Source organism: Meriones unguiculatus (assembly GCF_030254825.1).
Source record: "Meriones unguiculatus strain TT.TT164.6M chromosome Y unlocalized genomic scaffold, Bangor_MerUng_6.1 ChrY_unordered_Scaffold_25, whole genome shotgun sequence".
In the NCBI taxonomy this organism is placed as follows: Eukaryota; Metazoa; Chordata; class Mammalia; order Rodentia; family Muridae; genus Meriones; species Meriones unguiculatus.
Genome location: NW_026843710.1, coordinates 17172794 through 17316972, shown reverse-complemented (window position 1 = coordinate 17316972; position 144179 = coordinate 17172794). Strand labels below are relative to the sequence as shown.

Genomic DNA, 144179 nt, shown 5'->3' with positions numbered 1-144179 from the left:
AAATGCTATTACAACATCATTGTGCTATGATCTCACAATGGAATTTTGACTTCACAGTGGCATTATGACCTCAAAATACTATTATATCATCATAATGCCTTTATGACATCCCAATGATATCATGATATCACAAAGGTTCTATGACAAAATGGTATGATGATATAATAATTTTGTCATGATATAACAATGGTATTATGACATCCCAAAGCTATATGATATCACAATGCTATTGTATTTTCACAATGAATATGACATTGTATGATGTTATAATATCACAATGGTATTAAGGCTTTACAACGGTATGTTGTAGGTGATGATTATTGTAGGTGATGATTATTGTAGGTGATGCTTAATATTTACTATTTTTTATTATGCTTGCTGTTAATCCTAAACAGCCTATAACCAATTCACCACATAGAGACTGGGTTTATTTTCTTAACTTAGAACATATTGCTTGTGAACAGTTACTTCATCCTAAACCTCCTTGCCCTCATTGTTTCCTAACATTTAGATTTTACCCATTATACTTGCTTTCTGTGAAATCTTAGGTCTGGTTCATTCTCTCCATGCTTTTCTAAGATCTCTTCTCTGGCTCTTTTCTCCAAGCTCTGCTTCCTCATGCTCTCTCCTCCCACTCATTTCCTGAACTCTGGCTCTTCCCACTAATTTTGTGTCCTCTGCCTCTTCCCATTGTTCAACATTTTGGCTAGTTGCTTTATTTGGCTTGTTTACATAATGTTGAGACAGGATGTTTAGAATAAGTATCACAATGCAATATCTGATTGAAACCAGAGAGTGGGAGGTTGAAATAAGCATTTAAATGACCACGGGTAAGGTGTATACACTTTAAACAAACATCATATCAACAATGATATGACAACATAACTATGCTATGATGACATCACAAAGCAATTATGGGCTCACAATGGGGTTATGACCTCAATATGCTATTATGACATCTCAATTGTATCATGACATCACAATTGTGTCATGACATCTTCAGTGCTATTATGACATCACAATTTCATTATGACCTCAAAATGCTATTATGACATCACATTGCTCATATGGCATTACTCATATTATGACATACCAATACTATAATGACATCACAATGATATAATGACATCACAAAAGTATTATTTCACAATGGTATTATGACATTCCAATGCTCATGTGACATCTCAATGCAATTATGACATCACAATGATATAATGACATGAAAATGGTATGACATCTGAAAGGAATTTTTTCACAGTGCTATCATGAGATCACAATGGTATTATGATGTCATAATGCTATGATGGCATCACAATGTCATTAGAACATGACAATGCTGCAATGATATCACAATAGTATGACATTGAAATGCTATTACAACATGATTGTGGTATGACATCACAATGGAATTATGACCTCAAAATGCTATTATGACATCGCAATAGTATTATAACATCACAATGGTAGGATGTTTTCACAATGGTATGACATTCAATTGGTATAAAGATTTTACAATGCTATTATAACAGCACAATGCTATTATGACATCACAATGGTATTTTGACATCACAACGGTATGACATATCAACAGTATCATGACAACACAATGATATGACATCACAATACTTTTATGACATCTCAAATATATTATGATAATATAATTTTATAATGATATCACAATTTTTCAATCCATCTCAATGGTGTTATGTCATCTGAATGGTGTCATGGCAACACAGTGCTATTATGACTTCACAATGCTATTGTGATAGTATGATATTGCACATTACAATGTAATTATGATGTCACAATGATATCCTGAAATCACATGAGTATTATAATGGTATTATGACATCACAATTCTGTTTGACATTAAAATGATATTATAATATCACAGTGGTATAATGACATCAAAATGCTACAATAACATCACATACGTATGTCATCTAAATGCTATTATATCATCAAAATGGTTTTATGACATCATAATGATAGAACATCCCAATGTTATTGTAACATCACAATGGTATTATGACTTCACAATTGTACTATGACATCACAGTGTTATAATTACATTGCAATGATATAAGATCACAATGCTATTAAGATATAACAAAGCTACTATGATATCACAATGCTATTATGATATCACAATGCTATTACAATATGATTGTGGTATGACATCACAATGGAATTTTGATATATCAATGACATTATGACCTGAAAATGCTATTATGACATCAAAATAGTATTTGACATCAGAATGATATTAAGACATCACAATGCTAGGTAGTATGACTTCATAATGGAATGAGTTCACAATGGTATTAGGACATCACAATGCTATTAAAACATCATAATGTTATGACATCACAATGTTATTATGATGCCACAATGGTATTATGACTTAAAAATGTATTAAAATATAACATCTAAATGCTATTATGATGTCACAATGATACAACATCACAATAGTATTACGACATCACATTGTTATTATGACTTCACAATGCTATTACGATATCTCAATGATGTTATGACTTCCCAATGTTATTATGACATTACAATTCCTGTTTCCAAGAGTCTTTGTTCAGGGAAAGTATCACATATTTCATATAAGTGGTCATTAATAAAGTCATTAATAAAGTGGTCATTAATAAAGAATTTTATATTATTACATATTCCATTATTAGTTGTTAAATGCACAGATATGCCCTCAGTCAGTGAATTATTTACTGGAAAAATGTTCCCTGACCAAGGCAACACTTTGTTTAAAATGAGATTAATTGGGACCTTGATTATATTTTTACAGAGACTAGCCAGGATGTCACATCAGCAAGCAGTCATCTTGTTGTCCTTTAGCAGAACGGAGACCTCATATTGAACCATATGCAGAAAGCAGAGAGAAGGGACTGAGAGAGATAGAGAGAAAGTGAGCTAGAGAGACAGATTCAGAAATAGAGAGACCAAGACCAACAGAAACAATGATATAAAGTGACAGAGATCAAGAGACAGAGACTCCATTTTTTTTTTACTTTCATTGTCATATCAACCTCAACACACACCCTCCCATAATATAACTCCAATAGGAATTATATTATCTGACCTTGCCAACCTCCTAACCCTTCCCAGACTTTTCCTCACCGGGGATTCCACATGTAAATAGATGAGCTTCAAGGGTACATTACAATTCAAATCACTAGGAAGTGGAAGAAGATAGAGGTACTTCTAGGCTAAAAGAACATAGTTATCCTGATCATTTGGAATTCAATATAATGTTTAAAGTCCCAGCAACTTCTAAGGTATAAAGAACAGGACTGACAATATCCTTTGAGATAAAATGTGGAGTATTTCCTTAATGGAGTATTATTCAGCTAAAAAAATAAATAAATAAATAAAAACATCATGTCATTTCAAGGAAAATGGATGAAAACAGGAAAAATCATCCTGGATGATGTAATTAAATGCAGAAAGACAATATGGTATGTATTCACTTATTAGGAGGTCGCCTAATAATGGGGGATAAAGTTCCAATAAGCCATTTATTGTGAACAACCAGTCTTCCCCTAGGGTGGTTAGGTGGCAGTTAATTGAGTTGTTGGCCCAAGGCATCCTACTGTGAACAAACCAGTCTTAATTGAGGGGAATTGGTGGCAGTTAATTGAGTTGTGGGGCCAGGGCATCGTATGGAAAAATTCAAGCAAACTAGTCTGTTGCTAAGTCATGCTGCTCTCTGCCCTCAACTAATAAATCAGTGACATGTTTTTGTACCCACAGAGATGCCTACCTCTGCATCAATTGGTATTGCATACAGAGACCCACAATCTTATATTATGCAGACAGAGACCACCCCTATCTAGGTAATTAGAGAAAGGCATAGGGGTAGAAGAAGGATGGTGGGTGATCCTAGATGGAGAAGACTGAGGGGGCAGCAGATAGTATACAAAGTGAACAAATCATAATAAATAAATACATAAGAAAAACTGTTATCAAGGGGATGAAGTGTAGAGTTCTTCAGGACTGATGGCTTTTTTTGAGGGGGGGGTATTGCCAGGGTTTGGAAATGATGAACTCAGTTTTCTTTAAGGGACTTGGCACTGAGACTCTGATTAAATTCCTCACTGACAACTGAGTAGGACACAACCTGCTTGAGAGAAAGGCTGAGCAGCCCTACATTCCTAAATCTGGGCAGCTGGTAGCACACAACCCAGAGATAACAGTTCCTGTACATTCTAAGACTCTTAGTTCAGGAATAATGTCACATATTTCTTTCAAAAGGGCATTAATAAAAGCACCTGGTATGACAGCAGAATGGAATTTTGACATCACAATGGTAGTATGACATCACAATGCCATTATGACATTACAATGGGGTTATGGCATCAATATGCTATTATGACATCACATTAACATTATGCAATCACAATGCTATCATGACATCACATTATTGTTATCATATCACAATTGTATTATGACATCTCAACTTTATTATGACATTACTGAGGTGTGACATCACAATGGAATTTTGACTTCACAGTGGCATTATGACCTCAAAATACTATTATATCATCACAATGCTTTTATGACATCCCAATGATATCATGATATCACAATGGTATTATGACATCACAATGCTATGTGACATCCTTATAGTATGTCATAATCCATGTTATAATGACATAACAATGTTGTCATGATATCCCAATGGTATTATGTCATCCTGTTGTAAGTGGTGATTAATATTTACAAATAATTATCTTTCAGTAATGCTTGCTGTTCATCTTAAACAGCTGAATACCCAATATACCACACAGAGACTAGGTTTATTTAGTTAAACTAGAACACATTGCTAGGCAATAGTTTCTCCATCCTAAACCTCCAAGCAGTCATAGTCTCATAACATTTTGATTTCCCACAATATACTTGCTTTTAGTAATATCTCCAGTCCAGTCCATCTCTCCACATAGTTCCAAGATCTGTCCTCCAGCTCTGCTCTCCAAGGTCTCCTCTCACCCTTTCTGCTCACACTCATTTCCTTTCCTGTAGCTCCTCCCCTCTTTCCTGTCCTCTGGCTCTTCCCAACTCAATATTGTATATAGTTGTTTTATTTTGGCCTGTTTACAGAAGAGTTGAGACAGTATGCTTAGAATGAGTATCAAAATGCAATATCCCAGTTGAAACCAGAGAGTGGAGGGAGGGGAGGGAAATCAGCTTTTGAATGTACAAGGATAGGTGTATACATTTTAAAAAAGATACTAACAACATACCAATGCTATTATAATATCACAATGCTATTATGACATCACAATGCTATTATAATGATATGACATTGCAATGATATGACATTGCAATGGTTTTATGACATCATAAGGTTATAATGGCTTCACAATGTTATGTTGCAGGTAATGCTTAATATTTACTATTGGTTTATCTTTTATTAATGCTTGCTGTTATTCCTAAACAGTGTAAAAACAATTTACCACACAGAGACTGGGTTTATTTAGTTAATTTAGAACACAATGCTGGTCAATAGTTACTCCCTCCTAAAACTTCAAGCCCAAATAGTCTCCTAACATTTAGATTTTACCCGTTATACTTGCTTTTTGTGAAGTCTTATGTCTGGTTCATTCTCTCCATGCTGTTCCAACCTCTCTCCTCCCTCTCTGCTCTCCAAGCTCTGCTCCCTCAACCTCTTTCCTTCCATTCATTTCATGCACTCTGGCTCTACCTATCACTCAACATTGTGGCTTTATTCTGGCCTGTTTACACCAAGTTGACACAAGATATAATAAATATCACAATGCAATATCTGAATCTAAAAGAGAAAGTAAGGGGTAGAAATCAAAACAACAATGGTATGATAACATCACAATGCTATGATGACATTACAAATCTATTATGACATCACAATGGGATTATGACCTCACATTGATATTATAACTTCAAAATGTTATTATAATATCACAATGGTATTAATAATTCACACTGATTTTATGACATAACAATGTTATTTTGAGATCACAATGCTCTTATGACATCCCATTGAGATTATGACATCACAGTACTACTATAACATCTCAACGATACTATATCACAACATTTTTATGACATCTCAATGCTATAATGTCATCAGAATTGTGTCATGACATCAAAGTGCTATTATGATATCACTATGGTATTATGACATAATAATGGTGTCATTGTTATAGGAAATTATTAATATTTAATATTGATTTATCTTCTGGTAACACTGCTGTTAATCCTCAGCAGCTGTATAACCAAATCACCACACAGAGACTGGGTTTTTAATTAACCTAGAACACAATGCCGGGCAATATTTACTCCCTCCCAAACCTCCAAGCCCTCAGTTTCCTAACATTTAGATTTCCAACATTATACTTGCTTTTTGTGAAATTTTTGGTCTGATTCATGCTCCACGTCCTCCAAGATCTCTCCTCCAGCTCTGTTCTCCTAGCTCTCCTCTCACCCCTGCTCCTCCCCTCTTTCCTGTCCTCTGGCTACTCCCTGAACAACACTGTGTCCAGTTGCTTTATTTTGTCCTGTTTACACAAGAGTTGAGACAGGATGCTTAGAATGAGTATCACAATGCAATATCCCAATTGAAACTAGAGAGTTTGGAGTAGGGTGGAGGAGAAATCAGAAATCAGTATTTGAATGAACAAGGGTAAGGTGTATGCATAAAAAAGAAAAACAAACATTATACCAACATTTCCCCCTTTAAGTCCAATAACAGGCTCCTTTTCTTTCAATACAATAATTATTAAGAAATTATGAAAACTGTTAGGTGTAATCTATTTGTGCAATGTCCAGCCCATGTGTATTTAGCACATGGAGAGGGTATCTTAGGAGAAAGTATCTGATTATCCTATCTATCTTGACAAATTTAAAGTTCTACACCTAAATTAACTTTTATCCTTATTGGTATTACCTACATGAAAAGATTTTTTTTAACTTCTAAACAGCTTAAACTTAAATGTGGTACTGTAACTATTTGGTCTTCAACCCCATCAGAGACTTGAGAAGGAATAAAATTAGTTATGAGAGTAAATAGGAAGTACATGTTAGCAGCTTCCAAAAAATAAAAACTTGAAAGAGACAGTTTGCTGCTGAACAGTCACCCATAACTCTCTATAATGTTGGAGCATCATCTTCAGCCTTCTGGCTCAGAATATTTTGACAGACATATACATGAAGCAGGAATTATTTGGGACTTGCTTACCCTGTCTTGGCAGAGTTCAGCAGTTGACCTGTCCTGCATTTAGGCTTGCCCATTTTAGGCAGAATTTGTCTATTGTAAAGCGAGGGTATTTTCTTTACCCAAGTGGCTTGTTTGCCACATTTGAAGACATCTCCATATGGAGGTTTTTGATGCTCATTATCTTCTTTCAGGTAGGTGGGGTGCTGCCAGGAAAGGACCTGTCTCATTGTCAAAGAATCTTTGAAATAATAAGAACATTTTAAATGCCATATTCCATAGATCTCCAAAGTTTTTGAAGACTACCTATCTTTATGTAATCACTTTGTATACAAAATCATATCTATCTGTTAAACCTATGATGTATACTCCTATGATAAATTAGACTAGTGTCTGACATGACTATGAGTTGAATAACTAGCAATTAACTTGCATACATAATATCTTAACCACTTTTTAATAGTACTTTAAAATATTGGAAGTAACCTTAACTTTCTATCAATATACTAAAGCTTATATCAATGTATTAAAAATACTAATTTTTGCATCAATATGCAAAATTCTATAGCAGAGATAAAATTAACATTATTTGGGAATAACAAATAAATCCTTAAATGAAGTAGATTCAATGATCTACTTTTTTCTATTTCTATAAAATATCCCTGTATATTCCTTGTTTTACTTTGAATAAGACCATTAATGATAAACATCTCCCAATGACAATAAAATTTTGTAGCCTTAGGAAACAACCAAAAACTTACCCAACCCCTTTAAAGGAAATTGGACACTGTTCTCATGAGTTTCTTTTATCTGACATTGTGGACATGTAGAAATCCTGTAGGGGGCCCAAATAAAATGGTTAATTAAGCAAGCAATAACATTTGTGGTCCAATAACATTTGAATGTTGAGAAATTTCAGGCTTAATAAAAGTCCTTTTTGGAACAGGCAAAAGTGCTCGACCAGTTAAAATTAGTAGCTTTCTTCAAAGTTCTTTTGGGAGCAGGCTTTGATGAGAAAACAGCAATTGAGGCAGTTGAGGAAGGAACAAGCAGAAAGCTGGAACATGCAAGATGCTGGAACAGATGTGTCAATTTCTCAGCATGCTGAAGAATGAATCTATTAGCTTTGATCCAGCATCTCTGCCATGTAGTTCTTTTGTTCTGCAAACATATAACTTCTCACAAGCATTATGGGGTTCTAAAATTATAAATGTATGAGATGTGCAGGATGAAACTCAGCTATAAGCCAATTTAATCTACATCAATTAAAAGGTTAGCATAATACATGTTGAAGATATTATAGCCAAGGATTTATTGGCCAAGTATTGACATTTTGGCTGGAGACATATTTTTATGTCTCAGTCAGTTTTAGAGTTGTTCCCATGTAAAGGGATTAGCAATATAAGATACCATCTTCAAAACAGGGTTAGATAGATTAAAATATCTTTTTTGGGCTTTTGTGTGCCTGTTGTATTAGGCCAAGTTGCTACCTATTTTCCTAGAGATGCCTCCCATTAGAGAGACAAGCTGGTTGCCTTGAGCAACAAAAAATGCACTTTTTAAGTAAACTTTACATAAACTCCTTTTTAATTTAGAATATAAGCATACTGTATGTATCTTGTACCTGTTCTGAGGTTTAGTCCTAGATTTTTATATATGTTGTAGCTATTTGTCTTATCCCTTTGTTTATATAGAATGGGTAGTTATGCCTTTATAGCCAAACTTTTTTTAAGCTCCCTCTTATTTTTAGCATCCCTAGGCATCTTTTACCTGTGCTTTATATTGATAAGCATACCCTAGGCATCTTGTACCTGAGTTTTACATTGTTTGTGGCTATTCTTTTTGGCTTGCCCCTTATTTACAAAGACTGGACAGTTATGCCTTTATAGCCAAACTTTATTAAAACTCCCTCTTACCTCCAGCACTTAAGCATACCCTAGGCATCTTAAACCTGGGCTTTACTTTGATAGTGGCTATTTTTTGGCTTGCCCCTTATTTATACAGACTGGACAGTTATGCCTTTATAGCCAAACTTTATATAAACTCTCTTAACATTAGCATATAAACTGTCCTACCCTTAGCATTAAGTATATCCTAGGCATCTTGTACCTGGACTTTACACTGATAGTGGCTATTTTTTGGCTTGCCCCTTTTTTATGCAGACTGGACAGTTATGCCTTTATAGCCGAACTTTATATAAACTCTCTTAGCATTAACATATAAACTCTCTTACCCTTAGCGTTAAGTATATCCTAGGCATTTTGTACCTGGACTCTACATTGATAGTAGCTATTCTTTGGCTTGCCCTCTTTTTTATATGGGATGGACAGGTTTGTGTTTTAAACATATTATTATAAATTTTTGAGTTTTTAGGACTAAACTATGTTAGCATGTACTTTGCCATCTTTAAGCCTCTTGTGTATTTTTTTACATTAAGCATGACTAACAGTTTTCCCACGTGAAAATGTCTCACGTTTAAAAGGATAAGGCAGTTTTCAGAGCAGTGTGACATTATCTCTCTTTATATAAACCTAAAAATGATGTGAAGCCCATCTTTAGATCAGTAAGAACATAACATCTATTATTAAGAAAAAAAAATCATGGTAACCATAAGGAAAATTTTGTCATTTTTAATCTTAGACTATCCCTGTAAAAAACAGCAGGAGTTGCCATCCTGGCTTTTATTTTGTAAATAAGCTTGATCCAGAACTCAGAGATCTGCCTGTTTCTTTTTACTTTGTGTTGGGAAGAAAGGCATGTGCCTTCACCAACTTGTTCAGATGTATATAGTTTCAAATCAGTATATTTGTAACTGAAAGCCTGTAAATGAAAATCAAACAAAGAGACAAGAAATTTTTAAGTTTGAAATCAGTTGTGCCAATTTACAAATAAAGTCCAGTTGGTTATTTTAGTTTATGATTCAATAAACTGGTGTACCCTTACCAGAAAGATCCGACAAATACCTTGCATCCAGAGGGCTTTGAATTTTAGCCATTATTAACCTAACTATTTTTTTGAGTACAATTGTCTGTAACTTAGTATCCCAATCCTTGGCTTTTTCCCCATTTTCTCCATGAACTTTCTTGGAGAAGGCATGGAGAAAAACCAACACCATTAAACATATTGCAACCCAGATCCATGAATATAACAGCCAAAATGAAGCAATAGAGATTAAAACACCCTCTGCCATGGCAATTTTTTATTTTACATGCAGTTTAGGCCAAACTTTGTCTAGAGGTTTGTTTGCCTCCAATTCCTTTTTTGCCTGCCATGGCTGTGGAGCTGAGCCAGATGAGCCAGCCACAGTATAAAAAAGCCATAACTGCAACAGCAGCCAGTTTTGTTATGGAAGTCTCATTTTTGCCCACAGGAGGCTGTCTTTTGCTCCTGGGCTGGTTTAAGAGCCTCTCTTAAAGAGACAGTAACTGACCTGGGAGTTTTTTTAATTTTAAGTTTAATTTTATCACTGGGAGCTTATTCCCCCCACCAAATTATGATAAAGTATGATTTAAAAAGTGTGGATTCTTGGATTATTTGAGCGCCATTTGTTGTAGGAAATTAATATTTACTATTTACTATTGATTTATCTTTTGGTAACACTGCTGTTAATCCTCAGCAGCTGTATAACCAAATCACCACACAGAGACTGGGTTTTTAATTAACCTAGAACACAATGCCGGGCAATATTTACTCCCTCCTAAACCTCCAAGCCCTCAGTTTCCTAACATTTAGATTTCCAACATTATACTTGCTTTTTGTGAAATTTTAGGTCTGATTCATGCTCCACGTCCTCCAAGATCTCTCCTCCAGCTCTGTTCTCCTAGCTCTCCTCTCACCCCTTCTCCTCCCACTCATCTCCTGCCTTCTGGCTCCTCCCTGTTCAACATTGTGTCCAGTTGTTTGATTTTGTCCTGTTTACACAAGAGTTGAGACAGGATGCTTATAGTGAGTATAACAATACAATATCCCAATTGAAACTAGAGAGTTGGGAGTAGGATGGGGGAGAAAATCAGTATTTGAATGATTAAGGGTAAGGTGTATACATTAAAAAAGACATTATACCAACATGTCATGATAGTCCAATGCTATTATGACATTACAATTCTGATATGACTTCACAATGTCATCTGATATAATAGTGAAATTTGACATCACAGTTTTATTATGACCTCAAAATAAAACTATGATATAACAATACTTTTATGACATCACAATTATATTATGATATCACATTTGTATTAGGACATGAAAATGCTATTATGATTGAAAAATGGTATTATGTCTTCCTAATGGTATTACGACATGTTTGGGGTATGACATCACAATAGATATCAAAATGCTTTTATGAATTCACAGCGATATGATGTCACAATGATATTAGGACATCACAATGCTATGATGACATCACAAAGCCAACATAACATTAAAATTCATCATGACATCTAATGCTATTATGACATATCAATATTATTATGATTTCACAATGCTATTATGACATCATAATGGAATTATGGCATCAGAATGGACATCATAATATTATGATGACATCATAATGTTATTATGACAAAACAATGGCATTATGACATCTCAATTCTATTATGACATCAAAATTCATCATGACATCCCAATGCTATTATGATCTTACAATGCTATTAAAACATGATGATGTTATGATAGATTACAATGTTATTAGAAAATTACAATGGAATTTTGATATCACAGTGGTAATATGACATTACAATGGTATGAAATCTCAATGCTATCGTGACATCACAATGCTATTATAACCTAAAAATGGTATTACAAGACTATTACAATATCACATTTTTTATGAATTCACAATGCTATTATGACCTCACAATGTTCTGATGACATCAATAAGCTATTACGATATCACAATGGTATTATGACAACCAAATTCATCATGACATCTCAAAGCTCTTATAACATCACAATGCTACTATGACATCACAATAGTTTTAGGATATTGCAATTCTATGATGACTTCAAAATGGTTTTATGACATCACAATAGTATTAGGATGTCAAACTTCTATGATTACTTCAAAAATGTCATGACATCCCACTGGTATTATGACATCCCAATTCAATTATAACATCCAATGCTATCATGATATCCAATGCTATTATGACACCCCAATGCTATGATGACATCCCAATGCTATATTGACATCAAAATGCTATTATGGTATCTCAATGGTGATATGACTTCACAATACTATTATGACATAACAATGCTATTATGACATCACAATACTATTAAGATATAACAATGTTCTTATAACAAAATTATGTTATAACATCACAATGGAATTAGGACATCTCAATGCTATTATGATATCACATTTCTATTATGACATGATTGTGGTATGACATCCCAAGAAATTTTGATATCAAAATGCTATTATGACATCACAATACTATTATGAAATCATAATTTTATGATGACACTACAATGCTATGATGACATCACAATTCCATGATGATATAACTTTGGCATTATTACATCAAAATTCATTATAACATTCCATTGCTATTATAAAAGAACAATGCTATTAAGACATGATTGTGGTACGATATCAGAATGGAATTTTGATATCATAATGGTATTATGGTATCACAAACATGCTATGACTTCACAATACTATTATGACATAACAATGGTATTCTGACATCACAATGGTTTTAGGACTTCACATAGTATTATGACATCATAATGCTATTATGAAATCACAATGGTATAACAACATGACTGTGGTATGACATCACAATAGAATTTTGACATCAAAAACATATTATGACTTCACAATGGTATGACTTCACAATGATATTAGGACATCCCAATGCTATGATGACATCACAAAAGTATTATGACATCATAATGGCCTCATTACATCAAAATTCATCATGACATCCAAATGCTATTCTCACATCACAATCCTATTATGACATGATTCTGGTATGAAATCACAATGGCATTTTGACATCAAAAATGCTACTGTGTCTTCACAATGCTATAATGATATCACAATAGTAGTATGACATCACAATGCACTGATGATATCACAATGCAATTATTCTATCACCATAGCTTTATGACATCAAAATTCATCATGAAATCATAATGCAATTCTGAAGTCAAAATGCTATCATGACATGATTGTGTTATGACATCACAAAGGAAATTTAACAAACACAATATTATGATGTCACAATGCTCTTATGATATCATAGTGCTATGTCATCACAATTAGACATCACAATGTTTTTATAACATCACAATTCTATTATTTCATCACATAGCTATTATGACCTCAAAATGTTATTATGTCATCCAATGATATGACATCGCTGGGTTAGTATGCCATCACAATGCTATTATGGCTTCACAATGCTAAAATATCTCCGTGTTATGACATTACAAAGATATGAAATCAAAATGCTATTACAACATCACAAAGGTATTATGACATCATAATACAATTATGATATCAATATTATGACATCCCAATGGCATTATGATTTGACAATATTATTAAGATACCACAATACTATTATGAATTCACCATGGCATTTCAACACAATTGTGTTATGACATCACAATGGAATTTTTAAATTAAAAAAACCTATTATGCAAATTTCATGATTTCCTTATTTTTCACTGCAGAGTAATATTTTTCACTCCATTGTGTAGATGTACCACAATTTCTGCATACATTCTTCAGTTAAGGCACATGTGGATTGTTTCCAGCTTCTGGCTATTACAGATAAAGCTGCTACAGAAATGGTTGAACAAATGTCCTTATTGTGTACTTGAGCCTCTTTTGAATATATGCCTATGAGTGGTATGGCTGGATATTGAGGAAGTGCTATTCCTAGTTGTCTGACTGTTGCGAGCCGCATGGTCGTCTCGCCAGCAAGAACGCACATGAACAACAGGATCCTTCTGCAGCAAGCTTTATTGCAGTCAAATGATGAAAGGAGGAAGACCCCGAGTCCCCGAAGTGGCGCTGTTTATATAAGCCCTGCTCGCACCAAAGTGTTGTGAGATGACCTATCATCCCCTGATTGGCTGCTCACCCATCACCCCATAAGACGCCCCGGGCTGGGCTCATGATGACGGTTGCCCAACGGTCATAATGGTCATGCGCTCTAGGACTTGTTTACCAGTTTAGAAGGGCGGAAGCCAGCACCATGGCAACCAAACCCTGGCTCTCCACATCTCCCCCTTTTTTATTTTGTTTGAACAGTAAGCTTCCTACTGTCAATACAGCATTATGCCAGAAAGCCAATGTCTGAGCCTGGTGGAAGGCAATGCTTCAGCCGTTGCCTGTCATTGGAGCAACCTCCTCACTGTGAGGCTGTCCTGTCTTAGGTCAGTGAAGACTTATTTGCACTCTTCCGTCACTGACTTTCCAGATCGTTTGGCAAGAGAAAAATTGTGATTTACACCCATCCCCATGCAATGGGAAACAAATCCCCAGGGAGTGCAAGGGCTGTAAATCCAGATTGTGGCATGTGCTTGCAAAGACAGAGGCAACCTTGTCAAACATTAATTTTTCAGCATGGATAACCAAATATTAGGGGAGGTGCCTTGCTCCAGAGCAGCTAGCGCCTGTACGATCACCACCTTGTCACGTTTTTGTTGGGTTTTGAGTTTGCAGAACAACCAGAGGACAAATATTAAACCACAGCACAGGGTAGCGCCAAACATCCCAATGCCCACCTTTTCCTTAAAATAAGAAAAGGCGGAAGAAGCCCAAGATAATAAGCCATCTGTGAGCGATAAATCCACTCGAGTAGAAAGGTTGCCACTGCTGCCCTTAGCTCTTCCTTTCTGCAAATCCTTCTGACCAATTTCCTCCAAGATATAGGGACAATTTCCTGGACAAATTAGCGGCTCGGGTAAGATTTTCATATTGTACACTGGTAATAAAGAGTGCTCCTATTTTTCTTTCACATCCTAATTGAGCCAATTGAGATAAAATATCTATTCTTTCATCCACAAGATCCAGATGCTGGTTAAGAACCATCAATCCGCCTTTAAATTGTGCACTAGCAGATGCATGAAGATTTATGGCTTCAGCCACACTTGCCGACAATTGATTTACTGTTGTGCTTGTTTGGACTGAATTTGCCATTGCCAAGCTGACTGCAGTCAGCGATGGCAGTAACAACGGCTGTGGTGATGCCAAAATCTTTCTTCTGTCTAAACAGGGAGAGGGTGGATGGAGTCTCCACAGGGATTGGGATCCACTGCGGGACTCTAACAACCAGGGCACGAGTGTAAGGCCTGGCATTCAAACATTGCGACATCCAGCATGTCTCATTGGTACAATTTCTAAAAGAATTATTGAACAAAACAAGTAAAAAAGGGGAATAAACACAGACAGGACTAGGCAGAAAAACTATCTGATTTGTATTGGACGAGAAAAATTTAGGAAAAACCAATGAATTATGTCTGACCGGCATAAGCTTTGGGAATGCAGACAAAATGGCCAAACATTGTACCCCCACAATACTAGGAACCCAATTTAGAAGGATCCAAGCAAGAAGTGGAATTAGTTGCAGGTATATTCATTGAAAGATCACCTTCAGCTGCCACGAGATTTTGTGTGAGGCGCTCCGGTACCCAGAATGGATTGTTTTCTTCCTGTGGGAAAACACAGACAGCTCCCTGGATCTTATTAAGATAGGATCCGGGCCTTACCATTGACCAGTCAAGACATCCTTCCATTTGACCATTTCCTTAGGCCTATCAGGCTCTAAGCAGTGGCGAAGAACTGCCGAGTGGCCCTGTCCAAATTTAAAAAATTGAGAGTAAAGAGTACCAAGGAAACAGTCACTCGTGGCACTGAGGGCAGAGCCTCCTCGAGTCCCCCTTTTTGTTTTATTAAGTAGGATTTTAGAGTGCAATGAGCACATTCAATAATACCCTGTCCCTGAGGTTTATATGGGAGACCCGTTAGGTGGGTCACTCCCATTTGATGACAAAACTGTCCAAATTTCTGAGAAGTATAGGCTGGCCCATTGTCAGTTTTTAGACTTTTGGGCTTTCCCCAGGCACTCCATGTCTCCAGGCAATGTTGAATTACATGGGTTGCCTTTTCTCCAGTCAGGGGAGAAGCAAACATAACTTCAGAGCAAGTATCAATGGACACATGTAAATATTGAAGTTTACCAAAAAATGAAATGTAACATCCATCTGCCACACTTGTAGTGGACGGATTCCTCTGGGATTAATTCCAACATGAGGCATAGGTAAGAACTGACAACAATTTTGACATTGGGTTACAATATCTCTAGCTTCATTTCTAGTTATGTCAAATCGATGATGCAGTGTTTCAGCTGTCACATGAAATTTCTTATGACACTCTTTAGCCAAATCCAAATTTGAGAAGAGGGCAAATGCAATCATCTTTGTGGCTCGATCTGCCAGGTCATTTCCATGGGACATGGGTCCCGGTAGACCTGAGTGAGCCTTAATATGTGTAATAAAAACAGGGGATTTTCTGATAATTAAGGCAAACTGATTTTTTTTGAAAAATTTTTGCACGCTTGCTAGATGCCTTGATCAATACAGCAGCCTCTAAAATTTTGGTTGCATTTACCACATAACTAGAATCAGAAACAATATTTAAAGACCTGGAAATTTTGTCAAAACTTCTAACACTACTAAACATTCCACAATTTGAGGCAAAGTCTCATGATATTGCTTAGAAACAACTTTATTATTAACCACATAAGCTCCTACTCCTGTTTTTGACCCATCTGTATAAACTACCAGTCCATCCCGAAGTTATTTCTGGGACGTTACATGCGGGAAGACTACCTCTTGAGTTAAAGCAAATTGCAAAACAGGGTGTTGAGGGTAATGATTATCAATCAAGCCACTAAAGGAGGTAACTAGCACTGCCCAAGTATCAGAGGTAGCAGTCAATACCTGAACCTCATGAGCTGTATAAGGCACTATTAAGAACTTTGGCTCCTTCCCAAAGTGTGTAATGGTGGCTTTTAACCCTCGTAGTGCAAGTTGAGCAACTGCATCTGGATACCATTTAATAATTTTTGCAGGAGAAGCATTAGGATGAACCCACAATAAGGGTCCATCTTGCCATAATACAGCAGTTGGTAAATGTTTAGTTTTAATAACACACAGGTCAAAGGTCTTAGTTTTATCTACACGTTTTAATTGGGCATCTTGTAAAGCGTTTTCTACCACTCGCAGGGCGCGGCTTGCAGCCGGTGTTAAGGCTCTGGTTGAAGAAATATGAACATCCCCTTCCTAAATATCAAATAGGGGTTTTAATTCAGCAGAAGGAATCTTTAAAAATGGCCTAAGCCAATTTATATCACCTAATAATTTTTGAAAATCATTTAAGGTATGCAAATGGTCCCTGTGAATTTCTATTTTTTGAGGAACTATTTTGTCGGGGTAAATGACCGTTCCCAAAAAGGAACCTACCTCAGAAATCTGGACCTTTTCAGTGGCAATATGCAATCCCCATTGCTGCAGGGTTTTTTGCAACAAAGGATATGCATCTTGCAAAATGGCTAACTCCTCATGGTACAAGAGAATATCATCCATATAATGAATCAGCAACAAAGAAGGAAATTGCTGTCTAACTGGTTCAAGAGCCATCTGTACATACAATTGACACATGGTAGGGCTATTAGCCATGCCTTGAGGTAAAACTCTCCATTGATATCTTTTGTCTGGCTCATGATGATTAACAGCAGATAGGGTAATGGCAAATCTCTGTCTGTCTCGTGGACACAGAGTAACGGAGAAGAAGCAATCCTTGATATCTATAATTATGACTCTCCATTGTTTAGGCAAAGCAGAAAGTAAAGGTAGGCCTCGCTGAACAGAGCCAAAGAGCCGCATCTGTTCATTAATGGCCCTTAAATCATGAAGAAGTCTCCATTTTCCAGACTTCTTTTTAATAACAAAAATAGGTGTGTTCCAGGGGGAAGTAGATGGTTCCAAATGACCAAGCTGTACCTGTTCTTTAACCAGCCTTGTAGCAGCTTCCAGCTTTTCAGAGCAAAGGGGCCATTGAGGAACCCATACGGCCTCCTCTGTGAGCCAAGATATGGGCATGGAACCCTCAATGGCAGGTAATGAAAACCCAAGCCTTGTTTCCCTGTATTACTTTCCTGTGAAATCGGGTGTAATCTCACTTGTTCCTGTTTACCAAGGCCTTTTCCTTCCTTATAACCCATCCTTTTCATTATATCAACTGCTTGTTGCGAATACTCATTGGTCAATGCTAATCTTAAATCCTGCAAAATATCTCTTCCCCAGAGATTGACAGGGAGAGGAAGAACATATGGTATGAAGCTTCCTGTTTGACCTTCTGATGCCTGCCACATCAAAGAATGTGAACTAATCGCAGGGCTGGCCTTATATCCCAACCCTTGTAAGGAATGGGATGATTGTGTAACAGGCCACGCCTTAGGCCACCAAGTGGAAGAGATAATGGTTTTATCAGCCCCTGTGTCCAAAATACCAGTAAAACTTTTCCCTTCTATCGGTAATTGTAGAGTAGGTCTAGTTTTAAGATCAACTACCAAATGAGCAAAATCTGTTCCTGTGAAACCAAGCCCTCTTGCACCCCTCGATGTTTCGGTAAATGGAAAGCAGTCATGAAGTCTTGGGAGGAGGACCAATTGAGCAATCCTATCTCCAGGAGAAATAGAAAATACGCCTTGAGGGCAGAAACAAAGCACCTCGAGCTGTCCCGTAAAATCTTGATCTAATACTCCAGGATGGACCATAAGTCCTTTTAGAGTGAGAGAGGAGTGACCCAAAATAAGACCTACACTTCCTTCAGGCAGGGGGCCTTCAAACTTCACTGGGACAGGTTGCATCCCCATGTGTGGCATTAATAAGAATTGGGAGGTGGAACGGAGGTCCAACCCTGCTGATCCTCTTGTTGTTCTACAGCTGGATAAACCCTCCTGTTGTCTGCCTGTGTCCCATATCTTTTGGGGCCCTGAGATCTGGGGCCCTGAAGTCCGTTTTTTGGAACATTTTTATCTCTCTCCTCAGAGGGGGTGTCGTGCTGTATAAGTTCTCCCTGAATATCTCTGACTGAGCGGCATTCATTAGCCAAGTGATTGCCTTTTCTACACTTAGGGCAAAGTCCAGGAACCTTCTTTTGTGCAGACATATGACAGTCTCTTTTTAAATGACCCATTTTGCCACAATTAAAACAAACTTTATTGTTTCCAGAACTTGGGTGGTTATTGTTTTGCAATATGGCTGCCGCCAGGCTGGCATTGGTAAGCAGGCCTCCGAGTCCTCGGCAAACTTTTATCCAATCTGTCAATCCTTTGCTCTTTCTGGGGGTAATGACTGCCTTGCATTCTGGTGAAGCATTCTCATACACCAGTTGCTCTATCATTGGTCGGACCCTTTCTGGGTCTCCAAATATTCTGCCTGCTGCATCTGTCATTCTGGCCACAAATTCTGGGAATGACTCCTGTGGACCCTGGATAATTTTTGTTAAATGGCCCTCGGTCCCGCCCTTCTTTGAAAGGGCCTTCCGTGCTTTAATTGCAGCAGCAGATATTTGGCTATACGCTCCCCAATCATAATCTGTCTGTTGCTGAACATGTGGACCTTGTCCTGTTAGTAGCTCAAATGTCCAGTGTCGTTGATTGTCTTCTGCATTGGCATTAGCCCTAGCTTGGGATTGACAGGCATCATGCCATAAGGCTTTCCATTCTAAATACACTCCCATATTAGGGAGGGCAGCTTTCACTACAGTCTGCCAATCATTTGGGGTCATTGCTGTAGAGCCTAGCCTTTCAAGCTGCATAATTGTAAAATTAGCATCCACCCCGTACTTATTAACTGACTCTGCCAGTTCCTTGACTAGAGGGTAATCTACAGGCATGTGGACATGGCCTCCCTCCACATCTTCAAATACTGGAAAAGTCTGAAAAATTTTGTGTCTATCTTTTGTTGAAAAGAAGGAATTAGGACAGTGCCTCCCAGGTGTAGGGTGGAGGAGCACTAGAGACAACGGGAGCGGCCGACTGAGAAAGTGCGCCCTTCCTGTTCCTCATACTACTTTGCTTCCGATACAACAGTAATGGCTGCTCATCTGGGTGGTATAGTTCTTCCTCATAGTGAGCTGCTTCTTCCTCTGACCCCTCGGAGGGACTTAACTCCTTCGACTCAGAATTGCCAATTTCTAAAGCCTCTAGTTTTTTGTCGGATAGAGAGGCTCCTTTTTAGATTTTTTCTTCTCCTTATTGTGTTTCTCTCCCAGGGCGTTCTTTCCCTTATCTCTCGGTCCTGTGGCTTTAACATCTGCAGAAGGGCCTTTTTTCTTAGAGACGTCTTTATTTCTATCTTTTGGGGCCCCTAATCTTTTGTCACGTTCTGTTTCTTGACATGCTGTCTTGTATCTCCTCTAACACTTCCTTAGTGCCTACTCTTAGCTTTCCGTTAATCTCTTTCCTTTCGAGGTCACCCTTAAGCTTGTACAAAACCAAAAGAAAGAGGACGAGGGCAACGGTCACAACAGAGAAAGCAATAAAGGCTTCTGCTAGCTGAAGTGAAAGATGATATAAATCAAGACCAAACATGCCTCTCAGAACTTACCTCTCTGCTGCAGTTCTGAATCCTCCCCATGAACGAGGGGTCTCCTCGGTACCGGCGATGGCAGGTTCCCGGGTTTCAGCACCAAATGTTGCATGCCGCGTGGTCGTCTTGCCAGCAAGAATGCAAGCGAACAACAGGATCCTTCTGCAGCAAGCTTTATTGCAGTCAAAAGATGAAAGGAGGAAGATCCCGAGTCCCTGAAGTGGCGCTGTTTATATAAGTCCTGCTCCCACCAAAGTGGTGTGAGATGACCTATCATCCCCTGATTGGCTGCTCACCATCACCCCATATGACACCCTGGGCTGGGCTCGTGATGACGGTTGCCCAACGGTCATAATGGTCATAACGGTCATGTGCTCTAGGACTTGTTTACCAGTTTAGAAGGGCAGAAGCCAGCACCATGGCAACCAAACCCCGGCTCTCCACATCTGACAAAGCACCAGATTGATTTCCACAGTAATTGTACAAGTTTACATGCACACCAGCAGTGGAGGAGGGTTCTCCTTTCTCCACAACCTCTCCAACCATGTGTTGTCACATGGTGGGAACTGGAAAGGATCATCTTGAGTGAGATGTTCCAGAAACAGAAAGATACACACAGTATATACACTCTCATAAAGACATATAACATAAGATAAACCTACTAAACCTGTACGTCTAAAGAAACTAATCAAGAGAGAGAAACCTGACTAACATGTTCAATCCCCATCTCGAAAGGCAAAGAGGATGGACATCAGAAGAAGAAGAAAACAGGCAACAACCTAGGAACCTGCCACAGAAGGCCTCTGCATGGCTTTACCCTGCAGACTATCAAAGCAGACACTGAGACTTATGGCCAACTGTTGGGCAGAGTGCATGGAATCTTATGTAAGAAGTGGGAAATAGTGAGATCTGGAAAGGACAGCTACTCCACAAGGAGAGCAACAGAACCAGAAAAATTAAACACAAGAATCTTTCCAGAGACTCATATACCAACCAAGTCTCAGCCATGAAGATAACCTAGATTCCCTGCACTGATGTAGTCCATGGCAGTTTACTGTCTAAGTGGGTTACATAGTAATGGGAAGAAGGACTGCCTCTGACATAATCTGATTGGCCTGCTCTTTAATCACCTCCCCATGAGGGGAGAGCAGCCTTATCAGGCTGCAGAAGATGACAATGCAGCCACTCCTGATGTGATCTGATAGACTAAGATCAGAAGGAAGGAGGATCTTCCCTATCAGTGGACTTGGGGAGGGGCATTCATAAAGGGAAAGAAAGGGTAGGATCAGGAGGAAAGGAGGGAGGAGGGGCTTATGGAGGGATACAAAGTGAATATAGTGTAATAAATAAAAGCTATTATGAGTTTACAACAGTGAGACTTCACAATGATATTAGGACAGCCAATGCTATGATGCTATCACAATACTATTATGAAATGACAATGGCATCATGAAAACAAAATTCATCATTGTATCCCAATGATATTATCATATCAAAATGGTTAGGTGCTGATTGGCTGATAAGGAGAATGATGTCAAGAAACAGGTGAAAGCCAGTAAGAATTTCTGGAGCTAGTTATTAAAAGGGCCAAGTGTACAGCCTACTTGAGAGAAAGGCTGAGCAACCCTACATGCCTCAATCTGGGCAGCTGAAAGCATACAACTCAGAGATGACAGTTTCTGTGTCCAAGACCCTTAGTTAAGTTAATCTGTCACATATTTTTTCAAGTGGTCATTATTAAAGTCCTGTGTTCTTGACATGTGACTTTCACATTATCACAGATTACAATTTTATTTATTAAATGCACAGATATGTCCTCAGTCAGTGAATTACTTACGGGAAAAACGCTCCTTGACCATGACAACTTTTTGAACAAAAAACATTTAATTGGGACCTTGCTTATATTTTTATAGAGACTATCCATGGCTTCCCATCTGCAAGCAGAGAACTTGTTATAATTTTTCAGCAGAACTGAAAGCTTTTCATCCTGAACCACAAGTGGAAGGCAGAGAGAGGGAGACACAGAGAGATAGGGAGAGAAAGAGCCAGAGAGAAAGAATCAGAAATACAGAGACCGAGACCGAGACCTACAGAAACAAAGACATAAAGTGACAGAGACAAGGAGAAATAAACATATTCTGTCTGGTCACTTTAATTGGCATATCAACCACAAAACACACTCTCCTACAATGTACCTACAATAGGGATTATATTATCTAATAATGCAATACCTCCTAACACTTCCCAGATATTTCCTTACTGGGAACTCAATATGTAAATAGATGTGTGTCTTTCTGCTTCTGGGATAGCTCATTTCCAGTCCCCACCATTGACTTGCAAAATGTCATGATTTCCTTGTTTTTTTATTGCTGAGTGATATTCCATTGTGTAGATGTACCACAATTTCTGTATCCATTTTTAATTTGGGGGCATCTGGGTTGTTTCTAGGTTCTGGCTGTAACAAATAATGCCGTTACCGACATCGTTGGGCAAATCATCTTATTGTGTACTTCATCTGCTTTAGGATATATGTCCAGGAGTGGTATGGCTGGATCTTGAGGAATCTCAAGGAATCTAATTGTCTGATATATTGCCAGATTGAATTCCAGAGTGGTTCTACAAGATTACATTCCCACTAGCAGGAGAGGAAGGTTCGCCTTTCTCCACAACCTCTACAGCATTTGTGGTCACTTGGGTTTTTGATCTTGGCAATTCTGATGGGTGTAAGGTGAAATCTCAGGGTTGTTTTGATTTGCATTTCCCTGAGGACTAATGAGGTTGAGCATTTCTTTAAGTGTTTCTCTGCCATTCCGTATTCCTCTATGGAGAATTCTCTGATTATCTCTGTTACCCATTTCTTAATTGGATTACTTGATTTGTTGCTTTTCAATTTCTTTACTTCTTTATATACACTGGATATTAGCCCTCTGTCACAGAGAGGCTTCGTGAAGATTCTTTCCCTATCTGTAGGGATTCATTTGTCTTCATGATAGTGTCCTTTGCTTTACAGAAGCTTTTCAGTTCCATGAGTTCCCATTTACTGATTTTTACTCTTAGAGCCTTTTCTGTTGGTGTTCTGTTAAGGAAGCTGTCTCCTGTGTCAATAAGTTCAAGTCTCTTCCCCACTTTTTCTTCTTTTTTAAAAGTTTTATTAATTACACTTTATTCACTTTGTATCCCCTCATAAGCCCCTCCATCCTCCCCTCCCAATCCTACCCTTCCTCCTCCTTCTTCACACATGCCCCTCCCTAAGTCCACTGATTGGGGAGATCCTCCTCTCTTTTCTTTTGATCTTATTCTATCAGATCTCATCAGGAGTGGTTGCATTGTCATCTTCTGCAGCCTGATAAGGCTGCTCTCCCCTCATGGGGAGGTGTTCCATGTGAAGGTTAATCAGATTATGTCAGAGGCAGTCCTTCTTCCCATTACTATGTAAACCACTTGGACACTAAACTGCCATGGACTACAACTGTGCAGGGGTTCTAGGTTATCTCCATACATGGTACTTTGTTGGAATATAAGTCTCTAGAAAGACCCCTGTGTTCAAATTTTCTGGTTCTGCTGCTCTCCTGTGGGGTACCTGTTCTTTCAATATCTTAATATTTCCCACATCTTACATAAGATTCCATGCACACTGCCCAACAGTTGGCCATAAGTCTCAGTGTCCGCTTTGATAGTCTGAAGGGTAAAGCCATGCAGAGGCCCTCTGTGGCCAGTTCCTAGGTTGTTTCCTGTTTTCTTCTTCTTCTGATGTCCATCCTCTTTGCCTGTCAGGGTGGGGATTGATCATTTTAGTCAGTGTCCTCTCTCTTGATTAGTTTCTCTAGATATAGAGATTTTACTAGGTTCATCCTGTTATGTGTATTTATGAGTGAGTATATACTGTGTGTATCTTGCTGTTTCTGGGACATCTCACTCAGTATGATCGTTTCCAGGTCCCACCATTTCCCTACAAATTTCATGATTTTCTTATTTTTCATTGCAGAGTAATACTCCATTGTGTAGATGTACCACAATTTCTGCATCCATTCTTCAGTTGAGGGACATCTAGGCTATTTCCAGCTTCTGGCTATTACAAATAAAGCTGCTACAAACATGGTTGAGCAAATGTCCTTATTGTGTACTTGTTTAAAGTAATGGAGAGATCAGTGATACAAGGCACATATCTAAACATGGTAAAGGCATTATACATCAAGCCTATAGCCCACATAAAATTAAACAGAGAGAAAGTTAAATCAATTCCACTGAAATCAGGGACAAGTTAAGGCTGCCCATTCCCTCTATCTCTCTTCAACATAGTTCTTGAAGTCCATGCTAGATAAATAAGACAATTGTCAGAGATCAAGAGGATAGAAATCTGAAAGGAAGATGTCAAAATATCAGTATTTGCAGATGATATGATAGAATACTTGAGTGACTCCAAAAATTCTACCACGGAAGTCCTATAGCTGAAGAAGCCCTACACCTTCAGCAAAGTGGCTGGATAGAAAATTAACTCAAAACATCAGTAGCTCTCCTGTATACAAAAGATAAAAGGGCTGAGAAAGAAATTATGGGAAAAAAAGAATTTTTTTAAAAGAAGGCCATACTCTTAAACCGTTATAACCAGACAATTCCTCACTGTGGACTTGACATGTGAATAGATGGGCTTCAATAATATATTGCAATTCAAATCACCAGGAAGTAGAAGATGGAGGGAATTCTATGCTACAAGAATATTGTTATTCTGAAAGTTTGTTTATTTTATAACCACAAACCAAGGCTCCAGAACAAGGTAGTTTAAATTGTTTTCTCACATCACAGGTTAATCTGTGACCTTGTTTTGAATATGCACTACAAATTTTAAGCAATTAAATTTCTAAGAAAGATTGGAATACCCATATCTTCTCAGATTGAAGATTATTTAAGTCATTTTATCCAGATCTGTTCTGTGAAAAGCAGAAATGTATCTGTCATTGCTTTCATGAAGGTTTATATTTAGGATAACTGTATCTGTACAAATGACAGAAAGCCACACAGTGAAATAGTCCCACTTTCTGCCAAATGCATCTTTCCAAGCACTTTGAGTAGACAGCTAGGATATTCTATTTACACATCTGGTCCACTTGCTTGAAAGCCTTGGTATTCTTTTCTAATGAATTGTAACTTGACAGGAAGATAGAATCTGACCTCATTCTGGGGACAACAAAATAGTTGTGCTGACATCTCTGGTTCTGTGTATAATTGTGAGGACTAAGGGAAAATAGCAAAATAAATTGTTTCCCAAAAGAACAATATAAAGTGCATATCAAAAAGATCACTTGCTGCATACCAGTTCAATCAAATTCCAAGCAAGACTGAACTAAAAATTGCTCATTTGCATTCCCTTGTATCATCATGTTTTATTTTAACTACTTGCACAGATTAATTAGTAGTGTTGATGAGAGCCGTGTGACTAGACTGATCCTTGCATTTTCCCATAGATGAATGGTTCTCTTTCTGTGAGGTTTTTACTCCTTTTGTTTTAGGTGGGAACATGTAAGCCTTTCACAGAATTCACATATCATTTGTCTTGCAAATCAGATATTTACATTATGATTCATAACACTAGCAAAGCTACAGTTTTAAAGTACCAAACATGTTTTATTTTGGGTTATGGACACCATAAAGTAAGGAAATCTTTTGAAGTTTCACAGCATTAGGGAGGTTGAGAACACTACTCTAGACTGTGAGTACAATAGGACTGATCATGAAATTAGGGAAAGAAAAGAAATCATAGGATGTGGCCAGTGGTAGCTCAGTAGACAAGTAGTTTTCCAAAGTAAGGGGAACAAGGACTATTTCTAACAGGATCTCAAAGGAAGGCTCTTTGACCTCCCTTCCCCCCCAGGGGAGGAGCAGTCCTGTTAGGCCACAGAGGAGGACTTTGCAGCCAGCCCTGAAGATACCTGATAAAACAGGGTCAAATGAAAGGAGAGGAGGTCCTCCCCTATCAGTGGACTTGGAAAGGGGCAGGGAGGAGACCAGGAAGCGAGTGTGGGGTTGGGGAGGGAATGAGGGAGCGGGATACAGCTGGGACACAGAGTTAACAAAATGTAACTAAAAAGAAAAAGAAAAATTAAAAAAAAAAGAAATTATATTATTTAACAATGCCTTAACTACTAACACTTCCCAGACATTTCTTAACTGGGGACTCCACATGTAAATAGATGGGCTTCAAGGGGACATTCCAATTCCAACAACCAGTAAGTGAAAGAAAATAGAGGTATTTCTAGGCTAAAAGAACATAGTTATCCTGAAAGTTTGTCATTCAATACAATGATTAAAGGCCCAACAACTTCCAAAGACTAAAGAACAGGACAGATAATCTCCTTTGAAGAAAATGTGGAATATTTCCATAATGGAGTATTACTCAGCTAAGAAAATGACATCATGCTATTTTCGGGTAAATGGATGGAACCAAGAAAAAACATCCTGGGAGAAGTAACTAAAATGCAGACAGAAAATATGGTATGTATTCACTTATTAGGAGCACCATTAGCCAAATAGTTTATTGCCCCTCAGTTCACTTTTACCCTCAACAATCTTTCTCTGTTTCAGTCAGACCAGTCCCAAGAATTGTCTGGTATTCTTCCCTTTTCCCTGCTCTTAAAGACTCAAAGCCCAGGGAACCCTATACCCTGACAGATTATTATATTAATAAGAATGTGAAAGTACATTTAGTGAGGTTGTGAGTAACCGCTCAGTTCAAAGTCACTGAGTCAAAAATCTCAGTTCTGAGATTTTCAGATCCAAGACAACAGTAGGGGACCATATTGGCATTGTGTACAGCTCTTTAATCCTACATCACATTGAAGCTTCCCTATGTAGGAAGCTGTCCAATTAAACATTAAAATTTCATTTCCTACCTGACATTCTCACAGAGGTAAACAGGAGTAAAGGTGTGAGATCTGGATAAAAGAATGAGATAAAGTCTTGCTGGTTTTCCCAAGAAAAAGTCACATATGCACAGGATCAGAGATACAGGACACTGAGTAATGTTTATTTTTTTAGTATCCATGGAAACCAAGATTCTCTCAGGTGCAGACTGGCTGAGAGGGAGAATGATGTCATGAAACAGGTGAAAGCCAGTAAGAATTTCAGGAACCAGTTATTAAAAGGGACAAGTGGTAGCCTGCTGAAGCAAAAGGGTGGACAGGTCAACAGGCCTTAATCTGTGCATCTAAAGCACTCAACCCAGAGATGACAGTTCCTGTGTCCAAGACTCTTAGTTCAGGAAAAAATGTCATTAATAAAGTCATGTGTCCTGGACATGTCTATCTTTGTGACTTAGGTTTGTTTCTTATATGCAAAAGATTGGTGGGTGTTGTTTACACTTTCATTCTGTTAGTCTGTGTCTTTTATTGGAGAATTGTTTCCATTGATGTTGAGAGACATTAATGACCAGTGGCTGTTAGATTCTTTGATTTTGATGTTGGCTGTGGTAGTAAATTTGTGTGTTTGTTTGCTTTTTGTTTTACTGTAGTGAGGTTAATTATGTCCTGTGTTTTCTTGAAAGTAGCTAGTTTTCTTGGGTTTTATTTTTCCTTCTAGTTTCTTCTGTAAAGCTAGATTTGTGTTTAGGTATTGTTGAAATTTGTTTTTGTCAGTGAATATCTTGCTTTCTCTCTCTAAGAGGACTGAGAGTTGTGCTGAGCATAGTAGCTTGGGATGACATTTGTGTTAGGGCCTGCATGACATTCATTCAGGCTTTCATAGTCTCTATTGAGAAGTCAGGTGTGATTCTGAGGGGTTTGCCATTATATGTTACTTGGCCTTTTTCCCTTGCAGCTTTTAGTATTTTTTCTTTGTTCTATATACTTACTGTTTTGATTATTATGTGGTGGGAAGATTTTCTTTTCTTGACTAATATATTGGGTGTTATGTAGACCTCTTGTTTTCTTATTGGCCTCTCCTTTAAATTGGGGAATTTTTCTTCAATGATTTTTTTTTATATATACTGAGCCTTGGAGGAGGGAATCTTCTTTTTCCTCTATTCCTATTATTCTTAGGTTTTGTCTTTTTACGTTGTCTTGAATATCTTGGATGGTATATGTCAGGCATTTTTTTAGATATAACATTTTCTTTGAGAGATGCATTGATTTCTTCCACTGTATCTTCCACACCTGATATTCTTTCTTCCATTTTTTGTAATATGTTGGTTATGTAGTTCCTGTTTTCTTCCCTAAGTTCTTTGTCTCCACAATTTCCTCTATTTGCATTTTCTTTAATTTCTCAAAAAATATGGAATTCTACGTGAATTTGAGTGTCATTCTTGCTCAGGGGCCATGCTAATCTTATCTGTATCATTCCAAATTTTGTATATGTGCTGTTGAAGTGAGAACCACATATTTCTTTCAAGTAGTCATTATTAAAGTCATGTGTCCTTGACTTGTGAGTTTTACATTATTACAGTTTCCATTAGTATTTGTCAAATGCACAGATATGCCCTCCGTAAGTGAATTATTTTCTGTGAAAATGCTCCTTGACCAAGCAAATCATTGAACAAAAAGGGATTAATTGGGACCTTGCTTATATCAGCAAAACTGAGAGATTTTCATACTGAAGTACAAGTGGCAGGCAGATTGAGGGAGATTAAAGGAGACACACAAAGAGAGAAAACTAGAGAGACATATTCAGAAATAGACTTAGAACAAGAGAAACAAAGATATAAAGTGACAGAGATGGATAGACAGCAATTCTATTCTGCCTGGTCACTTTCATTGGCATATAACCTCAAAGCACACTCTCCTATAATATATATACAAATGGAATTATATTTATTATAATATTTTTATTTTAATTTTTATTAATTACACTTTCTTCATTTTGTATTCACCCATGACCCCCATCCCCTCCCAATTCCATCTTCACTCCTCCTTTTCTGCACATGCCCCTATCCAAGTCCAGCAATAGGGGAGGTCTTCCTCTCCTTCCCTCTGATCCTAGTTTATCAGATCTCATTAAGTGTGGCTGCATTGTCTTGCTCTGTGGCCTATTAATAATTCTTCCCCATCAGGGTGATGTGATCAAAGAGTAGGCCAATCAGTTCATGTCAGAGGTAATCTCTCTTCCCATTACTATGGACTGCCATGGGCTACATCTGTGCAGGGGTTCTAGGTTATCTCTATTCGTGGTACTTGGTGAGAGTATGAGTCTCATAAAGACCCCTGTGTTCAGATTTTATGATTCTGTTGCTCTTCTTGAGGAGCTGCTGTACTCTCCAGATCTTACTATTTCCTACTTATTACATAAGATTCCATGCACTCTGCCCAACAGTTGGCCTTAAGTCTCAGGAGCTTCTTTGATAGTCTCCAGGGCAGAGCCTTTCAAAACCATTCTGTGGCAGTCTCCAAACTTGTTCCCTGTTTTCTCCTTCTTCTGATGTCCATCCTCTTTACCTTTTGGGATGTGGACTGAGCATTTTAGCTCCCTCTTCATTACTTTCTTCAGGTATATAGATTTTAGTAGGTTTATCCTATATAATTATATGTCTATATGTGTGAGCATATACCATGTGTGTTTTTCTGCTTCTGGGATAGGTCACTCAGCATGATCCTTTTCAGTTCCCACCATTTATCTGAAATTTTCATGATTTCCTTTTTTTTTTTATTGCTTAGCAATATTCCATTGTGTAGATGTACCATAATTTCTATATCCATTTTTCAGTTGGGGCATCTGGGTTCTTTCCAGATTCTGACTACTACAAATAAAGCTACTAAAAACATGGCTGAGCAAATGTCCTTATTGTGTACTTGAGCTTCTTTCAGATATATGCCTAGTAGTAGTATATCTGGATCTTTAGAATGCGATATTCCTAGTTGTCTGAGAAAGCGCCAGAGTGATTTTCAGAGTGGTTCTACAAGATTGCATTGCCACCAGCAGGGGAGAAGTGTTCCCCTTTTTCAACAATCTCTCCAGCATGTATTGTCACTTGAGTTTTTGGTCTTGGCCATTCTGATGTGTGTAAGGTAAAATCTCAGGTTCGTTTTGATTTGCACTTCCCTGATTGTTAATCATATTGAGCATTTCTTTAAGAGTTTCTCCCTCATTTTATATTCCTATATCGAGAATTTTCTGGTTAGCCCTGTTCCCCTTTTTTTAAAGACATAACTTGATTTGTTGCTTTTCAACTTCTTTAGTTCTTCCTATATAATGGATATTAGCCCTCTTTCACATAGAGGTTTGGTAAAGAGTCTTTCATAATTTGTAGGCATTCATTTTGCTTTGATAGAATATCCTTTCCTCAACAGAAGCTTTTCAGTTTCATGAGGTCCCATTTACTGACTTTTGCTCTTAGAGCCTATGCTGTTGGTGTTCTGTTCAGGAAGTAGTCTCCTGTGCCAGAGTTCAAGACTCTTCCCCACTTTTTATTCTGACTGATTTAATGTCTCTGGTTTTGTGTTGAGTTCTTTGATCCACTTGTGCAGGGTGATCAGTATGAGTCTATTTGCTTTTTTTTTACACATAGACATCCTGTTAGACTAGCACAATTTTTTGAAGATGCTATCATTTTTTTCCATTGTAAGGTTTTGGAATCTTTGACAAAGATCAGGTGTCCAAACATGTGTAGGTTTATTTCTGGGTCTTCTATTTGGATCCATTGATCCACCATTCTGTATCTATGCAAGTTCCATGCAATTTTTATTACTATTGCTCTATAATACACCTTGAGATCAGGGATGGAACGACCTCTGGAAGATCTTCCGTTTTAGAGGATTGTTTTAGCAATTCTGGGCCTCTTGTTTTTTCATATGAGGTTGAAAATTTTTCTTTCTAAGTCTGTAATAATTGTGTTGGTATTATAATAATTGTTGGGAATTGCATTGAATCTCTAGATTGCTTATGGTAAGATTTTTACAATGTTAAGCCTGCCAAGGCATGAAAATGGGAGATCTTTCCAACTTCTGATATCATCTTCCAATTATTTCTTCAGAGACTTGAAATTTTTTTATACAAGTCTTTGACTTGCTTGGTTAGGGTGACATCATGGTACATTATCTCTGTGACCGAATACAAGAACATAACAAAGATATCATTCACTATGACCTAGTAGGATTCTTCCCAGGTATTTGGTAGTGGCTCAATATTAAAAAAATCTATTAATGTGATACACCATGTTAACAAACTGCAAGAAAAAAATGATAATCATTAAATACTGAAAAAGCACTTGCCAAAATCCAACCTCCATTCATGTTTAAAGTAATGGTGAGATCAGGGATACAAAGCACATATCTAAATATCGTAAAGGTAATATAAAACAAGCATATAGCCATCATCCAACTCAAGTGAGAGAAAGTTAAAGCTATCCCACTGTAATCAGGAACAAGGCAAGGTTGCCCACTCTTTCCGTATCTCTTCAACATAGGACTGGAAATTCTGGCTAGATCAATAAGACAATTGAATGAGATCAAGGGGATAGAAATGCGAAATGAAGAAGTCAGAGTATCACTATTTGCAGATGATATGACAGTATACCTCAGTGACCCCCAAAATATTACCAGGGAACACCTACAGCTGATAAATACCTTTGGCAAAGTGCCTGGATACAAAATTAATTCAAAAAATCAGTAGCCCTGCTGTATACAAAACACAAAAGGGCTGAAAAAATTAGGGAAACAAAATAAATTCTATTATCTGACAAGGATATACCTCCTAACCATTCCCAAACATTTCCTCACTGGAGACTAAACATAAATATATGAGCTCCAAGGTGATTTGCAATTCAAATTACCAAGAAGTGAAAGAAGATGGATGGACTTCTAGGCTAAAAGAACATATTTTTTCTGATAATTTATCATTCAATACAATGATTAAAGTCCAAACAAATTCAAAAGACTAAAGAACAAGACTGACCATCTCCTTTGGGGAAAATGTGGAATATTCCAGTAACGGAGTATTATTCAGCTAAGAAAATATCCATCATGATGTTTTCAGGCAAATTGTTGGAACTAGGAAAATCATACTTTGTGAATTTACTAATGTGCAACAAGACAAATATTGTTTGTATTCACTTATTAGGAGATCTCCTAATAGTGGGGAAAAATTTCAAAAGACCATCTATCGTGAACAAATCAGGCATCCACTAGGGAGATTGGGTGTCATTTAACTGAGTTGTTGGGCCAGGGCCTCCTACAGAAATTTTCAAGCAAACCACCCTATTGTTATTGAAATATGTTGCTCTCTACCCTCAACTGATAGATCAGTGCCATGTCCTTGTATCCAAAGAGATGTTTTCTTCTGTATCAAATGGGATTTCATACAGAAACCCTCAGTACTAAAATATACAGATAGAGACCTTAAAACACCCAGCTCTAACTGGGATTTACCAAAGCAATTTTCCCTCCCCTCAGAGCTCTGGGAAGCCTGCAGGAGAGAAGGAAGAAAGAGTATCCTAAGTAGAGGGAATTGAAGACCCAAGGAAAACAATGCCCTGAGAATCAGGCCACAGAGGAAGATGATGCAGCTAGCCTTGATGAGACCTGATAAACTAGGGTCAGATAGAATGGGAGGAGGACCTCCGAATTAGGGAAGTAATAAAAAGGCATAAGGGTAGAAGAAGGAGGGTGATTGGGACTGAGACTCTGATCATGAGCCAGTGATTAGTTGAACAACATGTACTTCAATTGATGTATTTTAAAGAAAAAAAAATTAGAAGGGTACATGGTAAGAATTTTTACCTGAGAGCAATGGAAAATGAGTGTAATGTATATTATATGAAATTCCCACATAACCAATAAAAATAATTTATTGATTCACTTTTCCAATGACTTTTTAACATAGAAAAAAGATTCTGCTAATGGAGGGCTGAGTTTGATTTTGTTATGCATGCTTTCCAGGAACTCATGATGTAGCAGAGAATCCTAGCCTTTAACTAGTGCTTACCCAACTACCTCAGACCCTATGAGCTCAGGTGGCATCTCTGAACAAGCAGTCCTAGCACGAACACTATATTTAGAAGGTTTGTCTGGAGGACCACAGCAGAAAACACAGCTGCTCTTGTGTCCTAGGCTTATAACATGGACCCATTTCACTGTCCTGATGGCCCAGTTTTACATGTAAACACCAGGACCAGGAGGATTCCTCACTGATCAGTCAGTAGGACATTGCTGAAAATCCAGCTAGGTCAGCCAAGGCAATCCTGCTTATAGAAGTTTGGCAACGTTAGTGTGGAACAGAATTAGCTGTCAAATAGTTTATTGCCCCTAATTTCTCCTTTTACAATCATAGATTTTCTTTTTCAGGCAAACCAATCCCAGGTATTGTCTGGTTTCTGAAGGGGTCTGATAATGGCATTTCTATATCCTGGCCTTGCCAGATGCAGCTCTTGTCTAAGTTCTATTTCTCAGAGACTTTTATTAATGGTCTCTGCAAACAGGTTGTTCTGAGTCTGAGAAGTAGATAGCAAGCTCCTGAAACCTCGGTAACCAGACCACAAAAGTTGTGTAACCTTGAGTGAATTCCTGGATGCTTTGCCAGGTGGCACAGAAGTGTTGATACTCTGAAAAAAAAATCGCTTTCCTATTTGCTTCATAAGTGTTATTTGCACATTCACTAAACTGAGACTTGACCAGGAATCTGTCTTGTCTTCAATCTTTGCATCTCTGTTCCCCCATTGCTCTGTTTTTTTTGTTTGTTTGTTTGTTTGGTTGGTTGGTTTTTTTTAGGTGGAACCTATTTTACTAGCCTGAAGGATGGGACAGTTGGTGCCCAAAAAGAGATCTTGAAAATGAGGGGCAACATGGGAAATGCTGGGTTTTGGAGCTCCAGATGCCCAAGAAAAATATGTGCTTCATGATGACCACCTATCACAGGGAGGAAAACAAGGTGACTTTCCCTGCCACATGTGCAGGAGATATGGGACCACTGCAGGATGATATTACTGTTTTCTGTGAGAAAGTCCAATTAGAAAGGGAAAAAGTTGATTTATTAAGGGAATTAAAGAAATTACAATTACAAAATAATAATAACAGTAATAATAAATAACAACAATAATAATATTGGATTGTTTGCACTGGTAAATTTTTTTATATTTTTTAAATTATATTTTTTTTCTTATCAGTTAATTTAGTTAACTCTGTATCCCAGCTGTATCCTGCTCCCGCTCCCTCATTCCTTCCCAATCACACCCTACCTCCCTCATCTCCACCCTGCCCCTTTCCAAGTCCACTGATGGGGGAGACCTCCTCCCTATTCATCTGATCCTGTTTTATCAGGTATCTGGCTGCAAAGTCTTCCTCTGTGGCTTAACAGGACTGCTCTTACCTTGGGGGGAAGGGAGGTCAAAGAGTCAGCCATTGAGTTCCTGTTAGAGATAGTCCTTGTTCCCCTTACTACGGGAAACCAATTGGTTACTGAACTACCACATGCTACATCTGAGCTGAGGATCTAGGTTATATCCATACATGGTCTTTGGTTGAATGTCAGTCTCAGAAAAGACCCTGTGCCCAGATATATTTGGTCCTTGTGGAGCTCCTATCCTTTCCCCATCATACTAACTCCCCATCTATCATATGATTCTCTGTAGTCTGCCGAAGGTTTGTTTATGAGTCTTTGTATCTGCTTTGAAAACACTAATAGAGTCTTTCAGATGCCTTCAGGAGACTCCTGTCATACTTTCAATGCACATCCCATCTGTCTTTCTAAATGAGGATTGATCATCTTACCTGATGTCTGCTCTCTTGATTATCTTTTTTAGGTGTATAGATTTCATTATGTTTATCATATCTTATAGATCTATATAAGCGAGTATATACCATGTTTGTCTTTCTCCTTCTGGTATATTTTACTCAGAATGATCTTTTCTAGACCCACCATTTGCTGGAAAATTTCAAGATTTCCTCCATTTTGATTGCTGAGTAGTATTCCATCCTGCAAAAATACCACAATCTCTATATCCATTCCTCCATTGATGGACATCTGCTTTGTTTCCAGGTTCCAGCTGTTACAAATAAAGCTGCTATAAACATGGTTGAGCAAGTATCCCTTTGTGTCCTTGAGCATGGGTATATACCTAGCAGTGGTATAGCTGGGTCTTGAGGAAGCACTATTCCTAATTGTCTGAGAAAGCTCCAGATAGCTTTCCAAAGTGATTGTACCAGTTTACATTTCCACCAGCAGTGGAGGAGGGTTCCCCTTTCTCTACAACCTCTCCAGCATGTGTTGTCACTTGCATTTTTCATCTTGGCCATTCTGATGGGTGTGGGGTGAAATCTCAGGGTCTTTTTGATTTGCATTTCCCTGAAGGCTAATGAGGTTGAACATTTCTTTAAGTGTTTCATGGCCATTCGATATTCCTCTGTGGAGAGTTTTCTGTTTAGCTCTATTCCCCATTTTTTAATTGGATTACTTGGTTTGCTGCTTTTCAGCTTCTTTAGTTCTTTATATATACTGGATATTAGTCCTCTGTCAGAAAAAGGGTTGGTGAAGATTCTTTCCCAATCTGTAGGCAGTCATTTTGTTTTGATGACAGTGTTCTTTGCTTTACAGAAGGTTTTCCGTTTCATGAGGTTCCATTTATTGATTGTTGCTCTTAGGGACTGTGCTGTTGGTATTCTGTTCAGGAAGTTGTCTCCTGTGCCAATGAGTTCTAGGCTGTTCCCACTTTTTCTTCTAACAGATTTAGAGTATCTGGTTTTATGTTGAGGTCTTTGATCCACTTGGACTTCAGTTTTCTGCAGGGTGATAAATATGGATCTATTTTCATTTTTCTGCATGTAGACATCCAGTTGGACCAGCACCATTTGTTGAAGATGCTGTCTTTTTTCCATTGAATGGTTTTGGCTTCTTTGTCAAATCTCGAGTATTCATAGGTATGTGGGTTTATTTTTGGGTCTTCTATTTGGTTCCATTAATTCTCTGTTCTGTTTTTATGACAATACCATGCAGTTTTTATTCTATTACTCTGTAGTACAGCTTGAGAACAGGGATGGAGATACCTCCAGATGATCTGTTGTTGTACAGGATTGTTTTTGAGATTCTGTTTTGTTTTTTTTTTTTTTATGAAGCTGAGAATTTTTTTTCAAGGTATGTAAAGAATTGAGTTGATATTTTGATGGTAATTGTGTTGAATCTGTAGATTGCTTTTGGCAGGATGGCCATTTTCACAACGTTAATCCTACTAATCCATGAGCACTGAAGATCTTTGCATCTTCTGATATCTTCTTCAATTTCTTTCTTCAGAGACTTGAAGTTTTTCTCAAACACGTATTTCACTTTTTTGGTTAGTGTCACCCTAATGTACTTTATGTTATTAGTGGCAATTTTGAAGGGTGTTGTCTCCCTAACTTCTTTCTCAGCCCTTTTGTCTTTGGAGGGCTTCTGATTTTTTGAGTTGATTTTGTATCCTGCCAATTTGCTGAAGGTATTTATCAGCTGAAGGTGTTCTCTGGTTGAATTTTGGTGGTCGCTCATGTATACTAACATATCATCTGCAAATATTGACAGTTTGATCTCTTCCTTCCCGATTTGTATCCCCTTGATCTATTTAATTGTCTTATTGCTCTGGCGAGAACTTCAAGTACTATGTTGAAGAGGTATGGAGAGAGTGGGCAGCCTTGTCTTGTCCCTGATTTCAGTGGGATTGATTTAAGTTGCTCTCCATTGAATTTGATTTTGGCTATAGGCTTGCTATATATTGCTTTACTATGTTTAGATATGTGCCTTGTATCCCTGATCTTAAACATGAATGGGTATTGGACTTTGTCAAATGCTTTTTCAGGTCTAAGGAATTGATCATGTGGTTTTTCTCCTTCAGTTTGTTTATGTGGTGGATTCAACTGATGAATTTCCATATTTTGAAATTCCCTTGCATGCCTGGGATGAAGCCTACTTGGTCATGGTGGATGATATCTTTGATGTGTTCTTGGATTCGGTTTGTAAGTATTTTATTGAGTATTTTTGCATCAATGTTCATAAGAGAGATAGGTCTAAAGTTCTCTATTTTTGTTGGGTCTTTGTTTTGTTTAGGTATCCCAGGAACTGTCGTTTCATAGAATGAGTTTGGTAGTGTTCCTTCTGTTTCTATTTTGTGGAATACTTTGAGGAGAATTGGTGTTAGCACGTTTTGAAGGTCTGGTAGAATTCTGTGCTGAAACCATCTGCCCCAGGGCTTTTTTTGGAGGGAAGACTGTTAATGACTGCTACAATTTCCTTGGGGGATATAGGGCTATTCACTCTTTCTACCTGATCTTGACTTAATCTTGGAAGATGGAATCTATCAACAAAATTGTCCATTTCATTTAGGTTTTCAAATTATGTGGCATATAGGCTTTTGTAGTATGACCTAATGATTGTATGAATTTCCTCAGTGTCTGTAGTTATGTCACCCTTTTCATTTCTGATTTTGCTGATATGGATAGATTCTCTCTGTTTTTTAGTTAGTTTGGCTAAGGGTTTGTCTATCTTGTTGAATTTCTCAAAGAACCAGCTTTTTGTTTCATTGATTCTTTGAATAGTTTTATCTGTTTCTAATTGATTGATTTTCAGCCCTGAGTTTGATTATTTCCAGCTGTCTGCTCCTCTTGGGTTTATCTGCTTCTTTTTTTTTCTAGGGTTTTCAGTTGGGCCATTAAGGTGCTTGTATGTGATGTTACAAATTTCTTTTTAAAGGCACTTAATGCTATAAATTTTCCTCTGAGCACTGATTTTAATGTGTCCCATAAATTTGGGTATGTTGTGCCTTCATTTTCTTTGATTTCTAGGTAGTATTTAATTTCTTTCCTTATTTCTTCCTTAACCCAGCTGTCATTGAGTAAAAAGTTGTTCAGTTTCCATGTTAGTGTAGGCTTTTTGTTATTTCTGTTGTTGAGGTCCAGCTTTAGTCCATGGTGGTCTGATAGAACACATGGGATTATTTCGATCTTTTTATATCTTTTGTAGCTTGCTTTATGACCAACTATATGGTCTATTTTGGAAAAGGTTCCATGAGGTGCTGAAAAGAAGGTATACACTTTTGAGTTTGGATGAAAAGATCTGTAGACATCTATTACATCCATTTGATTTAGGGACTCTGTAGGTGTTTTTATTTCCCTATTTGTTTTCTGTCTAGTTGATCTGTCCCTGAGAGTGGAGTGTTGAAGTCTCCCACTATTAAGGTATTAGGATCAAAGTGTGATTAAATTTTAATATTGTTTCATTTATGAATGTAGGTGCTCTTGTATTTAGGGCATAGATATTCAAAATTCTGATGTCCTCTTGGTGGATTTTTCCTTTGATGAGAATATAGTGGCCCTCCTTATCTTTTTTGGTTAACTTGGGTTGAAAGTCTGTTTTATTAGATATTAGGATGTCTACTCCAGCTTGTTTTGTGGAACCATTTGCTTGAAAAACATTTTTCCAGTGCTTTACTCTGAGGTAGTGTTTATCTTTGTTGCATAGGTGTGTTTCTTGAATGCAACAGAATGTTGGATCCTGTTTACACAACCATTCTGTTAGTCTGTGTCTTTTTACTGGGGAGTTGAATCTATTGATGTTGATAGATACTAGTGACCAACAATTGTTACTTACTTTAGATGTGGGGTTGGTGATGTCACTGAGTTTCATTCCTTGTATTCGTTTGGTTTTTTTGTTGTGTAGTTATCTATGTCCTCTGTCTCCTTAGATGTAGTTGTATTCTTTGGTTTGGAGTTTCCCTTCTAGTAACTTCTGTAGAGCTGGGTTACTATGTAGATATTTTTTAAATTTGGTTTTGTCATGGAATATTTTTGAATTCTCCATCTATGTTGATTGAACATTTTGCTGGGGATAGTAGTCTGGCTTGGAATCTGTGGTCCTTTAAGGACTGTGTGATTTCTGTCCAGACCCTTCTGGCTTTCATAATTTATGTTGAGAAATCTGGTGTGATTCTGATAGGTCTACCTTCATATGTTACTTGGCCATTTTCCCTTGCTGCTTTTAGAATTTTTTGTTGTTGCTGTTCTGTAGGTTCAGTGTTTTGACTATGATGTGACATGAAGAATTTATTTTCTGGTCTAGTCTATTTGGTGTTTTGTAGGCCTCTTGTATGTTTATGGATATCTCTTTCTTTAAGTTGGGAAAGTTTTCTTCTATAATTTTCTTGAAAATATTTTCCAGACCTTTGAGCCTGATGTCTTCTTTTTCTTCTACTCCTATTATTCTTAGATTTTGTCTTTTCATGGTGTACTTGATTTCTTGGATGTTTTGTGTTTGGAACTTTTCTGATTTTATTTTTTCTATGAGAGATATGTCAATTTCCACAAGTGTATCTTCAACTCCTGAGATTATTTCTTCCATCTCTTGTATTCTGTTGGTGATGCTTAACTTTGTAGTTCCTGATCTTTTCTCTATGTTCTCCAGCTCCAGGTTTTTCTCTATTTTTTTTATTAATTTTATTTCTGTTTTCATGTATTCCACCATTTCCTTCATCTGTTTGAATGTGGAGTTCTGCTTTTCAATGACTGCTTCTATTTTTTTTTTTTTTTGTCTGTTTCCTCTCTATGTATCACTAATTGTGCCTCTACTTCTTTGGCTATAATTACTTGTATTTCTGTGAGAGCTTTGTTTATTTCTTCTTTATTTGCCTTCATTAGTGTGGACATTTCTATGAGAGCTTTGTTCATTTTTTTTTTTTGCCTCAATTTCTGTGGTCATTTCTCTGAGAGCTCAATTTGTTTCCTCTTGTTCCTCTCGATTTCTTTGGCTATTTCTCTAAGGGCGTTGTTCATTTTATCTTTATGGGCCTCTAATAGCTGCAGAAACATAGTTTTGAGGTCGTTTTCTTGTATATCTAGTGAATTGAAGTGTCCATTGGTTTGTTGGTTTGCTGGTGAGGTCATTATGTCTGATTTTTGTTGGGTGTGTTCTTAAGTCTGCTTCTAACCATTTGGTTATTTATAACTCTCACTGTTTTTTTCCTTGATGTTTGTAGTTTGGGCTATGATCATCTCTTTCTGTTTTCTGGAATGTTTTTTCAGGAAGATGAGAGAGATTCACTGGTTTGGGAGTGTGCGTTGTGACACTGGCACTATTTGCATGTGCTTTTAGGGGTGCAGTGTGCATGCAGGGATTTATGATTATTGCAATGGCCTACAGGCCACTATTATGCAGTTCTGTCTGAGATCCAGGGATTGTTTGCCTGGATTACACTGGTGGATCCACAAGGCAGAGGTTTCAATGTTGGGGTCGCTATCCCAAGTATCCCTATGATGCCCACACTAGGAATGTGGGTGGCAGGGATCTCTTCTGGTTGCTGCTATGGCAAGGCCCTGGGTCTGGTGCAAACTCCCTAGAAGGCTCACTCCTTCTGTTGCAGGACCAGTTGTAATGCACAGGGGTTCCCTTTGCTCTCTACTCTCTGATTTGGTCCTGCTGTAAAAAATGTGCGGGGCGGGTAGGCTAACAGTCAGCTCTGTGGCACTGTGGCCATAGGACTCGGTGTCCACTTTTTCTGTGTGCTGCCTCTCTCTCCTTTCCCTCTGCCAGGAGGGGTTATGTTCACTGGTCCTGGGGTATCCTAGGAAAGAGTTAGGTTGAGTGTTCTCAATCCTACATCCCGGGCCCAGATCTCTCTGCCAGAAGCAGCCTGGTGGTAGAACCTATGTTTGCTGATCCTGAGAGAGTACCAGGTAGGGTTGAGTGTCCTCAGACCCAGAGCTTGGGTTTTTCTGCTAGGGGCCGCTGGGTGAGCTGGAGAGGGGGTGCTGTGTCCTGTGGCAGGCTGCCTCTCTGTCCTTCCCCTCTGACCTTCCCCTCTGCTAGGGAAAGCTTATGGTGCTAGGGCAAGCATATGGTGCTAGGGCAAGCTTATGGTGGTGCTCTCAGGTGAGTGCCAGAAGGGGTTGGGACTTCTCAGTCCTGATCCTGAGCCTTGGTTTCTCTGTCAGGGGTCAGGGGGCAACCAGTGTTAGGACTTGGTCCTAGACCTTATTGCACTGGACCCAGGAGAGTCTCAGGACATGTTGAATGACCACAGTCCCAGATCCCAAGCTGAAGTTTGTTTGCTAGGAGCAGCCAGCAGCACTGTGGTCCGGGTACTGTGAAGCTGCCCTGCGCATCTCTATTCTTCCACTTTGCTGTGGCAGGATTATGGTGGGGTTCTGGTTCTCAGGGGAGTGCTGGATAGGATTGGGTTTTCTCAGCCCTGATCTCAGGTTTTGTTTTTTGTTTGTTTGTTTGTTTGTTTTTGGTGGGAGATGCAGCTCTCATGGCTGTGGTACAGACAATGCGGTCTGTGGCAGTTTCTGATGGACCCTCCTGCCTCCTCCGAATAGGGTGTAGGGTTTTGGGTGCTGAGAGTGCCTGGGGATGACCTCTCAGGGTGTCTCCTCCTGGAGGAGTCTGCTGTGATCTGATTCTATATGGACTCAGATCATGGTTAGTCTCTTTCTTCTTGGAACTCTAGATAACTCTGTTCTGGGTTGATCAGCCCCTTCGCTCACCAATTTCCACGTTGAGGGTCTTCTTCCCTTTAGCTAATCTGCACAATAGGTGCCACCACCATTTTGGGTCCAACCTGCAGTGGTAAATTTTAAAGTCTGGATTTGACTTTTAAAATTATAAATGTGCTTCATGATTTCACTTCTAAAAAGGAAGCATTGTTTTAATGTTACAAAAAAAGGTTTTAAAAATATTTAAATGTTTAAAAAGCAGGTACTGTGGTTCTTTTTTGTCTTTGTCTCTGTTATTTTTTTATTTTTGTCTTCAGGCTTGTTTTGTTTTCCGGTTTTTGTTTTCTTGTGAGATCTGGGAAACTTGGAGAGTTTCCACTCTGGTCAAGGGAATCTGGAGGATGCTCAGATTCCTGGGAGGAGGCCTCTAAAGATTCTACTCCTTTTGACAACAAGACAGAGGGTTGCTGGGACCCGATTCTTTGTAATAAGATGGCTGCTGGAGCTTGCTCTCCATCTGGAAGCTGCGGAAAGTACAATGGGTGCTCTTCTCTTTCTGAAATCTACGTGTGTAGAGGTGACCCATGAGGGTGTCTACCTCTTCTGGAATATGTGGGACTTGTGGCAGTAGGAGCTGGTCAACTCCTGTAATTCGGGTTAATTCTGGTTAATCCAAGGTGACAATATTGTATTTCTATGTTACTTATGTATCTATCTCTGTGTGTATTCTGTAGACTTGGATATTTTTAGACATGGGACAATTTGAATCAACACCTCTGAGTTTGGTCCTGGACCATTTGACTTAAATTCTATAAAACATTTAAATGTTATCAGGCATTTTAAAATCATAACCCTTGATCAGTCTAACAAAGACCTTAAAATAATTTCTCAATCATTTGGGGGAAATTAAAAACCTTGGTATTTATTATATTAAGTTTACAAAGTAAAAGCAAGACATGCTGATTAATTCAATTAAACAAAAACTGCAGTTATTACAAAGTCTCATGTAAAATAAAACTATAAAATATGTTGTTCTTCATTTTAAAAAGGCTGGAGATTCTTCAATGCAAAATGTTTGCTTCTGCTTTTTAAAGAAAAAAAAAAGAGACTACAGTTCCATATTAGCTCAAGGTTATGCAGGGTTGTATTCAGATCATTGTTAACCATTATATAAAATATATGCCTGGCTAACAGGTGCTACATAAATGATTTAATGCTGTTTCTTTCTGGCCTATAGATTTGGTTGGCCAGTACAGTACATTTTTGCTGATGGCTACAGGCTAAGATTAGTTTTAATTAATATTAAATAAAACTTTTGTTCTTTAATTTTTGGTGTTAAGTTCTAAAACAATAGGATAAGTTTAATAACATTTACTAGCCCCTTTATAAGTTATGTTTAATTAAAAGTTTTGATTTGATTTCAGTCTAAAAGAGCAGATTTAAAGTTATGCTAAAGATTATAGTTGAATAAAAGATTGAGTTTTACCTAGTCTCTTTGTTTAGGTTGTTTTTTTTTAAGGTTAAATCTAAAATTAGTTACTGTAAAATTTGCCTATATAGATCTAGCTAAAATTTGGTCCTAAAACATACATTTGAAAAATATGCCAAAATTGAGAATATAACATCCTGTTATATAGGATGAAGTTTAGAGCAAATGATAAATAGAAAAAGAGTAACTCAAACATGCTTGCCATCACAATTGTCAGAGATCTGATAATTATGGCATCTTAACATATGTAAGTTCATTATGTTGAAGCACAAAAAAAAACTTCTTAATTTAGTTTTTATAGGTGCAGCTTATAGTTTTACCATTTAAAACAAAAGTTACCCCAACTGTTGATACTTTAATAGTATTTATTGATGGTTCAATATCTGGTGTTGCAGTCTATACTTATAAAAGAAAAACAATATCTTTTCAAGTGTCTAACACATTTTTCACAAATACCAGATTATTGGCTGTGTTCCAAATTGTAATAAGTAGTCTTGAACATTTTTTACAGATAGTGCATACATAGCTCAGTCTTTGTCTAGGTAAGAGACTGCAGGTCAAATTCAGACATCTTCTCCTGCTGGAATTTTGTTTTCACAAATTCAAAATTTGATACAAAAAATAAATATTTAATAGGACATTTGAGGGCTAATTCTAATTTGGCAGAATACATGTTCTAAAGGAAGTGCATTAGCAGATAAAGTCACCAAAGTTTATTGTCCACAGTTATAAAGAGCCCAGGATGCTCATAATATGCATCATCTTAATGGTCAAACCTTGAGACTTATATATGGATTGACTAAGGAACAGGTCCATAGTATAGTCAAGGCTTGTAGTACTTGTCCTCAATTTCAGCCTGTTCATCATGTGGGAGTCAATCCTAATGGATTGGCTGCAAATAAGTTTTGGCAAATGGATATCACTCATATTCCTGAATTTAAACAATTAAAATATGTACATGTTTGCATAGGTACCTATTCTGGATTAATTTTTTGCCACTCCTCAACTAGGAAAGGCTGCAAAGAATGTTATTGCTTCTTGTCTACAGGCTTTTAATGTTCTGAGAGTTCCTAAGCAATTTAAAACTGACAGTTGAACAAGCTATACAAGCAAATCTTTTAAAAGATTTTGTAACCAGTTTCAAGTTTCTCATATAACTAAAATACCTTACAATCCTCAACGAAAAGGCATGGTAAAGCATGTCCACTAAATAAATCAGATGTATTTGAAAATAATCACCTTGCTGGTATTTGGTCTAGCAAAATTTTTTTTGTTGGACATGTTAACAATGAGAAATAAGATCCATGACATAGAATCTGCCAAGACACCTAGATTAGAATTGGCCAGTACAGCCTTGGATATATTAATTAGCCTCAGGAGGCCCTTTTCATTTGTTGACTCTGTACTTAAGTAGGACTTCCAGGAATGGTGGGTATGTGATTGCTGGCCTGTGCCTGCCTTCCTTGTATGTTACAGCTCCTTCTTCAACAACTTCAATGCATGCAAGTGCAGTTGCATGAATTTAAATTAAAAATCTCTAACAACCCCTTTTGATATGGAGGTAAGTCAATGACATGTAAGAGTAAAATTGTGTTTTTTTCCAAACTAAGATAGAGGCTTGTAAAAATCACATTTAAGACCTTGAAGACAAGTAAGTAAAAAATGTATATTTCACCAACCTAAGCCAGGCTCTCCGTAAAACAAAGAAGGGAGAACTGAAGGAGTCTGGAAATTCCTATTCTGCCTCATATCCTTGCCAGATGTAGCTCTTATCTAAGTTCCATGTCTCAGAGAGTGTCCATGGTGGTCTCTGGAGATGGGCTGTTCTGAGCCTGAGAAGTAGATAACAAGCTACCTGCAACCTTGGGAACCAGAGAGCAAGCTGTGTGTAAACTGGAGTGAATTACTGTATGTGCCAGGTGGCACAAATGTGTTGCTATGCTACAGTGAAAAAATTTTTCAGTATACCATTGGCTTTATAAGCATTGTTTGCACTTTCAGTAAATTCAGACTTGAAAATGAATCTCTCTTTTCTCCATTCTTCCCCACTCTGTCCCCACCATTGACAATCCCTCTTAGGTAGATCCTGTTAGACTAGACCTCACAACTCTCAGGTTACATTCTCTTTTACCTGCTCATAAAAACTCAATACCCCAGAAACCCTAGAACCTGCCAGACTATTATAACAATAAGAATGTGAAGGTTCATTTCGTCAGTATGCAAGTAACTGCTCAATTCAAAGTCACAACTCAGAAATTTTTAATCAATGAAAGGAGACCACTTTGCCATTTGGTACATTCCCCTTTATTCTCACATTTGCAGACATTTACTCACTGGGGATAAAAGAGGTGGAGATACAGATTCAGAAATAGAAAGACCTAGACTGAGAAACAAAGCTATAAAGTGACAGAGATGGAGAGACAGAGAATCTATTCTGTCTGGTAACTTTCTTTGGCATAACAACCTCACAGCACACCCTCCTATAATATAACTCAATAGGAATTATATTATATAACAAGGCTATAACTCCTAACCCTTTCCAGACATTTCGTCTTTGGCCACAATGCATGTAAATAGATGAGCTTCAAGTGGACAGTGCAATTCAAATCACCAGAAAGTGGAAAAAGATGTATGGACTTCTAGGCTAAAAGAATATAGTTAGCAATTCTCACAGTTTGTCATTCAATACACTGACTAAAGTCCCAGAAATATTCAAGGACTAAAGAACAGGACTGACCATGTCCTTGGGAAAAATTTAGAATATTTCCTTAATGAAATATTATTCAGCTAAGAAAATAACGTCATGATATTTTCAGGCAAATGGATGGAACCAGGAAAACTCATCCTGCGTGAAGTAAAGAAAATGCAGAAAGATAAATATGGTATGTATTCACTTATTAGGAGGCCTCCAAATAGTGGGTGATAAAGTACCAATAGGCCATAGTTTGTTACCAAACCAGTGTCCAACTTGAGGATTTGGGTGGCAGTTAAATGAGTTGTTGAGCAAGGGCATCCTATGAAAATTTTAAACAACCCAGGCTTCTGTTATTAAAATATGTTTTCCTCTCCCCTCAACTGATAAGTCCGTGCCATATTCTTGGATCCGCAGAAATGCTTCCTTCTGTGTCAAATGGGATTGCATAAAGAAACACACAGTCTTATATTATTCAGGGATAGAGACCTTAAAACACCCAGCTCTAAGTGGGATTTCCCATGAAATTCACCCTCTCCTCAGAACTCTGGAAAGTCTGCAGGAGAGAAGGTAGGAACAGTGTCATAAGCAGAGGGAATTGAGGACACAAGAACAATGCCCTGAGAATCAGGCCACAAACAAAGATGATGCAGCCAGCCTTGGTGAGATCTGATAAGCTAGGGTCAGATAGAAGGGGAAGGAGGTCTTCATCTATCAGGGAACTAGAGAAAGGGCATGGGGGTAGAAGAATTAGGGTGGGTGGGCCTGGAGGGAGAAAGAGAACCTTGACTATCAGGGAACTAGAAAATGGGTATAGGGATAGAAGAAGGAGGGTGTTTGGGACAGGAAGAAGAATCAGAAGTGGGCAGCAGAGGGGATACAAAATAAACAAATCGTAATAAGGAAATACATAAGAAAAAAAGGTGGTCAATGTGAAGAAATATAGACCTCTTAAGGACCGATGGCTTCTTCTTGTGTATTGTGTCAGGGTGCAGTAAAGGTGAACTCAGTTTTCTTTAAGGGACATGGCACTGGGATTCTGATCATGTTACAAGGAGTAGATGAACAACTCATACTTCAATTGATATATTTTAATAAAAAGAAATTTAGTGTGACACATGGGTAGGAATTTGAACCTGGGAGCAATGGAAAAGGAGTGTAATGTATATTTTATGAAATTCCCAGATAATCAGTAAAAATAATATGTAGACAAACAATGACTTTTAACATGGAGAAAAGTTTCTGCTAAAGGAAGGCAGAGTATGATTTTGTAAGGCATGCTTTCCAGAAATCCATTAGGTAGCACAGAATCTCAGCCATGAAATAGTATTTACCCAGCTACCTCTGACCCCATGAGCTCAGGTAACACCATTGAACTAGCAGTCCTTACACTAACACTAAATTTAGAGGGTTTGTTATGAGGACCACAGTAGAAAACACAGCTGCTTTTTTGTCCTAGGCATTTAACATGGATTCATATATCTGCATTGATTGAAAAATTTTAAATGAAAACTTCAGGACCAGGAGGGTTCCTCACTGACCACTGAGTAGGACACAGATGCTGATCCAGCCAGATCAGACAAGGCAACCCTACTCATAGATGTTTGCCAACACTAGTGGGGAACAACACCAGCTGTTAAGTAGTTTATTGTTTCTCAGTTCTCTTTTACATACACAATCTTTCTGTTTTTCAGCCAAACCACTCCAAGGAATTATCTAGTTTCCTTTTCTTTTAACTGCTCTTAAGGAATCAATACCCCAGTGAACCCTAGACCCTGTTAGCCTCTTAAATCAATGAGAATGTGAATGTACATTTAGTGAGGATGTGAGTAACTGCTCAGTTCAAAGTCACAACATAGGGATTTTCAGAACCAAGACCGCAGTAGGAGACCACCTTGTCATTTGGTACATTCCCCTTAATCCCACTGCATTTTTAAGCCTCCCTACTTAGGGAGCTGTCCAATTAAATAAACATTAAAGTTTCATTTCCTACCTGACATTGTCACAGAGGTAAACAGGAATAAATGTGTGGGATCTGGATATAGTGATGAGATAAAGGCTTGATTCGTTTCAAAATAAAATGTCACATGTGGACAGGATCAGATATACCCGACACTGAGGAAAGTTTGTTTACTCATTTCCATGGAAATCTCAAGGACCTCTCAGGTGTTGATTGGCTGAGAGGGAGAATACTGTCATGCAAAAGGTGAAAGCCAGTGAGAGTTTTAGAAGCCAGTAATTAATGAGGCCAAGTGGACAAAAAAGCTTGAGAGAAAGGCTGAGCAGCCCTATGTGCCTCAATGTAGGCACCTGAAAGCACACAACCCAGAGATAATCAGTTCCTGTATCCAAGATTCTTAGTTTAGGAAAAGTGTCATTTATTTCTTTCAAGTGGTCTTTATGTTTCACATTATCACAGATCCCATTATTATTTGTTAAATGTTCAGATATGTCCTCAGTCAGTGAATTACTTACTGGGAAAATTCACAATGCCATTATGACATTATAATGATATTAAAACAAAACAATGGTATTACACATCACAATACTATTGTGACTTCAAAGTAGTATTATGACATCATGACAATGGTAATATGACTTCACAATGGTATTATATATCACAATGCTAAGATGACATCACAATGCTATTATGACATCACAATTATGTTATGACTTCACTATGATATTATGACATTACAATGCTAGAATGACTTTACAATGCTATTATGACATCAAAACGGCATTATGACATCAAAATTCATCATGAAATTCCAATGCTATTATAACATCATAATGCTATTAAGACATGATTGTCGTATCACTTCACAATAGAATTATAATATCCCAAAGAATTTTGTTATCGCAACAGTATTATGTTATCACAATTCTATGATGACATCACAAAGCTATTATGACATTACAATGTTGTTATATTATCACAATGCTATTATGACATCCCAATTCTATTACAACATCACAATGCTATGATAACTTAACAATGCTATTATGTCATCACAATAGCATTATGACATCAAAATACATCATGACATACCAATCCTATTATAAAATCACAATTATTATGACGCTGAAAATTTAAGGAATATGAACTAAAGAAATTTGGGACCAGGGCTGGAGATGCGCTCAGAGGTTATGAGCATTGGTTGCTTACAGATGTCCTTCAGTGCCCAGCAAGCACACTGTGTCTCACAACCATCTATAATGAGTTCTGGTGCCCTCTTTTGGCATGCCAGCAGAACACTGTATATACAATACATATAATATATATATATACATATATATATAATAAGTAAATAAATTGTTGGTATAATGTACTTTTGGAATGTATACAATTTACCCTTTTTCATTCAAATGCTGATTTCTGTCCCCCACTCTCTGCTTTCAATCCGGAAATTTCACTGTGATGCTTACACATCTCCTGTCTCAAGTTTGTGTAAACATGCCACAATTTGTTATCTTTATTTTCAATAAAACAACCAGCCACAATGCTGAGCAACGGAGAGGAGAGGAAGGGACTCCTGGTCCATAGCAGGAGGAAAAGGAAGGAAGCAAGAGAGGAGAGGTAGAAAATCGGGTGGAGAGGTCTTGGAACCACGTGGAAAGATGGACCGTACCTAAAATATGACTAAAAGCACATATAATGAGTGAAATCTGAATGTTAGGAATTTATGTGGTCTTGGAGATTTAGGATGGAATAACTATTGCCCAGCCTTGTGCTCTAGGTTAATTAAATAAATACCAGTGTCTGTGTCGTGATTGGGGTATACCTCTGGTTTAGGAATAATTGCTGCTTAACTAAAAGTTATTTCTATATTAAACATTAATAACTATTAACAAATGGCACCCAGCTAATCTAACTATATAATAGATGGCCACTAACTTTTCTAAGTATCCACACCCTTTAAATCATACATTAACATAATGTGGTGGGGGGGGATAAGCTTGCAGTGATACAAATCTAACATACTTAAAACCTAAAACCTCCCAGGTCAATTACTATCTCTCTAAGAGAGACTCTAAAACAGGCCCAGGAGCAAAAAACAGCCTATTGTGGACAGACCTGAGACTTAACATAAGAAAACTGGCTGCTGCTACAGACTAATAGGATGATATACAAGCATGGCTTCCTTATACTGTGACTGCTCAGCACAGCTAAACTCAGCAGCCATGTGTGGAAAGAAAGGAAATGGAGGCACACAGACCACTAGACAGACCTTGGCCTAAAACTGCATCTAAAAAAAAATGCCATGGCAGAGGGTGTTTTAATCTACTTTGACTTTGTTTTGGTTGTCATAGTCACGGATCTGGTTGCAATCTGTTTAATGGTGATGGCTCTTCTGGAAGAATTCTCCAAGAAAGTGCAAGAAGAAAATGGGGAAAACAACTAAGGAATGGAATACTAAGTTACAGACAATACAAGGGGCACTCTTCCTAATAAAAATTAGGTTAATAAGGCTAAAATTCAAAGCTGTTTGGCTGCAAGATACTTGTCAGCTATTTTTGGTAAGGGTCCACCAATTCACAAAAACATCAAATCATCAACTAAATTCCAATAAAGAACCGACTGGGCTTTGCTTGTTACAGCGTAACAACTGACCCAAAACTTACAATTTTCTTGTCTCTTTCCTTAATTTTCATTTAAAGGCTTTGAGTTACACTTATATTAATTTGAGAAAAAAAAATTGAACAAGTTGATGAAGGCACATGCCTTTAATCCTAACACAAAATAAAAAGAAACAGGTAGATCTGTGAGTCCCTGATCCACCTAATTTACATAATAACATTTACATAATAAAAGCCAGGATGGCAACTCCTGCTGTTTAGCCACTTGCAGAGATAGTCTAAAATTCAAAATGACAAAATTTTCCTTAAGGTTACCATGTATGTCCTTTTTCTTAATGAAAGATGTTATGTCCTTACTGTTTTAAAGGTTGAATTCACATCAGTTTTAGGTTTATATGAGGAGACATGATGTCACAATGCTCTAAAAAGGTCAGCCAATCTCAGAAAGTGGGACTTCCACAGAAGAACTGGTGCTAAAGGGCATTTTGGCTTAAGAGATATGTTCTGTTGGTCAATGTAAGGACCTAAAATTATGCTGGGAGACAAACATGCAAACTGCATGCCTGCCATCTCAATAAAACTTTAAATGCTGACTAAATTTCCATGTCACACTGCTCTGGAAGCTGACTTATCCTTTTAACATGAGATATTTTCATAGGAGATAAATATTGATCGTCCTTAATGCAAGAGAGACACAGGAGGCTTACAGCTGGCAAAGTACACTCCAGCCTAATTAAGTACTAAAAACTCAAAAGCAATACTTCATATGTTTAAAAGGCAAAACAGACCATCCCATATCAAAATGTGCACAAACAAAAGATAGCCAAAACAAATGTCAGCACCCAGGTACAAGATGCCTAATCCTAACCCCTAACCCTATTCCTAATCCTAACCCTATTCTATGCTGACAAAACAATTGTATAACAGCATTGAAATGCAATATTATGACATCAAAATGGCATTATACCCTCAAAATACTATTATGATATCACTATGGCATTTTGACATCACCAAGATAGTATGACATCACAATAGAATTATGACATCACAATGCTATGATGCCATCACAATAGTGTCATGACATCCAATGCTATTATGATATCACAATACTATTACAACAAGATTGTCATATGACACCACGATGTTTGACATTGCAATGCTATTATGACAGCACAATGCTATTATGACATCACCATTCTATTACGACATGATTGTTGTATGACATAAAAATGAAATTTTGACTTCACAATTAAATTATGTTGTCAAAATGCTATTATGGTCTCACAGTGGTATTTGGACATCATAATGATAGTATGACATCACAATGGAATTGTGACATGATAATGCTCTTATGATATCATATGGTATAATATCACATTGGAATTAGAACATCAAAATAATAATATAACATCACAATGGAATTATGACATCACAGTACTATGATGACATCACAATGCTATGAAATCGAATGCTATTTTGATATCACAATAGGTTTATGGCATCACAATGGTATTATGATATCACAATACTTTTATGACTTCACAATGGTATTAGAACATCACAATGCTATTATGAGAAAATAACGCTATTCTGAAATATTTGTTGTATGACATCACAGTGGAATTTTGAGATCACAATGGCATTATGACCTAAAAATACTGTTACTTCATCACAATCCTCTTATAACATCACAAGGATATTATGATATTGATATCGCAATGGAATTATAACATCAAAAGGCTATTATGACATCACAATTGTCTGATATCTCAATGCTATTATGATATCACAATGCTATATATAATTACAGTGGCATTATATCACAATGATATTATGACATAACAATTGTATGACAAGCAAGGACTATTAAAATATCACAATAGTATTATGACATCAAAATGCTATTATGACATCAAAATAGTAAGGCATTCCAATACAATTATGATATCACAATGTTATTTTGACATCACAATGATATTATGAGATCACAATGCTATTAATACATCACAATGGTATGACATTTCAATGCTTTTTTTGACATCAAAATGAAATGACATCAGAATGGTATTATGACAGTACAATCATATTATGATATCACAATGGCTTTATGGCATCAAATGATATTATTATATCAAAATGCTGTTATGACATCACAATCATATGACATTACAATGGTATTATGACATCACAATGGCATTATGACATCAAAATGCTATTCTGATATCACAATGGTATTATGCTATCACAAGGGTGTGATCACATATAAGAGCTTTTCTGACATCACAATGCTAGTTTGATATCACAATGGTGATATGAATTCACAATGCTATTATGACATTGCAATGCTATTATGACTTCACAATACTATAATGACATAACATTGTTCTTACAATATTGTGTTATGACATCACACTGGAATTAGGGCATCTCATTGCTGTGATAACATATGAATGCAACAAAACTAAAAAATATGAGGACAGGGGTATTTCATGAGACTGATACTCCAACCAAGGACTATGCATGGAGATAACCTAAGACCCCTGCACAGATGTAGCCCATGGCAATTCAGTATCCAACTGGGTTCCATTGTAATAGGAACAGGGATTGTCTCTGACATGAACTGGTTGGCCTGCTCTTTAATTGCCTCCCCTTGAGGGGGAAGCAGCATTACCAGGCCACAGAAGAAGATAATGCAGCCACTCCTGATGAGATCTAATTGACTAGGATCAGAACGAAGGAAAAGAAGACCTCCCCTATCAGTGAACTTGGGGAGAGGCATGCATGCAGAGGGTAGAGGAAGGGAGGAATTTGGACAGGAGGAGGGAGGGAACCACGGGGGGGGATACAAAGTGAATAAATTGTAATTAATAAAGAAAAAAAAAGAAAAAAGAATGCTATTACTCTTTCACGCTGTTGTTGTAACGTCACAATGTTATTATGATATCACAATGCTATTATGAGATCACAATGACATCATGAATCAAAATTCATCATGACATCTCAATGATATTATGACATCCCAATGCTATTACGACATGATTGTGGCATGACATTTCAAGAAATTTTGATATCACAATGTGATTATAACATCAGAATGCCATTATGACATCTTAATGATATGACATCACAATGCTATTATGAAATCACAACATTATTATGATACCGAAATGCTATGATGACATTAAAATGCCATTATGATATTACAATGGCATTAAGACATAAAAATTTATCATGACATCCCATTAATATTATTATAGCACAGTGCTATTAAGACATTATTGTGGTATGACATCACAATGGAATTTTGACATTACAATGCTATTATGATATCACAATGCTATTACTACATCACAATGATATAAAAGCACTATGCTCGTAAGACATCACAAAGGTATTTTCTCAACACAATGTTATTATGACATCACAATGTTATGACATCCAAAATGGTATAATTATTTCACAATATTTTTATGACATCACAAAGCTATTATTACATTACAATGGTATTATGAATCACATGCTATTATGGCTTCAGAAGAGTATTATGACATCACAATGTTATGATATCTAAGTGCTTTTATGGCATCAGAATTATATGACATCACAATGTTTTTATGATAGCACAGTGCTATTATGATATCACAATGCTGTTATGACATCACAATGTTGAAATAACAATTCTATGTTGACATCACAATGGCATTATGACTTCAAAATTTTATTATGATATAACCATGCTATTAATACAGTAGTATTACAAGATTTTGCTATAACATCATAATGGAATTAGGACATCCAAATGCAATTATGATTTCACAACGGTATGACTTCATAATGCTATGATTATATCACAATGCTTTTATGATATAACAATGCTCTTATAATATCACAATGCTATTGTGATATCACAATGCTATTATGACCTCAAAATATTATAACATCACAATCATATGACATTGCAATGGTACTATGACATCACACTGCTCTGATGGATTCACAATGCTATTATCTCAATAATAAAACATTACAATGACATGAAATCACAATTCTATTACGACATCACAAAGCTTTTATGACATCATAATACTATTATTACATCACAATGGTTTTATGATTTCACAATGTTATTATATCACAATGATATTATGACATCACATTCTATTATGATATCACAATTCTTGATGACATCACAATGCTCTTACAACATGATTGTATTATGATATGCTATTATAACATCACAATGATAGCAAATCACAATACTATTATCATATCACAAAGGTATTTTGACATCACAATTCTATTATGACATTACAAAATTATGACATCCCAATTGAATTATGATTTCACAATGTTATTATGACATCACAGTGCTATTATGACTTTGAAATGGTATTTTGACATTATTGTGTTAAGACATCACAATGGAATTTTGAAATAAAAAAGCTATTAGGAATTCAAAACAGTAAGACTTCACTGTGATATTAGGACATCCAAGGGTATAATGACATCGCAATGCTATTATGACATCACAATGGCATCATCAGAATTCATCCTGACATTATAATGCTTGCAGGATCTCACAAATGTTAGGTACTGATTGGGTAATAGGGCAAATGATGTCATGAAACAGGTGAAAGCCTGTAAGAGTTTCCGGGGCTAGTTATTAAAAGGGCTTATTGGACAGCATGCTTGAGAGAAAGACTGAACAGCCTTACTTGCCTCAATCTGGGCAGCTAAAAGCACAAAACCCAGTGATGACAATTCCTCTGTCAAAGACTCTTAGTTCATTTATTCTGTCACATATTTCTTCAAGTAGTCATTAGTAAAATCCCATGTACTTGACATGTGACTTTCATATTACCACAAATTCCAATATTATTTATTAAATGCACAGATATGTCCTCAATCAGTGAATTACTTATTGTGAAAACATTCCCTGACCAAGGCAACTTTTTGAACAAAAAGCATTTAATTAGGACCTTGCTTGTATTTTTAAAGAGACTGTTTAAGATGTCACATCAGCAAGCAGACAACTTGTTGTTGTCCTCCACAGAACTGAGAGCATTTCATACTAAACAACAAGCAGCAGGCAGAGAGATGGAGACTGAGTGAGACAAAGAGAGAAAGAGCTAGAGAGACAGATTCAGAAATAGAGAGACCAAGACTGACAGAAACAAAGATATAAAGTGACAGAGAGAGAGAGAGAGAGAGAGAGAGAGAGAGAGAGAGAGAGAGAGAGTCCATTCTGTCTGGTCACATTCATTGAAATATTCACCTGAAAGCACAACCTTCTACAGTATAACTCCAATAGGAATTATATTACCTAACAAGGCCATACCTCCTAGCCCTCCCAGACATTTCCTCACTGGGAACTCAACAAGATGAGCTTCAAGGAGACATTGCAATTCAAATCGCTGGGAAACAGAAGATGGAGGGACTTTTAGGCTAAAATAACTTGGTTATATTGATAGTTTGTCATTTAATATAATGATTAAACTCCCAGCAACTTCCAAGGACTAAAGAACAGGATTGACAATCTCCTTTGGTAAAAATGTGGAATATTTCCATAATGGAGTATTATTCAGCTAAGAAAATGACATCATGATATTTTCAGGCAAATAGATTGAACCAGGAATAATCATCCTTGGTGAAGTAACTAAAATGCAGAAAGACAAAAATGGCATATATTCTCTTATTAGGAGTTCTCCTAATAATGCGTGATAAAGTTCTAAAATACCATCTATTGGCACCAAACCAGATTTCCACAAGGAGGACTGGATGGCAGTTAATTGAGTTGTTGGCCCAGGGTATCCTACGGAAAATTTGAAGGAACCAGGCTGTTTTAATTAAATTATGATGCTCTCTGCCCTCAAATGATACATTAAGTGCCATGTTTTTCTTTCCGCAGATATGCTTCCTTCTACATCAAATGGGATTTCATACGGAGACCCACAATCTGATATTATGCATAGAGGGACCTTAAAACACCCAACTCTAATTGAAATTTCCCTATGAAATTCTCCCTCTCCTCAGAGCTCTGGGAAGCCTGCAGGAGAAGATCCAGGAAGAGAGTCATAAGTAGAGGGGATTGAGGACACAGGAGAACATTGCACTGAGAATCAGGCCACAGAGGAAGATTATGCAGCCAGCCTTGAGGACACCTGATGAGCTAGGGTCATATAGAAGGGGGAAGAGAACCTTCCATGTCAAGGAACTAGAAAAAGTTCATATTGATAGAAGGAGGAGGATGGGTGGGACTGGAAGAAGAAGGAAGTTGCATCAGAGTGGATCCAAAGTGAACAAATCATTATAAATAAATACATAAGAAAAACTGTGATTCAAGGTGATGAATTATAGAGCTCTTCAAGGCAGATGGCTTCTTCTTGGGGGTTCTTCTAGAATCCCACAAGGATGAACTTTGTTTTCTTTAAGGGACTTGGCACTGAGACTCTGATCATGTTCCAATGAGTATATGAACAACACATACTTGACTTGAAGTATTTAAAAAAAATAGTGTGACACATGGGTTGGAATTTGAAGCTGGGAGGAGTAGAAAAGTTGTGTAATGTATATTATAAGGAATTCCCACATATACTATGAAAATATGTTGACAACATTTACAATGACTTTTAATATGGAAAAAAGTTTCTGCTAAAGGAGGGCAAAAATTGACTTTGTAAGGCATGCTTTCCAGGAACTCATTTTGTAGCAGAGAATCCTAGCCATGAACTAGTGGTTTCCAAGCTACCTCAAACCCCATGAGATGAGGTGGCACCTTTTAACAAAAATTCCTGACATTAATACTACATTTAGAGTGTTTGCCTTCAGGACCACAACAGGAAACACTACTGCTCTTTTGTCCTAGGCATATTCTGTACCCGGTTTTAAATGTAAGAGAATTGCTCAGTGACCACTGGGTAGGTCATAGTTGCCAGGTCGGCCAAGGCAACCCTACTCATAGAGGGTTGCTAACACTAGGGTGGAATATTACTATCTGTAAATAGTTTATTGCCCCTCAGTTCTCCATTTACATTCACAGATCTTTCTCTCTTTAAGGCAAACTAGTCCCAGTAATTGTTAGGTTTCCTTCTCTTTTCCCTACTCTTAATGACTCTTTGAGGTATTAATACCTCAAAGAACCCTAGACCCTTCCTGCCTGTTATATCAATGAGAATGTGAAGGTCCATTTAATGAGTACACCAGTAAATGTTCAGTTCAAAATCACAACCTCGGATCCGAGACCACAGTAGAACACCTTGTTAATTGGTACATTCCTCTCAATCCAACATCACTTTGAAGCTTCCCTACTTAGGAAGCTTTCCAATTCAATAAACATTAAAGTTTCATTTACTACCTGACATTGTCACAGCAGTAAACAGGAGTAAATATGTGGGATCTGGATAAAGAGATGAGAAAAAGGCTTGTTGGGTTTCACAAGAAAAGGTCACATGTGTATAGGATCAGATATATTGGACACTGAGGAAAGTTTGTTTACTCATCTCCATGGAAACCTCAAGATTCTCTCAGGTGTTGATTGACTGAGAGGAAGAATGATGTCATGAAACAGGTGAAAGCCAGTAAGTGTTGCAGGAGACAGCTATTGAAAGGGATAATTGGATAGCCTGTTTGAGGGAAAGGCTGAGCAGCCCTACAGGACTTAGTCTGGGCAGGTGAAAGCACACAACCCAGAGGTAACTGTTCATGTGTCTAAGACTCTTAGTTCAGATAAAGTATAACATATTTCTTTCAAGTGGTTTTTAGTAAAGTCACTAGTCCTTGACATGGGAATTTCACGTTATGACAGATTCAATTATTAACTGTTAAATGGACAGGTATATCCTCAGTCAGTGAATTATTGCTGGGTTATCGCTCCCTGACCAAGGCAAATCTTTGAACACAAAGCTTTTAATTGGGACATTGCTTATATATTTACAGAGACTATACAGGATGTCATGTTGGCAAGTAGTCATCTTGTTGTAGCCCTTCAGTAGATTTCACACTGAATCACAAGCGGCAGGCAGAGAATGGTTGACAGAGAGAACAAGAGAGAGAAAGAGCCTGAGAAACATATTCAGAAACATTAAGACTGAGACTGACAGAAACAAAGCTATAAATTGACAAAGACCAAGAGACAGAGTTTACATTTTATGTGGTCACCTTTATTGGCATATCAACCTCTAAGCAAAACCTCCTATAATATAACACCAAAAGTAATTAACTTTTTAAATGTTTTTTTTTAATTTTAATTTTCATTATTTACACTTTATTCACTTTGTATCCCCTCATAAACCCCTTTCCCCTCTCCTCCCAATCTCAATATACATCCCCTTGTCCACACATGCTCCTCCCCACATCCACTGATAGGGGAGGTCTTCCTCTCCTTCCTTTTGATACTAGTTTATCAGATCTCATCAGGAGTGGCTGCATTGTCTCTCTCTGTAGCCTGTTAATGGAACTCCCTCATCAGGGTGTGGTGTTCAGTGAGCAGGACAATCATTTCAAGTCATAGGCAGTCCCTATTCCAATTATTATGGAACTCTCTTAGACACTGTACTCCCTTGGGCTACATCTGTGAAGGGGTTCAAGGATATCTCCATGGAAGGTGCTTCATTAGTGTATGAGTGTCAGGAAAGATGCCTGTGCTCAGATATTTTGGTACTGTTGCTCTCCTTGTGGAGCTCCTGTCCTCTCCAGGTCTTACTATTTCCCACTTCTTTCATTAGATTCTATGCTTTCTGCCCAACAGTTGGCAATCAGTCCCAACATTTGCTTTGATAGTCTATAGGGCAAGAGCCTTTCAGAGGCCCTCTGTGACAGGCTCCTAACTTTTTCCCTGTTTTCTCCTTTTTCTGATGTCCATCCTCTTTGCCCTTCCCAATGGGGATTGAGCATTCTAGCCAGAGTCCTCCCTCTTGATTAGTTTCTTTAGGTGTACAGATTTTAGTAGTTTTATCCCATATTATATGTCTATAGAGTGAGCATATTCCATATGTGTCTTTCTGCTAATGGGTTTGCTCACTTCTAGTTTCCATCATTTACCTGAAAATTTCATGATTACCTTGCTTTTTTATTGCTGAGTAATATTCCATTGTGTAGATGCCCCACAAATTCTGTATCCATTCTTCAGTTGCAGGGCATCTGGGTTGTTTCCAGCTTCTAATTATTAAAAATAAAGCTGTTACAAGTACAGTTGAGAAAATATCCTAATTGTGTGCTTCAGTATCTTTGGGATAAATGCCTAGAAGTGGTGTAAATGGATCTTTCCAGAGTGCTTATACAAGTTTACATACACACCAGCCATGGATGAGTGTTCCCCTTTCTCCACAACCTCTCCAGCATGTCTTGCCACTTGAGTTTTTGATCTTGGCCATTCTGATGGATATAAGGTGAAATCTCAGGGTAGTTTTGATTTGCATTATGCTGATGGCTAATAATGTTGAACATTTCTTTCATTGTTTCTCTGCCATTCAATATTCCTCTATCAAGAAATCCCTGTTTAGTTCTGTTCCCCATTTTTTAATTGGATTACTTTATTTGCTGCTTTTCAACTTCTTTAGTTCTTTATATACTTGATATTAGCCCTCTATAACAAAAAGGGTTGGTAAAGAGTCTTTCACAATCTCTAGGCATTTGTTTTGTGTTGACTATGTCCTTTGCTTTAAAGAAGCTTTTCAGTTTCATGAGGTCCCATTTAATGATTATTGCCCTTAGAGCTTGTGCTGTTGGTGTTCTGTTCAGAAACTTTTCCCTTGTGCTGATGCTTTCAAGGCTCTTCCTCACTTTTTCTTCTAACTGATTTAATATGTCTGGTTTTATGTTGAGGTCTTGGATCTACTTGGACTTTAGTTTTGTGCAGGGTGATAAGTATGACTTTATTTGCATTTTTCTACATGTAGATTCTAGCACCATTTGTTGAAGGTGCTATCCCTTTTCTGTTGTATGATTTGGACATATTTGTAAAAAATCAGGTGTCCATAGATTGTGGGTTTATTTCTGTGTCTTCTATTCAGTTCCATTGATCCACCTTTCTGTGTCTATGACTGAACCATGCAGATTTTATTACTGTTTCTCTCTAGTACAGTTTGAGCCAGGGATGGAAATACCTTCAGAAGATCTTTTATTGTAGAGGATTATTTTAGCAATTCTGGGTTTTTGTTTTTTCCATATGAAGTAGTGAATTTTTCTTTCAAGGTCTGTAAAAATTGTGTTGGTAATTTGATGGGAATTGCATTGAATCTGTAGATTGCTTTTGGTAAGATGGCCATTTTTACAATGAAAGCCTGCCAAACTATGAGCATGGGAGCTCTTTCCATCTTCTGATATCTTATTCTAATTCTTTATTTAGAGACTTCAAAGTTTTTACATGCAAGTATTTGGCTTCCTTGCTTAGGGTCATACCTAAGCAAAGAAGCAAAAAGAAGAACACATCAAATATATCGTCCACTATGACAAAATAGGCTTTATCTTAGATATGCAGGGGTGGTTCAATATATGGATATCCATCAATGTGATCCACCATCTAAAAAAATGAAAAAAAAAACACATGATAATCTCCTTAGATGCTGAAAAAGCATTTGACAAAATCCATCCTCCATTCATATTGATAATATTGTATAGAATACAGTTATAAGACACATATTTAAATATAGTAAAGGCCATATACTGCAAGCCTATGCCCAACATCACACTAAATGGAGAGAATCTTAAAAGTATCCAACTGAAATCAAGGACAAGCCAACATAGTTCTGGAAGTCCTTGCTAAAGCGATAAGGCAATTGATGGAGATCAAGTTTATACAAACTGGAAAGAAAGAAGTCAAAGTATCACTATTTACAGACTATATTATAGTATTATTGAGTGACCCCAAAAATTCTACCAGGGAATTTCTACAGCTGATAAATACGTTTAGCAAAGTGGCTGGATAAAAATTAACCAAAAAAATCAGCAGCCATCCTGTATACAAAAGATAAATAGTTGAGAATGAAATTAGATAAATGAAATTAGTAAAGCAAAAGGAATTATATTTTAAAAAACCATATCTCCTAACACTTCCGAGACATTTCCTCATGTAAATAGATGTGCTTCGAAGAGACATTTGCAATTCAAATCACCAGTAGAAGTAGAAAATAATGTAGGAAATATTAGGCTAAAAGCAAATTATTATCCTTAAATTTGTCATTAAAGTTTCAGCAAAATTCAAAGACTAAAGAATAGGACTGACAATCTCCTTCAGGAAAAAACGTGGAATATTTCCATAATGGAATAATATTCAGCTAAGAAAATGACATCATTATATTTCTAAGCAAATGGATGGAACCAGGAAAAATGATACTCTGTGAAGTAACTAAAATTCAGAAACAAACATGGAATGTATTCACTTATTAGGAGGTTTCCTAATAGTGGCAGATTACATTCCAATAGGCCATCTACTGTGACCCAAGCAGTCTTCCAATAGGGGTATTGGATGGTAGTTAATTGAGTTGTTGGGCCAAGGTGTCCTATGGAAATTGTCAAGCAACCTAGGCTGTTGTTATTAAAATATATTGCTCTCTGCCCTCAACTGATGTATCAGTGCCAAGTTCTTGGATCAACAAAGATGATTCCTTCTGCATCAAATGGTATTGCATACAGAGACACGCAGCCAATATTATGCAGAGAGAGAGAACTTAAAACATCCAGCTCTAAATGAAATTTCACTATAAAATTCTACCTTCCCTGAGTTCTCTGCTAAGTCTGCAGAAGAAAAGGCAGGAAGAGTGTCATAATTAGAGTGAATTGAGGATACAAGGAGAAAAATGCCCTGTGAATCAGGCCGCAGAGGAAGACGATGCAGCCAGCCTTGATGAGACATGATAAGCTAGGGTTATAGAGAAGAGGGAATAGACCCTCCCCTATCAGGGAACTAGAAAAATGCCATTGTGGTATAAGAATGAAGGTGGGGACAACTGGAAAGAGAAGAGGGAAGAGGCAGAAGTGGGGATAAAAAGTGAACAATTCGTAATAAATAAATACATAAAAAATGTGATCAAGGTGATGAAGTATAAGGCTCTTCAGGCCTGATGACTTCTCCTTGGGGGTGGTACCATGGTTCAGAAAGAATGAACTTAGTTTTTTTTAAGGGACTTGGCACTGAGACACTGATCATGATCCAATGAGTATATGAACAACACATACTTCAATTGATGTACTTAAAAGATAAATATTTGTGTGACACCTAGGTAGGAATTTGAACCTGAGACAAATGGAAAAGGACTGTAATGTATACCATATGAAATTCCCACATAATCAATAAAATAACATTGACAACTTTTACAATGTCTTTTAACATGAAGTAAAGATTCCACTAAAGGAGGGCAGAGTATGACTTTGGAAGGCAGTTTTTTTTTTTTTTTTTTTTTTTTTTCCCAGGAACTCATTGTTTAGCAGAGAATTCTTCCCATGAACTAGTGGTTACCCAGGTATGTCAGAAAACATGAGCTCAGGTTGTTCCTCTGAACAACATTCCTGGCACTAACACTATGTTTTGAAAATTTGTCTGGAGAACCACTTCAGGTAAAGCAGCTCCTCATGTATCCCAGGCATATAACACTGACCAATTATGCTGTTCTCATGGCCCAGTTTTAACTGTAAAACTCAGGAGCAGGAAACTTGCTAACTCATCACTGTGAGTATACAGCTGCCCATCCAGCCAGGTCATAGGATTGGCAACCTTAGTGTGGAACAGCACCAGCTGTCAAATCCTTTTTTGCCCCTCAGTTCTCCTTTTAAACTCCCCAAACATTCTCTGTTTCAGCCAAACCAGTTCAAGGAATTTTCCAGTTTGCTTCTCTTTTCCCTGCTTTTAAAGACTCAATAACACAGTGAACCATAGACCTTGCCAACTTATTATATCAATAAAATATAAAGGTCCATTTAGTGAGTATGCCATTAACTGCTCAGTTCAAAGTCACAACCTATGAATATTCAGATCCAAGACCACCATTGAAGACCACCTTGTCATTCAGTACAATCCCCATAATCCCACATCACATTGAAGCTTCCCTACTTAGAAAGCTGTTCAATTAAATAAACATTAAAGTTTCATTTCCTACCTGATATTGTCACCGAGGTAAACAGGAATAAAGGTGCGGGATCTGTATAAAAGGATGAGATAAAGTCTGGTTGGATTTCACAAGAAAAAGTCACATGTACACAGGATCAGAGATACAGGGCACTGAGGAAAGTTTATTTACTCATCTCCATGGAAACTTCAAGATTCTCTCAGGCACTGATTTTCTGAGAGGCAGAATGATGTCATGAAACAGGTTAAAGCCAATGTTTATGAAGCCAATTATTAAAAGAGCCAAGTGGACAGCCTGCATAATAAAAAGGCTCAGCAGCCTTACATGCCTCAATCTGGGCACCTGAAAGCACAACCCAAAGATGTCAGTTCCTGTGCCCAAGACTCTTAATTTTGGAAAAGAGTTACATTTTTCTTTCAAGGGTCATTAATAAAGTCACATGTCCTTTAAATGTGACTATCACGTTATCAAATATTCCATTATTATTTGTTAAATGCACAAATATGTCTTCAGTCAGTGAATTACTTTTGGTGAAAAATGTCTCTGAACAAGGCAACTCCTTAAACAAAAAGCATTTTGTTGGGACCTTATTGATATTTTAACAAGACCATTGATGATGTCACCACAGCAAGTAGTCATTTTGTTCTAGTCCTTCTGCAGAATTGAGAGATTTTCATAATGAACAACATGTGGCAATGAAGAGAGAGGGAGATTGATGGAGATAGAGAGAGAAAGAGCTACAGAGAGAGATTCACAAATAGAGAGACTGACACCAACAGAAACAATGATATAAAGTGAGAGAGACTGAGAGACAGAGACTCCATTATGTCTAGTCACTTTCATGGAATATCAACTTCAAACACACCCTCCTATAATATAACTCCATAGGAATAACATTATTTAACAAGGCCATAACTTCTAACCATTCCCTGACATTCTTTTACTGGGGACTCCACATGTAAATAGAGGAGCTTTAAAGGGACATTGCAATTCAAATCATCAGGAAGTGAAAGAAGACAGAGGTACTTCAAGGCTAAAGAACATAGGTATCCTCATAGTTTGTCATTCAAGACAATGACATAGTACCAGCAACTTCCAGAGTCTAAAATACAGGACTGACAATCTCCTTTAGTGAAAATGTGTAATATTTCCATAACAGAGTATTATTCTGCTAAGAAAATGACATCAAAATATTTCAGGCAAATGGATGGAAACAGAAAAAAAATCATCCTGTGTGAATGAATTACTATGCAGAAAGACAAATACAGTATGTATTCACTTATTAGGTGGTCTCGTAATAGTGGGGGGAAAAGTTCCAATAGGGCAGCTATTGTGCCAAATCACTGTTCCACTGGTAGGATTGGGTGGCTGTTAATTGATATGTTGGGTGAGGGCAACCTATGGAAATTTTCTAACAACACAGGCAGTTTTTAGTAAAATATGACTCACAGTCTATACTATGCAGAGAGAGAACTTTTCACTATGAAATTCTCCCTCACCCAAGAGATCTGGGAAGCCTGCAGGAGCAGAGGCAGGAAGAGTGTCATAATTAGAGGGAATTAAGGACACAATGAGAATAATGACCTGAGAATCAGGCCACAGAGGAAGATGATGCAGCCAGCCTTGATGAGACCTGATAAGCTAAGGTCAGTTAGAAGGGGAGGAGGACCTCTCCTGTCAGGAAACTAGAGAAAGGGCATGGGGGTAGATGAAGGTGCCTAGGTAGTACTGGACAGAGAAAAGGGAAGAGGCAGCAGAGTAGATAAAACATAAAAAAAATAATAATAAATAAGTACATAAGAAAAACTGTGATAAAGGTGATGAAGTATAAGGCTTCTCAGGACTGATGACTTCTCCTTGGGGATGGTGTCAGGGTGTGGAAAGAATGAACTCAGTTTTTTTTTTTTATTTTATTTATTACACTTTATTCACTTTGTATTCCCCCATAAGTCCCACTCTCCTCCTCTCCTTGTCCCACCCTCCCTCCCCATTTTTCACGCATGCCCCTTCCCAAGTCCACTGATAGGGGAGGTCCTTCCTTCTGAATTTAGTCTATCAGATCACATCAGGAGTGGCTACACTGTCATCTTCTGTGGCCTGATAAGACTGCTCTCCTTTCAGGTGATCAAAGAGCAGGCCAATCAGATTATGTCAGAGGCAGTCCCTCTTCGCATTACTTTGTCACCCTCTTGGACATTAAATTGCCATGAGCTACACTGTGCAGGGGTTCTAGGTTATCTCCATGCCTGGTACTTGGTTGGAGTATGAGTATCTAGGAAGACCCCTGTGTTCAGATTTTCAGGTTCTGTTGCTCTCCTTGTGGAGTTCCTGTCCTCAACATATCTTATTATTACCCACTTCTTACATAAGATTCCATGCACACTGGCAAACAGTTGACCATAAGTCTCAGCATATGCTTTGATAGTCTGAAGGGCAGAGCCTTTCAGAGTCCCTCTGTGGCAGGTTCCTAGCTTGACTTGGCACTGAGACACTGATCATGAACCAATGAGTATATGAATAACACATCCTTCAAATGATGTATTTTAAAGATATACATTTTAGTGTCACATATAGGAAGGAATTTGAACCCAGGAGCAATGGAAAAAGACTGTAATGTATAATATATGAAATTACCATATAATCACTAAAAATAATGTTGACACCTTTTTTTTCAATGCAGTTTATTCAGGAACCTTGAACAATCATCTGACCCTGGGAAAATCCAGCCCACAGCTTAAATAGCCTCTGGGTAGCCAACCCCAGCGTGCCATGTGGGCAATGCAGATAGGTACACATACAGGGAAGCAAGCCAGATCCTCAGCCTTAGCCAAATGTGGAATTGTGAGTGAGAGAGAGCACTCACCATTGGGAAGGTGGAAGGCGGAAACCAGCTCCATCTTTAAGGCACAGCATTCCGCAGCTCTCTACAGTTCCCCCTTTTTGTTGTAGACGCATCAGGCAAGAGTAGAGGTCTGATCTCTGGTATTAGAAATAAATTGGGCCTTTGTACTGATGTTTATTTAGGTGTCATCCACCCAAAGAGCATCAAACCCATCTGATACCTTTTTCTCAGAGGCGGGACCTGGGGCATCAACCCGCATGCAATCAGACATGCTCTTCTCTGGGTCGAAAGCAGCTGACCCTGAGTGCAGTGCTTAGCCTCGCATCCTGAGCATAACATTTTAGCTTTTTATGGTATCCAACCATGCTTGGGGAGAATGTCCTGCTTCAATGGCTGTAAAGGCCTGAATGATCATGGCTGCATCACACTGTTGTGAGACTCTAATCTTGCATATATACCACAGGCAAACCAAGGAGACCAACACCAGAAGGCCTGCTAACGCTCCCATGCCCGCCCATTCCTTCAGATGATTCATGGCTGCAGCAATCCATGATGATAATCCTGTGGCTAGTCCTGCGTCCACTCTGGTAGAATTTACTGTGACAATGGCCCCTCTCAGCTGCTCCATCGTAGTATCGAATTCTCCAGTCCAATTACCTAAAACATAGCTCGACAATTGTTTAGACAAATTTGCAGCACAGGAAAAATTTTCATGTTATATGCTAGTGACTCAAAGTCCAGCATATTTTCATTGACAGCCAAGTTGAGCGATTTGCCATAGGGTATCAATTTGCTCCTGCACGAGGTCAATCCTTTGATTGAACACCCTCAAGCTTCCTTTTAGTTGAACATTAATTCCTTTTTGTACAACTAAGGCATGAGCTACATTGGCTAAATGATTATTCATGGTCTGAGCAGTCTGCCCAGTATGACTCATGGCTAATGCCCCGGTGGTAGCTCCAACAGCCGCCAATGAGATGGCAGTAACAATGGTGGCTGTAGTTCCAAGATCCCTTTTCTGTCTGAAGAGAGTCATAGCGTGAGGGGCATCAATGGGCACAGGCACCCAGCGAGGCATGTGAGTAACCAGGGCATACCTAAATTTACTAGCATTCCAGCATTGTGCAAAAAAGCAAGTATCATCACGACAATTACTTGGCTCTATCTGGCTAATAATGAATAAAAATGGGGGATATAAACAAACAGGTGTGGGCTTATAGGAAATATTATGAGAAGGCTTAACCCCCTCGTTGGAACATCCTGCATCAGTTCTAGAACTAGCAGTGGTGGTGTCCAAGGTATGAGTAGTTTCAGGAGACCATTGCCCCCAGGTGCGAGACGTGCTCCATGCCAATTGACTAACTCCATGTTTTCCTCCACTTTTGAAAGTCATTTAAGGTTCTTAAATTATTTTTTTCCGTTTTTTTTTTAATTTTTATCAATTACACTTTATTCATTCTGCATCCCCCCATAAGCCCCTCCCTCCTCCCCTCCCAATCCCACCTTTCCTCCTCCCTCTGCTTGCATGCCACTCCCCAAGTCCACTGATAGGGGAGGTTCTCCTCTCCTTTCTGATCTTAGTCTATCAGTTCACATCAAAAGTGGCTGCTTTGTCCTCTACTATGGCCTGGTAAGGCTGGTCTCCCCCAGGGGGAGGTGATCAAAGAGCAGGCCAATCAGATTATGTCAGAGGCAGTCCCTTTTCCCATTACTATGTAACCCAATTGGACTCTGAACTGCCCTGGGCTACATCTGTGCAGGGGTTCTGGGTTATCTCCATGAATAGTCCTTGTTTGGAGTATGAGTCTCTGGGAAGTTGATAACTTTTACAATGACATTTAACACAGAGTAAAGAAAAAGAGAGCAGAGTTTTACTTTGTAAGGCATGCTTTCCAGGAACTTATTATGTAGCAGAGATTCCTAGCCATGAAATAGGGGTTTTCCAGGGACCTCAGACCCCAGAAGCTCAGGTGGAACCTCTGAAAAAAACAGCCATGGCACTAACAGTATATTTAGAGAGTTTGTCTGCAGGACGAGAGCAGTAAAAACTGCTGCTCGTATGTCCTAGGCATATAACACTGACCCATTTCTCTGTCTAGATGGCAGAATTTTAACTGTAAACCTCAGGACCAGGAGAGTTGCTCACTGACCACTGAGTAGGTCACAGCTGCTGATCCAGCAAGATCAGCCAAGGCAACCCTGCTCATAGAGGGTTGTCAACAGTAGTGTAGAACAGAACCAGCTCTGAAATAATATCTTGTCCCTCAGTTCTTCTTTTACACTCATAGATCTTTCACTGTTTCAGGCCAACCTGTCCCAGGAATTGACTTTTTCCTCCTCTTTTCCCTGTTCTTAAATATTCAATAATTCAGAGAAACCTAGAATCTGACAGCCTATTATATCAATAAGAATGAGAAGGTACATTTAGTGAGTACAGGTGTAACTGCTCAGTTCAGAGTCACAACCTAGGAAATTTCAGATCCAGTACCACAGTAGGAGATCATGTTGTCATTCAGTTCATTTTCCTTAATCCCACATCATTTTCAAGCTTCCCTACTTAGGAAGCTGTCCAATTAAATAAACATTAAAATTTAAATTTCCTTCCTGACATTGTCACAGAAATAAACAGGAATGAAGGTTTGGGATCTGGATAAAGAAATGAGATAAAAGCTTGCTGGGTTTCACAAGAAAAAGTCACCTGTACACAGGATCAGAGATACTGGATATTGAAGAAAGTAGTTTTACTCATCTGCATGGAAACCTCAAGGTTCTTTCAGACACTGATTGGCTGAGAAGGAGAATGATGTCATGAAACAGATGAAGGATGGTAAGAGTTTCAGGAGCCAGTTATTAAAAGGACCAATTACACTGCCTTCTTGAGAGAAAGGCTTAGAATCCCTACATGCCTCAGTCAGTGCACCTGAAAGTACAACCCAGAGATGTCAGTTCCCGTGCCCAGGACTCATAGTTCAGGAAAAGTGTCACTTATTTCTTTAACTGATCATTAATAAAGTCACATGTCTTTGACATGTGTCTTTCATATTATCACAGTTTCAATTATTATTTTTTAAATGTGCAGATATATCCTCAGTCAGTGAATTACATATTGTGAAAAAGATCCATGTCCAAGGCAACTCTTTCAACAGAAAGCATTTAATTAGGACCTTGCTTATATTTTTACAGAGGCCATCCACGATGTCATGTCTGCATGCAGTCATCTTGTAGTCCATCAGTAGAACTGAGAGCTTTTCCTTCTGAACGACAAGTGGCAATGAAGTGAGAGGGAGACTGACAGAGAGAGAGAAAAAAGAGCTAGAGAGTGATATTCAGAAGTAAAGAAGCCAACTCCAAAAGAAATAATGATATAAAGTGATGGAGACTGAGAGACAGAGACTCCATTCTGTCTGGTCATTTTCATTGGCATATCAACCTCAAAGCACACTGTTCTTTAAGATAAGTCCTTTAAGATAAATCCAATAATGTCCTATAAGATAACTCCAACAAGAATTATATTATCTAACAAGGCCATACCTCCTAACACTTCCCAGAAATTTCCTCAACAGAGAATCAACATGTAAACAGATGAGCTTCTCATGGACATTGCAATTCAAATCACCAGGAAGTAGAAGAGGATGGAGGAACTCCTAGTCTAAAAGAACATAGTTATCCTGATAGTTTGTCATTCAATAAAATGATTAAAGTCCCAGCATATTTCAATGACTAAATAACAGTACTTACAATCTCCTTCAGGGAAAAATATTGAATATTACCATAACAGAGTATTCTTTGGCTAAGAATATGACAACAAGATATTTTCTGAAAAATGGATGGAAACAGGAAAAACCATTCTTCGTGAAGTATCTGAAATGCAGAAAGACAAATATGGTATGTATTCACTTATTCTGAGATCTCCTAATAGTGGCATATAAAGTTCCAATATGCCATCTATTATAAAAAAAACTTGTCTTCCATTAGGGTGATTGGGTGGCAGTTGATTGAGTGGGTGCCAGGGCATCCTACAGAAATTTTAAATCAACCCAGGCTTTTGTTATTAAAATATGTTGCTCTCTGCCCACAACTGATAGATCAGTGACATTTTCTGAATCCACAGAGATGCTTCTTTCTGCATCAAATTGGGCTTCATACAGAGACACAGAGTCTGATATTATCAGAGAGAGAGACCTTAAAACACAGCCCTAAATGGGATTTCACTATAAAATTCTTCCTCCCCTCAGAGCTTTGAGAACCCTGCAGGAGAGGAGGCATGAAGAATATCATAAGTAGAGGGAATTGAGGAGATTTCCAGGAACTTATTATGTAGCAGAGTATCTTAACCATGAACTAGTGGTTATCTCACAAGAGCTTAGCTGGCACCTCTGAACAAGCAGTCCTAGCACTAACACTACATTTAGAGGGTTTTCTGGAAGTCACAGCAGGAAACACAGCTGCTCTTGTGTCCTAAGCATAGAATCCTGACCCATTTCACTGTCACAAAGTCCCAATTTTAAATGTAAATGCCAGGAACAGGAGGGTCCCTCACTGACCACTGAATAGGACATAGCTGCACATCCATCCAGGTCAGCCAATGCAATCCTGCTCATAGAGAGTTGGCAACACTAGTGTGGAACAGTACCAACTGATAAATAGTTTATTATCCCTCATTTCTCCTTTTACACTCACAGATTTTATGTTTCAGCCAAACCAGTCACAAGAATTGTCAGGTTTCTGAAAGAGTCTGGTAATTGAAATTCTGCATTCTGGCCTTTGCAGGTTTTATTTAAGTGCCATGTCTCATAGACTGTCCTTGGTGTTCTCAGATAGTGGGGTGTTCTGAGCCTGAGTAGCAAATAGGAAGCTCCCTGCTACCTTGGGAACCAGACAGCAAACTTTGTGTAACCTTGAGTGAATTCCTGGATGACTTGCCAGGTGGCACTGATGTGTTGCTACTGTGGAAAAAAATTGCTTGTTCCCTTTGCTTTATAAGTGTTGTTTGCACGTTTAGGAAATTGAGATTTGATAAGGAATCTGTCTTGTCTCCATTCTTTGTGTGTCTGTCCCCCCATTTACACTCCCTCTTTCAGGTGGACGCTGTTGGATGAGCTGGCAGTACAGGTCAGTTGGAACCTTAAAAAGGGACCTTGAAAAAGGGCAGCAATGTACAAAAAGAAACAGTGGCTTTTGGAGCTCTGAACACCTAAGAAAAAAGTGCTTCCTGAAGACCGCCCATTGTATTGAGGAAGACAAGGTAGGCAGGCAGTGAAATCATGGGGCAGAGAAAAAGCAGGAATTAGTCAATGCTAATAAAAGCATGGAACTGGGAGAAATGCCCTCATCCCCTTTTGGAAACATGGGAAAAAGAATCTCACAAGCAAAAGAGCTACTTGGGAAAAAAGCCAAACAGACAAAAAATATATATATACTTCTAAAGTTATTTCAAATGTTTATAAAGGAGCTCAAACAGATCTGTGTAATTTGAGAGCAAAAAATAATTTATGAGCTATATAGTAAGGATGAAACAGAGTCAGAAGAAGAAACTGCCAAGTCTCATAATTCAGTCTGGCCTCTTATGCCCTCTAGCCCTGTTGCTTTCCCTGCCACATGTGCAGGAGATACAGGACCACTGCAGGAGGATATTACTATTCTCCAAGAAAAAGTCCAATTAGAAAATGAACAATTTCAGTTATTATGGGAATTGGAGAAATTAAAATTACAAAATAATAATAATAATAGTAACAATAGTAACAATAGGGAGGAGGGAGAAGATGGCGGCGCCGGGAGGACTCTCATTCTGAGCAGCAGCAGCACGATCAGCACAGTGACCAGTAATCAGAACTCGCGGCCATAAAACACACTCACTGTGTTTACCAGGTGAGAGGATACCCCACGGTGGGGAATTCAATCAGCTTTTAACTCACCCAGCTAAACCGTGGAAGAGATCCCGGTTCCGCCAGACCCTTGGCTGTCAGCCGCCAGCCCCAACCCCAGGCCAGAGCTACAAGCCAGTGTCTCTGGTCACGGTCCCAGACTGAACCGTGGGCACCACACTATCAGAGACTGGAATTTTTAGTCTGGAGATAACCCCAGGATACAGGAAACGATTGGGACCTGCCTTAGGTCACCCAGACATCCACTGGAAAAAGACTCGGGTTCCACAGGCACCCCAGGACCCAACCCAGAGCCAGAACCCGAGACCCAGGCTCCAGCACAAAGCCCTGCCTACCTGTGCGCCTGATTCGCCACCTGAGATAGAACTGTGGGCACCAGGGCACCAGTGAATGAGTTTCACTGTCCAGTGCAAACACACAGGGAGGGAAACGGCTGGTCTGATCTCAGAGCACTCAGCCGACACTCCCAGCCTGAAAACATCCCCGGAAAATTACCCATCTTAGGGAGGCACCCAGGCTCTGAAAGGCCACACAAAGGCAGACACAGGCAGTTTCTGCGCACCAGACAGCTGGCAGAGACTGAGCTGCCATCACACAACTGTACTCCAGGCACAGGCAGTTTCTGCGGCCAGCCAGCTAGCAGACACTGAGCAGTGTGCACCAGGGCAAAAAAGACAATGGGAGTCCATGTCTCCAGAGAATCCACAGGGAAGGAAGGAAACTGTACTAACTTAAATCACCCAATCCTTCCCCAGAAAAAGTCTAACAGTGTAGCAGACCAGTGGGGCCATCATTCAGCTATGCTCCAGTCACAGGCACAAACAGTTGCTGCTTGCCTGATGTCCAACTGGGTTACAGCAGCTGATCATTAAATTTACAACAAGAAACCCAGAAACAGGGCAGCTGCCCTCAGGACATCCCTGGGTGAGAGATGAACCCTCTCGACTAACAAAGACCACAGTTACCACTCAGGTCTATATCCCTGAGGTGAGCAACTCCTGAAAAAACACCAGCCATCCAGGGACTATACCCAAAAAGCTGAGAAGACATCCTTCAGGAAAAACCAGCTTTCTGCAAAGGGGATTCTCTCCACCACAGGATCCCCAGGAACCACCAGAAAATAACCCCAAACACCTAAGATAACACAATGGGTAGAGGCCAGCGTAAAAGCTCAAGCAACAAAAGACAGAGCAATATGGCATCTCCAGAACCCAGTTACCCAGGGGCAAGTAGCCCTGGACACCCCACCATAACTGAAATCCAAGAAGATGACCTAAAAACTATGCTCATGAAGATGATAACAGAGGAAACAAATAAGATACATGAAGACATAGAGGAAGATAAACTCAAACAGAATATTGCCATCCGTAAAGAAATAGAGGAAGCCGCAGCCAAACAGTTTATGGCCTTTAGAAAGGAAATGCTTAAAACACTGAATGAAATGATAGAAACAGAGTTGAAGGAACTAAAAGAAAAACAGGAAAGTACAATCACACAGGTGAAGGAAGTAAATAAAACAACGCAAGACCTGAAGATAGAATTGGAAAAATTAAAGAAAACACAAATGGAGGAAATAATGGAGAGGAAGAATCTAGGGAAGAAAACAGGAACTACAGAGGTAAGCATAACCAACAGACTACAAGAGATGGAAGAAAGAATCTCAGGTGTAGAAGATACAATGGAAGAAATCAATGTATCTGTCAAAGAAAATGTTAAATCCGAAAAATTCCTGACACAGACCATCCAAGAAATGCAAGACAATATGAAAAGACAAAACCTAAGAATAATAGGTATAGAGGAAAAAGAAGACTCTTCTCCAAGGCCCAGAAAATATTTTCAACAAAATCAATGAAGAACATTTCCGCAAGCTAAAGGAGAGGCCAATTAGAATACATGAGGCCTACAGAACACCCAACAAATTTGACTAGAAAAAAAAAATCCTCCCGCCACATAATAATCAAAACAGTAAGTATACAGAACAAAGAAAAAAAAATACTAAAAGCTGGAAGGGAAAAAGGCCAAGTTACATATAATGGCAAACTCATTAGAATCACACCTGACTTTTCAACAGAGACTATGAAAGCCAGAAGGGCCTGAACAAATATCATGCAGACCCTAAGAGAACACAGATGTCAGCCCAGGCTACTATACCCCAGAAAACTCTCAGTCCTCATAGATGGAGAAAACAAGATATTCAATGACAAAAACAAATTTCAACAATACCTATGAACAAATCCAGCTTTACAGAAGACACTAGAAGGGAAAATACAACCCAGGAAAACTAGCTACATTGAAGAAAACACAGGAAATCAATAACCTCACTTCAGTAAAACAAAAAGCAACCAAGCACACAACCTGATGACCACAGCCAACATCAAAATCAAGGGATCTAGCAGCCACTGGTCAATAATCTCTCTCAACATCAATGGACTCAACTCTCCAATAAAAAGACACAGATTAACAGAACGAAAACTAAACCCAGCAATCTGTTGCATACAAGAAACACACTTAAGACACAAAGATAGACATTACCTGAGGGTAAAGGGTTGGAAGACGACTTTCCAAGCAAACGGACCCAAGAAGTAAGCAGGAGTAGCCATTCTAATATCTGATAAAATAGACTTTCAACCAAAATTAATCAAAAGAAATGGGGAAAGACACTTCATACTCATCAAGGGAAAATTCCACCAGGAAGACATCACAATCTTGAACATCTATGCCCCAAATACAAGAGCACCCACATTTGTGAAAGAAACATTGATAAAATTTAAAGCACATATAGATCCCCACACATTAATAGTGGGAGACTTCAACACCCCACTCTCAACAAAGGACAGGTCAACAAAACAGAAATTAAACAAAGAAACAATGTCTCTGACAGAGGTCATGAATCAAATGGACCTAACAGACATTTACAGAACTTTACACCCAAACACAAAAGAATTTACCTTCTTCTCAGCACCTCATGGAACCTTCTCCAAAATAGACCATATAGTGGGTCACAAAGCAAGCCTCAACAGATAGAAGAAGATTGAAATAATCCCTTGTATCTTGTCTGATCACCATGGAATAAAGCTGGACCTCAACAATAACAGAAATAGCAAAAAGCCTACACACACATGGAAACTGAACAACTTGTTACTAAATGACAGCTCAGTCAGGGAAGAAATAAAGAAAGAAATTAAAGTTTTTCTAGAAATCAATGAAAATGAAGACACAACATACCCAAACTTGTGGGACACAATGAAAGCAGTACTAAGAGGAAAGTTCATAGCACTAAGTGCCTTGAAGAAGAAATTTGAGACAGCTCATTCAAGCACCTTAATGGCTCACTTAAAAACCCTAGAAAAAGAAGAAGCAGACACACCAAGAAAGAGTAGACGGCTGGAAATAATCAAACTCAGGGCTGAAATCAATCAATTGGAAACGAATAAAACAATTCAAAGAATCAATGAAACCAAGAGCTGGTTCTTTGAGAAAATCAACAAGATCGACAAACCCTTAGCCAATCTAACTCAAATGCAGAGAGACACCACCCAAATCAACAAAATCAGAAATGAAAAGGGGGATATAACTACAGACACTGAGGAAATCCAAACAATCATTAGGACTTACTTCAAAAGTCTATATGCCACAAAATTTGAAAATCTAAATGAAATGGACAATTTTCTTGATCGATTTGACTTACCAAAGCTGAATCAGGACCACGTAAATCAAATAAAAAGTCCTATATCCCCCAAAGAAATAGAAGTGGTCATCAAAAGTCTCCCATCCAAAAAAAAGCCCAGGACCAGATGGCTTCAGCACAGAATTCTACCAGACCTTCACAGAAGAGCTAACACCAATTCTCTTCAAACTATTCCACAAAATAGAAACAAAAGGAACATTACCAAACTCATTCTATGAAGCCACAGTCACCTTGGTACCTAAACCTCACAAAGACTCAACAAAGAAAGAGAATTTCAGGCCAATCTCCCTTATGAACATTGATGCAAAAATACTTAATAAAATACTCGCGAACCGAATATAAGAACAAATTAAAGATATTATCCATTATGACCAAGTAGGCTTCATCCCAGGTATGCAGGGGTGGTTCAATATACAGAAATCCATCAACGTGATCCACCATATTAACAAACTGAAAGAAAAAAAACACATGATAATCTCCCTAGATGCTGAAAAAGCATTTGACAAAATCCAACATCCATTCATATTTAAAGTATTGGAGAGATCAGGGATGCAAGGCACATATCTAAACATTGTAAAGGCGATATACAGCAAGCCTATAGCCAACATCAAACTGAACGGAGAGAAACTTAAAGCAATCCCACTAAAATCAGGGACAAGACAAGGCTGCCCACTCTCTCCATATCTCTTCAACATAGTGCTGGAAGTCCTTGCTAGAGCAATAAGACAGTTGAAGGGGATAAAGGGGATACAAATTGGAAAGGAAGAAGTCAAATTATCACTATTTGCAGATGATATGATAGTATACGTGAGTGTCCCCAAAAACTCTACCAGGGAACTCCTACAGCTGATAAACACCTTCACAAAGTGGCCAGATACAAAATTAACTCATCAAAATCAGTAGCCCTCCTGTATACAAAAGACAAAAGGGCTGAGAAAGAAATTAGGGAAACAACACCCTTCACAATAGCCACAAAATAAGGTACCTTGGAGTAACCCTAACCAAGGAAGTCAAAGACCTGTATGAAAAAAATTACAAATCTCTGAAGAAAGAATTAGAAGAAGATATGAGAAGATGGAAAGATCTCCCATGCTCATGGCTTGGCAAGATTAACATAGTAAAAATGGCCATCTTACCAAAAGCAATCTACAGATTCAATGCAATGCCCATCAAATTACCAACACAAATCTTTACAGACCTGGAAAGGAAAATTCTCAGCTTCATATGGAATAACAAGAAACCCAGAATTGCTAAAACAATCCTCTACAATAAAAGATCTTCTGGAGGTATCTCCATCCCTGATCTTAAGTTGTACTATAGAGCAACAGTTTTAAAAACTGCATGGTACTGGCATAGAAACAGAATCGTGGATCAATGGAACTGAACAGAGGACCCAGAAATACACCCACACACTTATGGACACCTTATATTTGACAAAGATGCCAAAACCATACAATAGAAAAAAGATAGCATCTTCAACAAATGGTGCTCGTCCAACTGGATGTCTACATGTAGAAAAATGAAAATAGATCCATACTTATCACCCTGCACAAAACTGAAGTCCAAATGGATCAAAGACCTCAACATAAAACCAGACACATTAAATCAGCTTGAAAAAAAAGGGGGAAATACTCTAGAACTCATTGGTACAGGAGAAAACTTCCTGAACAGAACACCAACAGCATAGGCTCTAAGAGCAACAATCAATAAATGGGACCTCATGAAACTGAAAAGCTTCTGCAAAGCAAAGGACACCGTCATCAAAACAAAGCGACCGCCTACAGATTGGGAAAGAATCTTCACCAACCCTTTATCTGACAGAGGACTCATATCCAGTATATATAAAGAACTAAAGAAGCTGAAAAGCAGCAAACCAAGTAATCCACTTAAAAAATGGGGAACAGAGCTAAACAGAGAATTCTCTGTAGAGGAATACCAAATGGCAGAGAAGCACTTAAAGAAATGCTCAACCTCACTAGCCATTAGGGAAATGCAAATCAAAACAACCCTGAGATTTCACCTTATACCCATGAGAATGGCCAAGATCAAAAACTCAAGTGACAACACATGCTGGAGAGGTTGTGGAGAAGGTGAACCCTTCTCCACTGCTGGTGGGAATGTAAACTTGTACAACCACTCTGGAAATCATCTGGTGCTTTCTCAGACAACTAGGAATAGCGCTTCCTCAAGATCCAGCCATACTACTGCTGGGCATATATCCAAAAGAGGCTCAAGTACACAAAAAGGACATTTGCTCAACCATGTTTGTAGCAGCTTTATTTGTAATAGCCAGAAGCTGGAAGCAAGAGAGAGGACCCTAACTAAAATGTCCAATCCCCATCCGGAATGGCAAAGAGGATGGACATCAGAAGAAGAAAAAAAACAGGAAACAACCTAGGATCCTACCACAGAGGGCCTCTGAAAGCCTCTGCCCTACAGACTTTCAAAGCAGATGCTGAGCCTGATGGGCAACTGTTGGGCAGAGTGAATGGAATTTTACGTAAGAACTAGGAAATAGTAAGAGCTGGAGAGGACAGGGTCTCCACAAGGAGAGCAACAGAACAAGAAAATTTGAACACAGGGAACTTCCCAGAGACTCATACTCCAACCAAGGACTATTCATAGAGATAACCCAGAACTCCTGCACAGATGTAGCCCAGGGCAGTTCAGAGTCTAATTGGTTTACATAGTAATATGAAGAGGGACTGCTTCTGACATAATCTGATTGGCCTGCTCTTTGATCACCTCCCCCTGGGGGGGGGGCAGCCTTACCAGGCCATAGTAGAGGACAATGCAACCACTTTTGATGTGAAGTGATAGACTAAGATCAGAAAGGAGAGCAGAACCTCCCCTATCAGTGGACTTGGGGAGTGTCATGCGTGCAGATGGAGGAGGGAGGGTGGAGTCGGAAGGGGAGAAGGGAGAGACTTATGGGGGGATGCAGAATGAATAAAGTGTAATTCATGAAGAATTAAAAAAAGAAAAAAATAGTAACAATAAATAATAATAAAATTGGACTGTTTGTACTGGTCAATATTAAAGTCTGGTTTTGACTTTTAAAATTATAAATGTGCTTTATGATTTCTCTCCTAAAGAGGATCCTTTGTTTTAATATTACAAAATTGGGTTTATAAAAAAAATATCTAAATGTTTAAAAAGCAGGTGCTATGGTTGTTTTTTGTCTTTGTCTCTGTTTTTTTTTTTTGTTGTTTTTTATTTTTTTGTTTTTGTTTTTGTCTGCCATCTTCTATTTTGCTTTCTGGTTTCATTTTGCTTGCGAGGTCTGGGAAATTGGGAGAGTTTCCAAATTGGTTGAGGAAATCTGGAGGATCCTTCAATTCCCCTGGAAGAGGCCCCTAGATGTTCTACACCTTTTGGCACAAGGAGAGAGGATTGCTGGAACCCTATTCTGTATGGTAAGAGGGCTGCTTAAACCTCCTCTTCATTGGGAAGCTGTGGAAAGGGCCATGGGTGTTCTGCTCCTTCTGGAATCTATGTGTGTGGAGGGGACCCATGAGGTGGTCCAATCCATTTGGAATCTGTGGGACTTGTGTCCTGTAGGGGCTGGTCAAGTTCTGGCATTTGGGTATACTGGTTACTGCAAGGTGACAATGTTGGTTTCTATGTTCCTTATGTATCTCACTCTGTGTGTGTGTGTGTATGTGTGTGTGTGTTTATCTGTAGACTTGGATATTTTTAGACATGAGACAATTGGAATCAACAGCTCTGAATCTGGTCCTGGGCATTCGGAGTTAAATTCTATAAAACACAGATATTTTAAAATAGTAAACCTTGTGAAGTCTAACAAAGAACTTAAAACAATTTCTCAACCCTTTGGGGGAAATTAAAACCTTGGTATTTATTTTATTAATTTTACAGAGTAAAAGCAAGCATGCTGTTTAAGCCAATTAAACAAAAACTGCAGTTATTACAACATATCATGTAAAAAAATATATAAAATATGTTGTTCTTCATTTAAAAAGGCTGGCAATTCTTCAATGCAAAATGTTTGCTTCTGCTCTTTTACAGGAAAAAAAAAGGACTACAGTTTCCATTTTAGCCCAGGGTTATGCAGGGTTATATTTAAATCATTGTTAATCATTATATAAAATATATGTCTGGCTGCCAGGACCTAATTAAATGATTTAATACTGTTTCTTTCTGGCCTATATATTTGGTGTGGCCAGAATAACCCATTTCTGCTGAGGACTACAAGCTAAGTTTAGTTTTCTGTTTAACATTAAATAATACTTTTGTCCTTTTTTTTTGCTGTTAAGTTTTAATACAATATGATAGCATTATAAGATTCAGTAACCACTTTATAAAATATGTTTAAAATTTTGCTTTGATTTCAGTTTTAAAAAGCACATTTAAAGTTATGGCAAGAAATATAGTTGAGTATAAGTTTGAGTTTTATTTAGTCTCTTTGTTTAGGTTGTTTATATTTTTAGGTCAAATTTAAAATTGGTAACCATAAAATTTGACTGTATAGATCTCCCTAAAGTTTAGTTCTAAAACATACATTTAAAAAATATGCCAAAATTGAGATTATAACATTCTATTTAATAGGATGAAGTTTAGAGCAGATGATAAAGGTAGACAAAGAGTAACTCAAGTATGCTGGCACTCAGAGTTGTCTGAGATCTGACAAATATGGCATGTTAATATATATAAGCTTTTTATGACAGAGTCCAACTTGTTGAGGCATTAATAAAAAACTAATTAATTCAGTTTTTATAGGTTCAAGCTATAGTTTTTCCATTAAAACAAAAGTTAGCCCAATTGTTGATACTTTAATTGTATTTACCGATGGCTCATTATCTGGTGTTGCTGGCTGTGCTTATTAAAAAAAAAAAACAGTATCTTTTCAAGTGTCTAACACATTTGCATGAACAGCAGAGTTATCTGCAGTATTGGCTGTGTTTCAAAGTTTAATAAGCAGTCTTTGAACATTTTTACAGATAGTGCATAGGTAGCTCAGTCTTTGCCTAGGGTAGAGACTGCAGGTCAAATTCAGACATCTTCTGCTGGAATTTTATTTTTACAAATTCAAAATTTGATGAAAAAAATAAACTTTCCCTGTTTTTATAGGACATTTGAGGGCTCATTCTAATTTGCCACAACCCCTGTTCTAAAGGAAATTCATTGGTGGATAAAGTCAACAAAGTTTATTGTCCACAGTTAAAAGAGCCCAGGATGCCCATAATATACATCATCTTAATAGTCAAACCTTGAAACTTAAATATGGATTGTGTAAGAAACAGACTCATACTATAGTTAAGACTTGCAGTACTTGTCCTCAATTTCAGCCTGTTCCTCATTTGGGAGTTAATCCTAAAGATTGGTTCCAGATCAAATTTGGCAAATGGATATCAATCATATTCCTGAATTTAAACAATTAAAATATGTACATAATTGCATAGATAACTATTCTGGATTTAGTTTTGCAACTCTTCAACCAGGAAAGCTGCAAAGAATGGTGTTGCTCATTGTCTACTGGCTTTTAATGTTCTAGGATTTCCTAAGCACTTTAAAACTGACAATGCAGTAGGATATACTAGAAAATCTTTAAAAAGATTTGTCAACAATTTCAAGTGTCACATATTAGTAAAATACCTTACAATTCTTAAGGATAAGGCATGGTACAAAATGCCCACTAAACAATTAAGATTTATTTCTAAAAAACAAAGAAGGGGTAGTTACTCCTCTGGACATCTGAGAATCATGTTATTTTCATTCGGAATTGTTAATTTGGATAAGCATGGTAAGTTTGCAGCAGACATATTTTGGCAAATAGAAACCAAGAAAACTTTTGCTAAAGTACAATTGAGGGATTCTTTAACCAATCAATGGCATGGACCCAACCCTGTACTCGTATGGAGATAAGCATCTGTTTGTGTTTTTTCACAGGAAATTAATGCAGCTAAATGGCGACTGAAACATCTGGTGCCACAAGTGGATGAGCAGTTTTCTCCTGGCAATGATAATGATGTCAAAGAACACCCCTCTGGTCAAGATGACTGTTTATTGGACATACGTTTGTAATCCACCTATACTACATCCAGTTTCCTAGGATGATCCAGAAGTCCTTGTTTATGTCAACAACACTTGGTTGCTGGATTTTCCTGCTTTTAAAGAACACAAGGAAAACAGACTCTAACATTTCAGGAATAGGAAGAGGGCATCCTCTTTGTTTCATCAGAGAAAATATTCATCAGGACTTCTTACCAGGCTCCCCTTTCCAGGTAATAGGTCAAAATGCCTACTACTCTAAAGTTGGGGTGAGAGCTCAAGCCTCCCTTTGCAATCAGGCAAGTGGTAAATTGGAGGGGTATTATTGTTCCTTCCTATGGGAGTTAAGAATGGCAGCCTTACATCTCCAATGTGTTCCCCATGATGTGAGAAAGGGGATCAATGCACCTGTTCTTGACTGATGGATCCTTGGACAAGATGCATCAGAGAAACACCCATCATCTACTTCTGGGACAATGACCCTGCATTTACAGGTGTGGACTGGTTTAGTGTATTTTTAAGGGTATTAAGAACTTGGCTTCTGGTAAAGGCAGTCAAAATTCCTTCGTTTTAGAAAAAGCTCTTAGTGCTGGGCTTTGGAGGATTTCAAATAAAAATTGGCCAAACAACGTATGGAAATTGGGGGCTATGTTGGGATATATAGACTTTCTCCCAGAGAGAAAGTCTATATATTTCTATATATATTTCTATATATTTCTCTCTGGGAATGAAAGTAGCTTTGCTAAATTAATCAAGTATATTTTTGTTTTGGCTTGTGTTAATCCTCCTTATTTACAGCTAATTGGAAATATTTTAGTAAGGGATTTTAAGAACAATGATAGCTATTCAATTGAATGTCTATATTACAATCTTACTAATTATGTTAGTGCTGATAATAATGCTCTTTCAGTATTAGTCATTAAGTCATTAAGTAATCTGCTTTTGTAATGATTCTTGTTATGGTTTCTGATTCTTGGTATGATGAAAGAGAATTTATTTCGACTCAGGAAAAGAATCATCTTGCTGGTATTTGGTCTAGCAAAAACTTCACATTGGACATGTTAACGATGAGAAATAAGATCCATACAACAGAATCTTCCAAGAAACCTAGATTAGAATTGGCCAATACAGCCTTGGATATATTAACTAGCCTCAGGAGGTGCTTTCGTTGACTCTGTGCTCAAGTGGGGACTGGCACATGCAGGTCTGGAGGGTGTGGGTGTGTTGGCCTGTGTTATAGTTACTTCTTCAACAACTTCAATGCATGTAAGTGCACTTGCATGAATTTAAGTTAAATATCTCTAACAATCCCATTTAATATGGAGGTAAGTCAATGACATGTAAGAGTAAAATTGTGGTTTTTACAACCTAAAACAGAGGCTAGTAATCAAGGTCACATCCAAGACCTTGATTATGAATAAGGAAAAATGCACATTTCACAAACCCAAGACAGGCTCTCCTTAAAACAAAAAAGCAGGAACTGAAGGAGTATGATAATTGGAATTCTGCCTCCTGGCCTTGCCAGACGCTGGTCTTATCTAAATTCCATGTCTCAGAGACTGTTCATGGCAGTTTCTGCAAGCAAGATAGCAAGGTCCCTACAACCTTGGGAACCAGACAGAAAATTCTGTATAACATTGAGTGAAATTCCCAAGTAATCAGCAAAAATAATATGTTGACAAATTTACAACGACTTTTAACATGGAGAAAAGATTCTGCTAAAGAATGGCAGAGTATGACTTTGTGAGGCATTCTTTCCAAGAACTTATTATGTAGCAGAGAATCCTAGACATGAACTTGAGATTACCCAGCTACCTCAGACCTCATGAGCTCAGGTGGCACCTCTGAACAAGCAGTCTGAGCACTAACCCTCATTGAGTGGTTTTGTCTGGAGAATCATAGGAGGACATAGAGCTGCTCTGTGTCCTGGATATATAACAGGGACATATTTCTCTCCTGAGGGCCTAGTTTTAACTGTAAACCCCAGGACCAGGAGGGTTCCTTACTAAACCAAGAATAGGACACAGCTGCAGAAGCAGCCTAGTCAGACAAGGCAACCTTGCTCATAGAGGGTTGGTAACAGTAGTGTGGAACAACACCAGTTGTCAAATAATATATTGCCCCACAGTTCCCCTTTTACTCTCACCAATCTTTCTCTGTTTCAGCCAAACCAGTCCCAGGGATTGTCTGGTTCTTTCTCTTTTCCCTGCTCTTAATGTCTCAATACCCCAGGGAAACTTAGACCCTGCCAGTCTATTATATTAGCAAGAATGTGAAGGTACATTTAGTGAATACACAAGGAACTGCTCAGTTCAAAGCCACAAACTGGGAAATTTTAGAACCAAGACCACAATAGGAGACAACCTTTTCATTAGGTACATTCCATTTAATCTCATATCACTTTGGAAGCTGTCCATTTAAATAAACATCAAAGTTTCATTTCCTACCTAACATTGTAACAGAGGTAAACCGGCATAAAGGTGTGGGATCTGAATAAAGGGATGAGATAAAGGCTTTTTTAGTATCACAAGAAAATCAGGTGTGCACATGATAAGAGATACAGGACACTGAGAAAAGTTTGTTTACTCATCTAAATGGAAACCTCAAGATTCTTTTAGGTGCTGATTGGCTGAGACAGAGAATGATGGCATGCAAAAGGTGAAAGCCAGTGTTTCAGGAGCCAGTTATTATAAGGGCCAGGTGGACAGCCTGCTTGTAAGAAAGGTTGAGCAGCCCTACATGTCTCAATCTGGGCAGCTAAAATCACACAACCCAGAGATGACACTTGCTGTGTTCAAGACTCTTAGCTCAGGAAAAGTGTCACATATTTCTTTCAAGTAGTCATTAATAAAGTCACATGAATTTCACATTATCACAGATTTTGTTTTCATTTGTTAAATGTACAGACATGTCCTCAGTCAGTGAAGTACTTACTGGGAAAACCCTCCGCAGCAGAGGCAAATCTTTGAACAAAAAGCATTTACTTAGGACCTTGCTTATATTTTTACAAAGATGATCCAGGATGACATATCATCTGGTTGTAGTCCTTTAACAAAATGGAGGGCTTTTCTTACTGAATCACAAGCAGCAGGCAGAAAGAGGAAGACAGAGCAAGAAAGTGCTACAGAGACAGATTCAGAAATAGAAAGACCAAGACCTACAGAAACATAGATGTAAAGTGACAGATACTGAGAGACAGAGACTCGATTCTGTCAGGTCACTTTCAATGGCATATCAACCTCAAAGCACACCCTCTTAAAATATTCTAAAAGGAATTATGTTACCTAACAATGCCATATATCCTAATCCTTCCCAGATATTTTCTCACTGGGAACTCAACATGTAAATATATGAGCTTCAAGAGGATAGTGAAATTCAAATCACCAAGAAGTGAAAGAAGATGGAAGGACTTCTAAGCTAAAAGAGTATAGTTGTCCTGATACTTTGTCATTCAAAAAATGGTAAAATCCCAGCAACTTCCAAGGATTAAATAACATGACTGATAATCTGCTCTGGGGAAAATGTGGAATATTTTCATAATTGAGTATTACTCAGCTGAGTAAATGACATCATGAACACTTTGAGCCAAATGGATGGAACCAGGAAGAATCTTCCTGTGTGAAGTAACTAAAATGCAGAAATACAAATATGGGAAATATTCACTTATTAGAAGGCCTCCTAGTAGTGGAGGATAAAGTTCCAAAAGGCAATCTATTGTGATCAAACCACTCTTGCACTAGAGTAATTGGGCAGTAGTACATTGAATTGTTGGGCCAGGTTATACTATGGAAATTTTCCAGCAACCCAGGCTGTTGTTTATAAAATATGTTGCTCTGTACCCTCAATTGATAGATGAGTGTCATGTTCTTACAGATGCTTCCTTCTGCATCAAATGGGACTAAATATAGAGACCCACATTCCAATATTATGCAGAGAGAAACCTTAAAAAACACAGCACTGAATGGAATTTTCTCAAGAAATTTTCCTTCCCCTGAGAGCTCTGGGCACCTACAGGAGAGGAGGCAGGAAGAGTGTCATAAGTAGGGGGAACTGAAAATACATGGAGAAAAATGCTGTGAGATTCAGGCCACAGAGGAAGATGATGCAGCCAGCCTTGATGAGACCTGATAAGCTCAGTTCAGATAGAATGAGGAGGGGGTCTGCCCCTATCAGGGAACTAGAGAAAGTCATAGGGGTAGTTGAAAGAGTGGGAGGGACTGGAATGAGAAGGGGCAGCAGAGGGGATACAAAAATGAACAAATCATAATAAATAAATATATAAGAAAAACTGTAATCAAGGTGATGAAGTATAGAGCTCTTCCATACTGATGGCTTCTCCTTGGAGGATAGTGTCAGGTTGAAGAAAGGATGAACTCAGTTTTCCTTAGAGGATATGTCACTGAGATCATGGGTGGTAGTTGGTTGTTAGTAAATTGAGTTTTTGGGCCAGGGCATCCTATGGAAATTTTCAAGCAGTCCAGGCTGTTATTAAAATATGCTGCTTTGTGCCCTCAAATGACAGATCAGTGCCATGATCTTGTATCCACAGATATGCTTTCTGCTGCATCAAATGGGATTGCATATAGGGACCTACAGTTCGATATTATGCAGGGAGAGACCTTAATACACCCTCCAAATGGGATTTTCCTATGAAATGCTCCCTCCTCTGGATCTTGAAAACCTGCAGGATATCTGGCCAGCAGAGTGTCATATTTAGGGGAAATTGAAGACACAAGGAGAACAATGTCCTGGAAATCAGGCCACAGAGGAAGATGATTCAGAGAGCCTTGATGAGACCTGATAATCTTAGTTCAAATAGAAGGGGACATCCTCTATCTGGGAAATAGAAAATGGGAATAGGGGTAGAAGAAGGAGAGTGGTTTGGACTGGAATGAGAATAGAAAGTAGGCTCCAGAAGGGGATAGAAAATGAACAAATCTTAATAAATAAATACATAAGAAAAACTGTGATCAAGGTAATGAATTGGGGTCAGGGCAAGATGTGGGCCATCACTATACATCATTTCTGAGAGCCACAAGATTTCTAACTGCAAAACTGGTGCTTAAAGGGGCAACTGAAGCACAGAAATTGACTTTGTGATTTCCTGAAGGAGAGGGGACAACACGGGAGTGGAGAACTTTTTCGTTGGGGTCAGACATTGATGTCTTGTGAATGGAAAAGGCCACTTTCCTTCCTCTGGCCTCCCTCCAAGTAGGAGTAGCAGAGCCACAGCATCAGTGATGCAGATCTTGCTGCCTGAAAACTGAGACAGCAAAGGTGGGAACACTAGCACCATATCCTCAGCAGTGAGCCTAATCTGCTTGCCTAACCCCAGATCCATAGTAAATGCCTGCCTGGTTCACACTCCCAAGAATGTCCAGGTTTATCAACTCCACAGGTTCTGACTGTACTGCCTGGGGCCACTTAGTCCCTCAGTGGTAGACAGAGGGCTGTGCAATGGGCTGTGTGGTGCTTGTGCAAAAAAAATCCCAGGTGCACCAAGTGCTCAGTCAGGGAACAGGCTCCACAGGACTTCCTTGTAGGCAACTAGACCCCCCAGTTTTGCACCCACAGGTGGACTCCTGAGTACAGGGGCTACAACTTCACCAATGTGTCTGAACACACATTTGGCTCACACAATAGGAGGATCCCCTGTGCTTTATGATTTGACCTGCTAGAGGGTAGTCTAGCAGATCTTTGTACCTCTCTAATTTCCCTGAAGGTGACCTAGCAGGTCTTTGTACCTCTGTACATTCCCTAGGGGGTGGTCTAGCAGGTCTCTGGACCTCTTTAATCCCTGAAAATTCTCCAGACACATGAGAAAGACTATCAATCTGAAATGCAGAATCCAAGAACAAATGGTGAAGGTCACAGATAAAGAAATGCCTAGAGGCAGTGAAAGAACACACCCAGCAAAATTCAGGAAATTGTAGCCTCACCAGCAACCCCTCAAATTGATGGATACCCCAATTCTTCAGAAACACAGGAAAATGACCTTAAAGATTTGCATATTAGAGTTATTAGAGTCACAAAGAAGAAAACAAATCTTTCAGAGAAATAGCCATGCAAATAGAAAGACACATAGAGGCAAAATTAGTGGCATATAGAGAAAAAGTGAACAACAACAAAAAATAGAGGCCATCATACAGAGACAGGAAGGCACATTCAAAAGGAAATCATACAAGACATAAAAATAGAATTAGAATCAATAAACTAGAAACAGCCTACATACCCCTCAACTGAAGAATGGATGCAGAAATTGTGGTACAACTACACACTGGAATATTACTCAGCAATGCCAAATAAGGAAATCATGAAATTTTTTAGGTCCTGGAAAGGATCAGCTTGAGTGAGCTGCCCAGAAGCAGAAAGAAACACATGGTATATACTCACTCATATGGACACGTAATATAGGATACACCTACTAAAATCTGTCATCTAAAGAAACTAATCAAGAGAGAGGACCCTGAATAAAATGTTCAATTCCCATCCTGAAAGGCAAAGAGGAAGGACATCAAAAGAAGAAGATAAAAGGAAACAAGCTAGAAACCCGCCATGGAGGGCTTCTGAAAGGATCTTCCCTGCAGACTATCAAAGCAGATGCTGAGACTCATGTCCAATTGTTGGGCAGTGTATATGGAATCTTATGTAAGAAGCGAAAAATAGTAAGATCTGGAGGAACTCCACAAGGAGAGCAACAGAACCAGAAATTTGAACACAGGGGCCTTCTCAGAGCCTCATACTCCAACCAGGTACCATGCATGGAGATAACCTAAAACCCCTGCATAAATGTATAGCCCATGGCAGTTTACTGTCCAAGTGGGTTACATAGTAATGGGAAGAGGGACTGACTCTGACATAATCTGATTGGCCTGCTCTTTATCACCTCCCTCTGAGGAGTGGACAGCCTTCAGGCCACAGAAGATGACAATGCAGCCACTCCTGAAGAGACCTGATAGACTTAAGATCAGAAGGAAAGAGAGGAGGACCTCCCCTATCAGGGGACTTGTGGAGGGGTATTCGCGAAGAAGGGAGTGGGAGGGTGGGATTTGGAGGGGAGGAGGGAGGGACTTATGGGGAATAGAAAGTGAATAAAGTGTAATTAATAAAAAGAAAAGAGTCAATAAATAAACACAAAGACAGAAAACCCTGGAGCTGGAGAACTTAGAGAAAAGATCAGGAACCACAAAAGTAAGCATCATTAACAGAATACAAGACATGGAAGAAAGAATCTCTGGAGCTGAATACACACTTGCAGAAATTGATAATTCTGTCAAAGAAAAAACAAAATCAGAAAAGTCACAAACATAAAACTTCCAAAAACTCAAAGATGTCATGAAAAGTTGAAGTCTAAGAATAATAGGAATTGTTGAAAAAGAAGACTCCAGTCTCCAAGATCCAGCAAATATTTTTAAGAAAATCCTAGAAGAAAAATTTCCCAACTTAAAGAAAGAAATGTCCATAAACATACAAAAATCCTATAGAACACCCAACAGATGAGACCAGAAAAGAAAATTCTCACATCTTATCACTGTCAAAACATTAAATATACAGTAAAAAGGAAAGATATTGAAAGCAGTAAGGGAAAAAGGCCAAGTAACATTTAAAAGTAGACCTATCAGAATAACACACCAGTTATTAAAAGGTCCAGGTGAACAGCCTGCTTGAGAGAAAAGCCCTACATGTCTCAATCTGGGCAGCTGAAAGCACACAACCCAGAGATGACAGTTCCTGGGTCCAAGTTTCTTAGTTCAGGAAAAGTGTCACATATTTCTTTCAAGTGGTCATTAATAAAATAGGACAAACCCACTAAAATCTGTGCATATAAAGAAACTAAGCAAGAGAGAGGACCCTAACTAAAACGCTCAATCCCCATCCTGAAAGGCAAAGAGGATGGACATCCGAAGAAGAAGAAAACAGGAAACAACCTAGGAACCTTCTACAGAGGGCTTCTGAAAGCCAGAAGAAGAAAACAGGAAACAAACTAAGAACCTACCACAGAGGGCCTCTGAAAGCCTGTGCCCTGCAAACTATCAAAGTGGATGCTGAGCCTGATGGGCAACTGTTGGGCAGAGTGAATGGAATTTTTTGTAAGAAGTGGGAAATAGTAAGAGCTGGAGAGGACAGGGTCTCCACAAGGAGAGCAACAGAACAAGAAAATTTGAACACAGGGAATTTCCCAGAGACGCATACTCCAACAAAGGACTATTTATTCATGGAGATAACCTAGAACCCCTACACAGATGTAGCCCATGGCAGTTCAGTGTCCAAGTGGGTTACATAGTAATGAGAAGAGGGACTGCCTCTGACATAATCTGATTGGCCTGCTCTTTGATCACCTCCCCCTGAGTGGGGAGCAGCCTTACCAGGCCACAGTAGAGGACAATGCAGCCACACCTGAGGTGATCTGATAGACTAAGATCAGAAAGAAGAAGAGAACCTCCCCTATCAGTGGACTTGGGGAGTGGCATGCATGCAGAAAGGGGAGGGAGGAAGGGATCGGAAGAGGAGGAGGGAGGGGCTTATGGGGGGATACAAAATGAATAAAGTGTAATAAAAAATTTAAAAAAAATAAATAAATAATAAAATTATATCTTTGACATGTTACTTTTACATTATCACAGAAAACATTAGTATTTATTAAATGCACATATATGTCCTCTGTCATGGAAATATTTACTGGTAAAATGTTACCTCACCAAGGCAATTCTTTGTAAAAGAATGGATTAATTAGGACCTGGCTTATATTTTTACAGAGATAATCCAGGATGTCACCTCAGTAAGCATTCATCTTGTGGTATTCCTTCAGAAGAACGGAGAGCTTTTCATATTGAATGCTAAACAGCAGGCAGACAGGGAGACAGAGAGATACTGAGAGAGAAAGAGCTAGAGAGATAGATTCAGAAAATAGAGACTGTGACTGACAGAAATAAAGACATAAACTGACAGAGACCAAGAGACAGAGACTTCATTCTGTCTGGTCACTTTCATTGGCATATCAACCTCAAACACAATTTCATATCATATGACTTTAATAGGAAATATATTATCTAATAAAGCCATATCTCCTAACCCTTCCCAGACATTTTCTTTCTGAGGACTCCACATATAAAGAGATGACCTTCAAGAGGACATTGCAATTCAAATCAACAGGAAGTAGAAGAAAATTGAGGCAATTCTAAACTAAAATAACATAGTTATCCTGATGAGTTGTCATTCAATACAATGATTAAAATCCTAGCAATTTCTAAGGACTAAAGAACAGGAATGGCAATTTCCTTTGGGGAAAATGTGCAATATTTCCATAAAGGAGAATTATTCAGCTGAGAACATGACACCATGATATTTCCAGGTAAATGGTTAGAACCAGAAAAATCATCCTGGTTTAAGTAAGTAAAATGCAGAAAGATAAATATGATATCTATTCTCATATTAGGCAGTCTCTAACAGTGGGAGATAAAGATCCAGTAGGGTATCTACTGTGACCAAACCAGTCTTCTACTAGGGGGATTGTGTGGCAGATTACTGAGTTGATGGGCCTGGGTATTCTATGGAAATTTTCAAGTAACACAGGCTGTTGTAATTTAAATATTTTGCTTCCTGCCCTGAAATTATTGACTACTGCCATTTTCTTCCATCCATGCAAATGCTTCATTCCAAATCAACTGGGATTACATACAGAGACCCACACTCTCATATTATGCACAGAGACCTTAAAATACCCAGCTCTAAATGGGATTTCCCTATTAAATTTCCTCCCCTCAGTGCTCTCAGAAGCTCTCGGAGGCAAGAGTGTCATAAGTAGAGGGATCGAGGACACATTGGGAACAATGCCCTAATAATTAGGCCACAGAGGAAGATAATGCATCCAGCCTTGAAAAGACCGGATAAGTTAGGGTCAGATAGAAGGGGGAAGAGGACCTTACCTCTCAGGGAACTAGAGAAAGGGCCTGAGGGTAGGTGAAGGAGGGTGGGTAGGACTGGGATGAGGAGGGGACAGCAGATGGGATGCAAAGTAAACAAATCATAATAAATACATAATAAAAACTGTGATCAAGGTGATGAAGTATAGTGCTTTTCAGGACTGATGGCTTCTTTTTGGCGGTGGTGCCAGGATGCAGCTACAATGAACTCAGTTTTCTTTAAGAGACTTGGCACTGAGATTCTTATCATGTTCCAATGAGTATATGAACAACACATATTTCAATTAATATATTTAAAAAAAAAGTGTGACGTGTAAGAATTTGAACCTGGGAGCAATGGAAAAGAAGTATAATGCATATTATATGAAATTTCCATATAATCAGTAAAAATAATATGTTGACAACTTATACAATGACTGTGAAAATGGAGAAAAGATTCTGCTGAACAAGCAGTCCTTTCACTAACACTACTTTTAGAGGACTTGGCTGGAGCACTATTGAAGGAAACACAGCTGCTCTTGTGTCCTAGGCATATAGCATGGACCCATTTCTCAATCTTGAAGCCACAGGTATAACTGTAAACCACAGGGCCAGGAAGGTTCCTCACTGCAGAACACAGCTTGCTTGAAGAAAATGGTGATCAGCTCTACATGCCTCAACCTGTGCATCTGAAATCACACAACCCAGAGATTGAGAGTTCCTGTCCTAGACTCTAAGTTCAGGAATATTCTCACATATTTCTTTCAAGAGGTCATTAATAAAATCACCTGGTATGACAGCAGAATGGAATTTTGACATCACAATGGTATCATGATACCACAATGGGGTTATGACTTCAATATGCTGTTATGACATGTCTTTGATATTATGACATCACAAATGAATTATGACATCACAATGCTATTATATCATAATGCTATTATGACCTCATATGGTATGATATCACAATGGGTGTCATAGTATTATGATAAAAATACAATGTAACAATGCAATTTGGACATCACAATGCTATCATAATATCACATTATTGTTTTTATATCACAATCGTATTATGACACACAGTGCTATTACAACATCAATATTGTATAACGTCACAATGGAATTTTGACTTCACAGTGGCATTATGAACTCAAAATACTATTATATCATCACAATGCTTTTATATCATTACAGTGATATCACAATATCAAAATAGTATTATGACATCACAATAGAATGACATCACAATGCTATTATAACATCACAACGCTGTTGTATCTTCATAATGATATGACATTGTAATGATGTTTTGACATCAGAATGGTATAATGGCTTCATAATGGTATGTTGTAGGTGATGCTTAATATTTACTATTGGTTTATCTTTTTTTTTCAATGCAGTTTATTCAGGAACCTTGAACAATCATCTGACCCTGGGGAAAGCCAGCCCACAGCTTAAATAGCCTCTGGGTAGCCAACCCCAGCATGCCACGTGGGTAGTGCAGATAGGTCCACATACATGGAAGCAAGCCAGATCCTCAGCCTTAGCCAAATGTGGAGTTGTTTGTGACAGAGAGCACTCACCATCGGGAAGGTGGAAGGCGGAAACCAGCTCCATCTTTAAGGTGTGGCATTACGCAGCTCTCTACAGTTCTAAGGCTCTAAGAGCAACAATCAATAAATGGGACGTCATGAAACTGAAAAGCTTCTGCAAAGCAAAGTACACCGTCATCAAAACAAAGCCACCTCCTACAGATTGGGAAAGAATCTTGGTTTATCTTTTTTAATGCTTGCTGTTAAACCTAAACAGCTGTATAACCAATTCATGACACAGAGACTGGGTTTATTTAGTTAACTTAAAACACAATGCTGGTCAATAGTTACTTCCTCATAGTTTCCTAATATTAGGTTTTACCCATTATATTTGCTCTTTGTGAAATCTTAGGTCTGGTTCATTCTCTCCATGCTGTCCCAGGATCTTTCCTCCCTCTCTGCTCTCCAAGCTCTGCTCCCTCACCCTCTCTCCTTCCACTCATTTTGTGCACTCTAGCTCCTCCTATTGCTCAACATTGTGGCTAGTTGCTTTATTCTGGCCTGTTTGCACAAAGTTGTGGCAGGATGTTTAGAATAAGTGTCATAATGCAATATCCAGATTGAAACCAGAGAGTGAGGGGTAGAAATCAGCAGTTGAATGAACAAGGGTAAGGTATATACATTTCAATCAGATTTTATAACAACAATGGTATGACAACGTCACAATTCTATGATGACTTCACAATGCTATTATGACATCACAATGGGGTTATGATCTCAATATGTTGGCATCACATAGATATTATGACATAATAATGCTATTATGACATCACCATGGTATTATTCATTCACATGCTATTATGAATTCACAATGATATTATGATATCATAATGCTATTATGACATCACAACTTTACTATTCCATCTCAATGGTATTATGTCATCACAATGGTGTCATGACATCTCAGTGCTATTATGACTTCACAATGCTATTAGAACATCTATTATGGTATGATATGGAATTAGTATGATATAACAAAGGAATTATAACATCACAATAATTACACAACAGTGCAATTATCACATCTCAATGATATCCTAACATCACATCAGTATTATCATATCATAATGGTGTTATGACATCACAATGCTGTTTTGATATCACAATGGTATTATAACGTCACAGTGATATTATGACATTAAAATATGATGACATCACATTGGTATGTCACCTCAATGCTATCATGACATTACAATGTTATGACATCACAATGTTTTTTATGACTTCACAATGATAGAACATCCAATGCTATTGTGATATCACAATGTTATTATGACATCACAATTGTACTATGACATCAGAATGCTATAATTACATCACAATGATACGACATCACAATGCTTTGTAATATCTCCATGCTTTTTTTAATGCATGATTGTGGTAACATCACTATGGAATTTGACATATCAATGACATTATGAACTGAAAATGCTATTATGACATTACAATGGTATTTTGATATCAAAATGATATTAAGACATGACAAAGCTAATATGACTTCATAAAGGTATGAGTTCACAGTGGTATTAGGACATCACAATGATATGACATTACAATGCTAGTATGACTACACACTGCCATTATGGCATCACAAAACTATTATGATATAACAATGCATTTATTACATCACAACAGTATTACAACATGATTGTGATATGACATGACAATAGAATTTTTACATCACAATGAAATGAAAACAATGATATTATAACATCACAAATCTATTATGACATCATAGTATTATGATTTCTCAATGCTATTATGATGCCACAATGCTGTTATGACTTAAACAAGGTATTAAATCACATAAAATCTAAATGTTATTATGATGTCCCAATGATATGACATCACAATAGTATTATGACTCACAATGATATTATGATATCTCAATGGTGTTATGATTTTACAATGCTATTATGACATTAAAATCCTATTATAACATCACAATGGTCACCAACCCTTTATCTGACAGAGGGCTAATATCCAGTATATTTAAAGAACTAAAGAAATTGAAAAGCAACAAACCAAGTAATCCACTTAAAAAAAATGAGGAACAGACCTAAACATAGAATTCTCGATAGAGGAATCAGAGAAACACTTAAAGAAATGCTCAACCTCATTAGCCATTAGGGAAATGCAAATCAAAACAACCTTGAGATGTCACCTTACACCCATCAGAATGGCCAAGATGAAAAACTCAAGTGATAACCCATGCTGGAGAGGTTGTGGAGAAAGGGGAACCCTCCTCCATTGCTGGTGGGAATGTAAACTGGTACAACCACTTTGGAAGTCAATCTGGCATTTTCTCAGACAATTAGGAATAGTGCTTCATCAAGACCCAGCTATACCACTGCTAGGTATATACCCAAAATTTGCTCAAGTACACAACTATATTTGTAGCAGCTTTATTCATAATAGCCAGAAGCTGGAAACAATCCAGATGTCCATCAGTGGAGTAATGGATACAAAAATTGTGGTATGTTTACACAATGGAATACTACTCAGCAATCAAAAATGAGGAAGTCATAAAATTTGCAGGCAAATGGTGGGATCTAGAAAAGATCATTCTGAGTCAAGTATCCCAGACAAACATGATAAGTACTTGCTTATATAGACCTACAAGATATGATAAACATAATGAAATCTATACATCTAAAGAAGATAAACAAGAAAGCAGACATGGGGTAAGATGATAAATCCTCACTTAGAAAGGCAAATGGGATGTGCATTGGATGCATGACAGGAGTCTACCTTAGAAGGCATCTGAAAGACTCTACCTAACAGTGGTTCAAAACAGATACTAAGACTCATAACCAAACCTTCGGCAGAAGGGGAATTAGTATGTCGTGAAAAGGACAGGAGCTCCACAAGGACCAAATGTATATGGGCACAGGAGTCTTCTCTGAGACTGACACTCCACCAAGGGCCATGTATGGATATAACCTAGATCCTTTGGTCGGATGAAGCCCGTGGTAGCTCAGTAACCAATTGTTTTCACATAGTAATGGGAACAGGGACTACTTCTGACAGAAACTCAATGGCAGGCTCTTTGACCCTCCCCCACCCCCAAGGGAGGAGAAGTCCTGCTAGGCCACAGAGGAAGACTCTGGAGATACCTGATGAAACAGGGTGAGATGAAAGGGGAGAAGGTCCTCCCCAATCAGTGGACTTGGAAAGGGTAGGGAGAAGATGAGGGAGGGAGTGTATGATTGGGAGGGAGTAAGGGAGCAGGATATACCTGGGATGCAAAGTTAATAAAATGTAACTAAGAATAAAAAATAAAATTAAATTAAAAATAAAGAAAAAATAAAATAAAATTGTATTATAACATCTCAATGGTATTATAAATTCACAATGATACTATGACATCACCATGTTACTATGACATCACAATGGTATCATGACATGGTAGTGGCATGATATCACAATGGAATTTTCAAATTACAATGATATTGTGATATCACAATGCTATTATGACATCAAAATGCTGTTATGACATCACAATGGTATTATGAGATCCCAATGCTTTTATGACATTGCAATGGTGTTTTGACATCACAATGGCATTATGACCTAAAAAATACTAGTACGGCATCACATTGTTCATATCATATCTCAAGGCTATTATGACATAACAATGGTATTATGACATCAAAATGATACATCACAAAATTATTATTATTTCAAAATATTATCATGACATAATCATGCTCATATGACATCTCAATGTTATGACTTCACAATGATATGACATGACAATGGTATGATATCACAAAGGTATTATTTCACAGTGCTTTTATGACCTCACAACGCTATTATGACTACACACTGCCATTATCATATGAAAATGCTCATATGAAGTCAACATGCTATTAGGATATCATAGCGGTATTACGACCTGATTGTGATATGACTTCAAAATATATTTTTGACATCCCAATGATATCATGACATCACAATGGGATTAGAACATCACAATGCTATTTATACGACACAAAATGTTATGACATAACAATCCTATTTTGAGGCCACATGGGTATGACGACTTAAAAATGGTATTAATAAATCAAAATTATATGACAACTGTTGGGAGCCGTGTGATCATCTCGCTGGCAGAAACGCACGCAGACACAAGGATCCTCCCACAACAAAACTTTATTACAGTCACACGATGAAAAGAGGAGAGGAGAGAGAGAGCCCCAATGTGGCACTGTTTATATAAGCCCGGGTCACACCTAAGTGACGTGTCAATACCCTGCCTGATGACTCGGGCCCAGCGTGCTTAGCGTGCTTACGCAATTCGTGCATGCGTACTGGAGGCTGTTTACAGTTTTGAGGGTGGAATGTCAGCGCAATCTAGTGGTGTCTGAGTCTCAGCTCTCCACATCCCCCTTTTGTTTTAATAAATGAAAACTGCCTTAAAGCCTATATAAGCACGGTAGAAGAGGGCCCTAAGCTCGATCAAGCGAACGCCTTCTTTGGGGAGTAAGCGATCAAGAGCTTTAGATTACTTCCTTACCCCACCAGGTGCAATGGAGACAGGTCCTCTGGGTGCAGGGGCTAAGGGAGAAGATTAAAGAAGGAGGTGACACCCATTCCCTTTATTCCCGTGCAATGGAATAAAATTCCAGGGAATGCAAGGGCTGTCATTCTCCTATTTAGGTACCATAGCCGCTTAGGCAAAGGCAAACATTGAGACTTGGATCACTCATCAACTCAGTGCAATGGGTAAAACCCCTGAGGTGCATCGACTGAGTGTCACAGTCTGTTTTAATTTTTTAACATGGATAACCAAATTTTTGGGAGATTATCTTTGTTTCAAGGTTGCTAGTACTTGCGTGATTGCGACCTAGTCACATTTGTTTTGGGTATTGAGTTTGCAGAACAACCAGAGTAAAAACACTAAGCCACGACATAGTGCTGCAACAAACATTCCAACCCCCACCCAATCTTAAAGTAAGGAAAGGCAGAAGAAACCCAGGGTAAAGCCATCTGTGGGCAATGAATCCACTCGAGTAGAATTAGTGGTCATCCTCGCCACCCTTCACTCTTTAAGCAGTAGCAGGTGTATCTGTTGAAAGATCATCTTCAGCTGTCACGAGCTTTCGCGTGAGGCGCTCTGGTACCCAGAATGGATTGTTTTCTTCCTGTAGAAAAACACAGACAGCTCCCCTGGATCTTATTAAGATAGGATCCGGGCCTTTCCACTGACCGGTTAAGACATCCTTCCATTTGATCATTTCCTTGGGCCTATTAGGCCCTAAGCAGTGGCGATCAGCCGACGAATGGCCTTGACTGTCCAAATTTAAAAAATTGAGAGTGAAGAGTGCCAAGGAAACGGTCACTTGTGGCACTGAGGGCAGAGCCTCCTGGACTCCTCCCTTTTGTTTTATTAAGTAGGATTTTAGGGTGCGATGAGCATGTTCAATAATACCCTGACTTTGAGGGTTATATGGGAGACTGGTTAGATGGGTTATTTCCATTTGATGACAAAACTGTCTAAATTTTTGAGAAGTATAGGCTGGCCCATTGTCAGTTTTTAGAATTTTGGGCTTTCCCCAGACACTCCATGCCTCTAGGCAATGTTGAATAACATGGGCTGCCTTTTCTCCAGTCAGGGGAGAAGCAAACATAACTCCAGAGCAAGTATCAACAGAAACATGCAAATATTGAAGTTTACCAAAAAATGAAATGTGGGTAACATCCATCTGCCACACATGTAGTGGACAGATTCCTCTGGGATTAATCCCAACATGAGGCATAGGTAAGAACTGACAACAATTTTGACATTGGGTAACAATATCTCTAGCTTCTTTTCTAGTTATGTCAAATCGATGACGCAATGTCTCAGCTGTAACATGAAACCTTTTATGAAATTCCTTAGCCAATTCTAAATTTGAAAGGAGGGCAAATGCAATCATCTTTGTGGCTCGATCTGCCAGGTCATTTCCATGGGACATGGGCCCGGTAGACCGGAATGAGCCCTAATATGTGTAATGAAAACAGGGGATTTTCTGGTAATTAAGGCAAACTGAATCCTTTGAAAAATTTTGGCAAGGTTGCTAGATGCTTTAATTAATCCAGCAGCCTCTAAGATTTTGGTTGCATTTACCACATAACTAGAATCAGAAACAATATTTAAAGGACTTGGAATTTTTTTCAAAACTTCTAGCACTACTAAACATTCCACAAATTAAGGCGAGGTCTCATGATATTGCTTAGAAATAACTTTATTATTAACCACATAAGCTCCTATTCCTGTTTTTGATCTGTCTGTATAAATTACCAGTCAATCCCAAAGTGGTTTTTGGGATGTTACATGCGGGAAGACTACCTCCTGAGTTAAAGCAAATTGCAAAATAGGATGTCTTGGGTAATGATTATCAATTAAACCACTAAAGGAGGTAACTAGCACCGCCCAAGTATCAGAGGTAGCAGTTAATACCTGAACTTGGTGAGCAGTATAAGGCACTATTAAAGACTTTGGCTCCTTCCCAAAGTATGTAATGGCTGTTTTTAACCCACGAAGTGCGAGTTGAGCGACTGCATCCGGATACCATTCAATAATTTTTGTAGGAGAAGCATTGGGATGAACCCACACTAAGGGTCCATCTTGCCATAATACAGCAGTTGGTAAATGTTTAGTTTTAATGACACACAGGTCAAAGGTCTTAGTTTCATCTACACATTTTAATTGGGCATCCTGTAAAGCATTTTCTACCACTCGCAGGGCGTGGCTTGCAGCCAGTGTTAAGGCTCTGGGTGAAGAAATATGAGCATCCCCTTCCAAAATATCAAATAGGGGTTTTAATTCAGTAGAAGGAATCTTTAAAAACGGCCTAAGCCAATTTATATCACCTAATAATTTTTGAAAATCATTTAAGGTATGTAAATGATCCCTGCGAATTTCTATTTTTTGAGGAACTATTTGTTCTGGATAAATAACAGTCCCTAGAAAGGAACCTACTTCTGAAATTTGGACCGTTTCAGTGGCAATATGCAATCCCCATTGTTGCAGGGTTTTTTGCAACAAAGGATACGCATCTTGTAAGATGGCTAACTCCTCATGGCACAAGAGAATATCATCCATATAATGAATCAGCAACAAAGAAGGAAATTGCTGTCTAATTTCCTGGTTCAAGAGCCATCTGCACATACAATTGACACATGGTGGGGCTATTAGCCATGCCTTGAGGTAGAACTGTCCACTGATATCTTTGGTCTGGCTCATGGTTATTAACAGCAGGTAGGGTAAAGGCAAATCTCTGTCTGTCTCTTGGGCACAATGGAATAGAGAAAAAACAATCCTTGATGTCTATTATTATAACTCTCCATTGCTTAGGCAGGGCTGAAAGCAGAGGCAAGCCTCGTTGCACTGTTCCAAATAATCGCATCTGTGCATTAATAGCCCTCAGGTCATGGAGAAGCCTCCACTTTCCTGATTTCTTTTTTTATAACAAAAATGGGTGTATTCCAGGGGAAAGTAGATGGTTCCAAATGAACAAGCTGTACCTGTTCTTTAACCAGCCTTGTAGTGGCTTCTAGCTTTTCAGAGGAAAGGGGCCATTGAGGAACCCATACGGCTTCCTCTGTGAGCCAAGATATGGGCATGGAACCCTCAATGGTGGTTAATGAAAACCCAGGCCTTGTTTTTCCTGTATTATTTTCCTGTGATATCAGGTGCAATCTCTCTTGTTCCTGTTTACCAAGGCCTTTTCCTTCCTTATAACCCATCCTTTTTATTATATCAATTGCCTGTTGAGAGTACTCATTGGTCAATGCTAATCCTAAATCCTGCAAAATATCTCTTCCCCAGAGATTGACAGGGAGAGGAAGAACATATAGTATGAAACTTCCTGTTTGACCTTCTGGTGCTTGCCACCTCAAAGAGCATGAACTAACTGCAGGGCTGGGCTCATATCCCAACCCTTGTAAGGAGTGGGATGATTGTGTAACAGGCCATGCCTTAGGCCACCAGGTAGAAGAAATAATGCTTTTATCAGCCCCTGTGTCCAAAATACCAGTAAAACCCTTTCCTTCTATTTGTAATTGTAAGGTAGGTCTGGTCTTAAGATCAACTACCAAATGAGAAAAATCTGTTCCTGTGGAACCGAGTCCTTTTGCGCCCCTTGGTGTTTTGGTAGATGGAAAACAGTCATGAAGACTTGGGAGGAGGACTAATTGAGCAATCCTATCTCCAGGAGAAATAGAAAATATGCCTTGGGGGCAGGAACAAAGCACCTGGAGCTGTCCTGTAAAATCCTGATCTAAAATTCCAGGATGGACCATAAGTCCTTTTAAAGTGAGAGAGGAGCGACCCAAAATAAGACCGACACTTCCTTCAGGCAGAGGACCTTCAAACTCCACTGGGACAGGTTGCACCCCCATGTGTGGCATTAATAAGAATTGGGAGGTGGAACGGAGGTCTAGGCCTGCTGCTCCTCTTGTTGCTCTACAGCTGGATAAGCCCTCCTGTTGTCTGTCTGTGTCCCATTTTTTTCTGGAGCCCTGAGACTTGGGGCCCTGCAATCCGTTTTTTGGAATATTTTCATTCCTCTCATCGGAGGGGGGGTTTCATGCTAGATAAGCTTTCCCTGAATATCTCTAATTGAACGGCATTCATTAGCCCAGTGATTGCCCTTTTTACACTTAGGGCAAAGTCCAGGAACCTTCTTTTGCACAGACACACGACAGTCTCTTTTAAAATGACCCATTTTGCCACAATTAAAACAAACTTTATTATTTTCAGAACTTGGGCAGTTATTGTTTTGTAATATGGCTGCCGCCAGGCCTGTGTTGGTAAGTGGGCCTCCGAGTCCTTGGCAAACCTTTATCCAGTCTGTCAGTCCTTTGTTCCTTCTGGGGGTAATGACTGCCTTGCATTCTGGTGAAGCATTTTCATACACCAGTTGTTCTATCATTGGCCGGACCCGTTCTGAGTCTCCAAATATCCTGCCTGCTGCATCCGTCATTCTGGCCACAAATTCTGGGAATGACTCCTGAGGACCCTGGATAATTTTTGTTAAATGGCCCTCGGTCCCACCCTTCTTTGAAAGGGCCTTCCATGCTATAATTGCAGCAGCAGATATTTGGCTATATGCTCCCCAATCATAATCTGTCTGTTGCTGGACATGCGGACCTTGTCCTGTTAGTAGCTCAAATGTCCAGTGTCATTGATTGTCTTCTGCATTGGCATTAGCCCTAGCTTGGGTTTGACAGTCATCATACCATAGGGCTTTCCATTCCAAATACACTCCCATATTAGGGAGGGCAGCTTTCACTACAGTCTGCCAATCATTTGGGGTCATTGCTGTAGAGCCTAGCCTCTCCAGCTGCATAATTGTGAAATTAGCATCCGTCCCGTACTTATTAACTGACTCTGCCAGTTCCTTGACTAGAGGGTAATCTACAGGCACGTGGACACGGCCTCCCTCCACATCTTCAAATACTGGAAAAGTCTGAAAATTTTTGTGTCTGTCTTCTGTTGAAAAGAAGGAATCAGGACAATGCCTCCCGGTGTAGGATGGGGGGGCACTAGAGACAACGGGAGCAGCCGACTGAGAAAGTGCGCCCTTCCTGTTCCTTTTACTACTTTGCTTTTGATATAATAGTAACGGCCGCTCATCCGGATGGTATCGTTTTTCCTCATAGCGGGCTGCTTCCCCCTCCAAGTCCTCTTTGCCAGTGGGATATAGCTGCTCAAATTCCAGGGCATTTTTTTTCCCCTTACCTCTCACTTCCGTAGCTTTAAAATCCACAGAAGGGTCTTTTTTCTTAGAGACGTCATCTTTATTTCTATCTATTGGGGCCCCTAATCTTTCATGTCCTGTTTCTGGCATGTTGTCTCGCATCTCCCCTACCATTAGCCTTTTGCTAATCCCTTTCCTTCCGAGGCAGCCCTCAAGTTTGCACGAAACCAAAAGAAAGAGAACTATGGCAGCTATCACAGCAGGGAAGGCCATAAGGGCTTCTGCTAGCCTAAATGATAAATGAGATAAATCAAGATCTAACATGTCTCTCAGGACAAACCTCAACGTTGAATCCCTCCGGGCGAACGGGCGCTCTCCTCGGTACCGGTGGTGTTCCCGGGTTTCGGCACCAGATGTTGGGAGCTGCGTGATTGTCTCGCTGGCAGAAATGCACGCGGACACAAGGATCCTCCCACAACAAAACTTTATTACAGTCACGCGATGAAAAGAGGAGAAGAGAGAGAGAGAGCCCCGATGTGGCGCTGTTTATATAAGCCCGGGTCGCACCTAAGTGATGTGTCAATACTCTGATTGGCTGCTCACTCTTTACCCTGCCTGATGACTCCGGCCCAGCATGCTTAGCGTGCTTACACAATTCGCGCATGTATACTGGAGGCTGTTTACAGTTTTGAGGGTGGAATGTCAGCGCCATCTAGTGGCGTCTGAGTCTCAGCTCTCCACAGACATTGCTATTATGACATCATGATGATATGGCATCATAATGTTATTATGACATCACAATGATATTATGATTTATCATTGGTGTTATGACTTCACAATGCTTTTATGATATTACAATTCTATTATGACATCATAATTGTATTGTAAATTCACAATGGAAACATGACATCACCATGTTATTAGGACATCACAATTGTATTAGGACATGATTGTGGCATGACATCACAATGGAATTTTTTTTTTATCAGTTACATTTTATTAACTCTGTATCCCAGCCGTGTCCCGATCCCTCATTCCCTCCCAGTCCCTCCCTCCCTCCCTCCCTCATCTCCACCGTGCCCCTTTCCAAGTCCACTGATGGGGGGGACCTCCTCCCCATTCATCTGATCCTGTTTTATCAGGTATCTTCAGGACTGGCTGCAAAGCCCTCCTCTGTGGCCTAACAGGACTGCTCCTCCCTTCGGGGGTGGGGAGACCAAAGAGCCAGTCATCGAGTTCCTGTTAGAAATAGTCCCTGTTCCCCTCACTTTGGGAAACCAATTGGTTACTGAGCTACCACAGGCTACATCTGAGTGGAGGTTCTAGGTTATATCCATACATGGTCCTTGGTTGAATGTCAGTCTCAGAAAAGACCCTGTGCCCAGATATATTTGGTCCTTGTGGAGCTCCTATCCTTTCCCCATCAGACTAACTCCCCTTCTTTCTTATGATTCCCTGTACTCTGCCAAAGGTTTGGTCATGAGTCTTTGCTTTGAAAACACTGCTAGTTAGAGTCTTTCAGATGCGCTCAGTAGACTCCTGTCATACGTTCAATGCACATCCCATCTGTCTTTCTAAACGAGGATTGATCATCTTACCCCATGTCCGCTCAATTGATTATCTTTTTTTAGGTGTATAGATTTCATTATGTTTATCATATCTTATAGGTCTATATAAGTGAGTATATCCCATGTTTGTCTTTCTCCTTCTGGGATATTTCACTCAGAATGATCTTTTCTAGATCCCACCATTTGCCTGCAAATTTCATGATTTCCTCCTTTTTGATTGCTGAGTAGTATTCCATTGTATAAAAATACCACAATTTCTGTACCCATTCCACCGTTGATGGACATCTGGGTTGTTTCCAGGTTCTGGCTATTACAAATAGAGCTGCTATAAACATGGTTGAGCAAGTGTCCTTTTTGTGTACTTGAACAAACTTTGGGTATATACCTAGCAGTGGTATAGCTGGGTCTGGAGGAAGCACTATTCCTATTTGTCTTAGAAAGCGCCAGATAGCTTTCCAGAGTGGTTGTACCAGTTTACATTCCCACCAGCAGTGGAGCAGGGTTCCCCTTTCTCCACAACCTCTCCAGCATGTGTTATCGCTTGAGTTTTTCATCTTGGCCATTCTGATGGGTGTAAGGTGATATCTCAGGGTCGTTTTGATTTGCATTTCCCTGATGGCTAATGAGGATGAGCATTTCTTTAAGTGTTTTTCTGCCATTCGATATTCCTCTGTCAAGAATTCTCTGTTTAGCTCTGTTCCCCATTTTTTAATTGGATTACTTGGATTGCTGCTTTTCAGCTTCTTTAGTTCTTTGTATATACTGGATATTAGTCCTCTGTCAGATAAAGGGTTAGTGAAGATTCTTTCCCAATCTGTAGGCAGTCGTTTTGTTTTGATGACGGTATCCTTTGCTTTACAGAAACTTTTCAGTTTCATGAGGTCCCATTTATTGATTGTTGCTCTTAGAGCCTATGCTGTTGGTGTTCTGTTCAGGAAGTTGTCTCCTGTGCCAATGAGTTCTAGGCTGTTCCCCACTTTTTTTTCCAATTGATTTAGGGTATCTGGTTTTATGTTGAGGTCCTTGATCCACTTTGACTTTAGTTTTGTGCAGGGTGATAAATATGGATCTATTTTCATTTTTCTGCATGTAGACATCCAGTTGGTCCAGCACCATTTGTTGAAGATGCTGTCTTTTTTCCATTGAATGGAATTGGCTTCTTTGTCGAATATCGAATATTCATAGGTGTGTGGATTTATTTCTGGGTCTTCTATGCGGTTCCATTGATCCTCCTTTCTGTTTCTATGCCAGTACCATGCAGTTTTTATTACTGTTGCCCTGTAGTACAGCTTGAGATCAGGAATGGAGATACCTCCAGATGATCTGTTGTTGTACAGGATCGTTTTGGAGATTCTGGGTTTTTTGTTTCTCCATATGAAGCTGAGAATCTTTTTTTCAAGGTCTGTAAAGAATTGAGTTGGTATTTTGATGGGAATTGCATTGAATCTGTAGATTGCTTTTGGCAGTATGGCCATTTTCACAATGTTAATCCTACCAATCCATGAGCACGGGAGATCTTTCCATCTTCTGATATCTTCTTCGATTTCTTTCTTCAGAGACTTGAAGTTTTTCTCAAACAGGTCTTTCACTTGCTTGGTTAGGGTCACACCAAGGTACTTTATGTTATTAGTGGCTATTGTGAAGGGTGTTGTTTCCCTAATTTCTTTCTCAGCCTTTTTGTCTTTGGTATATAGGAGGGCTTCTGATTTTTTTGAGTTGATTTTGTATCCTGCCACTTTGCTGAAGGTGTTTATCAGCTGAAGGAGTTCTCTGATTGAATTTTTGGGGATGTATTTCGCTCATGTATACTATCATATCATCTGCAAATAGTGACACTTTGACCTCTTCCTTTCCGATTTGTATCCCCTTGATCTCCTTTAGTTGTCTTATTGCTCTGGCTAGGACTTCAAGTACTATGTTGAAGAGATATGGGGACAATGGACAGCCTTGTCTTGTCCCTGATTTCAGTGGGATTGATTTAAGTTTCTCTCCATTGAGTTTGATGTCAGCTATAGGCTTGCTATATATTGCCTTTACTATGTTTAGGTATGTGCCTTGTATCCCTGATCTCTCCAAGACTTTAAACATGAATGGGTGTTGGACTTTGTCAAATGCTTTTTCGGCGTCTAAGGAGATGATCATGTGGTTTTTCTCCTTCAGTTTGTTTATGTAGTGGATTACATTGATGGATTTCCGTATGTTGAACCACCCTTGCATGCCTGGGATGAAGCCTACTTGGTCATGGTGGATGATATCTTTGATGTGTTCTTGGATTCAGTTTGCAAGTATTTTATTGAGTATTTTTGCGTCAATGTTCATAAGAGAGATAGGCCTAAAGTTCTCTTTTTTTGTTGGGTCTTTGTGTGGTTTAGGTATTAAGGTGACTGTGGCTTCATAGAATGAGTTTGGTAGTGTTCCTTCTGTTTCTATTTTGTGGAATAGCTTGAGGAGAATTGGAGTTAGCACTTCTTTGAAGGTCTTGTAGAATTCTGCGCTGAAGCCATCTGGTCCAGGGCTTTTTTTGGAGGGGAGACTGTTAATGACTGCTTCGATTTCCTTGGGAGATATAGGGCTATTCAGTCTTTCTACCTGATGTTGACTTAGTTTTGGTAGATGGAATCTTTCAAGAAAATTATCCATTTCATTTAGATTCTCAAATTTTGTGGCATATAGGCTTTTGTAGTATGACCTAATAATTGTTTGGATTTCCTCAATGTCTGTGGCTATGTCCCCATTTTCATTTCTGATTTTGCTGATCTGGATAGTTTCTCTCTGCTTTTTAGTTAGTTTGGCTAAGGGTTTGTCTATCTTGTTGATTTTCTCAAAGAACCAGCTTTTTGTTTCATTGATTCTTTGGATAGTTTTATTTGTTTCTAGTTGATTGATTTCAGCCCTTAGTTTGATTATTTCTAGCCGTCTGCTCCTTTTGGGTGTATCTGCTTCTTTTTGTTCTAGGGTTTTCAGTTGGGCCATTAAGTTGTTTGTATGTGATGTTACGAATTTCTTCTTGCAGGCACTTAGTGCTATAAATTTTCCTCTGAGCACTGCTTTCAGTGTGTCCCATAAATTTGGGTATGTTGTGCCTTCCTTTTCATTGAATTCTAGGAAGTCTTTAATTTCTTTCTTTATTTCTTCCTTAACCCAGCTGTCATTGAGTAGTAAGTTGTTTAGTTTCCATGTGCGTGTCGGCTTTTTGTTGTTTCTGTTGTTGTTGAGGTCGAGCTTTAGTCCATGGTGGTCAGATAGTATACAAGGGATTATTTCAATCCTTTTGTATCTGTTGAGGCTTGCTTTGTGGCCCACTATATGGTCTATTTTGGAAAAGGTTCCATGGGGTGCTGAAAAGAAGGTGTACTCTTTTGAGTTTGGGTGAAATAATCTGTAGACATCTATTAGGTCCATTTGATTTAGGGATTCTGTGAGTGCTTTTATTTCCCTATTTGGTGTCTGTCTAGTTGATCTGTCCCTTGGTGAGAGTGGAGTGTTGAAGTCTCCCACTATTAAGGTATTAGGATCAATGTATGATTTAAGCTTTAATAATGTTTCATTTACGAATGTTGGTGCTCTTGTATTTGGGGCATAGATATTCAAGATTGTGATGTCCTCTTGGTGGATTTTTCCTTTGATGAGAATATAGTGGCCCTCCTTATCTTTTTTCATTAACTTGGGTTGAAAGTCTATTTTATTAGATATTAGGATGGCTACTCCAGCTTGTTTTCTGGAACCGTTTGCTTGAAAAACAGTTTTCCAGCCCTTTACTCTGAGGTAGTGTTTGTCTTTGTTGCATAGGTGTGTTTCTTGGATGCAACAGAATGTTGGATCCTGTTTCCTTAACCATTCTGTTAGCCTGTGTCTTTTTATTGGTGAGTTGAGTCCATTGATATTGATAGATAATAGTGACCAATGCATGTTAGTTCCTTTTGTAATGGAGTCGATGATCTAACCCTGATTCATTGCTTGCTTTCTTTTCATTTTTGTTGGGATATTATCTGTATGCCCTGTTTTCTTGGGTGAATTTGTTTTCATTGGATTGGAGTTTTCCTTCTAGTATCTTCTGTAGGGATGGTTTGCTGTGTAGATATTGTATAAATTTAGTTTTGTCATGGAATATTTTGTTTTCTCCATCTATGTTAATTGAAAGCTTTGCAGGGTATAGTAGTCTGGGTTGACATTTGTGATCTCTTAGAGTCTCCATGATACTGGCCCAGGCCCTTCTGGCTTTCATAGTTTCTGATGAGAAGTCCGGCGTGATTCTGATAGGTCTACCTTCATATGTTACTTGGCCTTTTTCCCTTGCTGCTTTTAATATCTTTTCTTTGTTCTGTAGATTTAGTGTTTTGACTATGATGTGACGTGATGTGTTTCTTTTCTGGTCTAGTCTATTTGGAGTTCTGTAGGCCTCTTGTATATTTATGGACATCTCTTTCTTTAAGTTGGGAAAATTTTCTTCTATGATTTTCTTGAAAATATTTTCTGGACCTTGGAGTCTGGAGTCTTCTTTTTCGTGAATTCCTATTATTCTTAGATTTTGTCTTTTCATAGCATCCTTGATTTTTTGGATATTTTGTGATTGGAACTTTTCTGATTTTACTTTTTCTTTGAGAGAAGTATCCATTTCTGCAAGTGTGTCTTCAGCTCCAGAGATTCTCTCTTCCATCTCTTGTATTCTGTTGGTGATGCTTACTTTTGTGGTTCCTGATCTTTTCTCCAAGTTCTCCAGCTCAAGGGTTTTCTCATTTTGTGTTTTCTTTATTGATTCTAATTCTGTTTTCATGCCTTGCACCATTTCTTTCATGTGTTTGAATTTGGATTCCTGTCTCTCTACGATGGCCTCTATTTCTTTTTTCATTTCCTTCTTATATGCCACTAATTTTTCCTCTACTTGTGTATCTATTTGTTTGGCTATGTTTGCCTGTGTTTCTTTAAGGATATTGTCCATTTCTTCTTTCTTTGCCTCCAATTGACTGGCCATCTCTTTGAAAGACTTGTTCATTTCCTCCTTATGAGCCTCAAATAATTGGGCAAGCATGGCTTTAAAATCATTTTCCTGTGCTTCTGCTGAATTGGTGTATCCATCGATTTTGGGGTTTGCTGGTGAAGTCATGATGTCCTGATTTATGTTGGAAGTGTTCTTTCGCCTACCTCTGGCCATTTGCTTATCTGAAACCTTCCCTGTTTGTTTTTGGATTCTGCAGATCAGACTGGTGCTGTCTTTCTCTGGTGTCTGGAGAGTTCTTCAGGAAGCTGAGCACTCTCAGCTTGTGCTGAGGACTAGCTGTACAGGCAGGTCTCTTGGCCGAGATCGTGGTATCCGGGGCTCTCTGCTCTCTGGTTTGGCCCTGCTTCTTTGATGTGTTCCGCCAGTTCTGTGCTGCTGTCACTGCCAGGTTCTGAGGTCTTGCTGCAGCTGGAGATTTCAGGGTGGTCACTTCAGCAGGGATGGGGTAATCAGGCTCTCTGTTCTCTGGTTTGGCCCTGGTTAGTCTTAAACTGGAGGGCTGTGGTGCCCCGCCAGTTCAGTACTGCTCCGCTGCCACGTCCTGCTGTAACTGGAGACTGGCTTGCTAGTCCCAATGCTTTCTGGGAAGTCCTGGGATCTCTTCGTTGTGCTCTCCAAGCTTGGGAGGCACAGTACCTGGTGTGTCCAGGTTGTATGACGTTTCTGCCTGGTTTCAGTGAGTATATAGCGTATTCTCTGTCACTGTGGGATTGGGCGGGTCGTACGTCAGTGATGGCGATCCTGTGGAGCTAGTATGGTGTCTAGCAGATTCGCGCCCTGGGAGGATGGTGCAGCCGCTGCGCGAATCTGGGACTCCGGGGTACGTACTGCTGGCTTTTGTCTGCCGCTAAAGTGGTTGGGGCTCCGTCTCAGCGGTTGTATACCCCAGGCAGTTAGGTCTGCGCTGAGAAAGATGAGTCCGCTGTGCCGCTGTGCTGAGGAGGAAGGAGGTCTGGGGGAAGTGAGTGCAGCAAGAACAAAGGATCTTTTCTCTCCCTCCCCAAGTAAGTCTCCGGGTGACCGGAGGCCAAAGTTTTCACCTCCTGCGATGTTCTCTGGTGTTCAGAAAGCCTCGCTGTGGTTTTCCTGGGTTGGGGGTCCTTCCATTCTCCAACTCAGAAGATCAGGTATCCCACTGCTCAGAAACTGTGTGTGCTAGTCGCCATCTTGGCTCCGCCCCCCCACAATGGAATTTTAAAATAACAATATATTTTGACATGACACTGCTATTATGACATTGTAATGCTGTTATGACTTCACAGTGGTATTATGACATAACAATGCTATTATAACATCACAATGGTATTTTGACATCACAATGGTATTATGGGGTAAAATGTTATGTTAGCATCACAATGCATTGATGACAACACAAATGTATTATGACTTCACAGTGCTATTATAACATCACAATGCTATTATGACATCACAAAATGATGTCATAATTCATCAGAGAATCCTTGCCATTAACCAGTGGTTACCCAGCTACCTGCCTCAAGAGCTCAGTTGGCACTTCTGAACAGTAAGTTCTGGAAATAACACTACATTTAGAGGGTTTGTCTGGAGGACACAGCTGTTCTTGTGTCCTAGGCCTATAACATAGACCCATTTTTTTTTGTCCTGAAAGCCCAGTTTTAACTGTAAACCCTAGAATCAGGAGGGTTCCTCACTGACAACTTATTAGGACAAATCTGTTGTTTCAGCCAGGTCAGGGAAGGGAGTCTTGATAATAGAGGGTTGGCAAAACTATTGTGGAACAGCACCAGCTGTCAAATAATACCTTGCACCTCTGTTCTTTTACTTCCACTAATCTTTCTCTGTTTCAGCAAAAACAGTTCCAGGAATTGTCTAGTTTCCTTCTCTTCTCTCTCCTCTTAAAGACTCAATATCCCAGGGAACCCTAGACCCTGGAAGCCTATGATATCAATGAAAATGTGAAGATACATTTAGTGATTATGCAAGGAACTGTTCAGTTCATAGTCATAACCTAAGAAATTTCAGATCCAAGACAACAGTAGGAGTCCACCTTGTCATTCAGTACCTTCCCCTTAATCCCACATCACTTTGTAGCTTCCCAACTTAGGAAGCTGTCCAATTAAATAAACATTAAACTTTCATTTCATACCTGACATTGTCACAGAGGTAAACAAGAGTACAGTGTAGGATTTGAATAAAGGGATGAGATAAAGGCTTGTTGAGTTTCAAAAGAAAAGTCACATGTGCACAGCATCAGAGATATTGGACACTGAGAAAAGTTTCTTTACTCATATCCATGCATACCTAAAAATTCTATCATGTGTTGATTGGCTGAGAGAGAGAATGATGTCATGAAACAGGTGAGAGCCTGTGAGATAGGAGCCAGTTATTAAAAGTCCAAGTGAACAGCCTGATTCAGAGACAGGCTGAGTAGTCTTACATTCTTCAATTCTTACATTGGCAGCTGAAAGCATAAAACTCAGAGATGACAATTCTGGTGTCTAAGAATTTTACTTCAGGAAAATTGTCATATATTTCTTTCAAGTGGTCATTAATAAAGTCATGTGTCCTTGACATGTGACTTTTACATTTTCACAGATTCCATTTTTATTTAGTATATGTCCTCAGTCAATGAATTGCTTACTGGGAAAATATTACCTAACCAAGGAAACTTGGAACAAAAAGCATTTAATGACCAGCTTTCTTATATTTTTAAAGAGACTATCCATGCTGTCACATCAGCAAACAGACAACTTGTTGTAGTCCTTCAGCAGAACTGAAAGCTTTTTCTACTGATCTGCAAGTGGCAAGCAGAGAAAGGGAGACTGAAAGAGACAGAGAGAAAAAGAGATAGAGAGACAGTTTCAGAAATAGAGAGACTGAGACCTGTAGAAAAAAATATATATAAAGTGACAGAAACAGAGAGAAAGAGACTCCATTTTGTCTGGTCACTTTCATTTAATTATGAAGCTTAAAACACACCCTCCTATAATATAAATCCAATGTGAATTGGTAGCAAGGACAAAACTCCTAACCCTGCCAATACATTTCCTCACTGGGACTCAACAAGCATATAGATAAGTTTCAAGGGGACATTGAAATTCAAATCACCAGGAAGTGGAAGAAGATGGAGAGACTTCTAGGATAAAAGAACATAGTTATCCTGATACTTTGTCATTCAACACAATGATTAAAGACCAAACAACTTCCTGTTCTATAAAGAGGACTTACAATCTCCTTTGGGGAAAGTGTGGAGTATTTCCATAATGGAGTATTATTTAGCTAAGAAAATGACATCAAGACATTTTCAGTTAAATGCATGGAACCAGGAAAATCATCCTGGTTGTAGTAACTAAAATGAAGACAGACAAATATGGTATGTATTTACTTATTAGGAGGTTTCCTAATACTGGGGGATAAAGTTACGACATGCCATGTATTGTGAACAAACCAATCTTCCAGTAGGGAGATTGGGGTGCAGTTAATTGAGTTGTTCAGCCAGGTATTCATATGGAAACTATCAAGCAACCCAGGTTGTTATTATTAAAATATATTGCTCTCTGTCCTCAACTGATAGATCAGTGTGATATTCTTGATTCCACAGAGTTGCTTCCTTCTGTATCAAGTGAGATTGCATACAGAGACCCACAGTCCAATATTGTACAGAGAGAGACCTTAAAACACCCAGCTCTAAAAGGGATTTCCCTATGAAATTCTCCCTTCCCTCAGAGCTCTGGAAAGCCTGCAGTAGAGGAAGCAGGGAGAGTGTCATGAGTAGAGGGAATTGAAGACACAACAAAAACAATGCCCTTAGAATTAAGCCACAGAGGAAGATGATGCAGTCAGCCTTGATGAGACCTGATAAGCTAAGGTCACATAGAAGAAGAAGGAGATCTCTCTATCAGGGAACTAGAGAAAGGGTATACGAGTAGAAGGAGGAGGCTGGGTGGGACTAGAAGGAGAAGAGGAAAAGGGCAGCAGAGTGCATACAAAGCGAACATATCATGATAAATAAATACATAAGAAAAAAAAGCTGATCAAGGTGATAAAATATGAGACTTTGATCATGTTCCAATAAGTATATGTACAAAACATACTTCACTTGATGTATTTTAAAGAAAAAGAATTTTTATTGTGACATGTGGAAGACCAATACATATCTGGGAACTAGAAAAAGGGCATAGGAGGAGGATGGGTAGGAAAGCAAGGAGAAGAGGGTGGGAGCAGAATCAGGAATAAAAGTAAATAAATCTTAATAAATAAATACATGAGAAAAACTGTGGTCAAGGTGACGAAGTATAGAGCTCTTCAGGACTTTTTGTGGATAGAGCCAGGGTTTGGCAAGGATGAACTCAGTTTTCTTTAAGTAATTTGCCACTGAGACTGTGATCATGTTTTAATGAGTATAGGAAAACCAAATACTTCAATTGATGTATTTTAAAGAGAAAAAAATTTATGTGTGACATATGGGTAGGTATTTTAACATGGAGCAAGTTAAAGTAGCATAATGTATATTATAGGAAATTCCCACATAAACAATAAAAATAATATGTTGACAACTTTTACAATGACTTTTAACATGGAGAAAAGATTCTGCTAAAGGAGGGCAGAATATGTTTTTGTAAAGCATGCTTTCCAGGAACTAATTATGTAGCATAGAATCCTTGACATGAACTAGTGTTTACCCAGCTACCTCAGAACCAATATGCTCAGGTGGCACTTCTGAACAAGCAGTCATGACACTACCACTACTTTTAGAGGATTTTTCTGGAGGACCGCAGCAGAAAACATGGCTACTCTTGTGTCCTAAACATATAACATGGACCTATTTCTCTGTCTTAAGGCTCAGTTTTAACTATAAACCCTAGCACCAGGATAGTTCCCCACTCACTACTCAATTAGACACAATCCAAATCCAGCCAGGTCAGACAAGGCAATCCTGTTCACAGAGGGTTGGGACACTAGTATGCAACAGCATTACCTGTCAAATAGTTTATTGCCCCTCAGTTCTCCTTTTACATACACAGATCTTTCTCTGTTTCAGTCAAACCAGTCCCAGGAGTTATCTCATTTCCTTCTTTTTTTCCTGCTTTTGAAGATGCAATACCCCAGAGAACTCTAGACCCTGCCAGCCTATTATATCAATAAAAATGTGAAAGTACATTTAGTGAGTGCAGGAGTGACTGCTCAGTTCAAAGTCACAACCAAAGAAATTTCAGATCAAAGACTATAGTAGGAGACCACCTTGTCATTCAGTACATTCCCCTAATCCCAAATCACTTTGAAGTTCCCTAAGTAGGAAGTTGTCCAGTTAAATAAATATTAAAGTTTCATTTAGTACCTGACATTGTCACAGAGGCAAACAAGAGTACAGTTTTGGAATCTGGATAAAGGGATGAGATAAAGACTTGTTGGGTTTCTCAAGAAAAAGTTACATATTCATACAATCAGAGATACTTGTCTCTGAGGAAAGTTTGTACTCATCTCCACAGAATCCTCAAAATCCTCAACATGTTCTGATTGGCCAAGAGGGAGAATAATGTCATGAGGTGAAAGCCAGCAAGAGATTCAGGAGCCAGTTATTTGAATGGTAAGTGGACAGCATCCTTGAGAGAAAGGCTGAGCATCCCTACCCGCCTCAATCTGGGCAGCTGAAATCAAACAAACAAGAGATGACATTTCCTCTGTCCAAGACTCTTAGTTCAGGAAAATGGTCAAATATTTCTTTTTTTATTTTGAGTTTTTTATTTTAATTTTTATTAATTAAACTTTATTCACTTTGTCACCCCATAAATACATCCCTCCTCCACTCCAAATCCCACATTCTCTCCCTCCCTCTCCACTTATGCCCCTCCTCAAGTCCACTATTAGGGAAGGGTTTTCTCTCCTTTTTTCTGAACCTAGTCTATCAGATGTCAACAGGAGTGGCTGCATTGTCATCTTATGTGGCCTGGTAATGTTGCTTCCCCCTCAGGGGGAAGTGATCAAAGATCTGGCTAATCACTTCATGTCAGAGGCAGACCCTATTTCCATTACTATGGAACACCCTTGGACACTGAACTGCCTTGGGCTACATCTGTGCAGGGGTTCTAGTTTATCTCCATGTATGTACTTAGTTGGAGTATGAGCCTCAGGAATTAACCCTGTGATCACATTTTTGGGTTCTGTTGCTCTTCTTGTGGAGCTCTTGACCTCTTCAGATCTTACTATTTCCCCATTCATTTATTAGATTCGATGTACTTTGTCCAATAGTTGCCCGTAAGTCTCAGTATCTGCTTTGCTAGTCTGTAGGGCAGAGCCTTTCAGAGGCCCTTTGTGGGAGGCTCCTAAGTTGTTCCCTGTTTTCTCCTTCTTCTGATGTCCATCCTCTTTGCCTTTTGGGATGGGGATTAAACATTTTAGCCAGAGTCCTCCCTCTTGATTTGTTTCTTTAGATGTACAGATTTTTGTAGGTTTATTCTATATTATATGTCTATATGTGTGAGTATATAACATGTATGACTTTCTTCTTATGGGATAGCTCACACAGGATGATCTTTTCCAGTTTACACCATTTACCTGCAAATTTCATGATTTCCTTGTATTTTATTTTATTTTTTTTGTACCTGAGTTATATTCCATTGTGTAGATGTACCAAAATTTCTGTGTCCATTTTTCAGTTTTGGTGTGTGTCGGGGGGTCATCTGGGGATGTTTCCAGGTTCAGACTCTTACAAATAAAGCTGCTATAAACATGGTGGAGCAAATGTTCTTCTTGTGTATTTGAGCCTCATTTGGCTCAAGGCTCACTTGAGCCTAGAAGTAGTATAGCTGGATCTTGAGGTTGCGCTATTCCTAGGTGTCTGAGAAAGCCCCACACTGATTTCTACAGTGGTTATACAAGTTTACATTCCCACCAGCAGAGGAGGAAATTAGCCCTTTCTCTACAACCTATCCAACATGTATTGTTACTTGAGTTCTTGATCTTGGCCATTCTGATGAGGTGAACTCTGAGGGTTGTTTGGATTTGCATTCCCTGATGGCTAATGATGTTGAGCATTTCTCTGCCATTCGATACTCCTCTATTGAAAATTCTCTGTTTAGCTCTGCTACCTGTTCTTTTTTTTTTAAATACATTCCTTGATTTGTTGCTTCTCAGGCTCTTTAACTCTTTACATATACTGGATATTAGCCATCTGTCACATAGAGGGTTGGTGAAGATTCTTTCCCAATCTGTAGGCATTCCTTTTGTTTTGTTTTTATGACTGTGTCCTTTCTTTACAGGAGCTTTTCAGTTTCATGAGGTCCCACATATTGATTTTTGCTGTTAGAACCTGTGCTGTTGGTGTTATGTTCAGGAAGTTGTCTCCTATGCCAATGAGTTCAAGGCTCTTCCCCACTTTTTCTTCTAATTGCTTTAATGTGTCTGGTTTTATGTTGAGGGCTTTGATTCCCCTTGACTTTAGTTTTGTGCAGGGTGATAAGTATGGAACTATTTTTATTTTTCTACATGTAGACATCCAGATAGTCCAGCACCATTTGTTGAAGATGCTATCATTTTTCCTTTGTATGGTTTTGGAATCTTTGTCAAAACTCAGGTGTCCATAAATGTGTGGGTTTATTTCTGAGTCTACTATTCCATCCCATAGACCCACCATTCAGTTTCTATGACAGTACCATTCAGTTTTTATTACTATTGCTCTATAAGACACCTTGATATCAGGGATGGAGCCACTTCCGGAAGACCTTTTATTTTAGAGCATTCTTTTTAGCATTTCTGGGTTTTTTTGGTTTTCCTTATGAAGTTTAAAATTTTTCTTTCAAGTTCTCTAAAGAATTGTGTTGGTAATTTGATGGGAATTGCATTGAATCTGTAGATTGCCTTTTGTAAAATGGACATTTTTACTATGAAAATCCTACTAAGCCATAACCATGGGAGAATTTTCAATCTTCTGATATCTTCTTCTAATTATTTCTTTAGAGACTTGAAATTTTGTTCATACTGTTTTTTGACTTGCTTGGTTAGGATCACACCAGGGTACTTTAGGCCTTTGACCAAATACAAGAACATATAAAAGATATCATTCACTATGATGAAGTAGGTTTCATCCCAGTTATTCAGGTGTGGTTCAATATATAGAAATCCATCAATGTGATCCACCATATTAAGAAACTGCAAGAAAAAAAAAACATAATAATCTCCTTAGATGTTAAAAAAGCATTTGACAATATCCAATCTCCATTCATGTTTAAAGGATTAGAGATATCAGGGATTCAAGGCACATATCTAAGTATACTAAAGACAATATAGAACAAGCCTATATCAATCATCAACCTTAACTGAGGAAACTTAAAGCAATCCCACTGAAATCAGGGATAAGGCAGTCTGCCCCACTCTTTCCATCTCTCTTCAACATAGTTCTGGAAGTCCTTGCTAGAGCAATGAGACAATTGAAGGAGATCAAGGGAATAGGAATGCTCAAGGAAGAAGTCAAAGTATCACTATTTGCAGATACTATTTACATGATAGTGTACCTCAGTGACCCCAAAATTCTACCAGGGAACTCCTACAACTGATAAATAGCTTTGACAATGTTACTGGATACAAAATTAATCAATTAATTAATTTTTAAATTAATTATTTTTTTAATTAAAAATTAATTAAAAATTAATTCAAAAATACAGTAGCCTTTCTGTATAGGAAAGACAAATGGCTGAAAAAAATTAGGGAAACAAAAGGAATTATATTATTAAACAAGGCTATACCTTCCAACTCTTCCCAGACATTTTATCACTGGGGACTAAACATGTAAATAGATGAGCTTCAAGGGGATTTGCATTTCAAATAACCAGTAAGCAGAAGATGATGGAGGGACTTCTAGACTAAAAGAGCATAGTTATCCTGATAGTTTGTCATTTAATACAATGATTAATGTCCCAACAACTTCCAAGGACTAAAGAACAGAAATGACAATCTCCTTAGGAGAAAATGTGGAATATTTCCTTAATGGAGTAGTATTCAGCTAAGAAAAATGACATCATGATATTTTTCAGGCAAATGGTTGGAAGTAGGAAAAAAACATCCTGGGTAAAGTTACTAAAAGGCAAAAAGACAAATATGGTATGTATTCATTTATAAGAAAGTCTCCTAACAGTGTGGGAAAAAGTTCCAAAAGGCCATCTGTTGTCAGCAAATCAGGCTTCCACTAGGGGGATTGGGTGTCAGTTTATTGAGTTGTTGGGCCAGGGCATTTTATGAAAATTTTCATGCAACCCAGGTTGTTCTTATTAAAATATGTTGCTCTCTGCTTTCACATGATAGATCAGTGCCATGTCCTTGAATCCACAAAGATGACTCCTTGTGCATCAAATGGGATTGCATACAGAGAACCACAGTACTATAATATGCAGAAATAGACCTTAGAAAACCTAGCTCCAAAGAAATTTACAAAAGATATTTACCAAAGGAATCCTCCCTCCCCTCAGAGCTCTGGGAAGTCAGCAAGAGAGGAGGCAGGAAGAGTGTCCTAAGTAGAGTGAATTGAGGACACAAGGAGAAAAATGCCCTGAAAATCACGCTGCAGAGGAAGATGATTCAGCCTCGATGAGATCTGATGAGCTATGGTCAGATAGAATGGGAAGGAAGATCTCCCCTATTAGCAAAGTAGAGAAAGGGCATAGGGGTAGAAGAAGGAGCATGGGTGGGATTGAGACTCTTGTCATGTACCAATGATTAGACGAACACAACATACTTCAATTGATGCATTTTAAGGAAAAAAATCAGAGTGGCACATGGCTAGGAGTTTGAACCTTAGATCAATGGAAACAGAGTGTAATGTATATTGTATTAAATTCCCACATAACCAATAAAAATAATATGTTGGCAACTTTTACAATGACTTTTAAACTGGAGAAAAGATACAGATAAAGGAGGCTAGAGTTTGATTTTGTAAGGCATGCTTTCCAGGAACTCTTATGTAGCAGAGTTTCCTAGCAATGAACTACTTCTTTCCCAGCTTTCTCAGACCCTATGAGCTCAGGTGGCTTGCTGAACAAGCAGTAAAAGGCAATGACACTATGTTTAGAGGGTTTGTCTGGAGGACCACAGCAGGAAACACAGGTGCTATTATTTTCCAAGCATATAGCACAGACCCATTTAATGGTCCTGAAGGCCAAAATTTAAATGTAAACGCCAGGACCAGGAATTTTAAATGTAAACACCAGGAACAGGTGGGTTCCTCATTGACCACACAGTAGGACATAGCTGCACATCCAGCCTGGTCAGCCAGGGCAACCCTGCTCTTAGAGTTTTGGCAACACTACTGTGGAACAGAACCAGTTTATTTACCCTCATTTTTAATTTTACACTCACAGATTTTCTTTTTCATCCAAAAACATCCAAGGAATTGTCTGGTTACTGAAGGAGTCTGGTAATTGAAATTCTTCCTCCTGGCCTTCTCACTTGTGGGTCTTGTCTAAGTTCCATGTCTCAGAGACTGTCATTGGTGGTCTCTGTATGCTGGGTGTTCTTAGCCTGAGAAGTAGATAGCAATCTCCTTGCAACCTTGGGAACTAGAGTGCAAACTTTGTGTAAAGCTGAGTGAATTCCTAGATGCCTTGCCAGGTGGCACAGATGTGTTGCTACTGTGAAAATAATTTTTCCATGTACTCTTTAATTTATAAATGTTGTTTGCACATTCAGTAAACTGAGATTGATCAGGAATCTGTCTTATTTCCATTCTTTGCATCTCTGTCCCCCCATTTACACTCCTTCTTTCAGGTGGAGTGTAGACTAGACAGAGGGATGGGTCATTGGGCACCCAAGTTAGGGACCTTGAAAATAAGAGGCAACCTGAGAAAGGCTGGATTTTGCAGTTTCAGATGCTTAAGAAAAAAATGTGCTTTGTGATGATCACCTATCACAGGGAGGAAGACAAGTGGCTTTTCCTGCAACATGTGCAGGAGATATGGGACCACTGCAGGATGATATTACTTTCTCCATGAGAAAGTCCAATTAGAAAGGGAACAATTTCAGTTATTAAAGGAATTAAAGAAATAAATATTACAAAATAATAATAGTAATAATAAGAGTAATAAATAATAATAATAATAATAATAATATTGGATTGTTTGCACTGGTAAATTTTAAGTCTGGTTTTGACTTCTAAAATTATAAAAGTGCTTTATGATTTTACTCCTTAAGTGGATGCTTTGTTTTAATATTACAAAAACAGGTTTTAATAAAAATGTTTAAATATTTAAAAAGCAGGTACCATGGTGTTTTTTTGTCTTTGTCTCTGTTTTGTTTTTGTTTTCATCTGCTAGCTTCTGTTTTGGTTTCTATTTTTGGTTTGCTCATGAGTTCAGGGAAACTTGGAGAGTTTCCAATCTGTTCAAGGGAATCTGGATGGCACTCCAATTCCTGGGGAAGAGGCTTCTAAAAGTTCTACTCCTTTCTGTACCAGGAGAGAGGGTTGCTGGGACCATATTGTGTGTGATAAAAGGCCTGCTCTTCATCTGGAAGCTGTGGAAAGGGCCATGGGGGCTATGCTCCTCCTGGAGTCTATGTGTGTTGAGGGGACCTATGAGAGGGTCCACTTCTTCTGGAATCTGTGGGACTTGTGTCTGGTAGGGGCTGGTCAAGTCCTGGTCTTTGGGTATTCTGGTTTCTCCAAGGTGACAATGTCACATTTTTATGTTCCTTAGGTATCTGTGTGTGTGTGTGTGTGTGTGTGTGTGTGTGTTTATCTGTAGACTTGGATATTTTTAGACATGAGAGTTGGTCCTGGACCATCAGAGTTAAATTTTATAAAATATTTTAAAATTTATCAGGCATTTTAAAATAGTAACCCTTGGACAGTGTAACAAAGAACTTAAAATAGTTTTTCAACGCTTTTGAGGGAAATAAAAAATCTTGGTATTTATTTTATTAAGTTTACAAAGTAAAACCAAGCCATGCTGTTTAAGCCAATTAAACAAAAACTGCAGTTACTATATATCACGTATAAAAAAAACTATAAAATATGTTGGTCTTCATTTAAAAAGGTGGGAGTTTCTTTAATGCAAAATGTTTCCTTATGCTCTTTTATATGAAAAAAAAGGACTATTTTTCCATGTTAGCCCAGGGTTATGCAGGGTTATATTCAAATCATTGTTAACCATTATATAAAACATATGCCTTGCTGCCAGTACCTAAATAAATTATTTAATGCTGTTTCTTTCTGGCCTATGGATTTTGTAAGGCCAGAATAGTCCATTTTTGCTGATGGCTACAGGGTAAGTTTAGTTCTCTGTTTAATGTCAAATAAAACTTTTTTCCTTTAATTTTTTGCTGTTAAATTTTAGTACAAGATGATAGGATTAAGAAGATTTACTAACCCTTTTATAAATTAGGTTTAATTAAAAGTTGTGCTTTGATTTTAGTTTAAAAAGTGCAGATTAAAAGTTATGCTAAAGATTATAGTTGAGTACAAGATTGAGTTTAACCTATTCTCTTTGTTTAAGTTTTTTTTTTTTTTTTAAGGTTAAATCTAAAATGGGTTACCATAAAGTTTGCCGATATAGATCTACCTAAAATTTGGTTCTAAAACATACATTTGAAAAGTATGCCAAAATTGAGATTATAACATCCAGTTTCATAGAATAAAAATTAAAACAGATGATTAAGCAGATGAGTAACACATATATGCTGGCACTCAGCTTTGTCAGAAATCTTATACATATAGCTTTTTAACATATGTAAGTTTATTATGACAGAGTCCAACCTGTTGTGGCATAAATTCACACACAAAAAAATTAATTCTATGCTTAGCCTTGCATCCTGAGCATATTTTAGCTTTTTATGGTAGCCAACCATGCTTGGGGAGACTGTCCTGCTTCAATGGCTGTAAAGACCTGAATAGTCATGGCTGCATTATGCTGTTGTGAGACTCTAATCTTGCATATATACCACAGGCAAACCAAGGAGACCATCACCAGAAGGCCTGCTAACACTCCCATGCCCACCCATTCCTTCAGATGATTCATGGCTGCAGCAATCCATGATGATAATCCTGTGGCTAGTCCTGCATCCACTCTGGTAGAATTTACTGTGACAATGACCACTCTCAGCTGCTCCATCGTAGTATCGAATTCTCCAGTCCAATTACCTAAAATATAGCTAAATAAAAAGCTTTGGACCCAGAGAAGAGCATGTCTGATAGCATGCGGGTTGATGCCCCAGGTCCGGCCTCTGAGAAAAAGGTATTAAACGCGTCTGATGCTCTTTGGGTGGATGACACCTAAATGAACATCAGTACAAAGTCCCAATTAATTTCTAATATCAGAGATCAGACCTCTACTCTTGCCTGATGCGTCTAAAACAAAAAGAGGGAACTGTAGAGAGCTGCATAATGCCACGCCTTAAAGATGGAGATGGTTTCCGCCTTCCACCTTCCCGATGGTGAGTGCTCTCTGTCACAAACAACTCCACATTTGGCTAAGGCTGAGGATCTGGCTTGCTTCCATGTATGTGGACCTATCTGCATTGCCCACGTGGCATGCTGCGGCTGGCTACCCGGAGGCTATTTAAGCTGTGGGCTGGCTTTTCCCAGGGTCAGATGATTGTTCAAGGTTCCTGAATAAACTGCATTGAAAAAAAAATTAATTCAGTTTTTATAGGTGCAACCTATATTTTTTCCATTTAAAAGTTAGCCCAATTGTTGATACTTTAATGATATTTACTGATGATTCATTATCTGGTGTTGCCTATGCTTATAAAAGAAAAACTATCTTTTTAAGTGTCTAACACATCTGTGCAAATAGCAGAGTTAGTTGTAGTATTGGTTGTTTCAAAGTTTTAATAAGCAGTCTTTGAACATTTTTAAAGGTAGTGCATATGTGGCTAAGTCTTTGCCTAGGTTAGAGACTGCAGGTCAAATTCAGACACCTTCTCCTGATGGAATTTTATTTTTACAAGTTCAAAATTTGATACACAAATTTTTCTGTGCTTAGCCTTGCATCCTGAGCGTAATATTTTAACTTTTTATGGTAGCCAACCATGCTTGGCTACCATAAAAATCTTTCCCTTTTTTATAGGACATTAGAGGGCTCATTCTAATTTGTCATTACACCTGTATAAAGAAAATGCATTGGCAGATAAAGTCACTAAAGTTTATTGTTCACAGTAAAAAGAGCCCAGGATGCTCATGATATGCATCATCTTAATAGTCAAACCTTGAGAGCAAAATATGGATTGACTAAGGAATAGGCCCATAGTATAGTCAAGGCTTGCAGTTCTTGTTATCAATTTCAGCCTGTTCCTCATCTGGGAGTCACTCCTAAAATCAGATTTGACAAATGGATATTACTCATATTCCTGAATTTAAACAATTAAAATATGTACATGTTTACATACATACCTATTCTGGATTTATTTTTGCCACTCCTCAACCAGGAAAACCTGCAAAGAATGTTATTGCTCATTCTCTACAACCTTTTAATGTTCTAGGAGTTCCTAAGCAATTAAAACTGACAGTGCAACAGGATATACTAGCAAATCATATGTAATATTTCATCATCAGTTTCAAGTTTCTCATATAACTAAAATACCTTACAATCCTCAAGGACAAGGCATGGTAGAGCATACCCACTAAACAATTAAGATTCATTTGCAAAAAACAAAGAAGGGGGAGCTACTCCCTTGGACACCTAAGAATCATCTTAATCATGTTCTTTTCATTCTGAATTTTTAAAATTTAGATAAGCATGGTAAATATGCGGCAGATAGATTTTGGCATAGAGAAACCAAGGAAGCTTTTGCTAAAGTAAAATGGAGGCATCCTTTAACAAATCAATGGCATGGACCTGGCCTTCTACTCATATGAGGATGAGGATTTGTCTGTGTTTATTCACAGGAAAATGATTCACCTTTATGGTTACAGGAATGTCTGGTGTAACAGTTTTCTCCTGACAATGATAATGTCAGTGAAGACCCCTCTGGTCAAGATGACTATTTATTAGACATACATTCCTAATCCACCTACATCCAGTTTCCAGGGATGATCCAGAAGTCCTCATTTATGTTAACAACACTTGGTTGCTTGGTTTTCCTGCTTTTGAAGGAAGGCAAGTAAAACAGACTCTTAAAGGTTAAGATCAAGATTAGAAAGAAGTCATCCTACTTGCTTTATCAGAGAAAGTATTCTGCAGAACAGCTTACCAGTCTCTCTTGTCAAGGTCATAGGTCAGAATGACCACTAATCTAAAGTTGAGGTGGCAGCTCAAGCCTTCTTTTGCAAGCAGGCAATGTGGAACATTGGAGGGCTATTACTGCCTATTCCTATGGGACTTAAGAATGACAGTCTTACATCACTCTGTGAGAAAGTGGATCAACACACTTGTCCTCTACTGATGGTTCCATAGACTATATGCATCAGAGAAATGCCCACCATCTACTTCTGGGACAATGACCCTGCATTTACAATTCTCTACTGGACTGGTCTATCATTAAGGTAGTGCTCTCTGTCACGAACAATTCCACATTTGGGTAAGGCTGAGGATCTGGCTTGCTTCCATGTATCCACTGGACCTATCTGCATTGCCCACGTGGCACGCCTGGGTTGGCTACCCAGAGGCTATTTAAGCTGTGGGCTGGCTTTCCCCAGGGTCCGAGGATTGTTCAAGGTTCCTGAATAAACTGCATTGAAAAAAAAAAAGACCTTGGCTTCTCGTAATTCCTTTGTTTTAGGAAAAGCTGTTTGTGCTGGACTTTGGAGGACTTCAAATAAAAATTGGCAAGCCTATTTATGGAAATTGGGGGCTACATTGGGAGATAATGGCATTCTCTCCTGGAATGCAAGTACCTTTGCTAAATTAATCAAGTATACTTCTGTTTGGTATGTGTTAATCTCCTTTATTTACTGCTAATTGGAAACATTGTAGTAAGATATTTTAAGAGCAATGATACATATTCAATTGAATGTGTATATTATAATCTTACTAATTGTGTTAGTGCTGATAATAATGCTCTTTCTGTCTTAGTTGTAAAGCAACCTGCTTTTGTTATGATTCCTGTTAGGATTTCTGATTCTTGGTATTATGAAACAGAATTTCATTGGATTCAGGTTCAGAATCACCTTGCTGGTATTTGGTGTAGCAAAAACTTCTCATTGGACATGTTAATAATGAGAAATAAGATCCATAACATAGAATCTGCCAAGAAACCTACGTTAGAATTGTCCAATACAACCTGGGATATATTTTCTAGTATCAGGAGGCACTTTCCATCCTTTACTCTGTACTTAAGTGACACTTGCAAACATGCTGGGTGTGGGTTTGTTGGTCTGTGTCTGACTACTCTGTGTGTTACAGTTCTTTCTTCAACAACATCAGCACATGTAAGTGCAGTTGCGTGCATATGAATTAAAGATCTCTAACTACCCCATTTGATATGGAGCAAATCAATGACAGGTAAGAATAAAATGGTGTTTTTCCAACCTCAGACAGAGGCTCTGAAAAATTGCATCCTAGACTTTGATGACAAGTAAGGAAAATGCATATTTTGCCAACCACAGACATGCTCTCCATAAAACAAAAAAGGGAGAATTAAAGGAGTCTGGTAATTGGAATTCTGCCTCCTGACCATGGCAGATGCAGGTCTTACCTAAGTTCCATGTCAGAAAGAATACTTTCTGGTCTCTGCAAGTGTGATGTTCTGAGCTTAAGAAGTAGATAGCAATCTCTCTTCAACCTTAAACAGGAAAATATCTTTTCTACATTCATCTCATCTCTATCCCCCCATTTACACTTCCTCTTTCAGATGGACCCTATTAGACAAGCCTGTAGGACTGCCAGGGTACATTCCTTTTCCCTGATCTTGAAGACCAAATATCCCAGGGAACTCTAGACCTTGCCTGCTTCTTATATCAGTAAGAATGTGAAGGTACATTTATTCATCATGCCAGTAACTACTCAGTTCAAAGTCAAAACTTGGGAAATTACAGATCCAAAACAGAAGCAGGAGGCCACCTTGTCACTCCTTACATTCTCCTTAAACCCACATCATTTTGAAGCTTTCCTATTTAGGAAAATGTCCAATTAAATAAACATTAAAGTTTCTTTTCTACCTGACATTGTCGCAGAGGTAAACAGAAGTAAAAGTGTGGGATCTGGGTAAAGGGATGAGATAAAGGCTTGTTGGGATTCACAAGAAAGTGTCAAGTGTGCACAGTATCAGAAATACTGGACACTGAGGAAAGTTTGTTTACTTATCTCCATGGAAATTTCAAGATTCTCTCAGGGGCTAATTGGCTGAGAAGGAGAATGATGCCATGTTAAAGGTAAAAGCCAGTAAGAGTTTCAGGGGCCAGTTATTTAAATGGCCAAGTGGTCAGCATGCTTGAGAGAAAGGCTGAGCAGCCCTACAAGCCTCAATCTGGACAGCTGAAAATACAACCCTGAGATGACAGTTCCTGTGTCCAAGATTCTTAGTTCAGGAAAATTTTCACAAATTTATTTTGAGTGGTCCCAAATAAATCAAGGGTGCTTGACATGTGAGTTTCCCATTGTCACAGATTCCATTATTATTTGTTAAATGTACAGACATGTCCTTAGTCAGTGACTTACTTACTGTGAAAACATTCCCTGACAAAGGCAAATCTTTGAACAAAAATTATTTAATAGGGGCTTTGCTTATATTTTACAGAGACCATCCATGATGCCATATCATCAAGAGGATATTTTATTGTAGTTCTTCAGCACAATTGAGAGCATTTCATACTGAACCACAAGCAGAAGGCTGAGAGAGGGAGACTGAGAGAAACAGGTAGAAAAAGAGCTAGAGAGACAAATTCAGAAATAGACTGAGACTGATAGAAACAAAGATAATTTGTGACAAAGACTGATACACAAATAATCCATTCTGTATGGTTACTTTCATTGGCATATCAACCTCACAGCACACCCACCTGTAAAATTCTTCCAACAGGAATCATATTATCTAACAAGACCATACCTCCTAGACCTTCCCAGAAATTTCCTCACTGGTGAATAAACATGTAAATAGATGAGCTTCAAGGGGATATTGCAATTCAAATTACCAGGAAGTAGAAAAAGAAGGAGGAACTTCTAGGCTAAAAGAACATAGTTATCCTGACTGCTTGCCGTTCAATACAATGATTAAGGTCCCATCAACTTCTAAATTATAAAGAACAGAATTGACAATCTCCTTTGAGGAAAATGTAGAATATTTCCATAACTGAGTATTATTCAGCTACAAAAAGTACATCACGATATTTTTAGGCAAAAGTATGTAACCAGGAAAAATAATTCTGTGAGCAGTAACTAAAATGTAGAAAAACAAATATATTATCTATTCACTTATAAACACGTCTCCTAATGGTGGGAGTTAAAGTTACAATAGGCCATCTAATTATGACCAAACCAGCCTTTCACTAGGGGGATTGAGTGGCAGTTAGTTTTTGGGTCAGCACATACTTCAATTGGGGTTGGGGTGGGGATCTGGGTTGTTTCCAGGTTCTGGCTAATACAAATAAAGCTACTACAAACATAGTTGAGCAAATGTCCTTATTGTGTACTTGAGCCTCTTTTGGATATATGTCTAGGAGTGGCATAGGTGGATCTTGAGGTAGCACTATTAATAGTTTTCTGATAAAACACCAGATTGATTTCCAGAGCAATTGTACAAGTTTATATTCCCACCAGCAGTGGAGGAGGGTTCCTCTTTGTCCACAACCTCTCCAGCCTGTTTTTTCTCTTGAGTTTTGGATGTTGGCCAATGTGATGGGTGTAAGGTGAATTCTCAGGGTCATTTGGATTTGGATTTCCCAGATGGCTAATGACATTGAGCATTTCTTTAAGTGTTTCTCTGCCATTCGATATTCCTCTATTGAGAATTCTCTATTTGGCCATTTTTTTAATTGAATTAATTGATTTGTTGCTTTTCATCTTCTTTAGTTTTTTATATGTACTGAATGTTAGCCCTCTGTTACATAGAGGGTTGGTGAAGATTCCTTCCCAATCTGTAGGGTATTCATTTTGTTTTGATGACAGTGTCCTTTGCTTTACAAAAGCTTTTCAGGTTCATGAGGTCCCATTTATTGATTGTTGTTCTTAGAGCCTGTGCTGTTGGTGCTTTGTGCAGAAAGTTGTCTCCTGTGCCAATGAAGTCAAGGCTCTTCCCCACGTTTTCTTCTAATGGATTTAATGTGTCTGGTTTTATGTTAAGCTATTTGATCCTCTTGGACTTTAGTTTTGTACAGTCTGATGAGTATGGATCTATTTGGATTTGTCTATATGTAGACATCCAGTTAGACCAGAACCATTTGTTGAAGATGCTATCTTTTTTTCCATTGTGTGGTTTTGCCCTCTTTGTCAAAAATCAGATGTCCACAAGTGTTTGTGTTTATTTCTGGTTCTTCTATTTGGTTCCATTGATCCAACATTCTGTTTCTATGCCGGTACCATGCAGTTTTTATTACTGTTGCTCTATAACACAGCTTGTGTCATGGACAGTGATATCTCCAGAAGATCTCTTATTGTAGAAGATTTGTTTTAGAATTCTGGGTTTCTTGTTTTTCCATATTAAGTTGAGAATTTTTCTTTCAAGGTCTGTAAAGAATTGTGTTGGTAATTTGATGGGAATTGCATTGAATCTGTAGATTGTTTTTGGTAAGATGGCCATTTTTACTATGTTAAGCCTGCCAAGCCATGAGCATGGGAGATCTTTCCACCTTCTAATATCTTCTTCTAATTCTTTCTTCAGAGACTTGAAATTTTTTCATACAAGTCTTTGACTTGCCTGTTTAGGCTCATAACAAGGTACTTCATATCTTTGAATGAATACAAAAACACATCAAAGATATCATCCACTATAACCAAGTAGTTTTCATCCCAGGTATGCAGTGGAGGTAGAATATACTAAATCCATCAATGTGATCCACCATCTTAAAAAATGGGATAAAAACAATTACATCATAATCTCCTACAATGCTGAAAAAGCATATGAGAAAATCCAACAAGCTGTTCTGCCCAGTTCACTAACCCCAAAAGATCAGGAATAAACAGACTCTGCTGTAAATACATGAGGTTCTTTTTATTGTAAATTACAAGCTGCAGCTTGGGCCCACATACAACCACTGCTGAAGCAATGAGAGCTGAGTGCCTGTGCCCAGGATAGTTGGATGATTTAAAGATTCTGGTCCATTCCAGCATGCCCAAGGCAGGGGCGATCCCTGCTTGGCAAGCATCTGCTGGTCAAAATGCTACTTTTTGAATTGATTTGCTATAGGAAAGTTCCCAGGCCATTAATGATCTGGTATTCCTCCCTAGGGGGATGGGCCAGTTTCCTAGCAACTGTTATTGCTAGTGGGTGGGGAAATAATGCAGTAAGGCGGTCCTTCTCTTGAGGGCATTACTGAACTTCTCCACCCACCTACTTCAGGTCTTAATAATAGCTGCTTATTTATCTTTTGGTCTCTCATTTCCCCCTTTCCCATGATCATTTGAAGACCCAATCTTCCAGACATGACCCTTTGTATCTTATAGATTTACCTTTTTTATAGTGGGATCTGAGTACCATTAGTGTATTGTTCTCAAGCATTTCTTTATGAAAACCATTAAGCAATTAAAAATACAAGGCCCAAAGATAAAAATCAAAATGAGTAGGGGTCCCACCAGGGTGGATAAAGGGGTAGTAAGCCAAGGAGAACTATTATCCTTTCTCTCTAGGGTCTTCCTAGGCTTTTAGCCCAGTTGCTGCAATATTAGTTTCCAATTCAGCTAAGCAGATGCCCAAGATAATAGCTAATGCCAGGGAACCCCTTTTGACTTAGCATTTCAGCCTGCTAAGGGGGATTTGGGTGAATATTCATCTTCTGGAGCTTCTTCAATTCTGACCATTGGACTGTAGGCATCAGGGGCTAGGGAGGCTGGAATGCCAGTCAAAGGCTGGGTAAAAGGGCAGCCCCAAGCATCTGGTTAGTTGATCCACCCAAAGAGGCAGGGAGCAATCATGTCAGTTTCCAGGAAGTCCAGATTTCAGCTTCTGGTCCACAGCTGATCCCTGAACAGAGTTAAACAGGTGAAAATTTGCTGAGACAAATTCAGACTGGAGGCAGAAGTTAAAATTTGTTTAGTAAATGGGAAAGATCAGGGAAAATCTCATCTGTGATCCTTTTGAGGTATATAAGGTCCAGGTCACATCCTGAAATTCATATGAATTTTTTTGGTACACAAAAGGAAATATATATTCAGCAAATCTAATATAACATTCTGACAATAACATGTAAAACTGCATCCCCCTAAATGAGTATAGGTTAGCTATTTGTTTTATAACCTTTATAAACAACTTAATTGTGTCCATGGTCTGAAACTTCTTCTTCTGTGGGCATAGCTTTTGGCAATTAGTCATGAATGGAGCTTGGCCATTTTCCATACACTCAGTATCTACTTTTAACCCCCACTTCTATGTTCACACTGGAAAGTTAGGCAGAAATACATTACTGGCTTAATGCTAAACGCTGGATGCTTGGAATTTCCTCAACAAAGCAACTATAAGGGATATATTTAAGATATGGTTGTGTCAAAGTCTACCCCAGAAATGGCAGCGATTAAGAAGCTATGACTTTTGGGTCAGATATACACATTAAACAGATGTTTTTAACATGACGAGAAGCACCTTTAAGTCTATCTCCAGAAGACAACCAAAGGAAATTAAAATCTCAAGTTGATGAATGAATAATAAGCAGTTGGGGCTCCATCAACTTATCAGAACTCTATTGATTAATGCCAAACCTCTTAACTTCTGAAATCTTATAACATAAGCACAACAGTAGCAAAAGGGGAAGCAGGAGAGAAAAATATAAAGTATCTCCCATTTTTAATGTGTTTTAAATTATTTTTGTATTTTTATAACTCATAATTATACCTTAAAATATCAATTTAGACTCTCCAATCTTTTTTGCATTTATTAACTCTGAAACATTTTCTCAGACAAAATAACAACATTGTTTAGATTTTTAAAACCTAAACTCCTATATCCTCAGACCCTACATAGGCTACATTTATTATGTTAAGACACAGGCAACTAACATGAGTCCTGTGAGCAAGGGAAACCTGTTTTTCTTCTAATAAGAGATCTAATACCCAGTAGTTCTAGCTAATGAACCAATCAATGAGCTAACAGTGGATCTAATTGTCTTCTCTCTAGCTTCAAAGCTACCATAAGCTTAGCATAGTCATCAACGTGTTCCTCTCTAGCTGCAAAGCTACCACAAGCTTAGCATAGCCATCAAGGTGTTCAGAGACATGAAAAGGATAAATTATAAGCTAAATAAATATACTAATCCATGTGCCAATCAAAATGACAGAGATGACTAATTAGTCCATCACCTAGGCAATGTCCCTGGCTCCTGTGGTCTCATAATATCATGGGCAGAGGCAGTCCAGCTAGGCATAGATGAGAGACTGCTTCTGGGAAAGAAGAACATGAGAGATTGACTTCAACTTACCTCTCACAATGTGAGACAATAGTTCTCAAGGTGTCCATGGCTTTGTCCACAGTTTAGGCTGGGCCCTAGCAGTGAGCCAGTTGAGGCAGTATTGTCCAGTGGTTAGCATACCACAATCCAGAGTCACAGACATCTGTTGTTGTACCCAAATCTTCTCGGAGACCTTGGGGAGCTACTGCCAGGATTTCAGGACTTTCTGCCCCAATAAGCTTACACATGTTGAAATGCCATACTCATCAGATCTCTGACAAGCTTGAGGGCCAGCATATCTGAGTTACTCTTTGTCTTTATCATCTGCTCTAAATTGTGCCCTATAAAACAGAATGCTATACTCTCTAGTTCTAGAATATTTTTAAGATGCATGTTTTAGAACTCTGTTTTAAGTAGACTAGCCTTAACCTTAAAAAAAAACTAAACAAAGAGACTAGATAAGGCTGAACATCTTAACCAACTGCAGTTGTTAGCATAACTTTAAGTCTGCTCTTTCTGAACTAAAATTAAAGCAAAGATTTTAATCAGATACAGTTTATAGAGGGGCTACCAAATCTTGCTGCTCCTACCACTTTGCGTTAAAATTGAACAGTAAAAAGCTTTGCACTTAGCACTAATCAGAGGACTGAACATAACTGAGATACCTAAACAAAATGGTGGTAAACTCATGGTTCCACCCTCTTTATCTCTGGACCAGCATGGTGGCTGGCCATGTGTAACTGAACTCAGTTGGAAGCCCTAAACAAATATGGCAGCAAAACTACAGCTTCACGTGCTCTCTTTCCCTGAACCATCATAGTGGCTAGCCATGTGTTAGCACAGGCTACAAACTAACAATACCAAACATAGCCATTAGGTGCTGCTAATAATACAGCAAACACTGTGGAACATCCACAATCCCCCACAACCAAAAGTTCTAACATAGTGATCAAACAAGTTTTAGAACCAACTGCATAACAGAATAGTACAGAACAATTTTAAACTATATGAATTATTCTAGCCATACCATACCTATCAGCCAGAATTCTTTATCCTTAAAAGATTCATTTTGCAATGAAGAATCACCAGCCTTTTAAATGAATTATAACATATTTAAATACAGTTCTTTCTCAAATCATATCAATTCTCTGGCTTTTTATAATACAGCCACTAACCTTCTGCAACATTCTATATACATTAAAAACTCATTAAAATCATTTCCATTCTGACCACGATCCTGCTGGAGCCCAGCATCTACGATTTGCTTTTTATAGGCAAAGCAAAAACAAGTTACATTAATACAAAAAGTTCTGAAACTGCCAAATTCTTTTTCTAAAATTATTTCCCTGTAGTAGATATGGTAGTCCAAGATCATAAAAACAAACTCTAAGGAACTTAGAACCAGTTTTAAGGAACTTGGTGAAACTTCCTCTTTTCTCTGTCTCAAAGTAAAGAACAGGGTAGAAACAAGGTATAATTTTCTCTGTCTCAAGTTAAAGAACAGGGTGGAAAAATGGTATAAAAAAAGTACCTTAACAAACAAACAGCTCTCCATAAGATACATTTTATAAAAATTGCAACTTTCTCAATTAGCGCAAACCATGACTTGGTTTCATTTAAAATTGATAAAATAAATTCCAAAGTACTTTTACTCTTGCCCAAAGGATCGAGAAACTTTCAAAAAGGATCAAAAATCTTTCAAATTTTCTGTTAGACTACCCAAGATCATTGTCATACCCTAATGCCTGATAAACTTTAAACATTTATAGCCTTAAAAATTTAAACATTTTAAAACCTGTTTTTGCAATATAAACCAGAATTTACCAGAGCAAACAATTTAAACATTTAAACTTTTTTTTAAAACCTGTTCTTGCAATATCAAAATAAATTACCCCTTTTGTAGGAGAGAAGTCACAGGGCATAAACCTAATCTTAAAAGTCAAAACCAGATTTTAAAACCAGAATTTACCAGTGTAAACAATTTAATTTCTAAAACCGAAACCAATTTAAAATAACCCATCTTTTTAACCTAGAAGGAAATGAGAATTATTTGACCAAGGTTCCCTTTTTTTATTTTAATTTTTACCAATACCAAGATGGCAGTCACATTATAACCCACATGGTAAAGTCAAGATGGCAGTCAGGCACTAAGGCACTTCATATACCACGTTGTAACCTATACATATGCGATCATAGACCTTATAAACACATAGGCACACATATACATTTTAAACAAGTTTCATGAGGCCTTTCAGAATAAAAAACAGAAGGTAGACACAAACAAATACTGCACAGAGACATTGAAATAAAAAAAAAAAAAAACAAACAAACAACACTGTACCAGCTGGCCAAATTTCTCGGGACCAAAACTGACTCTTCTGGGACAGGCTGAATATACTGATTCCTCCTGTACTTGGTACAGAAAGCATGGGCCCTGATGCCCCAGGAGACATTGAGAGTGGGCTGTTGCCCCAGGAGACACTGAGTGGCACTCACTGGGACCAGGCAGTACAGATTAACCATCAAAATACTGGAAATACTGATGAAGTTAGGGGCGTCCCACTGAACTTCAGCAACTGTGACCACCAGTGCATCCACCTTGATCATGTCTTGTTACCCCTACCCAGATACTGACACCCTGAGCTCCAAGGAATTTTCAGAATAGAGAACAGAAAGTACAGCACATACAGACATTACAGAGACAATTAGACACTTACAGCTGGCATAAAAACCTCCGGGTCATGTTCCTGGGGTCTTGGGGTCCCAGGAGGAGTGCCCAAAATGTTCTGCCCAGTTAATGAACCCCAAAAGACCAGGAATAATCAGACTCTGCTATAAATACATGAGGTTCTTTTTTATTTTTTTAATTTTATTTTTCGTTTTAGTTACATTTTGTTAACTCTGTGTCCCAGCTGTATCCCATTCCCTCATTCCCTCCCCAACCCCACACTCCCTCCCTGTTCTCTTCCCTGCCCCTTTCCAAGTCCACTGATGGGGAGGACCTCCTCCCCTTTCATTTGACCCTGTTTTATCAGGTATCTTCAGGGCTGGGTGCAAAGTCCTCCTTTGTGGCTTAACAGGACTGCTCCTCCCCTGTGGGGGGGGGTGTCAAAGTGCCTGCTCTTGAGATCCTGTTAGAAATAGTTCTTGTTCCCCTTACTTTGGAAAACTACTTGGTTACAGAGCTAGCACTGGCCACGTCCGAGCAGAAGTTCTAGGTTATTTCCATAGATGGTCCTGGGTTGACTGTCAGTCTCAGAAAAGACCCTGTGCCTGGATATATTTGGTCCTTGTAGAGCTCCTATCCTTTCCATATCATACTAACAGCCCTTCTTACATATGATTCCCTGCACTCTACCTAGGGTTTGGTTATGAGTCTTAGTGTCTGCTTTGAAACACTGCTAGGTAGAGTCTTTCAGATGCCTTTAGTGGTAGACTCCTGTCATATGTTCAATGCACATCCCATTTGTCTTTCAAAGTGAGGATTGATCATCTTCACCTGTGTCCACTTTCTTGATTATCTTTTTTAGGTGTATAGATTTCATTATGTTTATCATATCTTGTAGGTTTATATAAGTGAATATATACCATGTTTGTCTTTCTCCTTCTGGGATACTTCAGTTAGAATGTTCTTTTCTAGATCCCACCACTTGCCTGCAAATTTCATGATTTCCTTCTTTTTGATTGCTGAGTAGAATTCCATTGTGTAAAAATACCACAATTTCTGTATCCATTCCTCCTTTGATGGACATCTGGGTTGTTTCTAAGTTCTGGCTATTACAAATAAAGCTGCTACAAACATGGTTGAACAAATGTCCTTGTTGTGTACTTGAGTAAATTTTGGGTATATACCTAGGAGTGGTATAGCTGGGTCTTGAGGTAGCACTACTCTTAATTGAATGAGAAAGCACCAGATTGACTTCCAAAGTGGTTGTACCAGTTTACATTCACACCAGCAATGGAGGATAGTTCCCCTTTCTCCACAACCTCTCCAGCATGTGTTATCACTTGAGTTTTTCATCTTGGCCATTCTCATGGGCGTAAGGTGAAATCTCAGGGTTGTTTTGACTTGCATTTCTCTAATGGCTAATGAGGATGAGCATTTCTCTAAGTGTTTCTCTGCCATTTGATGTTCATCTTTCAAGAATTCTCTGTTTAGCTCTGTTCCCCATTTTTTAATGGGATTACTTCGGTTGTTGCTTTTCTGCTTCTTTAGTTCTTTATATATACTGGATATTAGCCTTCTGTCAAATAAAGGTTTGGTGAATATTCTTTCCCAATCTGTAGGCAGTCGTTTTGTTTTGATGATGGTGTCCTTTGCTTTACAGAAGCTTTTCAGTTTCATGAGGTCCCATTTATTGATTGTTGCTCTTAGAACCTGTGCTGTTGGTGTTCTGTTCAGGAAGGTGTCTCCTGTGCCAATGAGTTCTAGGCTGTTTTCCACTTTTTTTCCAACTGATTTAGAGTATCTGTTTTTATGTTGAGGTCCTTGATCCACTTTGACTTTAATTTTGTGCAGGGTGATAAATATGGATCTATTTTCATTTTTCTGCATGTAGACATCCAGTTGGTCCAGCACCATTTGTTGAAGATGCTGTCTTTTTTCCATTGAATGGATTTGGCTTCTTTGTCAAATATCCAGTATTCATACATGTGTGGGTTTATTTCTGGGTCCTCTATGCAGTTACATTGATTCTTCTTTCTATTTCTATGCCAATACCATGCAGTTTTTATTACTGTTGCCCTGTAGTACAGCTTGCGTTCGGGGTTGGAGATACCTCCAGATGATCTGTTGTTGTACAGGATTGTTTTGGAAATTCTGGGTTTTTTGTTTCGTCATATGAAGCTGAGAATTCTTTTTTCAAGGTCTGTAAATAATTGAGTTGGTATTTTGATGGGAATTGCATTGAATCTGTAGATTGCTTTTGGCAGTATGGCCATTTTCACAATGTTAATCCTACCAATACATGAGCACGGGAGATCTTTCCTTCTTCTGATATCTTCTTCAATTTCTTTCTTCAGAGACTTGAAGTTTTTCTCAAACAAGTCTTTCACTTGCTTGATTAGAGTCACACCAAGGTGCTTTATGTTATTAGTGGCTATTGTGAAGGGTGTTGTTCCTCTAATTTCTTTCTCAGCCTTTTTGTCTTTGGTATACAGGAGGACTTCTGATTATTTTTGAGTTGACTTTGTATCTTGCCAATTTGTTGAAGGTGTTTATCAGCTGAAGAAGTTCTCTGGTTGAATTTTTGGGGTCGCTCATGTATACTATCATATCATCTGAAAATAGTGACACTTTGACCTCCTCCTTTCTGATTTGTATCCCCTTGATCTCCTTTAGTTGTCTTATTGCTCTGGCTAGGACTTCAAATACTATGTTGAAGAGGTATGGAGAGAGTGGGCAGCCTCGTCTTGTCCCTGATTTCAGTGGGATTGATTTAAGTTTCTCTCTATTGAATTTGATGTTAGCTATAGGCTTGCTGTATATTGCCTTTACTATGTTGAGATATGTGCCTTGTATCCCTGATCTCTCCAAGACTTTAAATATGAATGGGTGTTGGACTTTGTCAAATGCTTTTTCAGCATCTAAGAAGATGATCATGTGGTTTTTCTCCTTCAGTTTGTTTATGTGGTGGATTACATTGATGTATTTCTGTATGTTGAACTACCCTTGCATGCCTGGAATGAAGCCTCCTTGGTTGTGATGGATGATATCTTTGATGTGTTCTTGGATTCGGTTTGCAAGTATTTTATTGAGTATTTTTGCATCAATGTTCATAAGGGATATTGGCCTGAAATTCTCTTTCTTTGTTGTGTTTTTGTGAGGTTTAGGTACCAAGCTGACTGGTGCTTATAGAATGAGTTTGATAGTGTTTCTTCTGTTTCTATTTTGGGGAATTGTTTGAAGAGAACTAGAATTAGCTCTTCTTTGAAGATCTTTGAAGATTCTGTGTTGGAACAATCTGGTCCAAGGCTTTTATGGATGAAAGACTTTGATGACTGCTTCTATTTTCTTAGGGGATATAAAACTATTTAATTGATTTACCTGGTCTTGATTCAGCTTTGGTAAGTGGAATCGATCAATAAAATTGTCTATTTCTTTTAGATTTTCAAATTTTGTGTCATATAGAAGTAATTCCTAATGATTATTTGGATTTTTTCAGTGTTTGTGTTTATATTCCCCTTTTCAATTAGTTTCTGTTGATTTGGATGGTGTCTTTCTGCCTTTTAGTTAGGTTGGCTAAGGTTTTCTCTATTTTGTTGATTTTCTCAAAGAACCAGCTTTTGGTTCTTTGATTCTTTGAATTGTTTTATTTATTTCTAATTGATTGATTTCATCCCTGAGTTTGATTATTTCCAGCTGTCTACTCATTTTTGGTGTGTCTGCTTCTTTTTTTTTTCTAATGTTTTTAGGTGAGCCATTAAGCTGTTTGCATGAGATGTTTCAAATTTCTTCTTGAAGGCCATTAGTGCTATGAACTTTCCTCTTAGCTCTGCTTTTATTGTGTCCCATCAGTGTGGGTATGTTTTGCCTTCATTTTCATTGAATTCTAGGAAGACTTTGATTTCTTTCATTATCTCTTCCATGCCAGGGAAGAAATGTACTATCAAGTTGTTCAGTTTACATGTTTGTATAGCCTTTTTGCTATTTCTGTTGTTGTTGATGTCCAGCTTTATATCCATGGTGATCAGATAAGATACAAGGGAGTATTTCAATCTACTTGTATCTGTTAAGGCTCGCTTTGTGACCAACCCTATGGTTTATTTTGGAGAAGGTTCCATGGGATTCGAAGAAGGAGGTAATTATTTTTTATATGTTTGTATGTAAGGTTCTGTAAATGTCTGTTAAGTCCATTTGAAACATGACCTTCGTGGAGACATTGTTTCTTTGTTTAATTTATGTTTTGTCGACCTGTCTTTTCTTGAGTGTATGGTGTTGAAGTCTCCCACTATTAACATGTGGGAATCTGTGTGTTTGAAAATTATCAATGTTTCTTTTACATATGTGGATGCCCTTTTATTTGGGAAATAGATGTTCAGAATTGTGATGTCTTCCTGGTGGAATTTTCCCTTGATGAGTATGAGTCTCTTTGCCCATTTCTTTTTATTAATTTTGGTTGAAAGTCTATTTTATCATATTTTAGAATGGCTACTTTTGCTTGCTTCTTGGGTCCATTTACTTGGAAAATCATCTTCTACTGTCTTCTGTAAAGCTGGATTTGTGAGTAGGTATTGTTGAATTTTTTTAATTGAATGTCTTGTTTTCTCCATTTATGATCACTGTGATTTTTGCGGGGTACAGTAGCCTGGCTGACATTTGTGTTCTCGTGGGGTCTGAATGATATCCATCCATCCATCCATATATATATATATATATATATATATATATATATATATATATATATATATAGTGTGTGTGTGTGCTGTACATTACTGTTTTGATTATTATGTAATGCAAAGATTTTCTTTTCTGGACAAATTTATTGGGTGTTTTGTAAACCTTGTATTCTTCTTGGCCTCTCCTTTAAGTTTGGGAAATTATCTTCAATGATTTTGTTGAAAGTACAATTGAAATATGAGCATGTTTGCATAGATAGCTATTCTTGATCTATTTTTGCCACTCCTCAACCAGAAAAAGCTGCAAAGAATGTTATCTAGTGTTGTTTACAGGATTTTACTGTCCCAGGAGTTCCTAAGCAATTTAAAACTGAGAATGGAACAGAATATACTAGCAAATCTTTTAAAAGATTTTGTCAACCATTCAATGTTTCTCATATAACTAAAATACCTTACAATCCTCAAGGACAAGGAAAGGGAGAGCATGCCCACTAAACAATTAAGATTTATTTGCAAAAAAACAGAGAAGAGGGCTACTCCCCTGAATACCTAAGAATCATCTTAATCATGTTCTTTTCATTCTGAAATTTTTAAATTTGGATAAGCATGGTAAATCTGTAGCAGACAGATTATGGCAAAGAGAAAACTTTTTCTAAAGTAAAATGGAGGGAACCTTTAACAAATGAATGGCATGGACCCAACCCTGTAGTCATATGTGGATGAGGATATGTCGGTGTTTCTCTGCAGGAAAATGAGGCAGTTACCAGAATGTCTGGTGCAACAAGTTTATGAGGAGTTTCTCTTGATAATGATAATGATGTAAATGAAGACTCCTTCGGGCAAGATGACAGTTTATCGGGCTTATGTTCCTAATCCACCTGTATTACATCGTTTCCTGGGCTGATGCAGAAGTCCTTGTTTATGTCAACAACACTTGGTTGCTAGGTTTTCCTGCTTTTGAAGGAACACAAGTAAAACAGACTCTTAACTTTTCAGGAATAGGAAGAGGTCATTCTCTTTGCTTTACCAGAGAGAGTATTCAACAGGAGCACTTACATTTCTTCCCTGTCCAGGTTATTGGAATGCCTACCACTCTAAATTGGGGCGGCAGCTCAAGCATCCCTTTGCAGCCAGACAAAGTAGAACATTGGAGGGATACTATTGTCCCTTCCTACAGGAGTTAAGAATGACAGTCTTACATCTCCAATGAGTTACCCACTCTGTGAGAAAGGGGATCAATGTACTTATCCTTGACTGATGTTTCCTTGGACAAGATGCTTTGGAGACACACACGCCTTCTACTTCTGGGACAATTACCCTGCATTTTCAGTCCTGGACTGGACTGCTCCTTTGTTAAGGGTATTAAGATCTTAGATTCTGGTAAATGAAGTCAAAATTCCTTTGTTTTAGGTAACACTGTTAGTGCTGGACTTTTGAGGACTTCAAATAAAAATTGGCATACCTATGTATGGAAATTGGAGACTGGGTTAGGATATATAGGCATTCTCTCTGGGAATGCTAAATTAATCAAGTATACTTCTGTTTTGGCATGTGTTAATCCTCCTTAATTACTGCTAAATGGAAGCACAATAATAAGATATTTTAAGAAAAATGATACCTATTCAATTGAATGTGTATATTACAATCTTAATAATTGTGTTAGTGCTGATAATAATGCTCTTTCAGTATTAGTTGTTAAGCAACCTGCTTTTGTTATGATTCCTGTTAGGTTTTCAGGTTCTTGGTATGATGAAATATAATTTAATTGGACTCAGGTTCAGAATCACCTTGCTGGTATTTGGTCTAGCAAAAACTTCTCAATGGACATGTTAATGATGAGAAATAAGATCCATGACATATAATCTGCCAAGAAACCTTTGTTAGAATTGCCAGTACAGCCTGGGATATATTTACTAGCCTCAGGAGGCACTTTCCAACTCTTTGCTTAAGTGGGGACTGACACTTATGGGCATGGTGGGTATGAGTTTGTTGAGCTGTGTCTTCTTTTCTTTTGTATTACTGTTCCTTCTCCAACAACATTAACTCATGCAAGTACCATTGCATGAATTTAAATTAAAGATCTCTAACAGCACCATTTGATATGCAAGTAAGGTAATGGCAGATAAGAGTAAAATTGTGGTTTTTACAACCTCTACAGAGGCTCCTAAAAATCTCATCATAGACCTTGATGAGAAGTAAGGAAATATACACATTTCACCACCCTAAGACAGGCTCTCCATAAAACAAAGAAGGGGGAAAGGAAGGAATCTGGTAATTGTAATTCTGCCTCCAGGCCATGGCAGATCCCGGTCTTAACTAAGTTCCATGTCTCAGAGAGAGTTCTTGGCAGTCTCTGCAAGCAGGCAGAGCCTGAAAAGTAGATAGCAAGCTCCCATCAACCTTTGGAACCAGACTGCAAACATATTGCATCCTTGAGTGAATTCCTGAATACCTTGACAAGTGGTGGCACAGATATGTTGCTACTGTGAAAAAAAATTGCTCATATTCTTTGCTTTATAAGTACTGTTTGCAAGTTCAGAACTGAGACTAGAAGAGGAATCTGTCTTCTCTCCATTCTTTGCATCTCTGTCCCCCCACTTATGCTCTCTCTTTCAGATGGACCAGGTTAGATGAGCCAGGAGGACTGTCAGTTTAACTTCTATTTTCCCTGCTCATAAAGACTCAATAACACAGGGAAGCCTAGACCCTGCCATCCTATTATATCCATAAGAATGTGAAGGTATATTTAGTCAGTACACCAGTAACTTCTCAGTTCAAAGTCACAACTTAGGAAATTACAGATCAAAGATCACAGTAGGAGACCACCATGTCATTCAGTACATTCCCTTTAATCCCACATCACTTTGAAGCTTCTCGACTTAGGAAGCTGTCCAATTCAAAACATTAAAGTTTCATTTCCTATCTGATATTGTCACAGAGGTAAACAGGAGTAAGGTGTGGGATCTGGATAAAGGGATGAGATAAAGGCTTGTTGGATTTAACAAGAAAAAGTCACATGTGCACAGGATCAGAGAAAATGGACACTGAGGAATGTTAGTTTATTAATCTCCATGAAAACCTCAAGATTCTTTTAGGCGCTGCTTGGTTGAGAGGGGGAATGAAGCCATGTCAACGGTGAAAGCCAGTAAGAGTTTCAGGAGCCGGTTATTAAAAAGGCCAAGTGGACAGCATGCTTTAGAGAAATTCTGAGCAGCCCTACAAGCTTCAGTCTGGACTGCTGAAAATATACAACCCATAGATAACAGTTCCTGTGTCCAAGACTCTTAGTTCAGCAAAAGTGTCACGTATTTCTTTCAAGTGGTCACAAATAAAGTCACGTTTCCTTGACATGTGAGTTTTCCATTATCACAGATTCCATTCCTATTTGTTAAATGCACACATATGACCTCAGTGAATTGCTTACTGTGAAAATATTCCCTCACTGAAGCAAATATTTGGACAAAAAGCATTTAATTATATTATATATTTTGCTTATATTTTGACAGAGACCGTCCATGATTCCATGTCATCAAGCAGTCATCCTTCAGCAGAATAGAGTATTTCATACTGAAACACAAGTGGCAGGCTGAGAGACGGAGACTGAGAGAGAAACATAGAGAAAGAGCTAGAGAGACAGATTCAGAAAGACAGAGACGGAGACCAACAGAAACAAAAATAGAATGTGACAGAGACTGAGAGACAAAGACTCCATACACTCTTGTCACTTTCATTGGCATATCACGCTCACAGCACATCTGACTGTAATATAATTCCAATAGGAATCATATTATCTATCAAAGCCATATCTCCTAGGCCTTCCCAGAAATTTCCTCACTGGTAACTAAACATGTAAATAGATGAGCTTCAAGGTCACATTGCAATTCAAATCACCAGGATGTGGAAGAATATGGAGGAACTTCTAGGCTAAAATTAAATAAGTATCCTGATAATTAGTCATTCAATATAATGATTAATGTCCCAGCAACTTCTAAGGTCTAAAGAACAGGACTGACAGTCTTCTTTGGGAAAAATGTGGATATTTTCATAATGGAGGATCATTCAGCTAAGAAGATGACATTGCGATATTTTCAGGCTAATAGATGTAACCAGGAAACAATCATTCTGAGTGAAGTAACTAAAATGCAGAAAGACAAATATGGTATGTATTCAATTATAAGGTGGTCTCCTAATAGTTGGAGTTAAAGTTCCAA

The 144179-nt window shown here is 38.4% G+C and overlaps 1 non-coding gene across 1 annotated transcript; it reads right to left on the bottom strand.

Moving 5' to 3' along the window:
* Nucleotides 1-29089: 29089 nt before the first annotated feature.
* LOC132651823 (U6 spliceosomal RNA) lies at nucleotides 29090-29196 on the bottom strand. The gene has a single exon (XR_009589382.1). It is a non-coding gene; the product is annotated as a U6 spliceosomal RNA (small nuclear RNA).
* Nucleotides 29197-144179: the final 114983 nt, after the last annotated feature.